At 33.9% G+C, this 144,179-nt stretch overlaps 1 protein-coding gene and 1 long non-coding RNA gene across 2 annotated transcripts in view; one reads left to right on the plus strand and one right to left on the minus strand.

Annotated features, from left to right (window-relative positions):
• Positions 1-15,078, minus strand: part of LOC116660646 — a 15,630-nt gene extending 552 nt beyond the window's left edge. The window contains exons 1-2 of the long non-coding RNA XR_004316223.1: positions 15,068-15,078; positions 762-818 (exon numbers count right to left, since the gene is read on the minus strand). This is a non-coding gene — a long non-coding RNA (uncharacterized LOC116660646). The remainder of the gene's footprint in view (positions 1-761; positions 819-15,067) is intronic.
• Positions 15,079-48,824: 33,746 nt separating this feature from the next.
• CDH19 (cadherin 19) lies at positions 48,825-120,023 on the plus strand. Its single transcript, XM_032470348.1, is given in 15 exon segments — positions 48,825-48,980; positions 54,970-55,021; positions 64,653-64,788; positions 68,012-68,313; positions 71,531-71,825; positions 76,978-77,097; positions 79,881-80,045; positions 82,862-83,043; positions 83,791-84,044; positions 88,546-88,667; positions 95,016-95,038; positions 95,040-95,138; positions 111,162-111,276; positions 113,239-113,490; positions 116,260-120,023. Coding segments are annotated over 12 exon segments (2,313 nt in total). The 5' UTR covers positions 48,825-48,980; positions 54,970-55,021; positions 64,653-64,788; positions 68,012-68,118; the 3' UTR covers positions 116,751-120,023.
• The last annotated feature ends 24,156 nt before the right edge of the window (positions 120,024-144,179 follow it).

Here is a 144,179-nt window from a genome sequence, read left to right on the forward strand (position 1 = left end):
AAACCACCTGGGAGTGTTTACCTCACCCTAATCTACCCCCAAAACACTCAGATTCAGCCACAGGAGGCCTAGTAATCAGACCTGTGAATGGGCAGCCGGCACCCTCATACACATCAGATTGCATCATTCCACTGTGATGAGGGCTCAGCTCTCCACCCACTCCCCTTGTCTTTTGAATGTTTTTGTCATAGCAGTGTCTGCTCTCATTATCATGCTTTAAAACGCATGCACCTTTTGTAAAATTTATTTGTATAGCAAAGTATTACACTAGGGGTGACCCTCAAAGCTCTCCCACTGGTTTGACATACTAGTCTCCTCTGTGTTCCTCTCGCAGGGCCCTGTGTGTAAGCCAACTGTATTGTTTACGAAAATATACTGAAATGTTAATTGCCCTGGATTTCTTTCCTTTGCAAAGTAGGCTGTTTGAGAACAGTAACTAGCTTCATCCATCTTTGGAATTTTAACACTAAGCCCAATGTCTGTCACATACCAAGTACCCTAAAAAGCTTGAACTAACCATATTTTGAATGAATTTAGACAGAATCACTCCATCTCACTGATATTTCAGAGGGTCCTCTCAATTTTAAATTCTTGCTATGATTTCTGTGTAATATTTCCAAAATTGGTGACATCTCTTTGCTTTAGTGAGAAAAATTCTACTCTAAAACCCCAAGTTCTATAATAAACAGCTGTTCAAGAGAGCAGATCAATGAACCCAGTGAATGAGCTGCTCCTGGTGTTTCCCTTGCCAAGCCACCTACCTTTGGCACACCTGCTGTGTTTCCACTCCAGTTCTGATTGAGATGTGCCGGCACAAACTATCTCCTCTTACTGATGCCCAGCAGTTAACAGTTATGCCACGTAGCTTGATCTTGTTTTTCAGTCTCCTGTCCTGCTTGTAAACTTCAGGACAGCATGTGCTGAAATTGACTGTCAGTGATATAAGTGTAGCTTCATTCACAAGCCATAAAAGCATATATGCTGTTCTCTGCCTTCTGGAATTGTATTTCTTTCTCACCTTTTTTTTTTTTTTTCAATTATTATTAATTTGGGGGGGGGTAGGTTTATTTATTTATTTTTAGAGGATGTACTGGGGATTGAACCCAGGACCTCATGCATGCTAAGCATGCACTCTACCATTTGAGCTATACCCTCCCCACGCTCTCCTTGTTTTTTAATGTCATTGTTAAACTTGCTCATTCTGTGGAAAAAATATGAGCAATTGTAGTGAGTTTATAATATTTTCCATAAGACATTGCTTATCTCATATGATAATGTTTTTTGAGGGAGAAGAGAGCATTTTCAATGGAGATGATTGTTAATGTTTTTAAGTAAAGTCTTTTGAAAAAAAATGACATTGGAAAAGATGCCTCCCTCACAGAGTCTGACCATCTATTGACAATATAACCAGAGACTGAGAGGAGAATAAAGAACTAGTGGGATAAAGAAAACAGTTACTCTTTAATGTAGCAAATACCTAGCTAACTTCCTCTAATTAGTTGTGCTACTTTGTTAAGTATGTAGCAGAGATACAATGCAATCATATTTCCATTTCTTTTTGCAGTTTAGAGACAGATAGTGTAAAAGATTCTCACAGGGTCCAGAAAGGCCTCCTGGGTCCCTTCTAAACTCACTCCCCTCTATTCCCCTACTTCCTGCTCACCACAAGAGTCCCACCCTTCCTGGATTATACGTGGTCATACTTTCTAGGGCTCTCAAAAGCTCCCATTTTCTCCAAAGTATATTCACCTTTCAGACTGGAATTACTACTACCCAAAAGGACTATGGTAAATCCAACTTCCATGCCATCTAAAGCATCAACTTTAGTCACCATTAATAACTTAAAATCATGAAAGAGTTGTTAAAGAAAACAATCTTTCTCAGGTTTAAATTCAGAAAAGTCTCTTTCTGAATGCTAATATTTCATATGTTGAGCAGATTAAAGAAACAGCACTCATCAAGGCAAACTAATGCAACTATTAACATTAAACATGTAAGGCTTGACTCACAGACATAGAAAACAAACGTGGTTACCAGTGGGAAAGTGGGTGGGAAGGAATAAATTGGGAGTTCAAGATTTGCAGATACTAGTTAATATATATAAAATAGATAAGCAAGTTTATACTGTGTAGCACAGAGAACCATATTCAATATCTTGTAGTAACTTATGGTGAAAAAGACTCTTAAAACAAATATATGTTCATATATGACTGAAGCATTATGCTGTACACCAGAAATTAACACATTGTGAACTGACTATACTTCAATTATACATATATAATTTTTATGTATATAACTTTTGTGTATATATAATTGATATATCAATTATATATATTTGCAAAAAAAAAGTATGTCTTGTGTAATATAATAAGATGAAAATTCACGTGTCTCCCATTTTACTTTTTTAGTGGAGGAAACAATTTTCCTGCCTCAGATGAACTGTCGGCAAGCTCTGTGAATGTACAGCTCAGTCCAAGATAAACAGGTAAGATATATTCCCCCTTTAGTGTCTCTGGGTTTTGGTTGTTCAGCTGAAGAGAGTATGATTGCAGTTAACTCCATTAATCTCGTCTGCCACTTACTAACTGGTATTTCAGACCATACCAGGGTAAAGGCAGGGAGAAGCCTGGTGAAAGTCCACATGTTCTTTTTACTTGTCTACCAGCAGTCAGCTTGAAGAAGGATAATATAAAAATGTCAATCATTAGTTTGTAATACTCTTTTGAAGTATGCCTAATATTTATTGAATAAAAAATTTAAACAGATTATTTCAAAGGATTAATTGTTCCAAACATTTTATTAAAAAAAAAGTTTCCTCATACATTTAACAAATTCTTTCCTTATTTTACTGTCCTCCATGCAACCATTATCAACTTAAAGAGTTACTTTCTCTGAGACTCTTTACCCTTACGTGAAACTTACTGGCATGTGGCCTGTGAGGAGCTGAGAGATGACTTGTCTGATTGAAGAAACAGACAGGACTCAGCAAATCATAGTCAAGTGGAACCAAATCATGGAGCATCTCAGAAAAGGGAAAACAGCTCAGATTTAACAGGCAGGCAAAGAGAAGCCGTTTTATACATTCAAAGCAGGAAAAAGTTCAATCTTCTTTAGTAAACAGAACTCATTTTTGAGCAGTTATCCCTTTCATACTTAGGAAAATTTACACTCAGTAATGATGTTAAAGTTGTATTAAAACAAAGATGTTGTAGTATTTAAAAAGTACTGGAAAGAAATCAAAGACCTTTTATTAATAATTTGGTATGATACCTAGTCAAAATATTAAAAGATGTTATGATAAGAAGTAATTTATAGAAGGTAAGTGCAATGCCCTGATGTTGATTATAAAACATATGAATTATAAAATCTATTTTTTCTTTTCTATTATACTAATGTTTCAAAGATACAGAAGCTATATTTATAAGTTATAAGGAATAATTATGAATCTGTTCCTACAATTAAATAAGCTTCTCCTGGCTCCTATTTTTCTGTGACTATAAAGCACATATAAATCTACATAGTAATTTACTGTACCCAGGAAAACTAATACTCACACAGACACGTACATCTATATAATTCAGTTCCGACATCTCATGTTGTATTTGTTTTCTTTCCAAAACCTTGCCAATGATAAGATTAATATTTTTTAAGAATCTATAGGAAAATTTGAAAGAGTTTCATCCTTCAGAGTTATTGTCCCTCATTCTTTGTGTCCTGTTAAAAGGAAGTCCAATTTTATATCTAAAAGAGACCCTGAATAGAATAGTACCATTTCAATTTGTGCTTGATTTTTTTGTTTGTGTGTATAATGGCTACTTGTTTATTTAATTGATTTTCATTATTAAAAAGTATTGTGATGTGAATGTTCCAGCAAAGGATAAAGAGAAAATTGTGGCTCATTCCTGGAATATGTTTTCACAATTCCTGGAATTGTTTGAGATCCATTGCAGAAGTCAAGTGGTTAGCCTTATACGTCCATGTTTACAACAGAGAAGACAAAAAGTCTGTGGGTACAGTAATGGGTCCAGGCAGAGCAGGAGATCTAACGGTGGCGAGATGAACCATTCATTTTGGTTGGTTCTCTTTCCCTCGGAAATAAATCAAGGACACCATCTGTGAGAATGAAAGGAAAGGGCTGAGGTGGAGACATAAAGAGACAAATAGTGAAGAGACAAATGCTTTTTGAAAATGGAAGAGTGTTTTAACTAGAGAAAATTAGAAGTCTCCTCTATGCGTGATGAGAAGTTGTGGTGATAGATTTATATGTAAGTAAGTCAGAATGGTCACCATTTCACCTTAAAATGCTCAAACATGGACACTGAGTATGTAGAGGTCACTTTCAAGATAAATGTAACAGAGAGAGAGATAGACAAGGGAGTTGAAGTTATGGGCAAAGGCATGATTGATTTTAGGAGCCTTGGAATCCTAGATGAAAAAGGAGGAATGTGGAGCTGTGAGAGGGAGATGGGCAGGCTCCATGGACTGGAGGCCCTTGTGGGACAAATAATTTTTATAAATTTGTTATTTGAATTAAGTTTAGCATTTTATTTTAATTTTACCGACTTTTAGCTATGACTGCATTAACTTTTTATTTTATTTTTAGTGATTGCTTTAATGATTGTACTATGCATTCTTAACTTGTCAGAGTCCATTTAAAGTTCCTGTTATACTATTTTATATAAAATAGAAAAAACTGAAACAGAGTAGTTACAGCTCTCCCACCATTTGTGTGTGTGTGTGTGTATATTAACCACTGTTGCTTTAAATAATTATATAATTTTAAAAATTAAGACAAAAATATGTATTAAAAGTACTTTCCCACATTTTCCCTTTTTGATGCTCTTTATTCTTGGCTACAAATCTGAGTTTTCATCCGATGTCAGTATTAGTCATACTAAAGAACTTCTTTTTGGTGGGGGGAGGTAATTAGGTTTACTTATATATTTATTAGAGGAGCTACTGGGGATTGAACCCAGGACCTCATGCATACTAAGCATGTGCTCTACCACTCGAGCTATACTCTCCCCGCCTTAAGAACTTCTTTTAATGTTTCTTGAAGTACAGATCTGTTGGTAAAAGTGTTTCCCAATTTTTATCTTTAAAATGGCATTTTACTTTGCTTTGGAAGAATATTTCTTATGGATGGTGTTTGTTTGATTCTTTTCGGAACCTTACAAATATTGTTGCATTGTCTTCTGGTCTTCGTTTCTGCTGAGAAGGCAGGAGTGGTTTGTATCATGAAGCTTCTATATGTCATCTGTCAGTTTTGTTCTTGCTGATTTCAGAACTGTTTTCTTCCTTCCTGTATTTTAGTAGTTGAACTATTACATGTATGAGAGTAGTTTTCTTTCTATTTATCTTTATTGGGGTTTGGTTGGAAAGTTTATGGTTTTCCTCAAATTTGAATTTCAATTTTAATTTTTTTAATTGCTTAGACTTTTTTTTTTTTTTTTTTAAGTTACTCTAAGGTTTTATATGCTAATTCCAGTATCTGGAACTTCCTCTGGTTGGCTTCCATTGAAAGTCACCTATCTAACATCCCGAAACTGCAGTGTGTGGGTAATGCTAGAAGTACACAAGGATCACTCTAAAAGACTTTGGAAAGCAGTGCCCTGGACATTTGCTGATAAAGAACATAATTTACACTAGTGTTGAGGAGTTGAGGAGTTGAGGGGTTTGGATTATCAGAGAAGAGTGGGATTATTTGAAGACATGTAAGGGAAACTTAGATTAGTCCTCTTGATATTGAGGAGAAATTTGGATTTTCAGGGCTAATTATCAGTTCTTTCACTCAATTGCATTTTTATCCAATGTTTATAATTTAGAAAACGTACTATTATAATTCCCAATGACTGACTGACTTCATGGCATGGAAATTATGACCACATTGTCTGACTTAGTCACTAAAGCATTTGAATTCTTAAGCAACAAAGACTTTACTCTGATGTAATTGCCTTTAGTGGGAAAGAAAAGGCAACTTTGTGGGAGAAGCATTGTTTTCAAATAAAACCAAAGTAATTTACTTTGAGAAAGTTATTTACCAACATATATTTGAACAGCTTCAAAAGTACAATTCAGAGCATATTTTGATGGAAAAGATTAAATGATTTTTGATCTTTTAAGTAGATAAAGTTCAAGTAATTAACTTACCTAATTTAGCTGTTGTCATTTTCCTTGGGAACTTTGCAATCTTGTCTTTAGAGAGGGAAATAGATTTCTATACTTTTTTCTTCTTTCAAGGTCAGCTGTTATAAAAATTACATAAAAATATCTATGTGTGAGAGAGAGAGCACATTTGATTTCAGCCCATGAATAGAATTTTATTATATTTCAAATACTGAAACATTTAATAAAACATACAGTCATATTTTTATAATATAGAAGTTAATTTTATGAGGGAGATGTTATGCTTAAATCTGGAGAAGATCATTAAAATTTGATGTATATGCTTCCAACTTTATAAAGTATACAAACGTGTGTACAGTTGTGAACTTTTAACAGGGCATATGTCTGTTAATATAATACACAAAAACAATAAACTATTTTGTACAAATGTATGAAAAGATAAGTTCCTTACATTTGAGAGTAGAAAACAGATGAAATTTCAAGCCATAATTGCCTAATTAATGAAAGAAAAATTATTTTTTTAAAATTAACATTATTCCCATTTACCGATGTGTTTTATGTCTGTTTCTAGTTAGAAGTGTGCATGCTTGCAGATAGTATTATCAATGTATACCTATTTTATCACTAAACATTTGTGGCTTTAATTATAACACAATGAATCTTCTCTCATCTGAGAAGTGCTGGTGCAATATTTCTCAGTACTTACCTTGTACACCATAACAAAGAAACAAAATTAAACACTCCAAACCTTTAGATTTTACTTAAAGAATCTACTCTAAGTCACGCCATTTAAACAATTGGGAAATTGGAAATAGATGCTGTAAAAGTGGGCAAAGTCAGTTGTTAACCATTTGAATGAAACAAAATGAATGGTATTATTAACATGTTTTAATGCTCATCAGAGACAAGAGAGAGATTGAAAATATTTAACAGCTAGTCTGACAAAGGCACCAGCCAATATGAATCAATCTACCTGATTGGCACTACTGTGGCGAACAAGAGGAGGAAAGCCCTACGAGGAACCAAGAAAAAAAGAGGGACAATTGAGTCATCGAAGGTGAAAGCAACTGAATTGTATAGTGTTAATTGCTTTACTATCAGGACTTAAAAGGCAGTGCACAATCTTTACCATATCATCCATCAAAGACTGGCAGTAGAGAGGTGGAATGTATGAAAATTAAAAACCTGTTTGTTACCAGAAATCTGCAGGCCTGAACAACATCCATCAAAAGCAGAGAGATACAGGAAGGGTAAGCTGGAGTTGGCAGAAATAAATATCTGCACAGATTATTAATGTTTGTTGTTAAATATGAAAGCAATTCTATTTATTTTCCTTAATATTTAATTTTTTGTTAGTTGAGAACAGCAAATATAAAAAGATAGGGATGTTCATTGAAAATTTGTATTTTAAATATAAAAAAAATAAGTTGTCTATAAAACATGTCTTGACTAAAGAAAAAAGTGCCATGAAATAGTCATTCATATTTCAGGAAATCATAGAAATAACAAGTGCCTCTTCTTTTTCTTTTCAAAAAATTGCTCTTGATTTTACTAGACTTAAATTTAAACTTTTTGATTGCTTTTGTTTTGAGAACTAGGACCATAATATGGATTTGACATCTTGCTCAAGACATTCAACTTTCTCCCATAAATGGAGGCAATTGAAGAGCAAAGTGATCCTGTAGTAATTTGAAACTAATGAATTGGGGAGGAAGAGAGATGGAAAGGACTGCAAATTGAAAGATAAAGGATTTGAGACAGGTGAACGATTTGTCACCTTTATTTCTGTTTTCATCACAGATGTAGCCTCTCACCTCTATAGGAAGTTTAATGATGAACTGAAATGAAATACTAATGAAATAAAAGCAAGTGAGAAAACACATACGCACACACACACGCGCACACACCGCTTTCATTTGACTAACAGAAGTTCAGCATCCCTTTATAAATTGGTACCAAAATCTAAAGGCAGAATTCTTACAAAGAAAAGCTGTACAAATTTGACCTAGCCATCATTTTCATATGAATAAATGATGCTAATGCACCCTTGGTAGTTTTTGAATCCTGTCTTACGTATGAATGATTCTATAACAGAATTATGTGAACATATACATGATTCTGTAGCAGAATTATATGTGGCATCATTAGACCTTAATATCTGTCACTAATCTATATGCTACACTGTTCAAATTATCTGCAAAGTAGTATTGTATGTGAACGTGAAACAGAGGACAGATCTCCAGTAAGAAAAAGCAAATCTGTAATATTGGAGACAGTATTTTGAAAAGATCCTGTTGAGGGAAACTTATACTTCCTCCGTGTAAAGAGAAATTAAAGCATTTATCTAGAACACTCTCCCTGTGTTAAGACAGCTCCCCGAACTTCAGGAAGTAATCCAGTGTCAACAAAGAACACTAAATCACAATCTTTTTCATGTGTACACTGAATACTTCACAGAGATGATTTAATATAATTGGATATACAGCAGCATTATTGCCAGTTAATTATTTGAAACTGTGTGTAAAGAAAAAACTCTTGCCTGCCATTCTAATTCTGCAAGGATGAAGCCATTAGCTACTGCAGTTTCCCACCTACAGTGCCCCCTGAGGGGAATTCAGGATGGAGAAAAACAGGAAACATTCTGTGCTTTGGCTATACTGCCCTTTAGACAGTTAGAATGCATATCTCAGAAAAAATTTCCCCAACTAACACCAATTTCTTGCATCTTCCCTTGCATAGGAAAAAAAAACCCACTAAAATTATTAACTTTGAATGTCTGTGTTCTTTGTGACTAGGAATAATCTTTTGATTCTAGACTACATTTTTCCCAACAAAAAGTTCATGTATATCCTGGCTCCTCCTTACTTCTGCAGAGGAGTTCCTCAGAGCTGTCTGAGAAGCTGTCTCCTGGACTACAGCCCTCAGGAAGGTCCCCAAATAAAACTCTCAGTTGGCAAATGTAATATGCAGAAGATAAATAATATTTTTTAAATAGCTTGGAAATGACCTTATGCTCCTTGTTTGAAGTTTTTTTGCAAACTATCTATCTTGTCTGACATGTAGTACGTGCTTAATAAATGTTATTCCCTTCATGTTACCTGCTACAAGTAGTATGAGTCTGCAGCCTCAGGTTGAGTCTTCAGGCTTACGCCCTCACGCTCTTTTCACCTAGTCTGAAGTATTCAGCTTCTCACATCCATTCATCCATGTGTTTATTCAGTAAAATTTATGGAACAATTTATGTGCCTGAGACCATGCAAGCCTCAGAAAATAAAATAAAATAAACTGCTCCCTTTGTCTTGAAGCTCTCATGATCTGATAAAAATCTGAGGGAAAGTTCATTGGTCGCCTTAAGTTACTGTTTTTGTTTATTATTATTACTATTGCTATTTTATTATTTTAAAAAGGAGCTAGGTCATATGCTGAAATTAGGAAGTCCGGAGTTGAGCAGGAGGATTGAGGAGAGTGGTGAAAGTCTGCGGTGGTGTTTACAGGGAGTGAGCGAGGGCTGAACATTAAAAGAAATTATACCTAACAGTGTAGATCCAGGTAGAAAGTATCTTTAAAAAGATTCATTTCTTCAATGTAATAATTTGCATTTACTAGATTATTAATGTCAGACTGGTACAAAATCAGTAGTTTATGTGATTAGTGAATATGGGAATTATATCAGAATTAACAATAAAGCATGTTGATTTTCAAGTGATTTCTCCCCAGACAGGATTAGCCAGCACTGGGCCAACAGAGTTAGAGTATTCAGCAGGCAGAATCCTCACAGGCAGCAGAAACACTTTTAGCACTATTTTGTGGAAAACAATGTCAAGTACCTGCAAATGACCTCCCCTCTAAAATCGGGCACCCCACCTTGTTGGTCTGCGATTTGCATCCTTCGGTGCCCTGCCTCAGTCACTGCCCCCAGCTGAGAGTGTCCCTTCACTTCCTTGTCTAAGGGCTCTAAGAAGAGTGTTGTCTAGGTTTCTACCTGTAATATCTGCTCCAGCATTATCCAACTTCTTGGAGAAGTTGAAGGTACTTCCCCAAAAACCAATTGTGGTTGTTACTAGTGGTGTTTTGGTAGATAATTTTCCTAAGTTTTGTAAGTGTCAGATTTGCTACTCCAATCTTATTTTCCCCATAAGCTTTTCAGCCTGAATAACAGCAGGTCACGTCTGAATTGCACACAGCAGTGACTGAATCAATGCCTCTGGGCTCCTCTGACCCACACTCAGATATGTTTTGGAAGTATCTGCAACTCATTATCTTGCAGATTGGAGTTTGTGACGAAAACCTTGTGAGTGTCACCATTCACCATTCAGCAGATAGATTTAGGATTTTTGACTGGAGCATTTCCAGGCACAGTGGTACGATCCATGCCATTTGAGAAACAGTTATTGAACTGCTATTGATCATTAATTGAAACCACTCGTGTGACTGAAAGATATAAAATAATCTTGTGCATCGATTCTTGGGTAATGTTAGAAAAATGCTGTAACAAGGAGCACAGTTCCCGAAAGAGGAAATGGAAACGGTGTGTATGGGAGTGCACTGCAGGAGGAAGGCAAGGTGGCTCTCCCTGTGAGCTCAGAACCACCTGAGGAGCTGCCTTATCCTGTTGCCACAGTTTTTAGTTCTCAATTTTTCAGGAATTTATTTAACAGTAGAAATACCAACATCCTTAATGTGGAATTAAATTATAAATATAACTATAAATAAATATATACATTTTAAAACCCACAGATGACATTATAATATACTGTTCCTTACTGCACTTCAGAGATATGCTTCTCAAAAGACATCTCTTTTCTCACCTTTTATCATCTCCATGTTCATCCTCAATTCTGTCCTTTCACATGGCTTACTATCATATTCCTCTTTAGCTTGTGAACAATAATGGGATGCCAGAGAAAAAAAAGAAAGTAAGTTTAGTATTTTCCAGTGGAGTTTACAGTACTACCTGCAACAATTGAAATCCACTTGGAAAATATTTTGTCCTATCTCCAGTGCCCCTGTGCACTCATTGTACTCATGCTCTGTTCCAAAATGTCACAACTCTCTGCCTGCCGAAGCAGACTGTTTATAAATTGTTCAGTAGCAATCTGGGGACCTCAGATACATAAACCATCAAGCCTCCTATTAGCTCATTTATTCTTAAACATTTTCTATGTTAGGTGTTGGGAAGACTAAGAGGTTAATGAAAGAAAACATGTATCATTGACATATACATATTGACATATTAACTTACAAACATGATGTGAATTGTAGGCAATAAAACCTGTTTCACCTGCTTGAGTAATCTAGCATTCTGTGACATGCAAAAGCTAATAAATAAGCCATTTAATTTTCTCAAGTTTCTACAGGCACATTGACAAATAGTATTTGCTATTATTTTTTTCTTTTATTTAAAAAAAATTATTTGCATGCAAAATATCAAAGGAGATATCAGAGCTTCACCAAGAATTCATTTTTTTTCTTTCAAAGGGATAAGAGAAAGTAAACAGAACATTTCTTATGATTAAAATTATTACGGATCTAACTGCTTTGATATATAGTTGGGCAGAGAAACAGAATCCCGCCAGATTTGTCAGGATGATAAAGAGTTTTATATGTCAATGATACTTCAACACATCCTGCTACACTGAGAAGAGAGGTATATTTGGGGAGAAAGGAATTTCAAATATTAGGCAAACTCTTAATTGGGCAACAGCAAATTCATTTTTGTATGTAATATTCATAAACTTTTCCAGAAAAGTTAATAGGACAAATGATATATTTATTTGACACAAATTTTTAAAAATATATTACTGTACCTGGAAAAGAAATACAGATCCTTTTTTATGATTCATTTGGCATAGTAAACCACCAAATGTAGTGTAATTTGAAAGTCATTTTATTCTGAGACGTAAACCTCAGAGCATTAGCTATAGGAGAGACATTTTCATTTGAGTCTCTGACTCACTTATATGAGTACTGTTCACAGCACCTAGGAAGCTGATCTCTACATCTGATTCTTTTTATTTTTTATACTTTATAAAATAAAAAAACTTGCATGAAAACATGCATATTTAAAGCAGCTGCAATTTGTCCACTAGTTAACTGCTCCTTTATTGGAGCATGTCTAATATATTTTAGGGAAATATTAATCAATAAAATGGAAAAGAGATTTTTAATGATTTGTCCAAAATATTATGCTTATAGTATGCCAAATTTCTAGAAGATAGTTATAACTTCTAGTTAGTGCCTGTAAACAATTTAACTAATGATTTGTATAAACTTTTATTTTCTTTCTCATGTATGGTAATTATATTATTAATGTGGATTTATGTTATATTGAGACTCAAACTAATCTAACATTTATTTTCTGGGCCTTTTTAAAAAAAAATAGTTGGAAATCAAGACTGAAAATTTTGACCTAAAATGAAAATTTCTCCCCGTCATTTCTTTTTCTATTTACTCTTAATTTTTTAGAGAAGACTTTTGGTTAAAGACTGAAAGCAGCTCACAGTGTTCCTTCAGTAATAGCTTTTCATTGCATTATGCTCCAAACACCACACAATTAACCTATTTAAAGTGACAACTCAAAGCTTTTTTTTTTCTTAAATTCACAGGGTTGTGCAACCATCATCAATATATAACCTTAAAATTTTTTTATGCCCATTAGAGTACCTCCCTTCCCCTACACCCCTGACCCCAGTCCAAGACAACCACTGAGCTCCATAGGTCTGCCTATTAGAACAATTTATATAATTGTAACCTTACAGTAAGTTGTCTTTTGTGATTTGCTTCTCTCATGTAGCATAATGTTTTCAAGTTTCCTCCACATTGTGTTTCATTTATTTTTACTGCTGCTGAATATTCCATTGTATGGAAGTGTTACATTTTATTTATCTGTTCCTCAGTTTACTGTTATGAAGTATGGTGTTATTTTCATGCCTGTGCAAATGTTTGTGTGGATGTATGTCTTCCTTTCTTTGGGTATATACTTCAGTGTGGAATTGCTGGATCATGATAACCCTATGTTTAACGCTATCAGTAACCCTATCAATTTTTGAGAAACCGACTAACTATTCCCCAAAGCAGTTGCACCATTTTGTTTGCATACCAGCAATGTAAAAGGGTCCTAATTTCTCCACATACATTTGCCATCCTCTGTCTTTTCTACTGTCGCCGTCATGGAGGGCATGAAGTAGTATCTCACTGTAGCTTTGATCTGTATGTCCCTAATGACTAATAATCTTGAGTATCCTTTGATGTGTTTGCTGGCTATTGACATATCTTATTCGGAGAAATGTCTATCCAATTTTTTTGCCAATTTTTTTCTTTAAGTGGGTGTTTGTCTTTATTTGTTTTACTATTGAACTGTTAAAGATTTTTTTAATGTCTTCTGGAAGCAAGTCCCTTTTCAGATGTATGATTTGCAGATATTTTCAAGATACTGTGGCTTCTCTTTTCACTTTTTTAATGGTGTCCTTTGAAACACAATAGTTTTGAGTTTTGATATAGCCCAATTAATCTACATTTTTGTTGGTGGTGGTGGTGCTTTTTGTATTGTATCTAAGAAACAATTGCTTAACCTAAAATCACAGAGATTTATTCTTATATTTTCTCCCATTAGTTTTATCATTTAACTCTTACATGTAGGCCTTTTATCTATTTTGAAAAAAAATTTTATATGGTGTTAAATAGGGGTCTCTCTTTGTTCTTCTGCATGTGATTATCTAGTTGTCTCAGTGCCATTTCTTCAAAAGACTAGCCCCTGTGACTTGCAGAATTGTTTAGGAAGATTGCCAAAAATCTGTTGGCTGGCCATAAATTCAACAGTTCAACTCTGAATTTTATTTCACTGATCTATCTTTATGCCAGTATCACACAATCTTGATTATTGTAGGCTTTGTAGTAAACTTGGGGATAGACGTGAGTCCTCCAATTATGTTCTTCTTTCCAGAAATATTTTAGCTATTCTGAGTCTTTGCATTCCCCTCTGAATTTTAGGATCAGCTTGTATGTCTGCAAAAAACAGAACAAAACAAAACAAAAAATCCAGCTAGAATTTTCAATAGGAATTGTGTTGAATCTATAGATCAGCACAGAGAATACTGCCGTCTTAACAATATTAAATCTTTTCATCTTAATTATGGCTGTCATTCCACTTACTTAAGTTTTATTTATTATCTTTCAATGACTTACAGTTTTCAATAGACAAGCAATAATTTGTTAAATTTATAGCTAAGTATTTTATTCTTTTTGATGCTATGGTAAATGGAAATTTTAAAATTCCATTTTGGAATATTTGTTGTCAAAACATACTTTGTACATATATCTCTAAACAGAGACTAAATAATCATATTTGATATGTTAGCAAGTAGAAAAGATAAAGAGTTATTTTCTTTGTTTTAATAGGAGACATGACACCTAGAAAAGGGTAACAGTGTCAGTTTAATCCCAGGTCAAGATTTTTATTTATTCAATTGTTTTAGCTTAAGTCTCTCTTAGTACTAAATAGCATCACTTCTCAGTCATTGTAAGTCACATGAAGGTGACAGAAATATCTAGTGCATGCTAGAACAGAGAAAGTAAAAGAAGGAGAGATTAAAGATATCCAAGAGTCAAAAGGTTTTCCCCTTAATAAAATAACAAAATTCCCATCCTGTGTTTGTCATAACATGTCCACTACTCCATGCTACATGATGAAGGTAAACAGGTACCATTTACTTTAAACATAATTGAAAACTAGATTATAATAAATCAAATTAAACAAATTCTCAAGCTATAGGGATGGCTACTCAACAAGGGACTCTAATTTTTGTGTTTTCTAAATAATTTTTCTTTTGCTTATCTAGTTATTTTCTCCTTTGTTTCTAGTGGTGGATATTTATCAACATTTCAAAGTGAAAATTGTAATGAAACAATAATTAAAACCATCTGTTACTAGCAGAGGAAAAACCAGATGGAAGATTGGAATAAAGTAGCCCCAAAGAACACTATTATATAGAAAAATTCACTATGACAAGGGCGAGGTAAAAATGAAATTATTAAGATAAAGTAGGGTTATTTAATACACAGGTTTGAGATGTTTGGTTAAAATTAAGAAAATAATAGATTTAGTACATACCTGTCAGCATACTACAAAATAAGGAGCAGATGAATTAATTAGAGTAAAAATATGACATTCATTACTATAAAATGATAAAATGGCCAAGTATAATGCTGAATATAAAGACTAAGGGAAAAAACACCATTTTCTAAAATTGAGAAAAATTCAAGAAATTTTTAACAAAGAAATCTGGAACCATAAAAATATGAGTTCTGCTTTTCCTCCAATTTTTCCATAACAATAGCAATGAGAAAACAGAGGAAATATTTATCTCAAATATATTCATTTTTCAATGAGCTTACAACTAATAAGAAAAAAATAAGACTCCTGAACAGATTGGAAAAAAAGCAAAATTACTTAGTTTACAAAAGAACAATATAAAGGATAATAAGTGCTTAAAATAATTTTGACTGTAAAACATTTCAAGAAATAGAAAAAAAAAAACAAGATGAAGTCTCATTTATTTGTTCTATTAACTAAGCAATTATATGTAGAAAAATTATTATACCCAGTATTGATGTCTGTTTTACAATGTTATAAAATTATAAAATGTTTCAGAATATAAATATAGGAACATACAGGGAGTCATAAAAATAGTCTTTTCTTTTTATAGAGTAATTAGTAGAATGAAAATTGCTCAAAAGAGGGAAATTATTCTGAATGTTATCATTGTAGTCTTTAATAATTAAAGAAGCAATCATAAAACAGGCATATATCCACTCAGATGAAAATTATGAATACCTATTAATTACATAATGATAACAGCAATGATGTTAAATATGTATAGGTATACTGTAATTAAAAGATACAAAAATCTAAAAAAGATATGAAAGTTTAGGTCTTGAAAATATTTTTAAATGCCTATACAGTGGGTCTTGAAATTCTTAACACATTTTAGCAAATCAAATCCAATAATACATAAAAATATAAAACATCATGATGAAATATGGCTTGTTTCTGGAATGCAAGATTGACTTAACATGCTTAAATTTAATTCAATGGAATTTACCCATATTAAGAGACTGAAAATAGCTCAGAAATGCTATTACATACCTATTTGAATATCTACAATTTAAAAGATTGACCATGGCAATTGTTTATGAAACTGTATGAATATATACAGTTTATGAAGACATGGGTCAGATGGAAAGCTAATACATTGCAGATAGGAATGTAAAATGGTAAAACCATTTTGGAAAATAGTTTTCTACTTTCTTAAAATGTTAAACATATACCTGCCATAAGATCTAGCCATTACCCTCTAGGTATTTTTCCAAAGAGATAAAAAAGCACATGTCTGTATGTGCAGACAATGGAATTTTATTCAGTGCTACAAAAAAAAAAATGAGCTATCAAACTATTAAAGGACATGGAGAAAACTTAAATGCATGTTACTAAGAGAAAGCAGCCAATTTGAAAAGCTGGAAGCTACAGTATGGTTCCCATTATATGATATTCTAAGAGACGAAACAACAGAGATAGTGAAAAAAAAAAAATCAGTGCTTTCAAGGGGTTAGGGGAGATGTTGGAATGAACTGGAGGAGCACAGAGGATATTTAGGGCAGTGAAACCACAGTGTATGAAATAATAATGATGAGTATATGCCATTGTATATTTGTCCAAACCCACAGAATGTACAAAACCATGAGGAACCCTAATGTAAGCTGTGGACCTTGGGGGATGATGATGTGTCTCTCGATTCAGTTTCATCAACTGTAACAAATGTCCCACTCTGATGGGGGATGTTAATAATGGGAAAGGCTGTACATTTTTAGGGGCAGGAGTTATATGGGAAATCTATGTACCTTCCTCTCAATTTTGCTATGAACCAGAAGCTGGTCTTAAAAATAAACTTAACATCTCTACAAAGAATTATAGACGAATTATTCCTAGCAGCTTTGTTTGTGGCAACTAAAACTGGAAACAGCACAAATACCTGTCAAGTGGTGAATAGTTAAATCCATAGAATGTACTACACAGTAATATGAACTATTGATATAAGCAACCAAATGTATGTATCTCAAAAAATTATTCTGTGAGAACCCAATCGTCCCGTACCCTCCAAAAATAAATCTAATATGATTTTATTCATATAAAATTCTAAGAAATGCAAATTAGTGGTTGTCTGTGTCTGGGGGTTGAGGGGCCACTGAGAGTGATTATATTTAGGGCACGAGGAAACTTGAGTGACTGATGCATCCACTGTCTGGATTGTGGTTTGCTTCACAGATGTGTGTATATGTGTATACGTACATATGTATACGTTGTTCAGCTTTAAATAAATATAGAGTTTTTTTTGCATGTCAGTTATACTTTAGTTAAAAATAAAACAGAATTGGCGGAATGGGGAGAAAAGTAAGTGAGGGAGATTGATAGGTACGAACTTCCAGTGACAAAACAAATGAGTTACAGGGATAAAGTGCACAGCATGTGACATGTAATCAGTAGTTTCTTCGTGTCCATACAAGGTGACAGATGGTAAGTAGACTTCTTGTGGGGAACATTTTGTAATGTATAGAAATAGTGAATCGCTTTGTTGTGCACCTGCAATTAACATAGTGTTGTAGGTCAATTACACTTCAGTTCAAAAATAGAAAATAATTAAAAATAAATTAGAACAAAACAAAAAAAAACAGTGAGGGACATATGACCATTACTTAATGTTCTAGATTCTGAACTTCCTCTTTGCCTAGAGACCGCTTATGGAGTTAACAAAATTCCTTTTTTTTGGCTCCCAGAATGGAAGCAGCACTAGCCTCTGGTTTCAGGATCTTGAAGTAAACTTGCTGTGTTCTGTGGAGTGTAAGACTCTAGCATTCTCCTTATTCTGCACAGGCCAGATGGCACAGCTGTAAATTAGTAAATGACAAGAAAGCTTGGGAAAGTCTCACCACGGGCATACTGAGCATTAGTCCTCAAAAGGAAAACAGAAAGGTGGGAACGAGCCTTTGTCTGGTACAGTCCTGTTCCTGAAAGTGAGAAAACTGCAACTTGGACACTCACTATTTTAATTAATTCACAGAAATTTGTACAAATGCAGCTGGAACTGGTGAGAGGAATTGGAAGTTGTTCCTTGTTAGTACTGCACACATCCTGTCTCACGATGCAGGGCTTGAGAGAATGACTGCCTAATTGCCCTTCTGCGGGCAGGGCGCTGTGGATTGTTGCCTCAGTGAAAAGGAATTGATGATGCTGAATTGCATCAGAAAATGGAAGGGGTTGCAAGTCAGAAGATGCCCTGAAAAAGGAGGTGAAGAACAAACAAAGGAATAGTTGAAGTTATCGATACTGTGTCCAGAGGATAAATGAATGCTTCGTTGATGGGTTTGACCAAGCGCCCTGAACGACAGAGATCAAGTTCATCCATCTCCAGTTCTGAAATCGTCTGACCACTCTCTCATTTTTTGAGCCATGGCCTAGTTCATCAGACTTTGGAAATTATAGATGGCTCTGCCAAGTGAAAATCTGTAGACTGTGGTACAGCCCTGGATGTTACTGGGAAGATCACTGCCTTCTGAAGAACAAGCATTTGATGAAAAAAAATTTGTCTGGTTTTACGAAGTAGAACATGGCTATCAGAGACCCAGCCTTCCTCCCTCTCTTACTTCATGGTAATTCCTGGGGAAGCATCAGGATCTTGGGAAGGCTGTACTTACGTGCCAGGGATCCTATGGTGGAGGGGTCACGTGCTCACCCTATTCTCCCCGCAAAGCAGAGCAAGACTGTGGGTGCAACCCAACTATTGGGCATTCAGTATCACTTTGTATAAAAATAATTCATTCAGAATCAGTGTTCTAAAAGTGTATGTGTTTTTCCATACTTGAAAAATTGAGCTAAACAAGAGGAAATATTTAATTGCATAACTTTTGGCATAAGTCTATTAAAGGTACAGAAAAACATTTGTCACTTTCTCTGATCTTGTACTTATTATCATTGCACTCATAATAAGGAACAATATGAAACTTTAAAAAAGGTATAACAGGAGAGTTCTCACAAATTAGCTATTGCTGTTACCAAGTATTTCAATTGTATTTCCCATACACTCAAACTGAAATAATTATTTATTTCAATAACATGATTTAGTAATGTCTTATGATTGTTTTATTGATTTAAAAAAATGTTCCTGTAAAATTGAATACCAGTCAGACTTTACTTGCTAATTATAAGCTTAAATTTCTTGGCAACTTAAAGAATTAAAATTATATCATGCTTTCCTTAAAGTCTTTGAAATTGAATTTATAATCGATAGATACCTTTGTAAAATGTGTGAATCACTGATGTAAGGCTGTGTATAAATAGTGTTCTGCATACAGTTATATGGTAAAATAACAAAATAAAAATAAGATACATTATGTCTCACTCTTAAACATTGGTTTAAACATACGAAATTTAACATTGATCTATTACAAATCAATAAATTCAATAGTAGATTTAGATAAAATCTAAATTGTTTTAACTGGTCAAAATAATCTAAACTTCACATAATGAGAAAACATTATTATATAGACTATTTGAAAAATTAATAGAAGCATATGATTACTCTTCCATTGTAAAACATGAATTTCCCCTCTAAATAACTTAAAATATTTCGTATTTTGGGAGAGTTTTCATTTTATTTATGGACTACGTATCGAAATTATAAAAGGATACATACAAGAAGAATTTTCCATCTTCCTGCTATTGTAGACCCAACTAGTGAAGCATTTAGTAGACAGATACAAATAACAACAAAGAGACAAAATGATCCTTTAAAACCACAGAAACTAATAGACTCTGGGGAGACAATGCAGAGCAGTCAAAACCTCAACCACTCAGTCACTGTGCACACATCTCCCCACTGCCCAATACAGCTGCTCACAGAGTCACAGCAAATGCAGCGGCTGGACTATTGGTCATTCCTCTATCGTACAGATATCCCTTTCTGTTAAGTCAACAGATTGGCCATGCTGCACTAAAAATTAATAAATAAACAAAAACTAAAGAACAAAATTTTTGGTAAGGCATTCAACCCTCACTAATTTTTTTTCTGCCTCTTGTACCATCAGGCTTTTGCTTAAGTATAGGTGTAGTATCAGTATTTAGATTCCTCCATGTAAACTTAATACTGGTATGTTTGAGTAGAAGAGATAGATAATTTGTCATTTAATATTTAATGAATTCCCATCCTATTATGTAAAGCACAGATATATATATATATATATATATATATATATATATATATATGAAAAAACTGATGTCAAAGGTTTATATAAAAAAAAACATAAATTAGTCCATAATGAGTCCAAGACAGAGCTGTATAAAAAGAAGCAGATATTGTGATAATAAGTGAAGAATATGTACATATGTCTTTAGGTATTTATACATATAGGTATATGAATATGTTTAAATGCATCTTACATATATGATCAATAATGAAAAATTAAAACTCTGAGAATATATTTCATTCTATTCACTGATTAGAGCAAAACCTATTCTTATGGTTTAAAATATATATCAAATCCACCCTCAATGACTATAAGTTTATTTATTTTAAACATTTTTAAGAGAAATCACAAAATTATTTTATGAGACAGTATTCCATCCTAAGCCACCGTTTAGTGACTTAGCCCTGTGATTTGCATATTTCATATCACAAAATATCAAAGGAAAACATAGCATGGTCACTGAGCTAGCTACCCAGAAATTTAACTTCTGTATTCTCTTTGAACAGTGTTACTTGCTGTTTTCCTTTGTAGCAATTTCCGTGAAGGGTTATGTTTTTTTTTTTTTAATAAATAAGAATTTTTAAAAGGATGTTGATTACTTCCAAAGAGGAAAAACAAATATTAAAGGAGTTTAGCTACTCCCACTGAATTTTTAGACGTGAAAAATCCAAGTGGTATTTTGGGAAGACAGCCAATATGTGTTATAAAGAAAATGGGAATAATTAAACAGAAGAAAGACCTATTAAATGATGGATCATATGAATGACCTACATAAATATGCTGTAGCATTCTAAGAGCATGAGTTAAATTCTTGGGTTTTATAATATTTCTGATTATTGCTTCTTTTTTGATAAAACAAAACAAAATTTGATTATATAATAATGTTTAGATTTCAGTAGTGGGATTCCACATTGTTAGTTGGATTTCACATTTTATAAGATGAAAATTTATCGGAAACTCTTCGCTAATAACTGCAGCTCTGCGACAGAATACATCTTCCCCTTAATTACACTCACCACGAGCTGTGCTTTTAGTCCGCAAAGCAAGTGTCACAAATCTATTTCTAAGGCTGCATTGTTTTGAGCCTCGGTTCCTGTGTTCACATTGATGACTGTGCTGCTGGAGAACAGGAAGTCCTCCTCCTCTGCTGCTGCTTGGAATTGCTCTAATTTGTTCTGGTAATGGGCGCCAGATGTCAGAGTATAGAAGGAAGCTGGAGCAGGCAGGAAGATTGCCATTCTGACCTTCTATTGAATTCCAGAGCTCCTGCCCTCTTTTGTCTTCTGTGAAAATCAAATATTCACAAACATACTGAACAAAGTGGGGCAAGCAGCTTCCCTGCTGTGGAAGCTGTCACAGCAGAAGAGAGATGGCTTCTTGGCACTATCCTGGAAGGGCGACACCTGCCAAAGTCCTCTGAGCTGCCTTGTGGGGCCGGTGGGAGGTAGAAAGAGATGGAAAGGGGAGAAAGAAGGAACGTGCATCAGCCACATCCACAGAATCATCTCCCGTGTACTGACGGCTACTTCAAAACTGCATTCTCCCCAGCTGGGTCTTTGGCATGTCCTTTCAGTGAAGATGAAAAATAGGTCTGAGGTGTTGTTTTCCTTTGCCTTTTATTTTTCAGTAACCACAGGGCTAAACTTTCTTTGCTTGTATAATGCATATCTAATTTATTGCATTTGTCACTCCATTTGTCTTGGTAAAGTAGGTTTAAATCTGAAAAAGTCTCTGCAGAGTAAATCAAAGTGAATTTAGTCAGATGCCTGCTGCTGTTGATAAGAGTACAAACTGGTGATAAAGTCGATCAACTAGTACGGGATTTACATGTCTGAACGTTTAAATCACTTTTTTGTAAACTGATTTTCTACAGGTTCACAGGGTTCCATGCAACTCATTTTCTATTTGTAATGAGGTTTGTATTCCCCAAATTGTCAAATTTTTGTTGATTTTCTGCAAAAAAGGGGGATTTTTGTTTCCAAGTTGTGTTCCTACAGGAAGTGTCTTTGTTTTCTTTTGTAAAGTTATAGTTAGGGGAGAGAAATACCATCCTTTACTGAGGGGAAAAAATGCATTTTGTTTTCCCAGGAAAAGTAGGGTATGATAGAGAAAAGCAATTAATTTTTTTGTTCTGTTTAACAACTCTTTGTCTTTCAAGCAGCACATAAGAAAATTTGAAAATTTAAATAAAGATCTAAAATTATTTTTAAATTGTAACTATTCATTATTTGCCTAGTAGAGCTGGGGAGTTTTAAAATTCTAAAATTTAAAATCAGTAAGAAATGTGAGCCTCTGGAAAGTCCAATTATCCTTATTGGCATCCCTAATTCTGATTATTGATAATGTGTATATATATGTTCACTTACTTAGTTTACCCCCACAGTATCCAGAAGCACCTTCTTTAGTTTGTCCAGAACCATCCTGTAAGAAACTGAGCCGTGTGCAGGGCAGAGTGATGGGGTGACGGGGCTGTCTCAGAATAGGGGCAGGAGCCAGAACAGTTCTCAGTGATGGAGGTTCTTCCCTTTGCCAGTGTAACTTGTTTGATCTCTTTCTTGCTTGTCTTCTCATCTTTAAAATAGGATTAGTATTTCCTGTTTTGTAAATATTTTACATGATATATTTGAGAAGACACCTGAAACACAACAAATGCTCTAATAAATTTTATTGGAAAATATATTGTATTTTAGTGCATTAGATTAGCAATCTCAGACCACTAACTGGATTTGTACTATTAATTTTGTATAGTTTATAAAGGTTTTTACTGGCTGTAAATGTTACATATATAATTACTTATGAAAAATGATATAGTGTTACACCATTTCTTGACATCTCTTAAGGTATGTTTAACAGAATCCACTTAAATGCCCACACCCAGAGCCTACATTATCTCTTTGGAATGCAATCATACGACTATGAGAATCCTCCAAATTTAATAGCTGACAGAGCTTTCTAGACCCAAAGATTTTAATCATTCTAGCAATAAGGGAAAATCAGCTGGAATAAAGTAACACTGTGGTGTTTCTTCATAGGCTCTGGTTTGGACTGTTCGGTTCTCCCTGACTCTTCTGCACAAACACCACAGCACTGGTGGACTGACTCTTCCCCGCTCCCTGTTTTCGGGCTTTGGCAGTACTAGGTATTGATTGAGCAACTGGTCCTCATCATCCTGGATTTGAGGTTCATTTTTTAACTTTACTCTCAGGTAATGACAATGCTAATCATCCTCTCCCTGTGAGAGATCTTGCTGTTCCAGGGTTCTCTGCCTGCAGCAAACGGACCAACTTCCAGTAGCCCTAATGTTCGCTTTTATAAAGAGAATATCCATGTAGTAGATATGATTTTACTGTTTTCCTTCCCATTAACAGTCAGTTCTGCAGGGAACAGGAGAGCCAGAGGAAAAGACTGTCTCAATGTAATAAATTTGTTAGAACTTAATAACTACATTTGGAGAGACGCCATAGATCTTTAGGGTTGTTTATACATAATGTAATGCACAGATTTACAGAAATACTCAGGGTAGTCATTCCACTTGGTAGTGTCTTGGGTAATTTTTAAAGTGACATCAGGCCGTTGTGGTAAAGGAAGCATTTGGGAGTCGGCAGAAGTTCTTTCGTTTGGAAAGAAGACGTTTATTTATTGCCTGCCTGATTCTCCAGGTGCTACTTAGCTCAAATAGCAATCCTAAAATGAAAATTTTCGACTAGAAAATATTGACCATTGTTCTTCTTCCCTCTCTCCTTATAGTCCTTTATCTCTCAGCTAATTGAAAAACAGAGAGCAGATATGGAACGTGAGCAGTAAAAATAGCTCATATACAGAATTATAACTGCATAGCACTGACAAAAACATAGCAGTTTCTTCTGCTTCAGCTTGCTCTGGTTAAGCACAGAGAGATCAACCGTTAACACTGATTCCTGAGTTCTAAAAAGGGATGAGAATACTTTATTAAAAAATATAGTCACTAATTAAAATGGAAGAACATACCATATTATGTGTCTGAGAGCTGCCTAATTCAGGAATTCTTTAAATGATGTACATAACAGAAGACACAGGTAGAGATGAATAATGTGATGGAAATGAACTGCTCCTACACAAAATCCTGGGTAGTGGAATGAACAGTGAGCTTTGGATCCTGGGCTTAAAGCATGTGCTCTTGAGCACATTACTTGGTCTCTGGCAAAAGTTTCTTCATATGGAAAATGAGAATGTTCATCACCATTCTGCCCTTCTCACACAATTTGTTAGTATCAATGCACACAATGAATGCCAAAACTTTTAACATTTTTAAAAGAATGTGTTTAGTTTCTATAGCAATACTAGTTTTATATAGGGGGATATTTTCTTTGTGGATGAGATTGAGGTATTGCACCTGTCAACTAATTTACAATTAAAAATGTCACAGGGAAAACTTTTGTCAGATAATCAGTAAATAATGAAAGTATTTTTCTCCACTTCTAGTGGGAAAAATATTCCCTAGCTAATCTGCCCTTAACGATTACTGTGTTTTATTTTATAGAATACATTTTTTTATAAACCTTGTTTCTCATTGCCCTTGAAAGGTCTTACTGCCATCTGTTATTTTTTTTTCTGAAGGCAGAAGTATTCTTATGATTTGAGGTCTTTCTCTAAATGAACACACATACAGAAACCTCTCTCACTGCAAAGCAATGATGGAGGAAATTAACACGATTGGATAAAGGCTCTTTTCCCCCATCTTAGAAGGCTTTGTTGTAATGTGCTTTCATTGTTATGAAGGGTTAGAATCACCTATTAACATTTACTAATAATAGTTTTGTCAGTAGTTTATCAATCAAGTGGATAAGGCATTAATATAAAATCAAGCAATAATTCAATGTTGCATTTTGCCAGCCGTTTTTACTGTAAAACAAATGTGTGGTCTTGTTGGAAGATGTGAATAACAGGCCTGTCCTTATGACCACAGGACAGGCCCATGACACTGGTTAGCTAACAATAACACTTCTCCCTCCCCGTTGCCGCTGAAATAAACCCAAAATGAGTGTGTGACAGCTGCATTCCTTTTCCTGAATTTTCTGTAAAAAAAAAAAAAATCATTATAACTTTCTCACGATGACCTTGGAAAGTTAACATAGCAATTGTTTGTGGCAATATTCACTAACCTTCTCATATACTCATATACACAAAAATACACATAAACCTGCCTGCAGCAAAAGAGGTCAAGGATAATGTCCATGGAAACAGAAATAAAAAAGGGAGTTCTAGCTTCGATTCCCAACGCAAGGCTAACTTCACCTCTGCCCTTCCCTTAAAAAAAAAAAAATTAATCTTATCCTAGTTGGCTTTTAATCACTAGCAAAGGAAATCCTGAATGGTGTAATTCTACACAAGAAACTCCACCGGATGCTTAGATAAACAAATATAAAATATAAGGACTGACTTCTAGGTGTTGTGCTAATCAGAGCAGTTGTTTTACAAAGATGTATGTGTGCATGTTCTGGTGTAAGAGATAAAGGGGAGAAATTTCACAGTGATCCTGAGGAATTAGAGAAAATACTGAGACAGTCAGAAGCCTCTGTGGAAAACATAGGATTCGATTTAAGCTGAGAAGATGGTAAACATTAAGACTTGGATTAAAAGGAGAGTCATCTTATTCTTGAAGCCATGACAGTTAGGAACGTATTCTAATAAGAGTAGAGGATTAGGTACGCTTCACAAAAAGCCATGACAACCCTGGCATCTGCCACCATAAGGAAAGCCTGATAGAAAAAAAAAAATATTCTTACACAAATTTGAGGTCAGTAGGACACTTCCTTAGGAAAGATCAGTCTCTGTGGGGACCTGAGGCTCTCAGCACAGCCAGAGAGCTGCGGGTATTCACTTCAATCCAGAGAGAAAAGGCAGAGAGGACTCTCTTCTGGGCAGGTACTGACCGGGAAGGCACTTGGACAATCTTGGCTGTCCTCGAGCATGGATACAAGCCAAGCTTGCTGTACCAAAGGGCATCCAAGAGCACCATGGTACAAGGCCAGAGAGCAGGCAGAAGGTGATGTGCGTTGACTGGAGTGAGCTAATCAGGACTGAGGGACCCAGGTGGAACCAGGCATGTGGGGCTCCAGCTGTGTGAGTGGGGCTCCAGAATGAGACTAGCTCTTTTGGTTAGTCATGGTTACTCCACCGAATTGTTGAGTGTCAACAAATCATTTAAACTCATATCCCGCATTTCAAATCTGAGATTCTGAACCTTGTGTTATCTCAAATAGATATACTTGTAGTGTTTGAAAATATTAAAATTTCTCTGTTATATTCCTGTTTGGGAATATGGGCATGTCTACTTATCAACATGATATGTATACATATAATAGGTGTGTAAATATATAGACAAAGTCTGGAAGTCTTTATAAAAATATTAATAGTAGTTACTTATGAACTGGGATTTGGGGTTATTTGTACTGTATTCGTCATAGTTTTCTGTACAAGGTAAATGTTTACAATAAATATAGTTTATGCTTATAATCAGAAAATACATTTTTTTCTCAAATCGAGAAATAAAATTATTTTTGGTGACCATAATTAGAATTAATGCTGTGTACTTGGATATCTTAAGTTTGCATTCATCCATAGCTATTTTTTTCCCAATAACTTTAGAGTAGGGATTCTCCAATATCCACAGTAACAATATATCTAAAACTCCAGAATGTTATCAAGCACTGAGTAAGTTCTGAGTAAGTTCAATTGACTCTAATTCCAAATCAAACTGTATTTTCAGATAAAACTAGTTGCTTTTTCTCCCAATTTTAGGTTGATAGCTTGAAATTGCATAATCAAAATTGATATGTCCAAAATACACGGAGTCCATTTATCTCTCCTGTGTTACTTCACACAAAATTATCCCTCCCAGTCCTCTCTGCAGCAATGACTAACATCTGGAACAGGCTTTCTCTGTCTTTCTGCTTTATTGGAGCTGCCATTTCAAATCCCATCTAAAACCACATCTTTTTCTTTCGACTTCTGTTATTGCATTCCATAATTGCATTATTTAACTCTGTCAAATGTATGGGGATACAGTTTTCTATGAAAATGGCTTGTGCACAAATACAATGCAGTAGCACACTATTTTGAAGTTAATTTCCTAGAAATGATTGCCCCTGGGTTAGAAATAGTCTGTGTTTGTTGGTATTCAGTAAATCAGCTATATACATCAAGGCAGAGAAAGGAGGGATTTACTCCTTTTTCTTTCCACCTGCCTTTGGAGCTGGGACATTAGTCTTCTCTTGCCCTTGAACTGGAATTTATACCACTGGCTCCCCTGGTTCCCAGGCCTTTGGACCCAGACTGGAATTGTACCACCAGCTTTCCTAGGTCTTTCGCTTACAGATGGCAGACTGTGGGGCCTTGCAGCCTCTGTGATCATGTGGGCCAGTTCCTCATAATAAATCTATAGATAGATAGATAGATAGATAGATAGATAGATAGATAGATAGACAGACAGAGCAAGCTCTCTTTATATCTGTTAAAAAAATAACAACAGGCCCCAAATAGAGTCACTTTGCTAAGTCCCGTGTCATCAAACAAACACATACTATCTAACCTAATTGCAGTTTTAGCCTTGTCCAAGAGTATAACCTTTAACCAGTCAATCTGCAATTACCTGGTCAACACTAGTGAGAAAATCTGCCTAATAGGTCCCCCTGCCCTCAACAAAAGAAGGTGATCTTGCCTGAAAAAATGCACCCTTTGCTAGATATTTCCTTTTCCCACCCTCTTCTGTCTATGAAAGCCTTCCATTTTGAACACCTATTTGGAGCTCCTTTCTTGCTAGGTGGGATGTTGCCTGATTCATGAATTGTTGAATAAAGCCCATTAAATATCTAAATGTATTCAGCTGAATTTCGGGTTTTTTCAAATATTTATATAGATATAGATATATAGGTTATATTTCTCTGAAGAATCTGACCTAATACAGCTTGTCTTAAAACAACAACAACAACAAAACAGAGGGAGAAGATGCTTGTTTAATGAAAAGAAATCTCAGAACAGAAAAACCCCACAGAACTGGGAAGGTATAAACCAAAATGCAAAGGCAGAGCAGGAAGACTATTTGGAACCACTAGAGAGAAAAAATTTTAAAATGCATCAATATGAGCAAGGCAGCTAGAGAAGCAATGAGATTCCTTGTACACAGAGACATCCTTGCCAAAGGATGGCGAGAGATCGCCTGTTCTCTCCTCCCTTTCTACGAGTGCTTTCAAATGTATGACAAACTTTCTCATCCTGACCTACATATTCTACGCTTGCTTGATTTAGGTGTTTTCCACCCCCCCTGCTGTCCATGCTTGAAAGTCAGTATTTTCTTCTGTTTTTTTTTCTCAGTCATTGATTGTTTTCTTCAGCTGTGACAAATCTATTATTTGTTCATTTAAGTTCTGAATTTAAATCGTTGTATTTTCAAATACATCATTTCTAATTCATTTTTTTAATATGTATTCCAGTTTCTTGGTGATTTTGGCATTTTATCATGTATTTTATTCAATATTTAATACAATTTTAAAGGCTTTTGCTAATAAAGACGTAGATTCATTGAGAGTTTGTTTCTATTGTCTTTTTAAAAACATCTTGATTATGTTTTGATTGAATAGTCTCTTAAATGCGAGATCTTTGTACATGAAAGATTTGTAGACTCTAGATGTAGTTACCTTCCTTCAGGGCAGAGCTGACTGACAGGGAGCTTGAGTGGGGATGTGATACTGTGATTTATAAGTAAATATATGTGTTTGATTTTTGTCCACTTTCTGACATTAGAGCTCCTCAATCCCTTGATATTTCCTAATCGATGTAAGCTGTAAAGTTATCTTATTCTGTTAATTAGGCGACTTCTGGACACTGCTTAAGGATGGGAGCTGACTTCTAGTGGAACCAATCATGTGATCTGAGGGTTGCAATTTTCAGTCCCCCCTCCCTCGCACTCCCCCACCAACCTCAGCAATTTCTAAGGAAGAGTGAGGGGCTCGAGACTGACTTCAATCACCAGTGATTTAATCAATCATGCCTATGTGATGAAACCTTCATAAAACCCCAAAAGAATGGGTTCAAAGAGCTTCCTGGTTGGTAAGCAGGTGGAGATTTGGGAGAGTGGTGTGCTCAGAGAGGGCATGGAAGCTCTGGACCCTTTCCTTATACTTTGCCCTATGCACCTCTTCCATCTGGGTCTTCCTGAGTTATATCCTCTTGTAATACATGTGTGAGTAAACATTAAGTAAGTAAACTTTTTCCTGAGTTCTGCGAACCCCTCTAGCAAATTAATTGAACCCAAGGAAAAGGCTTCGGAACTTCTTATTTATAGCTAGTAGGCCAGACATGCAGGGAATAGCCTGGACTTGTGATTGGTATCCTGAGTTGGAAGGAGTCTTCAGAATCTCCAGTTTGTACCAGTGGGTCTGAAGCACAGACGATGATCTGGTTTTGTGACTGGCGTCTGAACTGGAAGGTGATCTTGCAAGACTGAACCCTTATCCTGTGGATTCTGATGCTATTTCCAGGTAGATAGTGTCCGAATTGAGAAGAATTGCTTGGTGGTATGGGGAGAACCCCCCAACACATGTTGGAATTGGGTCCAGAACCCTAACTGGGAACAAATCTCAGTTTATTCAGGGGTTGAGTTTGTTGCTGCCTATTATGCAGTCTTTGTATATATTAACATACCTCTAAGTCACATCGCTCAAAGGTTAGAGCCCTTTCAGAGTACCAACTGAGAATATGGGATAATTGTCAGTGTCCACCTTTCTTAGAAGGTTCTGGATCCAAATTTATTTTTTCAGCACTATGAAATTAAAAATAATTCTCTGATGATTTTCAGCAGCTTTCCTGCTTGGCTTCTTGGCCTCTCCCGTTACACAACTGAAGAATCTCAAATGCCTCCAAGATATCAAATATCAGGTACATTCTCTGAACCTCTCTGCTCTCCATGTTCTTACTCTTTCAAGCCCTACTTGTCTTGGAATCTGTCACTCCAGTGTTTGTCACTACAGCTTGTGAGTTTGCTAAAAGCTCTGCTGGTTTCTCTGCCCCTTGGAAATTACCACCTGACTGACCTTTTGGACTCTCTCCCTTTATGCTATGTATTAGAAAATGCCCTGAAAAAAAGAATTGTACAGAATTCTGGTGTGCTCACCTCACTCGGCTTACTTTTTTCTCCAGAATTTTGATCCCTCAAGTCCTAGATGGCTTCCATCACATTTGCTTTTATTTGATGCATTTATCTAGCTTTTATAATGGTTCTCAGAAGAGCTACTCCCATCATCGCCAGTGGTACACTAGACTAAAGTAATTATTGCCTGTGTTTTTAATAAGAAAGGTATTAGCAAAATTCCTATCCTCCAATTTCAGTTTGAAGCAAAATAAAGTAGCAATATGAAAATCAAATAGTAGCTAAATGAAATCTCTAACTAACATCTCTATGTAACACATTATCAATATCTAATACCTCCAGACTTCTGGGGTTAATGAAATTAAAGAACAAATACGCAATCTGGTTGACATTATCCCCAACAAAGCTTACAAACAAATGATTTGCAGTGAGTCGACATACTGTCAGTGCAGTTTCCACCAACACAGAAAGTTCTACATGTGCATCAGTAAATACAAGTTCTAAAAAGTTAGTAAGACTGTTTTCTTTAGGTTTTCTGCAACTTTTGTCTGTTTTAGATGGTCTATAAATACCAAACACCTATCAATCAGAAAGCTCCTTTATGACGCCTTATTAAAATGAAGAAAGCCAAACCTGCACATGTGAGAGGGGCTGCAATTTTAACTTTCATTCAATGTCAATTTAATTTCAGTAGCCTTCCCACACCAGTTTATGGTTTGTACAAATTACAGCATTGATGTGTTTGCTAGGGTAATGGTGATGATATGTCATTAATTCCCCAGAGCGTATCATATTTTCTGAACACATGCTATAGGGAAGGTCACATTGAATTCATCCATTTTGCACTACTGAAAATAAGCCATCACCACGAAGCTACTATAATAGAGGAAGGAGACAGGGCAAAACTGTGAGTGTACTGTCATTGCAAGTTTATTTATTTCTCCTGTAACTCATCACAATTAGTTTGCACTTAGATGATAACTTCACAAAATGAGGTTCTGTTAAATTATGATAATTAAAAAGTAGGAGAAAGAACAAAGAACACTAGCTAATAAAGTTTTCTCAGTGTGTTAGGATGTCTCTGTACTATGATAAAGAAAAGATAAAGTGACCACTTGTCACTTAGCTTTCAGTCCCAACACTAACAGATTTCCTTGCTGTTTTCATAACTCTGCTAAGAATCTCTGCTGGTTAGAATTTAAATAGCACATGCGTTTGAAATCCGTGATATATTGTGACTCAGAAATTTAGGAAATCCTTGTTAACTTAAACATAGGTCTGGTCTAAGGTCAATAAAGAGATTTTGTAATGTAATATTCACGCTAAGATATCCCAAGGACATGAGCCAGTGTAATTCTTGCTAAGAGTCGTAAGTGTGCCCTTGATTCCCCTAGTGATTAAGTAGCAAAATTCTTGCTTAGGTTTCCCAGTCAAGATTGAGGTGTGCGACCTTGAGATTGCACTATTTCTCACATCAGAAATTTCAGTCTTGGCCTCCAACTTCAGACTTCAAGGGTTTTCCAAAAATGGCAGTGAATGAACAGCAACAGGGTACCTATTTTAGGTATGAGCGATGTTGCTTAAAGCTGTATTTGTCAGTGACTCTGCTGTGATGAAGTTGCTGTCAGTGTGGTGGTAATGGCTCCAAATATTCTTTTTGCTGTTGTAGGTTTTTGCTTGTCATTATTCGTTCCGAAATCTTCCTTAATATGAGAGAAAGGATAATTAAGTCACTTCAGCACTCTTCTGCCATGAATCCATTCTGTACCACCATGGATAACTGTTTTTGAGGATGTTAAGGATTTTGCTGGGTCATGGGTGCTGTGGACATGAACAGTCTTTGGGCTCCTGTTTTGTGATGGCCAAGGTTTAGTTTTGCACTTAGGTTGCCCTGTCTTGGCTCGAGCATTCCTTTTGGCCCTCACCTAGGGAAGTCTGTCAATTACAGATAGAAACCTTTGTGCTGATGTCTCTTTGAGCACCATGGAGAGCTCCACGGTGATGCAGGGATGAATGATGTCGTCAGCTGAACCACCCAAGCCAACAAGGCCAGGCAGAGAAAAAGAAATGAGTGAATAGTGCCTGGTGTTTAGCAGAAAATAGAATGATACAAGTGAAAATGCAGTTTATCTCAGAAGATCCTAGCTGGTAGACTCCAACTCCCAGTCTTGAGTTGGTGGTCAGGCATCTGGTTCTGGAGGATCAGGTTCTGAGGGCATGGTTAAAGCAAATCAGTGCTGGCTTTTACATTTTTTTAAATGGAACCAAAAAAGCTTTTAGTAAAGGACTAAATATTGACAGTGAGATAAAACCCTTCTGGGTACTCCGTATCCCATGAATTACAAATTTTCCACTCTGACTGCTGAGGATACAATTTATTCCTAGCCCTTGTGAGTCCTGTGTTCCTTGTGGGTGACTATTTCCCTGGCATCATATTGGTCCTCACTTAAAGATGAATGAGACCCTCCAGTCATAAAATTACAGCAACCATAGGGCTCACCTGGGTTTTTCCTGTCTCTCAGGAATCACTGTCCTGTGTTGCCTGATGTTTGATACCAGAAAAACTTTGTTTTATAATTTGTCCTTTATTTTTAGTTGCTTTAGATGTTACAATACACCCAGCTCATCTTACTTTTTTTTTTTTTTGGAAAATGCTCTAGAATACAATTTATCATACTACTATTTTGTCTCTAAAACATTCAAACTTTGTATTTTACCAAATTTTGATAATCTACATTATAAATCCATCCAAGAGCAAGACATATTATTCTTTTGGATAAGAAGTAGAAAATATTAGCCTCAAAGTAATTTATCTCTAAAACCTGCTTTTCAACATACATTTATTTCCAATCCTTCATGTTTATTTTAAGTTAATTCATTCTCATTTGCTTTCTGAAATGTACGAATACATACATTTATTTTTTGAATAATGTTATTTCCTTCTTTGTATTGCACACAACATACTCATTTAAATTTTGAATATAAATAATTCATGTATCTAAATTAAATTAGTAAATAAAGCAGTAAAAGGTAGTCCAGAACTATACATTTCTAAATCTCTTCACTGTTTATAACATGGAATATAAATAAATGGTGTCAGATATTCCATGTTATATGTTGTTTATATGCATCTTAATTTCATATCCACGCTCTAATATGTTTTTTTCCATTTGCAATTGAATAATCCCACTTGGGAAATCTATATTTTTGCTTTAGTTGCATAAATTTACAGTGCATTTTCCATGTTATTTTTAGTATCCTGTATTTTATTTTTTGTTTGTAGTCCTCTATTATCTTCCATTAAACATTCCATCTTATTCTTGAAAATAGTCTATTAAAATGTTGTACACACATGCATGCTTAAAGTTCAACCTAAGGGTAAAGAGAATAGTGCTAATTGTTCGAATATTTAACTCCTAGTCTTTCTTTAAAAAAAAAATAGCTGTTTTATCCCTAGCAAATCCAGGAAGTAAGCTTAATAAAGTACTGTGAGTGTACATTTTGGCATGTGGATCCAACTAGAATCAAATAGAACAGAAGCCAGCTTGGTTTTTGAGAGAGTTGTAATTCCAAAACATCCAACACTTTCAAATTAACATCAACTGTGACTGCTTAAAACTTAAAGTGTCCCTTTGGTCTCCAGGTGCCCAGAGGCAGGAAGCGGGCTGAGAAATCTGCTTAGCACTGATGGGGATATATTCTCTAATCTAATGTAGACACGGGCAGGGAGAATAAAGGATAAACAGATACTGCAAAGAATGTGACGCCAACATTTACAGAGGAAAATTGATTGGCTGTTACTTCCTAGGGAGCAGAATTAAGACCTAACCCTGGAGCGTTTCCCATGCCCAGGGTGAGGGCACTTGCCATGCTTCCGTGGGAGAGTTCAGAACGTATCAAGGACTGCTCTGTGCACTTGGTATTCTTTCCAAATCCAAGAGCGTATTGTGGGCTCTGTATCTATTCTGTGATTACACATTGTTTTAATTTTGAGAAAACTTATCTTTCTAGCATGTAGGTCTCTAGACCAAGAGTAGTCACATTTGGACATGATCAAAAAAATCAGACCTCACTCAAAGTTTTTGGAATCTGAGCTGGAACATAATAACTAGTTGGGACTTCTGCATTTTTCCCTAGAGGACTGAGTGAGTGTGTCTTCATGTGTTAAGGAGAAGACCCAATATTTGGACAGGGAGATACACTATGGTAGTCATTAGGGCTGTCCCTCTAATATTGCTGGCTCTACTTCTAGAAACCTAATAAGATTTCAGTGCCCTGCTGTATTGAAGGCCCATAAAATTTGAGCAGAAGTGACATTTTTCAGGTCCAGGTGGAAATTTAAAGAACCAGTGGACAACCCATCAGTCTTTCTTTACCAGACACTGACAATAGTCATCAATTCAGTACAGTATCTGCCCTGATAACTTGAGTTCTGGAGCAAATGTATACAAAGCAGGGTCCCAGTTTATTCTTTCTATAAAATGTAGGTTTAGGAAAAAGAATTATTTGTTTTTAAGCCACTAAGATTTTTTAAAAAAAATTTTTGAGCCATAGCCTGAGTTAGTTTATCCTGTTAGATATAGTCATTTACTGAAAATTACTTAATATAGGAAAAAGGGTAGATATTTTTGTCCAACATTATTTCCATGTTAATTAATTTGGGCATTAGTCATAGGCTTATAATGATTTCTTATCCAGAACATACCTCTTTAATTATCATTATATTTAGGATAAACTGTTAACATAGGAACCGTTTTTTGTAGGCCATATTAAGGGAGTGTGGAAATTTTGTTATAAAGAGAGGCAAAGCAGAGTGCACTGTGGACTCAAGTACAGACAAGCATCCCTGATCCAGTACAATTTTGCAAAATGTTGAAACAGTACATCTTGCATACGTCTTTCCTCCAGTGACAATGCTGTTTTTACTCACAAAAACTACTTGGCTGGTGCATTTCCCATTTAAGTGTGTTTCTCAGTGAGAAACAATTAGTGAAGCAACTGTTATCTTGTTGCAAAAATTCCTACCAAGGGAGTACAGAACAAAAATATAGCTTGCATTGTAGCAATCAATTTTATTGGTGAAGAAAGCAGCTGCTATTCATTGGTTTTGGTTGAAAATACTTTTGCTACAGATTTCCCTAACAAGAAAATATACTTCTTGGGATTTTCTAAAAGATGTATTGGAATGGAAAAAAGTCAGTGTTTGGACATAAATCAATCTCTACAAGTAAAAGTAAGTTTCTTCCTAGGAACCGGATTTATAATATATAGTGAAAGCAAAAATTTATTAAGACAGATCAAAACAGCTGTGAGCAGTGAGGTTAAGTTTAGTTTTTCAAGAGACTACCAGCTTTTTAATTAAAATGACTTTGTATGTTTCTCTATTAAGATCATATACCAAATGATACTTGAATTGACTGGATATTTAACATTAAAAACTCTTCAGATGCAGTTTGATTTAGTATACACTTGTAACAGTTACATGTGAATGAGGTTGAGTTTTAGTACATTACATAAATCCATGGAGATGTAAATATGTAATTATATCTATATATATATTACATATATAATTATATCTCAAATTTCAGTATTTGTATAAACTAAACATCAGTTCTATTTGAACATGAATGAAAAATGTGCTACAGCATTCATCTTTTTCTCTACACCTTTGAAATTATTTTCTGGAGAATGATTTTATGTTTGATTTTGAATATTCACATTAGATGTAATATTAATATGGAAATACTTGAAAGCAAACCCAGAATGTTAGAAAGCCTGAGGATACATTATGTTGGATTACCCTGTAATGTTTCTCAGTAGGAATGTTCACATGGTCCAATACCAGTCTTATAAGGAGTAGTGTCATAGCTTGTCACATAGAACTGCCTGCATCATGTCATAAGCTTTCACATTTTTGTTTCTTTATTGAATATACTGAATGCCACCAGAGCAATTTCTTTCCCACTAAGTCAAGTGTTCTTTACTTGTTGAGTTTACGTGCAAACATCTAAACTGATGAATTAAGACATTCCTTTTCATATGCAGAAACTTTGGTTTGTATACTTTTCTGAAGTGCACTGTAATCACTTTAATATGAAGTGCAAGTGAAGTTGATAAAAGTACTGTTGACTGCAGAGAACTGATTTGACAATTCTCACTGTCAAACAAAATGACAAATAAATTGCAACAAAAGCAAAAATGTGGAAATAACAGAGCTGGATCAGAAGGGAAAGAAGCATACAATGGCCTATTCAGGAAAGTCTAAGCACTCGTCTTTCTCAAGTTCAGGGAAAAGTTCAAGACGGTTAAATTCTTTAGCATTTCAAAATTTTAATTCCATAGTAAAATTTTCCTTTAAGTAAAGACATATTCATAGCTTAGGCATCTTTTTTCTTGGTCTTAAAGCAGGCTTATGAGTAAACACCCTTGACTGCCTATTCCTCTCCTGCATTAGCAGAAAAGGAGTGTCAACCTAGGTAACACAGTAGAGTTTTAGATAGAAATTGATGATCAGTAGCAGTAGAGTAAAGACAATGATGGTGGGATGTCCCAGTCTCCTGGAGAAGCTGTCTGATGAAGATATATGTAAGGTAGACATTTAATTCATTTTTTTGTTGTTGTTTTTCTATATTAGTCTTGCCAAATTGTATCAAATGTGAATAATGCAAGAACTTTAAAGATATAACTTGAGGTAAAATAAACATATAGTTCCTCCATATGTCCTCATTCAATCATAAAAACAAATATATGATTGATCATATAAATTGTTAAATGAACAAAATCAGTTTAGAGGAAACATGCTTTGGGCAGGGAAAAACATTATAAATATTAATATTTGCTATTGCCATATTGAAAAGTCTTACGTTAGCATCTGGTCCCTTGTTTTTACATTTTAATTCAAAATATACTTACAATACTTTTTGTTTGTTTGTCATGACATCTTTCATTTCTGTCTCAATCACTAATAAACGGTCATTCTTTGATATTGTCATCGTGGTAGAATGCAGATAAAAAAGTATGAAAGCTGAGGGGCAGAATGATTTCCCTGTTTTTCCCCCTCAATACAAAACTTTATGATATGTAAAAATAAAAGCCCCAGAAGCCTTGCATTTTATTAGAATTGATTCAGAGGAACAATAACTAGTGTTTCTCCCCCAGCATCTGGCAAGATTTCTGAGTATGACTTGATAAAATTGCCATAATAGGTAATATGGTAGTCGTTTTAGTCTTTTTATTTCCAAGGATGACAGGTCCACTTACCCACAAAAGCACTTCTAGTGATGCAGTTACTCTGCTCTGCAACAGCCTCTGACACAGTGCATTTGTTTCATCGAAGTGGGCAACACAGTATTTTGTTTCTGCCAGTGATATTCAGTTTTTTATACTTTGTGAGTCTAATTTTTTAAAGAGCAGTTTTAGGTTCACAGCAAAAATGGGAGAAAGGTACAGAGGTTTCCCATATACCTGCTGCTCCCACTCATGCACAGCCTCCTCCATGGCCAACATCCCCCACCAGGTGGGACATTGCTACAATCGATGAAGTGACGTTCACACATCATAGTCACCCAAAGTCCATAGTTTACAGTAGGCTTCACTCTTCCTGTTGTGCATTCTGAGTTTGGGCACATGTATAATGACAGGTCATTATAGTATGTGTGTGTATATATATATATATATATATATATATATATATATATACACACATACACACACACACACACACATATATATATATAGTTTGCTTTCTTAAGGTGAATTTTTTAAAAATATTGAAACACAGGACTATTTCTTCCTTATTTAAAGTTTTTACATCTTTTGTATTATAAGAATATTGAGTATTTTACTTTCAAAGTTCATTAGGGAAAAAAATTTCTTTCTGTTCCTTCTCCACTGTTATTTTTTTAAACTTTTAAAGCATTGTTTTTCTCACTGAATATTTGCAATTAATTATAGCAGTATGTTATCCTTTGCTATATTTGGAAGAACTGAAGATACTTTCTTAACAATGTGTTCTTTCCACTTCTAGTGTCCTATTTTTGTAGTCCATTGCAAAAATACACATGTTCCAGGGAGGACTGATACAAAAATGAATGAATTTATCTTTTTTTTTTTTAAAGAGTTTTTTGTTCTCTTTGAGAAAAAAAGAGCATACAAAGCGTTGATGAGCTGGATGAAGGAGATTATATTAAAATCTAAGGAAATGTTCAAAAGGAAGTTAGAAAGAGAACCAGTAGCATCCAGTAATTGGACAAGGCATGGGGCACATGGCATGCTTCTATTATGCCAGAGAGGCTAGAACTAGGATTTGTATTGTCAGATTAAAAAAAACAAATCCAGACTTAGATTAGGAGAGACTTCATCCAGAAGTAAGACTGTTGTGGTAAAGAGGGTGCTCCAGAAATATGCCAGTGTCTCAAAATCAAACAGGAAAGGGCCTTTCAAGTTAAAAATTAAGTAAGAAGAGGTGAGCAAAGATTAACAGATATTCTTCAGGATAAATTGGACAGCCATGGGGTAATGACCTGTGGGGTCTGGCAGAAAAAACAACTTGCTGTGGTCAGCTGATTATCAGGAGAAGCTGATAACGACGGATTCTCCGCTTCTTAGGCTTAGAGGCACACAGCGTCAGGGATCTGTAGGTAGGAGAGGAGTCCGACTGCAGTTTGGCTAAGACAAAGTAGAGGGCGATAAATGGACAGTTGTGAACACTGGTCAATCCTATTTCATTATTTTATCAAAATCATTGTTTTTAAGAAGGAAAATGAAAGTTTTAGGAGTTGAAGAGCTATCACTACTGAAATAAAACTAGTTTCAGATCTAAGTACATAAATGTACCTATTTATTATCATTGTGGTTTATTATCATTATTGTGCTTGTTACCATTATAATCATTTATGATTATTCTACAATTCACATGTATTATTATTATCAGTATCCAGGTTTGTCTTCTATCTGATAATTTGGTAAAGAGGATCATTTGAAAGGAAACCACCCATGTCTTCAATTCACTCTTGCCTACTCAAGCACGTTTCTCACTCCTTAATCACACTTGACAAAACCCCTCAATATAGTAGTTAAGATTACATCGCCTGGTATCGTACTTCCTAAGTTTGAATTCTGATGCTATCATTTACTCTCTGTATATCTTGGAGGAAGTTACTTGACTTCTCTAATCTATAGTCTACGCAAACCTAACATGGGAAAACTATGTACTTAATGGGGCTGTTATGAAGATTAAAACAATTTTACAGAAGGAACATGTAAGAGTACTTGAGGTAAGGAAGTGGGTAAGGCTCAGTGGTAGAGTGCATGTTTAGCATGCATGAGGTCCTGTGTTCAATCCCCAGTACCTACAGGAAAAAAAAAGAAAACAAAGAGTAATTGAGGTAAAATTAATACTTGTCTATATCTTCCATATCTGGATGCTTATGTCATTTAGTATATAAATATAGGCAAGTTTCAGGTGCTAGGCTTCCAGTAATTTAATCCAAGAATTAATGGTTGGGCAAAATCTCTTGCAACTAATAACTATAAATTCTAAAATTAGAGTATATATAGAATATAAAGCTATAATATATGTGTTGTCCAATTTTCTCATTGTTTGTACATAAGCTATTTAAAACATGAATGTGTGTCTGTGTGTGTGTAGTAGACCTTCAAAATTCAGTAAGACATTTGCTACAACATCTTATAAAATATTTTGAAATGAATGGTAATGAAAAACACTTCCCAATATGTGGGAAGCTGCTAAAGCAGAGCTTACAAAACTTTTATTTAAATGTTTGTATTGGTAAAGGATGAAAGTCTAAAATTAATCATGTAAATGACTCATTTCAGAGGGCCCTCTCCTAAAAATGGCAAACTAAATCCAGTGTAAGTAAAGCACAGTAAATGATAAGGATAAAGGTGAAAATCAATAAAATAGAAAGAATAGGTAAATCAAAAGAAGCAAGGCTATTTTTTAAGATTAGTAACATTGATAATCCTCTGTCTATGACAAGAGAGGGAAAGAGAGAGCTAGTGAAATTATCCTTCCTCAAAGACGTTACTGTATTCAGAACTAAATCAAACACTTCAAGTGCTTGTTCTGCTTATCTTTTCATGTCTAACTCCTAACATTTCACAACACCCACCTTAAAATCCAAGTATGCCATTTTTTTTCGGCATTCTATTAAGATGACATTCTCTGTCATGATACTGCATGCATGGTTAACCTTCCCTGATGTAAGCAGACCTGCTTGTCCATCAGGGTCATCATGAGCACCGCATCTTGGGGGAACGCTTTCTCAACTGCCTCCACACACCCATTTGCAGAATATTAGTGGACTAAGCTACATGCTCCCATGGTCTTATATTACCCTGTGATAAATTTATCAGAGTATAAAAAAGTGCATGGCTCTTTAGTAGATGCCATGATTCTTGAAGGGAAAGGCAGTAGTGGGATTTTTTATTTGTTTGTTTCTATCTATTTCTAGCCCAGTACATCACACATAGCAGCGCTCAATGAACAGTCTTTGAATGAATGAATGCTGCATATTCACTTGCACTCCTAAATATAAGACTGTGTGTGATCGAGTGGAAACTGTCGTTTCTAACATCAGATAGATAGAAGCTTGAGGTCTGACAGCAGCACATCCTAACTGCATGACCTTCTCTGTGTTTTAGTTTCCTCATGCCTTACACAAGGATGAAACTAATAGCAGCCAGCATACATCATGATGCCTGACAATTCCGTATCACCGAGAAGAGTCATGGCACCCTTTATCCTGCCGCTGCTGGAAAGGATGCCCTGGAGAATTACCATTTGTTGCATACAACACCATTTACTCCCTTGGTCATAGAAAATTGGACAAGAGGTGTGATTCTAAACAATAAGTGATTATAGGATCATTGCTGATGTACTGGAACACATTGTCCCCCTAGAAGTTTTAATAGGAAAATAGGACGAGAATAGGCATTTACTAGCAGAAGTTGAGAATCTGTGAATTTATGGGTGTAACAATCAACCATAAATAAGATGAATTATAAAGAGCAGAAACTCTGATGGAGAGAAAACCATACACAGAGAGGAAGCTAATGACATCATATAATATTAATTGGAGCTGAGTCATTTCTGGAGACCTAACATGGAAACCATGAGCTCCCACCACTGTCTTCACTGTTATCTTATAACCCTGCCGTGGCTCTTCTTCCTTTATTCCCATGAACGTCTCCTCGAACATAACGACAGTGAATCTCTTTTCCTTACAACCCAAATTGCCTGACGAATCTCCGCTTCATCAATTTACTATAATCCAGAAGATAGATGCTGATTTTTACAATAGCCCTTAACATTTTTACCTCTTTATCCATCATGACCCCTGACATCCTAATCTTAATGTACAAACTAGACTGGTTCTTTAAAATGTAAGTGAGATCACATCCCCCTTTGTTTGAAATTGTCCATTGGCTTCCCATCTCACGTGTTCTAAAAACCGAATAACCCAGAATTGTCAGCACGGTCATAAAATCTGCCACCTTGTGCACAAGTGAACACACACACACACACACACACAGACACACACACACACACACACACACGTCACCTTCTGCTACTTTCCACTTCTCTGCACTCCAGCCATGAGGATGCCTTGATGTTCCCTGAGCATTTTTGGCTAACAGTTTTGTGTGACCTAAGCTGGTCATCGGCTGGGTGACTTCAGTTCTCACTCCTTCATCTTAGCCATGCATTTACTTAGCCATGTATCTCCTTAGCTGGACCTTTCCTGAACCTTCTGTATAAAATTTTGTGCTTCCTACCCCATGACAATGCTAACTACCACTCTCACTTGCTTTATGCCTCGACTCGGCACTTTTATCAAGTACAGTATATATTTTACTAATTTACCTTGTGTATTCACTGTGTCCTTTAACTAGAACGTGAACTTCATCCAGATAGGGGCTATTTTCCTGTAGCATTCGTGAGTGTACCTCCAACACTAAGACAGATGCCTAAAAATGGTAGATGCTCAAAAATTCCTTGGGAAGGACAAAAAAAAGGAGTCAATAAAGGAAGAAAGGACCCTAGTTTAAGTGCTTATATGCTTAGTTTTACTGCTTTACAGATCATGGCTATTATAATACTATTAAATTAAATTGCTGATCATGTTTTTAAAAGAAGTGTATCTTTTAAAAATTGTTCAAGTTTTCTTCGGTAAAGAGGGAATGTGTTATAGAGAGTACAATACAAGCTTTGGTATAAAAAAGTTCTCTGACCTTGCTCTGCTTTTTGTCTCATATTTACTCAAATGTAAAGTAGAGGAGGGCGGGGGGCACAAAACTACGTGGCAGGAATGTGGTAAGGATTAAATATGATTATGTATGTATAGTTTCTATCATAGCATGGCCACTCCATCTGTACTGTAAAACGGAATAACTGAAACTTCCCACTTCTGCAAAACAGACCTTCCATAATACTCTCTAATATATAAGCACCCTTTTCCTCTTAACCATACAAATATATTCTTCCAAAAAGTCAGCTCTGTTTGTTTGCAAAACTATTTATGCCAGGTTTTGTAATTATTGAAAACATAGTTTCACAAAATATAACAAGTGAAATATGTCTGAAAAGTACAAGCCATTATTTTTCTATTAAACCTAAGATGACTTGTAGAAATGCTCATTAAAAGCAAGGTGTTAAAATGCTGTGGAAGGGTATGAATAAAAGCATTTTAAAAATTGATATGAAAGCTAATCACTGAAACCAAGTAGGGAAAATTTATGTCCACACAAAAGCCTATACACGGATGTTTATGGCAGCTTTGTTCATAATTGCTAAAACTTGGAGGCAACAGAGATGTCCTTCAGGAGGTCAAATGACAAACAGTGGGATATTATTTGGGGATTAAAAAAATGAGCTATCAAGCCATGAAAAAAACATAGAGGAATCGTAAATCAACATTATAAGTAAAAGAAGCCAATCTGAAAAGGCTACTTATGTTATGATCCCAGTTGTATGGCATTTTGTAAAACTTTAGGTAGAACTATAGAGACATTAAAAAGATCACTTGGTTACCAGGAGTTAAGGGGAGGGTTGGGTGAACAGGCAGAGCACAGAGGATTTTGAGGGCAGTGAAACCAATCTAAAGGATACTGTAATGGTGAATATATGTCCAAACATTTGTCCAGATCCACAGCATGTACAGCACCAAGAGTAAATCCTAATGTCAGCTGTGGACTTTAGGTGATAATTATGTATCCCTGTACGTTCATCAGTTACAACAAATGTTCCACTTGGTGGGGGATGTTGACAATTGGAGAGGCTCCGTGTTTGTAGGGGCAGAGGGAACATGGAAATGATGTGTACTTTCTACTCAGTTTCACTGTTCACCTAAACTATCTCTTTAAAATAGTTACATTAAACTGTATGTCTTCACATGTTTCTTTTAAGTCCTTCTTCTTAAGGAACAAACTGGAAGACATAGACACATGACGACTGTGTTTTATAGAAAAACATGCAGAGACCCATTCTTAGGATAGTATCTCAAAGAAAATGCCTTGACACCCTGTATATATAAACATATATATATACACACACACATAAATATATATGTTTATATATACACTAATATATATACAATTAACCTTAATGTATATATGTAAGTAAATATAAAATATTTAAGCTCTGTTTTAAGAGACAAACATTTTATTCAACTATATTAATTCATTGACCCACTGACAGGCAAGATAATGTAGAAAAAGATGATTTTTACCATGTAGATTTTTGTATATTTTATGGATGTGTTTATAACATGTATTTATCTATTAGTCAAATATGTGTAATTTAATTTTAAGTAAACTATGCTATAAATATTAACTTAAAGTTACTACATCACGTGAATAAAAGCAGAAGTTCGTGAACTTCTCCTGTAAATGGCTAGATAATAAGTATTTTAGAATTTGTGGGTCAAGAGTTCCTGTTGCAACTACGTAACTCTGCCATCAGAGCATGGAAACAGCCACAGTTTGGACAATATGAATAAATGAAGGTGGCTGTATCCTAATAAAACTTCTGTTTTTAAAGACAGAAAGCTGAGCAGATTTGTCACATCAGCTTCTGAATTTGCAGATTGTGATTGTCATCTAATTACTATTAAGTAAATGACGAAGATCGTCATTTAACTTATATTAAAACACTACTAATTTCTGATGACTAGTTTTCATTAATTTAAAAATATGCCATTTAAGCGGAATTTTTCTGTTAATAGATACATGCAAAATCTTTCATAAATTGAGAAATGTCTTAACGTTACCACTGTATTTCAGGAAACTTAAACAATAGTCAGGACATCGAGTTGGACCTTACAGCTCAGTTGCAAACAAGCTGTTATGTTCTAAAATTCTCCCACGACCAGCTCTTGATTAAATAACACATTTCATCACATATTCAGTGGAGGTTGACATTCCTCTTTTCCGAAGTGATTCTATTGGATTTTCATTTTGTTTCATTTCATTTCGTTAAGCATCCTGTCTGATCCTTTAAAATGATTTGTGCTTTTCATTTTCAAGAAATGGTTGCTCAGAGTCTTACTTGTCTTTGTGTAACTATAACCTCTAACACAGCATCTTGCAAAAGTAAAGATTATAGATGACTTACAGATAGATGGATGCATCAAGATCCAGAGGTCAATAGTGATAATTCCGCATTTCTGGGGTTCTGAATTCCAGTATTTTAAATTGTTTATGTATTACCAATTACTAAAATACAGTTTTAATCAACAGGGACTTTTGTTATTTCTGTATTTTTTCAAGTCAATTTACCCTATCATAGGGTTTTATGTTGTAGTTTAATTAGACAAAATTATTCCTTAGATGCTAAGCTCCAGAGAGCAAGATCTGCTCACATGGAAAAAAAATAACAAAACAAAACAGAAAATAAAAGAAAAATAAAAGAAGAAAATGGGAACATATATATGAACATATGCATTTTAGCTATATCAAATTAATTGCTGTTGCAGCTAGGATTTAAAAGATAAATCTAAGACCATACAAAATGTTGCCATATTCAATAAAATGTTTCTTAACTGGGAGCCAAGTTTTACTGAGTTTAAGGAAAAAGAATTTTGGCATTGTTTGAAGTATATGGATTACCTAGTATTTCATTGTTATTTTTATCATTATGCATTTTATTTTATTTTCTTCTATTTATCATTGTAATATAGGCTCATGATTTTAAAAAACAAAATGCATCAAATTGGACTATCAGAAAAGAATAACATCTAAAGAGCACTCATGGAAAAATTATTTTTATTTTTAGCTTTTTAAAAACCTATTTTCCACACATGTCTATAGTGAATACTGTTTGTCACCAACAGGATTCAACAGTCTAGCCCTGATTTGATTAAATTAATCTGTTTCTCTACCAAAAGGTTCTTATTCCCAGGTGCAGGAATGGCTTGATAGTTCTAAGCTTTTCTCTCTGTCATAATTTGTTCAGATTCAGACAAATGATTATCTAAGTTAATAAGAAAAAAAATGAAGTTATTGGGCACACTTTGAAAAAAGAAAATTACTTACTCTTGAGGAGAGCAAACAAACCCAAATAACTGATTGCAGTGAGAAACCACTGGGTCCGACTAACCCTAAATCCATTGTGTCACACGTCTCTATCTTTTGGACTTTGTTTGGTTTGGTTTGGTTGTCTATATGGCAGCCAAAATAATCCTAATTGATACAGTGATATACAGTTAATATATTTTTGATTATTTCTATTTTAATATATTAAATTTTTTTTCAAAACCGCTTATGAATACAATTTTTGTTTGAGAAGTAGTATGCTCCAGGATTACAGAGATCAGGACGTAGACCTTAGATCCTACCATCCAGAACACAGCTGATTGGACGAAGACTAAATATCTAATTAAAGTCACCTGGATACTCTGTGCTATGATGTAGGTAGACCTAAACTTTCTGATTAAAGGGTTGTCTCAACGGATGGGTCAGAACCTGAGTAATGTTTGGCTTTTGTCTTCTTTCTGCCTGCTGTTAGATCTTAACTTCATTAGCTGGTCCAGTCTGCCGTTAACTTAATAGATTTCTATTCCTTAATTATCTTTATTTTAGAAAAAGAAATCGATGGCTCTTCAGAGCATAGATGGATTGTAATATTTGAATTCAAATCTTTATTTAGATTAACTCAGTTCAGTCCTGGCTTGAATGCCTCTGAAACTTTGTGCTCTTTCCTCAGCCTGCTGGCCGATGACATTTATAGAATTCCCCCGGACTGCATGTGAAAGCAGATGATTGTTTACTAGAATGTTTCTGTGTAGTTATGAAACAGCATCTGTGTCTTGGAATTGTCCACCCCCCTTTAACGTCTGTTCTGTGGTGTGCAGACCTCCCGTAACCCTTAGTGTAATGGCTTTGGCTCTCCCAGCGCTGTACTTAATTCTGAGACTCTCCATTCTTATACAGCCATGTTCCATCAACTATTCAAAATTTCTTTTCCCTCCTACAGCTGGAAAAGACTTTTCTCCTCATGACAAAAGTGCATTTCTTAAGTAATTTATAGTATTTGTGCCTGCATTAAAATCAAACCTAGTTGGACACTTTACTTAGGTGCTTTAGACCGGATCTTACTTTTAATGAAGTCAAAAATTGTGTTAATGGTATTCTACATAAATGTGTAGTTTCAACATAAACATGGACGTTTTTTACAGAGTTTAATCCTGTCTCAGTGGAGTTTCTACAGTCCTGATTGTGCTTTTACTGGTATTCTAACAATTGGCATAGACAATGCTGACCCACACTTTGCTCCCTTATGCCTTAAGATAAGCCTTCGGGCTTTTTGAACACTAGGCTTTTAGGTTGAAAAGTGTAATTGCAATTCAAAGTGGAGGTGGACGCTGTACCAAGGCAGGAAGCAATATCCCATAAAATGTTAGATTCTTACACAAACGCTAGAAGGTGTATCAATCTAGAGGACATTATGCAAGTGAGATACTGCATTCACAGAAGGATAAATACTGAGTGAGTCCACTTATATATAAAGTGTCTAAATTTGTCAAACTCTTAGCAGAGAGTAGAATGGTGGTTGACAGGGTCTGGGAGCAGGTGGAAATGGGGAGCTGTTGTTCAGTGGGTAGAAGGTTTCAGTTTTGCAAGACAAGTAAGTTCTAGAGATCTGCGGTACAGCACTGTGCCTATAGTTTACAATACTGTACTATGCACTTTAAAATCTGTTGAGAGGATTGCTCTCATGTTAATTGTTCTTAGCAAAATTAAAAAAAGAGTAACTTGCAGGGGGAAAAACACTTAGTTTTGTTTGGTTTTGCTGCATGTTGCAGAGACATCTAACATTTATTTAGCAAATGGTAACCAATGCAATTTGGTTTTTATAAATTCAAAAATGAAGTAAGCATGAATCAGACATCATGTAATCTATTTAGTTCTAACATTAGTTGTATGTAATCCCTTTCCTACTGTCCTCCCATTGTTATGATAAAAAAGAAAATAAACGTGCAGTATACTCCCAGTACTGCAGGGCTCAAGTATATTTTTAAAATTTGGGGCTGTCTCTTCACAACAATCACATATGTAAACCATAAAAACATTAAATTTTATAGACATCACAGTGTTAGACACTGTTCATACTTCTTAACTTTTCTCTGATTTGTTTCAAAAGTGATTTTTAACAAAAAGCAGCTTGGGTAAACAATATAGAGTATAATATTATGTATTTCATTATAAGTAATGATAACTATAAATCTAATTATAAATTTAATACAATAATTATAGTTTGGTAATAAAATAAAGGAAAAGATGAGGATTATAATTTAGACATTACCCTCTCTTTCTGTATTTTATTTGATTCCTGAGCAGGAAGACTGAATTAAGGAGCAGCCAGAAGGCATAGACACACAGTAAAAAAGCTCTTCTCTTTTTAGTAACTTTTGTGCCTGTTTTAAACTGATCATTTGTTTCATCAGCGAATCCTCAAGTAGAGGGCATGTCCTTTCCACTTGCAGAATTCTCTTACATAAGTTGAATTCCCTCCTTATCACCACAAGCCAATAAGTACTTTATTTTCTTTTTGCTCGTTGTTAGGAAAAATAAAGAAAAAAAAAATCAGCTCATACAACTTGCTGGAGTTGTCTGCATTTGAATCCCAGACTATGAACGGACATCAGAGTGCCCTTATGATGTTTTGCACAAAGGCTCAGTGTTCACGGCTCTACTCAGAAACCCAAAATAGCATTCAGTAAGCAGTGACATACTGAGGGTCTTGGTACTAAAAGCACAAGCGTCTGGGCTCAGAGCAGTGTGGCACATGTAAGGTTTGGTGAGAGGCCTGTGAAGCAAAACTCAGAACAATCTCTCCTACTATTCCTCATGCATTTCACGAGAATTTTGAATTTCAGTTTCTGCAGAACTCACTGAACTTGAAGATACACAGGTAAGAATTTGATAATCAGGCATGTACTGAGTATATAAATTACTTCGTAATGAAGATAGGACCAAAAAGTAGTTGAAAAACTCTTTGCTACTTTATGCTTCATAAAGAAAAAAATTCTAAAAAATTTTAAACTATGACACGTATATTGAACATTCTCTAAAACAAAGATTGGTAAGAGCAATTCTCCACCTCTGCAGTTCAGACTGAGAAAAATAAAAGATGCTGATATTTAGAACATTTGAAAAGTTAAGTTTCTTGGGAGGAATGTAGGACTCTTGCATCTTTTTCTTTCTCCAGGATTTTATTTCTTAATTTTTTAATGTATTTACCTCTGTGCTATGAGATGCTATGAGCAGTAAAGTTACCAATCTTAAAGATATAAGAAAAATATTTATTTACAGAGTAAATATTTTTATAATAAATTATTTCTTAGTTAAATGTTACTATGCAGCTTTCCACATATCTGAGTAAAACTAGATGTTTCTTTGAAGGGCAATCTATTACTAATGTTGAAATATTACTATTTTATTTTCTTCCTCTTGGCAAGTTTTTTCAGCTATCAAACTTTCTATTGACTCTTGAAAATTCTTAAGGTGAGAAAGCTTAAGTAATTAAGAATGTTATAAAAATAATGCTAATAAAAGTGAGATATTGAGCATATTATAAATATAAACCCATACACATCCAAACATGTACACATTAATTTGCAATCCATATATCCACTAAATGAAATAATAAGGCTAATTCATCAAATATCAAATATATAAAACTTAAGAAAATGCAAAATGTGTAAGACATTTAGTATTATTTCACTTCTAATTTTTAACAAATAATTTGATTGAATCATAATTTTAAATAAAAGATTTTAGTGTAAATTTGCCAAAAAGATTTAATAAATCTGTAACTAGCACATGAAAAAAACAAAAGAGGTTAACAACAAAAATACATAAATAGAATGGCAAATGTTTTCTCTAGGTTATATAAATTCATATTTTAGGTTTTTTTAAATTAACAAGTTTATGAGTTTTTTTAAATTAATGTATCTGGAGAGAAGACATTATTTATATAAAATTTTTGCAAATTTAGTAATATATATTTATATTTTGGATCCATTTGCAATATCAAGTAATACAATAAATTAATACATTCATTTAATATTCTTTATTCCAAAGTCTAGATACTTTAAATGTTTAAGTACCACTAGTATGAAAATACACATACTTAAAATTTTTAGTTTGAAAGTATTTAAATTGCAGTATAATCTGAACGTTTCTGTTCACCAAATATTGTAACCAATAAAAATATTTTAAAAAAATAATAAATGTTGCAAAATTTAAAATCTAGATTTATTCAATTTTTAAAAATAACCAGTTTATGAAATCTAGAAATTGTTTGATCTCGTATTATTTATATGTGTTTTCTACTTTACAAAGGCTTTTTAACAATGACTGAAATGAACCAGGTCATTTTGTAAGCTATGTTTGCCTTTTACAGTTTCAATTTTAGTATGCTCTTTACTTGTGCCTTTTGATGCTTAAACACATAGGCACTTTTACACAAATTTGTAGACTCTTAAAGCGTATATTACCCACTTTCGTTTTTTTGTATTGTTTTGTTTTCCCCTTTGGAATCTTTCTAAGGTATTTATCCCCAGGAAGTTATTTAAATAATTCAACTAAATTTTCATTAGTTGAAGATGCTTTAAAATGATGTGCACAAATGCCTTCCATGTGTTCTTAAGAAACCTGGCCTGTCTTTCATGAATTTGTCATAATTTGGCTGCATATAACTTAATAAATGATAATCAGTAAGTAAATAAAAATTGATTCTGAATTTTTTGCTACTCAACATGTACCCTTTAAACATTCTAAGTGTTATAAAGTAGTATTTAACATGTTATTGAGTAGCAATGCAATAGAAATAAATATGTTACACAGTTTAAAAGAACATATTGATCTTTTCATAAACCTTTCCTTTGACTGGGATTTATTGCTACTGACCTAATGTTTGAGAACCATGCTGATGAATATGAGAAAATAGAACTTTTATATTTTGTTGTCATGATGACTTGCTTTAATAACCATGATCTTCCAATATCTGTATCTTTGCTTTGGCATAACAGATTGAGGATGAAACATAAACAAATATGGAACTTAGTAACCTATATGAGTCCTTTCTTTCTTGATAGCTCACAGATTTGAGAAATGAATGAGCTACTTTTACCATAATGACTGGAAAGATGTTTCACCCTTTTTTTTTAAGACTGATTCCATTAGAGAGTTTCTCACCACCATTCAATTGAAAGAATCCAGCTAACATGCTCTAAAAACTCCCTTTTCACAAAAATCAATTTTCTTTTTGAAATTAAAGTTAAGAAATCAAGGGAAAATGGCAGCTATAGGCAGCTTCAACAGCCTGTCCTTCCACATAAACATCAAAAAACTGAGAAAAATTCTCAGAATCATCTTTGTCAGACTCTAAGAGAAACAGTTAAAGGCTAGAACAGCCAAGTGGATGGTTATCTGAGGCTGGGTGGAAGAGGTGTTACTGGGAGTGAGTGCTTAGTGATTATCCTGTACTCATTTTAAGTGTTAAGTACTGTGAAACTAGAATTTTAGTAGCTGTACAACTGAGTGCACTGGATTCCACTGAATTATATATCTTAATATTGTGTTATAGAAAAGTCTGTGTTTTATATTCTTCCATAATAGACCTGATAAAATATGAAATGTAAATAACCCAACATTTATTAAATAAATTAAATTCTGACAAACTCCAAGTCCAGATGGTTTTTGTAATAAATTTATCAAATATTGAAGGAAGAACAAAATTCCTTAAAATATTATCCAAAAAAAAAAAATGCAACAATGCAAAGAATAATATGCCATGACCAAGTAAAGTTTAGCTTGAGAATGCAAGCTTATGTTAATACTCAAAAATCATTCAGTGGAGATCACCATGCTAACAGACTACGGAGAAAAAAACATGATTTCAATAACTGCAGAGATAAGTCCATAGAAATATATAACATCCGTCATGAAATTAGTACCCTGAGGGGGAGGGTATAGTTCTGTGGTAAAGCACCTGCCTAGCATGCATGATGTCCTGGGTTCAATCCCCGGTACCTCCACCAAAAGTAGTAAATAAATAGATAAACCTAATTACCTCCTCTCCACCTGAAAAAAAAAAACTAACAATTAAAAAACAAATTAAATTTAAATTTTAAAAAATAAAAAAAAAAGAAATTAGTAACCCGAAAAGATTCCCCCAAGACTGGCATGTAGGCAACTTTGATGCTTTTTCTCAGGACATAGCTATGAGTGTATACTTGAGTCAAAAAGGCAGAAATGCAGGTAGGTAGCCACTGGCCATCAAAATGGATAGAGACCATCATAACCAGAAGAAAAGCTAAGACACAAATCCTGGGAACAAATCTTTATTTCCACTCAGATATTGGAAACAGTCTACCTTACTTAAAACAGACAAATGAGCAACATAACAATTCGCCTTCGAGAGAAATACTGTGAAAGGTAGTAAAAAATATTCAGAATCATCAAAAGATGTCTTAAAGTTAAAGCAAAACATAATTTTCAGAGACTCTGCCTTGGCATAGCAAGTCAAGTTTGAAATGTTATTATAGGACAGTGACGTGTCAGTATACAAGATCAGTACATTTTATCTGTTTCTTCCTTCTAAGAATTTTCATGGTAAATGAATTTTGTAAATTAGCATGGTAGTTCATTAAAGTGGGAATAATTTTGGTGCATCAGTTACAGCTAAAAATAACCTAGGTAATTTTCTCTAAGTGCAAAATTTAGAAATGTCATTCCTGTGAAAATGAGCAAATTATACATAAATCATAGGAAAGGAAAATGTCGCCATTTTTCTGCCTTTAAGTTGGATTATAGCTAAATTGTTTTCAAGAGCTTGCCATCTATTTTATTCTTAAAAATCTGTAGTGGAGCATCTGTGACCTCCTTTGATAAATAGATAATACCATCAGATTCAGTGATAAATAGAAGATATAACCTGAACACTAAAAAAGATAAAGAGAAAAAGATATGGATGCATCTTTTGTTTGAAATTTTAATGGTACTGTTTGTCATTAAGCAAATACTTTTTGACAGTGCTTGAAATTGGTCTTGAATTAGTAAAGAAAAATGTAACACTTTCTCCAAAGGTGTTAGATGAAAAATAAAAGGGCCACAATGTAGCTTTTCAACTGAATGTGAATCCGCTTCTTCTAATTTGTACTGTCATCTTTGGGGCCATTTAAAAACATTGGTTTCTCTTTGGTTATTTATTTTCTGTCCTTATCCATTGACTACAGAATATAACAATTCTGTAGGCATATCAGGATTTTACTCCAAATTTACTGGCTTATAATAAAGAAGCATATGTGTTTATACACAAGCATGCACATATATACATATACACGTATGTGTGTCTATATATTTGTCTATGAACAAATTTCAAATTTACATATATATACTCATTCGATCATTTTAAAACCACACACATTAATCTGTTAAAATGGTGTGCCATTTTATAGAGTAGATTTACTCAAGTGAGAGTTTTAGATTGGAGGCTGGTTTCATTCAGTGAAAGAAATAACACAGTGAGTATGTGAAATGAGGAATAAAGCATAATTATTTTTATGTGGGACTTGGACACTGAAATGTCTCTTGGAAAGTAGGTTTATGGATCAGGAAAGAGATGCACATGGACTGTACAGACTGCTTTGTGTTGCTCCGCTCTACAGCTGTTAACCAAAGCCACAAAATCAGGAGATAAATGGATAGAATGAAAGAAAAAGGTTTCTCAAGAATGGAACTTCAGAGTTTAAGAAATAGATCAATAAAATGAAACAGATTCTTGAGGTGGAAGAGAAACACAAAAGTGTGTGGAGCTTTGCAAGCCAAATAAAGGGAGAATTTTTAAAAGGAAGCGTAGTTATGGTGAAGGCAACAATGTGCCATGCCACTGTACAGTTAATCTCCAAAAGAAAAAAGAGAGAGAGAAAAGTATTTATTGAATTTTGTTACAGAAATAAAGGGGATCCCTCGTGATCTCCATGGACTGGTTGCATTGTAGTACTAGGGGGAAAGCCAGCCAGATTTGCCCTTTTTCTGTAGATTGGATGTGGAGACAGAGACTGCACGTTTATTCTGTAACAATATTTCCCCTCCATTTCTTTGAGATTACTTTTGGATGTTGTGTCTTTTGAATTAATCCGCTTATTTTCTGATGTTTTCTATCCAATTATCTATATCCATTCCTTGTTATCCTACTTTCTAAGAGATTTTCTCAAACTCACCTTTAACCATTCCCACACCTTTTTTTAAAAAGTGGCCATAAGAGTGGACTGCATTAGATATTCTTCTGACAATGACTAAGGTGATTGATTTAGAGACCCCCAAATATTACAGCTTTTTACTTGAGGATATATGTTTCTTTATTAAAGAAAATTGGAAGGGAGTTAGGTAGATATATTTCAACTTACAAGTTAATAGAATCAACTTTTCTAAATCTATATTTAGTTGTGACAATGGCACTGTAAGGGAATGGTTTTAACGTTCTGATCCTATCTATCTACAAAGTATCTTAGGTCTCATAACTATAGCACAGTTCTCCTCCTGTCCCTTGCCAACACCTGACATTTCACATAGTAGAAGCTGCACACATTAGCCTTGGGTGTATAAACCTGAAATCATTTGTAGACAGTCTGCAGGAAGTATTTCCTACTTTTTGTTGCCCTGTCTTGGAAGGAACTCTTTCTTCCATGATTTAACAGCATTCATGTTGACAGTCACCCCTTTGATTTTTGATTCCTGTAGTGATGGAGACTGACTAGTAATTCTCTCATGCACTCTAAGAACAGATTAATTAGAGTGCTCCGAAGAAATCTGTGATTATAAATATTTAAATAAGTGACATGTTTTTATGGCATAATACTAACTACCTTTTTTGGACATTTGATATGTTCCAGGTACAGTTCCCGATCTTTTTCTGTGACTGATCTCGGCATACATAGAGGTCAGGTGGGTTATCTCATTTTGCAGCTGGAGAAACTCCATCTGAGCCTGTTTAAGTACCTTGATTAGTGCCATGCTGTTGTTATCTTTACATTCATGCAAATCTTTACTTTTTATATAGATTCTCATAATGGTTAGCATTAATTAAATATTATTAATAAGGGTTTAAATAAATAATATAAGAAAAAGGACCAGAGGGAAATTATACAGTTGTTTTTATTTAATTCTTTGCTTCATGGCATACCTTTATCTACTATTACATATTCTTCATCTTTGTTATTTATGAGAACCATCTATTCTAGATATAATTTGGCAACCAGAAAGTTACTACTACATAATCAGGGCTATACAGTAGAAGTCAGTCTGAGAACCAGAGCAAATTATTATCTTGGAGAGAGGGAAAATCAGGGTGAAGTGGGAGATACGGACTTGGAGCATTCTGAATGGCCACGTAGTGCTCCTCCACCTCGCGGAGCAGTCTCCTGATAGGTGTTTATATAGCACAGGGCATGCATGAGACCATCAGTAGAGCTATGGGAAAACAGAAAAAATTCTATTTGTATTGATACTTTACCTCATTCTTTTGCATTTCAATTTTCGGTGTGTTTTATGAAACACCTATATAGGTAAATGTTGTAGAAGTAAATAATTAGTATATAAATACATATATAAATGTTGGAGTCCACGTTAAGCATTTTTTTTTTCTGATGGGAGTATAAAATATGAAAGTTTGGAAACCACTGCTTTAAAAAGAAACCCTGACCAATATCTGCATATATATTTCTTTTCCAAACTGGCATCCATATTCCAGAATCCTGCCAGCACATTGGTTAAGGGTACCCACTCTGAAGGAAACAAGCTCCCTGGATTTAACTCGAGTCCCACCAATTATTACATGGCTAAAGCAAAGCTAGTTAACTCACATCTGCTCATTGTCTGCATTTATAAAACAGCAACAATAATAGAACACGCACCAAGGAATTGTTGTAAGACAAATCAATTAAAGAATGGCATACTCTTTGTATAATTATAATCACGGAGTAAGCAGTCAGTATTTGTTAGACAAGATGATGAGGAGGAGGAAAAGGAGGAGGAGGAGGTCGTTAATGTCCTCAGACTGTTTGCTGTAGAATCACCTTTAGAGCTTATTAAAAATATCTGACTGGTGAATCAGAAGCTGTGGAGTGGAAAACCTACATTTTACCCAGCTTTTCAGTTAATTCTAATGTAAAATAGGATGTGCAAATTATTTCCCAGAAATAGAAGAACTGAACTAATCAAGTTATTGTTTAATTTACACATTTAAAGATTGAGGGATTTTCTGCATGTGCAGTAAAAATTTTAAAGTAGAGAAAATGTTATCAGCTAAATTAATAATAGTATTGTCACATATGTTCATACTTTTAAATAATTATTACTACTATTGTCAAAAAAGTGCTTTTACTGGAATGATTTTAATATCTCACCTAGTTCATCTGAATCCTTTACTGTGTGGTTCTGTGGTGCTATTTTATGAATTTTTAAATTCTGCATTGATTCTGTGCAAACACAAACACATACACAAGTGAAATAGAGTGTATGACATTAAACTGTTTTTTTCATTCACTAAAATTTGGGGCTCTAAAAAATCATGTTTATATTATGCCTTTTTCAATAACAAAATCATATTTTCCACACCATTTGGCAGTGGTGCTTACTAAGTATTGCTTTTGATGGAAGAATAAATTTATAGATATTATAGTTATAAAGATGTACCAGAAACAACTGATAATTGGAGGAAGGAACATTCGGTTGATATATTTGACTAGGCTTAATGTAGCTACTAATACAACATCAGCAAAAATTGTCAGATAGAGCACAACTGTGTATTTACTGTAGTAAGCAGTGGCTAAAAAGGTTTTCAACGAGTGAAAAGCAAAATAATATCTTCACAATGGAAATTTAGGACAAAATAAATAAATGTAATAAATTCTTGGGAGAGTAGAATGTGTTGATGGTAATCAGAAAAATACTTTTTCCTTTATCTTGTCTTTATAGTGATATATAAGTTCAATTCAACAGATACTTATATAATGAAAATAAGTAATAATGTTTTATAATTATTTGAAACAATGCTTTTGTTGAAAAATGCCTCACTTTGTGTAATTGTGGAGTTTCCAACTCTGATGGTTTTGTGAAACTGCTGTGATTTATTTCAAAGTTTATGAAATTTTTAAAAGTGTACCTTATTCATCATACTTTGTTTAAAAATTTTAGATTCCTAAATTTGTCTTTTAGTTTTTGTTAGCATTGAAAATCATTATTTGTTTGTTATAGACTATCTAAAAGCTGTGAATTTATTAGGATTAGGTTGGTAATAAAGGAAACCTAAGGTATATGTTGTATTTTCTTATCAGTATTTCAGTGGTATATCTGCATGAATTGCCCTTTAGTTTTCAACCCACGTAAATCCCAAACACCAGCCCCCCCACCACATACACACATAGAGCAGGAGTTTGGAAATAAACACCATATTCTACTTGTTTAGACACAATTTGTGTGTGTGTGTGTGTGTGTTTGTAATGCAACTTTGATTAGTTCTATTCATAAAAATTAAAAATTAATTAGATCTAACCAGTGGTAAAGATAGTATCTACTTGGGACTAATTAACAATAAGTCCACTCTCATACAATGTAAGATAGCAATCCAAATAATGAAAGTTCCTCAATTTATATAGATAACATATTCCAATGCCAAACTAGGACAGGATCGGGAAGAAACAGCAGAATAATTCTGCATATGATATTAGCTGGAAAACATCATGTGCTATATATATCCCATATGCTATATTATATTATCTTATAATGTATATTCTATATATTTATACTACCTACAAATATATCATATTGACATGTGAAAATATTACTTATACAGATTTTATGTTACATGTTTTTTTATTATGTATTATATACATAACACACGTATATACAAAGTTGTTTGTATACATTAGGATGCAAGGATGCCTTAACATTATTGATTCTGTTTACTCTGTTCTACACATTATGAGATCAGACTAAAAGAAAGAAACATGGAAATATCAATTCATAATCTCAGTTAGTAAAAAGACATATTCATAACAAAAATTCTTTAAAAACTATGAATGGAAAGTAACATAGCCTAATAAAATAAATATGACAAACCCAACAATATATAGCCACTCAGTGTTTAAACACCAACAGTTTTTCCTTGTGAAAATAGGGGGGAAAGTGAGAATTTTAGAATTGTGTGTGTGTATGTACTTATGCACATTATGTACTTTTAAATTATTTATTATTTGGCGTTGTTGAAATAGGAAAGCCCTTGTCTGCTGCCCACTGCATTCTATATGCCCCTAATTTTTCAAATTGTCTTCTCCTGCACTCAGATTAAGTGTGTGGTTATAGGCTCTGGGTTTGAAATTGCAACTGGAAATCCACAGGACTGAACATACAAGTGTCCATCCATAATAATTCTACTCATTCTTCTTGAACCTATCAGTCAGGTAATCATTAGGAGGTTAGGATTTAGGAGTTGGGTTAGTGGTCAAGGCAGATGTGGTTAGAAAGGAAGAAATAGAATTACTATTACTCATACAGAATAAAAGAACAATTAGAACTAATGGGAGAGTTCAGAAAATATGTTAGATACAAAAAAAGGAAGAAGAAAGATGTATTATCATCAATCTAAAAAGTATAATTGTTATATCAGTGCAATCTAAAATGGCAAAACAAGCTCTGAAGTATTAAGGAATGACTCACATAAATGGTCAAAATCTTAATGGAAAAATATAAAAGAAAAAACAGATTGAAAGATTATTTAAAAACCTGAATAAATGGAGAGATGCTCAAAAACGGAGAAAATATTCAACATGATAAAAGTAGAGACAAAATTTTCCTTAATGAATCTCTAATATCAAGAAAATGTCAACCACATATTTAGATTTTTTCATATAATTTTGGAAGCTGATGTTAAAATGTATAGGAAATGCTAAAGAACCATGATAGCCAACTAATTTTGAAGGAAAAAAAGAATACTAGCACCAGTAGAGCTAGGCGAATATAAAATAGTAATACTTATATAGTAATTAAAACTGTGTCATTAGTCTGCACAGAAAAGAGAGCCTTTAACATAGTTTGTAACAAATGTGACATTATAAATATATTAGGAAATTATGGATTATCCAAAATAATGTTCTGAAAATTACTATTCATATGATAAGAGGTAAAGCTGATTCCTTGACTCAAATTAAAAAAATTAAAATGTCCATGTGAACTAATGAAGAGTATGAAGTATGAGATGCAAACCTGGAATTTTTTTCAGAAAGAGAGTAGAATGCGTTTATAATATTTGATTTCTTTAAAATGGCACAGAAATGACAACTGATAAAGAAAAAAGAAAACCTGATAATTTAGACTTTGTTGAAATTTAAAATTTTCTGCATGAGAAAAGTCACCATAAAGAAAATGAGAAGTCTTAAAAAGGAAAGTGTTCTCAAACTTAAGAAAAATAAATTATTAAGAATTACAGAAGATAAAAAAAAAAAAAAAGAAAATGAGAAGTCACTGCTAGACTAGAATAAATCTAAACGTACGTGCCTAACCAGCCACTTTTTTCAACACCTGTAAGTAATGCCTAAAAATTAGTAAGAAAAATACAAACAATTAAAAATTAGCAAAAATAAATGAGGCTACTCACAGAGGGAACCAAAAGGACATACTAGTAATAATTACGAAAAAATGTTTAGTCTCACTAATTAGGGATACAGAACTTACCACTACTATTGTATGTAGGTGTGAATGTAGACTTATCTTTAGTTGTATGTTTTCTTTTGAATATACTGCTCTTAATTACCTTTCATTTGTATAATCATACATAAAGTCAAATCAACGGTAAAACATTTATTTACAATAAAAATTTAACATCTACTTTTCCTACTTCTGTTAAGTGCTATTGTTTTAAATGTTAATTAACATCACAGACTAAAAACAGCTAACACAAAAATATTTTCTGCTTGCCACCTCATGTCATGAGAATGCTAACAGAGAATGTCTATGTTCAGCTATAACTCCAAATAAAATAATACTGTAACTAATTACCTGAGAAAGAAAAGGCATATGTTATGCACCTCAGGGGGGAAAAAAAGACTAACATTTTCCAGACAATTCATTATCTTGGCTAATCTTAATTTTAAAAGTTATTCATTATAACTGTGATGAAATTAAGATTTCTTTCAAGTTTTTATTTTTAATGGCATAGCCAAAACTGACTTTAATATTTCATAGATTGTGGACATGAATGTAAAATATCCTGGTATTAAATGCTTGAGAAATCCAAATCCAAATACATCAGAAAAATGGGGAAATCACTAAAGAAAAATAAAACTCAAGATACAAGATTTTAAGCATTTGCTTTAAAATAGTGACTACATGGCCGAAGAATTAATTCAGTACCTATTATTGCAGAGAAAATAACCCAGAAAAATCAGGACTAGACTGAACTAGAGAAACCAGGGCTTGACGTATGCCCAGGAAGAAGTTAACTCAATTATACAAGCTACAAAGACTTATAGCCTTTAACTACTCTTAATATCTTAACTTGAAAATGACTTAACTTGGGCTCCTGTCTGAAATAATGTTTTTGAAATTAATATGCAAATGTACTTGTCCCTGGGCACATCATATTTCTCCTGAACTCTGACCCTGTTCAACCTCTTGTGTCCTTTTGGGTTGGGCGTTTTTATCTCTTCTGTTGCTCTGACTGGTCTTCATTCCAGCCATTATCTACAGCTGGCCTTTGTGACCTCCTTTCTCTCATTAGTTTATATAAGCTCACTTTGATCTTTCTCTTGTTTTTAAGTGGAAGTTAATAATTAGTATCTCATTGAATTACAAGGAAGATTAACAGGAGGATGCATGGAATACCTATCATGCTGTTAAGAATATAGTTGGTGATTTTATTAGGGTGCTAGGCTATGTTAGCCAAGTTCTCAGCAATCTCATACCACAAATATTTACGAGTCAGTGGGGGTGCAGTAGTCAGTTCCACACAGTCGCTCATTAGCCCAAACTTGAATGAGACTCCACCGTCTCATAACCACAGCATCTGGTTGCCTAAGAAAGGAAAGAGAAAGAGAAAAGAATTATCCATAGGTCTTTTATTGCTTCTGTTCTGAGGTGATAGACATAACTTTACTTACATTTTATTAACAAAGTGAGTCACATAACCCTGCCCAGTTGAAATAGGAATACTCATAAACCTTAGTATGTCTACCACAGTGATAAAAAGATTTTAGTTCCTTTTTATCTTCCCTTATTTCATGTCCCAATCATAGCCATTTCAGTTTACTAATTATCCAGAAGTTAGGGGTACTTTATGAAGTCCTACAGAATTAAAGCTACATTTTTCTTAGAGCAGTGGGGTGGAAGGGAGGGTGTCGTGATAACAATTGCAGTTCTGTCAGTCTGGAATCACAAAGTGCCCACTTGGAATCTTTACTCGTAATTTTTGCAGGTATCTCAACTTCAGTATTTCCAAACCCACCTTTGACACTCCCTACACAGGAAATCTCTCTTGAAATCCAATTAGCCTTCAAGCTTTGTCAGTTCTGTTTCTGTATTACTCATTGCATCCCTTTCTGGGGACCGTGATTATCTGAGTGCTGGGATGCAACGGCACCTTCAGGTGGGCGATAAACTGTCATGGTAGATGCGAGAAATTGAACCACCACTTCAAAGCCCTGGAGTCGTGGATGCTTTCAAGCACTGATTAGAAAAATTATTTCATTAAAAACTTATATTATATTAACTAATAAGATAAAAATAAATATAAATTAAATACAGAAGTAGACACTGAGATTGGAAATAATAGATGATACAGAGTCCCCAAGATATTTCAGCTGGAACATTTCAGGAACTTAATATTTTTCCATTCGTAGTATCCTTGCTTCTACATTTAAGTAAGTAGACAAGGTTTTAAATAGGTTGACACAAATATAGAGTACCTTTTTTGAAATGAATATTGAGACAGTGTCTATAACATTTAAAAAATAAAGACTTCAAGGTGCAGTCTGTAACCTTCCACTGTTACTGCTCTACGAGGAATTATAAACATGCCTATGGAATAAAGGAGACCTGTTAAGAGATTTCAAGGCATTCATTATTTTTCCTTTTATAAATAATCTCTCAAACTAAAAGACAAAAAGGAAAAGAATCTCTGACTACGTTCTCTGTAGTAATGTTACCACTCACAGCCCCAAAAGCCTCATTCTACTGCTGTTTCACACTGAGGTTTTGTAGAATTTGCTTGCTTCATACATTTAGATCCCAATATAAGAAGTTAGACGTGCTTCTTTAAATTGATAAAGAGAGATATGTTATCTTATTTTTAAAGTAGTTTTTTTAAGAAACCGTGATTTTAGGAGTTTTTCTTTCTTTTTTTTTTTTAAACTTTGAAACTTTCTGATTGTCGCAAAGTGTGTCTTTTGATATATTATTTTGGCCAAGCCTACACAATGGTTTTCTGAAGATGGAGCCATTATATTAATTGCCATCTGCTTTTCTCTATGAGAAGCTGGCTTAGTTGAGCTTAGTTTCAGATTTCCACAAGCCTTTCAGAATACATTATATTTTTATAAGTTTTCACAGATGGAATAATTATCTTTATGTAACCAAGAAGAGGTCATAGAAAAGACAATTTCTAACTAGATTCAGTTACAAACTGTATAAGTGCATAGATTATAATATTTTTCATCCCTTAAGTCATAATTAGTCTTCTTTGAAAGCATAATTGTTCTGAGTCACAGTGGGATCATTTTCAGTCTATATATGCTCATGCAATATCACATATTGCTTCAAGCATGACAGTATTTATTTGTCATAGTCACTTAGCATGCTTGGAAAAAAATAATGACATTCAATTCCTTTGAAGATACATGCAGAACACATACAATAGGAACAGTGTTTCCTACACTGTGTCTGCAGTAGTCATTTATAAAGTTTTTATATGTGCTTGTAGTTTGAAGAAATAACAATAGCTAAATACTTCGAAGTTTAGAAATAAAGAAATCATTAGATCTTTACTACCCATGTGTAGCTAACTATTCTCATAGAGTTAGTTCCAAATACTTACACAGGACATACTAAGTGTCAGACAATATTCTGGGCTCATCAACTCATTTAATCAGGATAACAAGCCTAAGGGATAGGCCGTTTTATCATCCTTTTTCATATGACACAACTGAGGCACCCAGAGGTTAAGCCATTTGTCCAAAGTCATACAGTTAGTGGGTGGCGGCGGTGGTCTAGTCATAGTCATCCTTGCTCCACAGGTGGCGCTCTTCACCGTGCAGCCTTTATGACCCTGCATCTCAATAAAGTCAGGAAACAGTAAACTCTTGATCTTCACTATGGTGCTACATAACCTTCAAGTATGTAAAATAGTTTTATAATTCGTTATAAAACTATATGTATATATGTATTAACTAAATAAACATTAAAACCAAAACACAGAAATGCATGTGTATTTTAATTTACTTATAATTCCTCAATTCAGAGCTGGTTTCTGTCTGCATTTAAGGACATAGTCTTCCAGGCCTTATTCTCTGAACTTGTCCATATTTTTTTTCCTTTAATTAATGAAATTATTTTCTATATATTTAATTTCTTTCTTTCACCTAGCCAGCTTTCTTTCACCAAGCAAAATAGAAACATACAGCATATTTCCGTTTCATTGAATGACTACGGCACCACATTTAATGGCCGAATAACATTATGTTAATATGAATTTTGAAATTTGTTTTTATTCACTTATTTCTTTGTCAACTGTGAGAACAGTTTTGTGTATCTTCTCCAAACGAATAGATTTAGGGTATTCAGGGATTTTCCAGTGTTTTTAAATTATACAATAATATACAAATACAGACAGATATGTGAGGGTTTACCTCCTGAAATAATATGGTATTATTTTTATATATATTAGAAATAATATATTTGTGCATGTTACATGTTTTTACAAGAACATTAAAATAAAAAAAATTGTAATGAAAATATTTTACTGAAGTCACACATTAAAAAAACTGTTAGAAATAGCCTATAGACATGCAATGGCTAAATTAAAATTAGATTACAAAAATGATAAAGATGGTGAAGTGGGTACAGCTTAGTGGTAGAGTGTATGCTTAGCAAGCACAAGGTTCTGGGTTCAATCCCCAGTACCTCTGTTAAAACAAACAAGCAAACTTAATTACCCCTCCCACCAAAACAAACAAAACAAAACAAAAGAAAAAGTTTGAAAATAAAAATGGTAAAGACGTCATTAAGTTCTATACATATTAACTGCATTGGCAACATGTAATGTGAAATGTGATCTGAAAGGAGTTTAGGCAAATCTTCAGTACAGAGGCATTCAGAGATTTACCCTTGAAATAAGAAGAAGAAATCATATTTTGATAGCTTGTGGAAGCGGAATAAAAGGTGGGATACCAGATTTTTAAAAGAGCAATTTGCCAGTGTATATTTCATCAAATGGAATCTGTCTCTTCTCATTCTAGAATATTTTGTATGGTCAGGTTCAATCTTGTCAATGCTTAGCACTACAAATACGGTGTTCATTAATCCACAGCCGTCCCCACTGCTCCAGAACAGAGTTCACAACAGCCCCTCGGGATAGAATGATGCCATATTCTGGGACACCACACAAACAGTGAACGCGGAGGAAGGCTGCTGTATTAAGGAGGGCTCAAGAGACTCATATGCAGGTGTTCTGACGCTGTTGCTTCAACTGCAGCATATGCTTTTAACTCCACAGTAAATATGCAAAATATGTCTAATGAGAGTTTATAAATGGGACAAAGAAAAGGTCTTTTATATTCAAAGTCTATGGGAAAAGGTTTAGTGTGTGGTTAATTACAATTTTTGATTCAGAAGTTGTCTTTCTTCCTTCTCACTTATATATACAAGCTGTAACCGCTCATTTCTTTCTGTATTCCTGATAGCAGTTCCGAGAAAGCCATTTGAAATCCTCTAGTTACAATGTCACTCTTAAGAGATTGCCAAGTTTCTCTTGATTTTTAAGAGATCACAAATAGGATTAAGTTTCTAAACTCACCCCATCCACGTTTCCCAGCTCCAATTTTTATCTTCCCACACACAGCCACTAAATCCATCATTCTGTCTTACTGTTTCCCTTTTTCTTTGTGATCTCAAGAATCTTTAGAATAAGAGGGAAAATGATGGCCTAAAAGGAGATGATAGAAAACATTTTATGTCTATTTTCAAGACTAGCCCAAATATTAAAATACAATTTTATATAGATCTTTATTCAACTTAAATAACATGAACTGTCAGTGACAGATGTCATATGCAATATTAGATGCCTATACATTTTCATTCTTCCATTCAGTAAAACACAGTGTACATTGTACACTCTATGCTTTTAAAATTAGATTTCCAGTCCTACCTCTGTCTGGTAATATGCAGGTCATTTTAAATTTCTCCATATAAATTTCTTCATATGTGAATGTAATATAGTAGATGAAATACACTTTTCTATACTAAAATCATGTGATTTTTACTTGGATATAATATGTTGATGCTTATGATAATGTTATTCAAATAATAATGTAATTATTGTATAATGTAACATTTTGTTAATGCCAATGCCATTTTATTTTTATACATTATGTAGTTTGAAATATACTGTACTCTACATTTTATTTACTATTTAAAAAATATGCCTAGATACTGGCAATGGGATGAAATCCAAACACACTAACATGAGATACATTAACATTTTTTCCATATTGAAATATTATGCAGTTTTGTATCCATGTATTCACCTGGTTGGAAAATAGAACCAGGATTGCAGATGTAGAGCAGAAATGTCACTGCCTGTTCCTCTAGGGCCCATTTCAGACATAGTAATTGATAGCAGTTTTCCTTATTAGCCTAAACTCAGCCCTGAGTATTTCTTTCTGGCACTGCTGACAGCTGCCAACACTCTTCAATCAGAAGTGGACCATTACTTGAAATATTTTCTCTACTTCCCCTGAAATGCATGACCATTATAGAAAATTTGGAGTATAGAAGAGTGTAAACAAAGCCACAATATTTCATCATTCAGACATACTTACTGCCACTGTTCATTCTTCTATTTTTATATTGAGGTTCAAATAAAAGCATATTCATATATGTTTTGTTATGATATAGGAATATATTTCAACTTTAAATTTAATTGTGAAATATTTCAATCATACACTTAACCTGAAAAAAAATAACATATGGTAGAAAAAAATCACCCAGAGTTAATGAATGTTATTATTTGACATCTTTACTTTAGATAGTTTTAGAGGGAGGAAAATGTAACAGATATTTCTAAACTTCAAACTTTAAACCAGTTTCTCTTTCTCCTATCAAGGTAATTACTGTAATACATTTTCTGTTATTTTTCTTTTTCTAGACTTATCTTACAAATTCTATTTATGAGAATAGTCACATAGGGCATCATCTTATAATTTTGAAACACTTCTATAATTGGTATCATATAGTACCCTAACTTGAACTTTGTTTTTCATATTTTTTTTCCAGTTAATCCAACTTATATTTGCCTCTAAGTGGACAAATTTGAAAGTTTCTCTAGGAATCATACAGTAGAAAATAGCTATTAGTTTATAGATTAAACTAACTTCTAAATATACTAAATTTGGATAAATTGTCTCCACAATAGTTGTCTAAATTTTCAATTTCATCAGCATTGTACAAGAATTGTGTTTTCTATACATTTCCTGTACATTCATCTAGAACAATATCTTTCTTAAAAACCCCTCACTTTTTTTTTCTCTCAAATCAGTGACATGTTGAAGAAACTAGATCGATTTTTTAGTAAATAAGTGCTGTTTAAAATTCAGTGTGTACGTGGATCTCACACATAGTGTGATAAAATGCAGACTCAGGGTTAGGGTACCTGGAGTAGCTCAAGATTCAGCATTTTTAACAAAATGCTGCTGTTCCTCAGACCACAAGGTGAGTAGAAAATCTGTAGAAAGATTCACAAGCTGGATTTGTTTGTTTGTTTTGTTTTCATTTACTTTATTATTTTATCGCAGGTTAATTTCCTATAACCTGGAAATTAGCTTTCAAGGTTTTTGGTAGAAAAACTTTATAGATTGTGTTATTTACATCATTTTGTTGGTATGATCAGTGTCATGTATATGTGATGTTTGAAATGGAAAAGTCAGTAGCTTAAGTTTTTTGTTTTAACATTTGAATACTAAAAGGTACCTTTCATCCCCGTCTTACATGTTATCAACATTCAGCCATTTTTACCCAAGCACTGTAACTTTTCATTTATTTTCTAAAAATGGCTTTATTTCTTTGTTAAGATGAAAAAAACATTTCTTTCAAGCCTTATGCAATATAAAAATATCCTCAACAGACTTTCTATTCATAATGTGTTTTATTACATCAGTCTAACTGATTTTTAAATTCCCTGGGTTTTAAGCTGAATTGTCATTTTGTCTATTTAATTAGCTATGTAAATACCATAATTTGAGAAATTGGATGAGAAAACTTAATTCTATTGAAAAAGGGGAGAACTTTGGCATTTTTCCTTGGCTTGTTGGTTGTTTTAATGGGGTAGTTTGAGTTTTACTGAGATAGAAAAGAATAAAGCAGGTTAACATTTTAGAAATATCTGTCTCAATGTCATTCATCAATCAAGGAGATTTCCAGATCAACTTTTCAGTCTTTGGGCAGATTTATGACTACGGTTTAAAAAAGACAGTGACTGAGCAGAAATTTATAATTATTCCATTCAAATTATTGCTGAACCACAAAATATAATTTAACTTATTTGGAAGATAAATTAAATGTATATTTTGTTCCATTTTTACAGATATGAAAGTTGTAGCCTGTCTTTAGCAATTATGTAAGAAAATGTTATTTTTAAATGTCAAAAATTGTGTTTTGTTTCTTGTTTTTTAGGACTCTGAAAGATTCCTAAGAGTTAAAAAGATTATAAGAGAACATAAGATTTTTATTTGCAACATACTGTTTCTTCTGAAGAGAACCAGTTGGAATCAAAGAGCAGAATGAATCATTGCTCCTTGCTGCCTTTTATGTTGGGAATTCCTCTCCTATGGCCTTGCCTTACAGCAATAGAAAACTCTACAACAGAGGAAGTTAAGCACCCGGCAGGACCTCATCTGAGAGTGAAGCGTGGCTGGATGTGGAACCAGTTTTTTGTACCAGAGGAAATGAATAAGACTAGACATCACATTGGCCAGGTACTGATTTTCTGGAAGTGTGACAGGGAATAACGTTGTAAATCTTAACGAATGAGTTGAGGAAGTTCTGGGTTGGATGACTTCTCCATTTTCTTAGTGGAACCACTAGAAAGTTTCAGACCCCTGGTGTAATTGATGGTTTCGCATTTGCAAGCACCTAAAATATTCACAAAAGTTGAGGAATAAGGAAAACTTTGGTTTTCAAATTTTACTTTCAACTCTCATACGAAAATGCAGCAGTTTATCAACATCTGGAAATTTGATTGTGTTACTTGTAGCAATGGATCAGAGCAACCACACTGAGAACAGTAATGTTTACCAGCAGTATTGAGCCTGATTTCCCATTGTGCTAAGTAGGTGTGGATGTACCCCTCATTAATTTTTAATGAAGCAGATTAATAGCAAATCCTTTTTCAGTTTTATGTTGCTTCAAGAGCCTACACACTTCATTTAACTAATGAAGTTGAAGTAAAATGAATAATTATTTCACTTTCTTATAAGAATATATTTTAAGAAAATTTCCTTAATGAGACAGAGTATTTCCTATTTGTGTTTTTGATTTTTATTATTATTTGATTTTCTTTAAACAGAAGTAATTATAATATCATGTCCATCTCTGTAAGGGTCTTTCTCTAGATGAATGAACTGAAATAAGTTTAACTGCTAATTGACACTAAAATTTAATTGGGCCCAAAGTGTGCAACAACTCAGCATTCATGAGCTCTCTTTTTCTAGACCTTTCAGGAGGGCTGCAGTGTTAGTGTGATGTCTGGATTCCACAGGAGTCCATCTATCCCATCAGCTGAGTATATATGAGAATATTCAACCAAACCTTGGTTAAGATTTTAGGCAAACAGATTTCAAACACGTGTGTGTGTGTGCATGCCTACTGTAAGTAATGTTTCTCATTCTTTTTTATTTTCTAAGGTAACTCCAGGTAAACCACAGGCAGAATAGCATAAATGAGGTCCACTCTTAAAAGTGTCTGCTAGTTAACTGAATCTGTAGCCGTATTCACAGTGAGCTCCATAGGCCCTCCCACCATTGAAGAAGGTGGCAGGTGGCTTAGTGGGCAAGGCTGTGCAGGGAAGTGCATCAGTGCAGTGAGAACCGAGACTACCTCAGGGGCTAGCTCACATTTTCTAGTTTTTGTTCTTCTGCTCCCTACACAAATCTCCCACTTTCTTTTTTCACATTGTGATTGGTTTTGCTTCGTTTTCTTTCTATGAAAATACTGTAACATATTTTTTCCTCTAAACAACCTCATTAGGCTTAAACAACATACAGATAACTGGTTTAAATGAGATTAATAATTAATACTTACATGCTTGTAATGACATAACTCGTGAAAATAAAATATAGCTGATGTGTCCAAGATAACTTTCTTTTTTATCTATTTGTTAAAAGATTAAATTTGGAAAGCACAGTTAAGAAAAAATTTAAAGTCGTATTGATTTGCCAAATTGATAGTAACTTACCTAATTGGAAAAATATTTTTGAATAAATATAGAATATTTTATAATACTAGAATCCATGAAATTGACATGTGTTTAACTTACACATTTTGTGACATTAAGAGGCAAATGTTCAAATAATTTAATTTTTTTCCTTAAATCTGGGTCTTTAAAAAGATCAAGCTCACTAATCTATTAAAATTAAATTGAATATAGTTGGAATACATTTATGAACGCCTAAATCGACTTACCTTCATTCTAATGTTGAATCAGATTTTCAAACTACATTCAAATGATATTTAGAAACCAGGGGCCATACACTGTTTTCATTTGATATATTTATTGGAGAATACATTTATTTTCCTTAATTTCTTATCGTTAGGACATGGAGACTTCATTTTTATCTTATGAGTAATGAAGGACTATCAAATTTACAAAGCTTTAACTCTTTTATTATCTTTTTATTATTCCCAATTTGTTTCTCTCATTGAATAGCACCGATATTCAGCATATTATTAAAATTATTAAGATTAGTTATTTTAGATATCTTCAGATATTCTCCACAATCACTTAAATGAATTTTATTAAGTAGTCGAGAATAATACACTGTACCCTGTACTATCAGAAAAGTTGTGAAATTAAGATTGTATTTCATGGTTAACCTTGCAAATTTTCAGAGAAGCTCTCACTCTGAAAAAGAACATATTCATAAATGGTGAATCCGGAAAGCCATGGATTCACATAATTAGGGGATCATGGCATGCTTCCTTTCTTTATGTAAAAAATAATTTAGATGTGAAAAATCATACAATCAGTGTTACCTATGTCATAATAACCCTTGTTTTGATATATAAAATTCAAATTTCTATTAACACTATGAATAATAAACAAATTTGCTTTTAAAAAGCAGTAGTGAAGGCAAAAGAAGAGATACATTTGAGAATTGAATAGAGTATGTTGGGAAGAAAGAGTTAGATCTAATTTGGCTAAAATTCAAGGACTGGAAGACCACTTTACATAGTGGTTTGCAGGGAGGATCTGAGATCAGACAGGCCTTTTGGTCTAAATCATAAATTTACCCTAAAATCTTGTGACTCTGTGAAAGCTGTTAAATCTATGAGTCTCATTATCCCCCTCTATTGAAAGTATTTATTACATCAATACTGTGTGTTTCACAGTGTTGTTATGGGGATTAATTGAAAAACCTAATATAAAACAATTTATAGATTTTATAGACGATTGACATTAGTATTATCTTCTCAATGTGCTCCCTAATTTTCTTACTAATATTTCCATGTTTTCTATGTTTTTAGCCTAGAGATAAAACATCACTGTTTACATGTATTTAGATCATTATTTTCCTATCTGTCTCTAGGTCCCAATCTAATATAAACATCTGAAAAGTATGGTTTTAGTAACTAAAAATGTAATCATAGAGTAAATGAGTAAACATGAACCAATTCGATTGTGCATAATTTATAAAAGGGGCTTTGTTTTTCAATGGTTATAGTTTCTGATTGGAATTATTTATTTAGAATAATGAAATTTGTATAGCTCTTTGCGTTGAAAATTCAAAGACTCCTCTGCCTGTTGACAGATTTTAATCTTAAAATTAACATTTTACCGTATTTAATATAATATGGCGATTATATGAAATTATTAACCTGGGAAATAATGAACGGACCTAAAAATAAAATGATTAAAATGTTTGTGCCTATTTTAACATGTCTGGAAACTAAATTTATCCCTCTTTGTGCTTGCAGCTAAGATCTGATTTAGACAATGGGAACAACTCTTTCCAGTACAAGCTTTTGGGAGCTGGAGCTGGAACTATTTTTGTCATTGATGAAAGAACAGGTGACTTATATGCTGAGCGGAAGCTTGATAGAGAGGAACGGTCCCTCTACACTCTCAGAGCCCAGGTAATAGACACCACTACTGGAAAGGCTGTGGAACCTGAGTCTGAGTTTGTCATCAGAGTTTCGGATATCAATGACAATGAACCCAAATTCCTAGATGAACCTTATGAGGCCATTGTACCAGAGATGTCTCCAGAAGGTATTGCATATTAATTTACATCAAAGATATACCTATTAGCAATGAAAACAGATTTAAATTTTCCAAGCATGTTTTGGAAGTGAATATATTTTAAGTTCTACATTTGTAGTTCCTTCTGCAAATGTGTTAAGTAAAGTATTTGAAAAATTTGAGTATTCATTAAAATGTTGTAAACAATGCTATTATATGTTACTAAACTGTGTCCTTAAACTATAAGGTCAGTCTGCAAAGCAATGGAAAAAAGGTTAAACATACTTGAGTGACATATAAAATTCTTTAGCTTGTTCACTTATTAGTTTCTTCAATAGAATTTTCCCAAAACAAAAAATAATTTTGTATCTCAAAAAAGCACATTAGGTCATCCTGAAAGACACACATGTAAAAAGCAGGAGAAACCAGTGTATAAGACAAAAATCCTGTATGTGTCAAACAATGGAACATGGAAGCTAAAAGTAAAGCAAAGTGGTTGAAGACCTATGTGCAGCTGTATCCATTTTTAAATTCTTTTCCAAACTCAGTGTCATTTAAATAAATATTTTGAATATGATACTCATAAAAGAGAATTTTCATGAGATGTAAGAATTGACTACCTTGGAAATCAGAAATGTCTTTCCAATGGGGGAAAGTTTCAGTATGGTTATACAAAATTTGTACTCTCATTCTTTGTCACAAAATTTTAATAATACAACATACAGTAAAATTTAATTCATAATATTTATCCTACGGTGTGCTAAACTTGAATGTGATTCAATAAGTCACTTTTAAATTATGCTAAAATGCTTTAAAACTGCTTTACCTAAACAATTTGATCCATTAGCCTACAAGTCTAAAAATGTATATTCCATTATATATTTTCCTGACTCTTCAATTTTTTAACATTCCAAGTAGCAATTTAAAGACTTGTTTCTAAATGTGTTTAGAACATGGGTTTTTAACAACAGCATGAACAAATTTAGTTGTGTAACATGTATCAAGACCAATTATCTTTAGATGTAAATGATACATTAATATTGTTCTATTTCATAGCTAGGCAATAAAATATCTTTTTTTCCCTTCCATCCTTATCATTCTGCTCCTCCTCCTTTTTTTCTTCCTCCTTCTCCTTCTTCAACAAGCATATATTATGGACCTAACATGTTCCAGGAACGTTTTTTGATACTGGGTATTCAGTTGTAAAAGAGATACATGAGGTAATTGCTAGTATGGAACTTGCACTAGTTATATACTATATATAACTATAACTTATAATAGTTATAATGTACGAACCATAAATATTTTAAATAAACCAGGTAATATTTGACATTGTATGCTATTAAAGTGTTAAGTGTGGGTAAAGTATAATGATGATTTATTGACTGGAGGAAGTGGGGACATTTTAGGAGGTGATACTTAAAGGAAATGATACAAAGAGGCCAGTCATGCCATGTTCCAGGGGAAAAAATTCCCATAGCAGGTCACCCTGCATATATCAGTATTGGGGTTATTGCCACATAGTGAGCATGTAGGGCATGGCAATGGATGAGATGCCCTTGGCAGAGAATGTTGGTAGAGACAAGAAAAACCTACAGGGCGACTGAACTGTTAAGCAGAAAGAAGTTGACTGGTAAATTAGAATAAATGGGATTGGCCAGTCATGTAAGAAAAGAAAGACATGAGAAGAGATGTTGTGAAAGAAGACATTCCCTAGCTGTGTGGAGTGCTGCTGTGAGGTCGAATAATATCGACAGAGAACAGAGTAGTGACTTTTGATTCAGTAAGTTCAAGGTCACTAGTAATTTTGGTAAGAGCAATTCGGTTGAATCTGTGCAACTTCAGTATGCTGGAGATTATTCCATTGCATGGATAGAAGGAGAAGAGTAAGTGCCAGTGAATTTAACCAACCTGAAAGATGCCGTACGACGGGGAGGAGACAGAGATGTGAGGCACTGGGCAGAGGGAGATAAAGGTTAAGGGGATTTTTGTTGCTGTTTATCATTGTTTAATCATTTATTGACATGGGAAACTTAATAGCACAGTTATATATTATAGAGAATGACCCAAAAGAAGAGTATTTTTGAAGTAAAATAAACGTGATATAACTGCTAGAAAACTGTTCTTAAGAAGGGAAGGAGCCATGAAGTCTAGGGCAATAGTAGAGGGACCGATTCAGGTCAATGCATTGATTGATAATAAACTAGTTAGTAAGTGATTGCTTCTATTTTATCAGTGAAGTATGAGACAAAGGCAGTAACTGAAGGCAAGGGAGAAAAATTTAGTTAGAGAAAAGGAAGTACAGCTAACAGCCATTTTGCAGAGTCAGAAAGTGAGCCCACAGAAGAAAATACAGGGTGCATGATACAGTATTTGTATTATGGCATCACGTGAGCCTCGTGGTTGTTGATTTGATAGAGAACCCAAAGCACTGGTTTGATCTATACGATATTTGGCTACCATAGATCACTTTATGCTTTGCCATTAGAGGTGTGTGTACATATTTTCGCAGTCAACCTGTGTAATTCAGTACACCCTGAGGCAGTGCCAGGGTTCAGGCTTTGAAGGGAATCGTGGTGAAATCAATGAGTCCTTATTATATCTTCCCCTGGGGAAAAGGGACAAGCAGAATAATGGTCAGCTGTTATCAGAAATGTCATCTATTATGGAAATAGAGGAATATCCCTATTACTCTGTCAACCACTGTGTTTCATATTCTATCATAAATATAAACTATGTACAAAATGTCCTTGCCACAGGTTGCTGACTTCCCTATTTCTCACATGATACAGAAACTAGTCTGCATATCAAAATGTTTACCATTCTGTTACATTTTTATGCTTGTGGGCCTCCCATAATCACTAGATGATAAAACATTCTGTGTGAAATACGAGACAACATCATCTAATAAAGTTTTGTTACTCTTATCAAGTAACGTTTAGATGAGACCTATTCAGTTCTCCCTAATACTCCTGGTTAATACTAACATCCATATAAATCATCATTGACAGAGGTACACTGTTACTACATTAGGTTTTATTCTTGTGGGGAGAACAAGTCAAATGTGTTGGGAAATCATATTATTGATGCTGTCAATAATGCTTTCAATCTTCAAGAATTATTTGCAGTTTTGTAAGTTTTAGCACTTACTAACATTGCCACAGAAAACATAATTTATATTTAATAAAATATTTTCTCATATTAATAATTATAATTTTATCTTATATTAATATATCATTATCTCATTATAATTTTCATAGCAAATGAAAAAATGTATCAGCAAATGCGTATTCCAGAAACTATGAAACTGTGATTTTTTTCTCAAGCACTTGGTGCAAGTTTACAAACTGTATCACTTACATAAAATATGTTTTTCAAGACAGTATGTCTGATAAAGGGGGAAAGTCACATATTGTCTTCAATTTATTTTCATAAAGTCCTTTCATGAAATACAGCTTTAAGATGCTTATTTATTACTATTTATTTGTGTTACTTGACTATTTTTTGAAGATTTCTACAGTATTTAAATTACTGATTGGGAAAGTATAGAGGCCTACTTTTTTCTGTTGACTCTTTTAGAATAAAGCATTTAGAAAATATTTAAGAAGGTTTAAAGTTGATTCATCTGTATCTAATGGATTATAATGTTAATAAACCTGAGACAGGAAAAAAAAAGAAAGATGGAAAAACTAAAGAAAATAAAATCAGTAATTAGAATGATGTACGAATTGAACATTAGTAAAGCCCTTCTGAATTTTACAGCAAATATTTACAAATCACGAGTATAAAGCAAGATTATATGCAATGAATTTTTGGAAATTCTCCTGCATATTTTTATCATCTTAATGTACTTTACACTTCTTTCTTCCATGGTACGTGTTTGATGAGACACACAGGGCACATGCTCACACACACACACACACACACCCCCTCACACTCACAGACACACACACACGCACGCACAAATACGGAGAGTGAATCATTGGTTAGTCATCATGATTCATTATCAAGCAGTGTTTGAAACATTGAAACCTTGTAGAATTATTCTGATTCTATAGGATTGGTACTTTCAACTGAAAAGTGTCAAAATTCTTCATGAGAGAATAATAATTATTTTCCCAGAAATGGAGCTCCCTAACAAACTCACATGAGAGAGTTATTCTGGATATATATTTAATATTATATTGCTTTTCTCCACTAAGTTTCCTAAGAGTTGGACTTTTTGTATTTTCCACACAAAATTATTTTATGTGACTCATTTCAGCAAATATTACATAAAATTGAGGACCACAATAATTAAAAGTTTTAACAGTTTTATTATTGCAGAGTAGAGTGGCTTCTTACTAGAGTTCTGAGTTTATAAAACTAGATTGTAATGAAAAACTTCATGATGCTAGTTGTGCAGAAAATCACAGCCTGTTTGATTTTGTGCCATTTGTGTTGCCCTTCTTATTGACATGGAACATAGTGTTTCAACAAGTGTGGATTTCCAACACATAATGCTGGATTCCATATTTAAACAAAAATAATTTAAAAATTCAATTAAAGCAATGTTTTAATTTCAGAATTAATTTTAAATGTACAAGTATTTATTTTCCATGAGTTTTATTGATTGTTACTGAATTTTAATGAGAAGGCTTACCTCATTGATATCTGGTAGATTTTGCTTTGCACTTAAAAAAAAGTCTTTAAAGCAAGTAGGCATTTTATAAATACAGGCCAAATAATTATGTGCATCTTCAACTTGATACTAAGTCAAGATAATTTCAATAATGTTTATTAATATTTTATTATCATTCTATAAGTTTTTGAAGTACAGGTCACTATGATTTTTGAAGAAAACTTTTCTAATTTCCTTTTGATTCCTCCACTAATAACACATCTTTGAAAGATACTTAATTACATCTTGTAATGGATTTTTTAATAGTTACAATTGATTAGGTCATGGATATACATATTTAAAATTATACGTTGTATATAGGAGTTAGGGCTATTTTGTATAAGGTTATATTATCTTGTCTATACAGAAAGATATTTGTTTTATAATTCAGAACAAGGAGGACTAGTCTTTCATTGCACATCATCATCTTGCTTGCTAAAGCAAGAATATCTTAGGGAACTGAATCCATTTTTCAATAAGACCACAGTCTTAATTTCTTTTAACTGTTTATTTCCTCTTCAGGAACACTAGTCATCCAGGTGACTGCAAGTGATGCTGATGACCCCTCAAGTGGCAATAATGCTCGTCTCCTGTACAGTTTACTACAAGGCCAACCATACTTCTCCATTGAACCAACAACAGGTATTTCTGAACAAAACAAAATGCAATTCAACATAGATCTAAGTAGACAAACATCAGAGCAAAAATTCTCTGCTTACAAATGTGTTATAAAGTGGATCTGATGTTTCAATAAATAAACGGGTTGTAATGTTAAACATTTATTTTTAATCTTTTGGCTGATTTTTCTAAGGTTGAGAGATTAGATTTTCCACATCCATACCATAAATGATTTGTGTATGGGGTATAAAACATATAGCAGGTAATTCTTACAAATTAATTTAAAAAGGCAGGTAACCTAATTTTAAAATATGGGGGAAAGACACTTACAAACAGTTGACAAAAGATGATATACAGAAAGCCTGCAAGCATATTAAAAATACTCAACCTTATTAGTCATTTTTGAAATGCAGATTAAAACCACAGAGAGTTCCATCTGTACACCCAACCAGAATGAGATTAAGTCCGAGTTTATGGTTGGCAGTAGGAACTTAAAAATATAGTTCTGTATTTTATGTATTTTTGATTCACACGAATGCAATATTTGATTTTTATGTCCCTGCTTCATTTTCTGCTAATCAGTTGAATCCTTTATAAAATAAATAAAACAAAAATTCTCTTTATTTATATGTATATGTATAAAATACATAAAAATTACATGGTACTGATTTATTTAACAAATATTGATTGTTTTGGTCAATACAAAGACTAAGCCCATATAAATGAGCTCATAGTCTCTAAAGATGAAAAGAACATGTAAGTACCTAACTAACGACCCAAGAATGTGGCAAGTGTCAATTGCTGTAAAATTTTGTGCTTGTTAATGAGACATATTATTTCCATTTTGATGACATGAAAAGCTTTAAAACATTAAAACATTTGTTGGATCTTTAAGCATTTCTTATTCATTCATTTAGCAAATATTAAATGTCTCAGTCTTTATTAATCAGTATTTCTTGTGAAAATCAGATTCTGAAAAATAGGATTTGACTGACTATATTCTTAATTCTCCCCAGGATAATACCTAGCTTCTGTTATTCTGAATGCACAAGACAAAGTTATTTTAATACATGCAATGGATGCCTTAAGACATTAGATTTTTATTCTCTTACACAATCGTGGTTGAGAAGGGTTGAATATGCAACAGGCATTGTACAACACACAGGGTTTACAGCAGTGCAATATTGCAACATTAAAAAATAATAAAAACCAACAGGGGCTCCTTTTACTTGGAACTTACAAATAAATATTAAACATTTGGCTATTAATAGATACGGACATTCAGTTTGTGAATATCGTGATGTGAAATAAGCAAGGTTCAAAAGGAGAAAGAAAGTAAGGACTACTTCATATTGTGTGGTCAGTGCAGAATACAGTGAAACCAGAATGCTGAGCTGAGCCTGGGACCAAGGTGAAGAGAGAGTGGAAGGCATTCTGGGTTATGGGAAGAATGTCTGGGAAGTTCCTGAGAAGGGAGAGTGCTGAAGCTGTTAGGACAACTAGACACCAGTGTGGGAAAGCACAGAGGAGGAGAGTGGAACATGGGGTGTCTGTGTAATAGGCACGTGCTGGGTCACACTGGATCTCCTTGACCATTTTAAGCACTGTCTGTTCCCCCAGCCCTCACTGGCTTTGTAAATATATTGAGCAAGTTAGTTAAAACAATTAATTGCATTAATGGAGGAGAGGCGGAGTGGGCAGCAAAATAAATGAGAGCCAAAACTCTGAAGCGGTAAGTTTTGGGGCGTATAAAAGGATCGAGGAATAAATATATAGATAGACTGTGTTCATTCGGAAGGTAAGGAGAAAAGTTGAAAATGAAGTAGACAAAGTTCACTGAAGCCTCCATACTGATCTCTACACCTTTGGATATATATTTACAGAAGTTCTAAAACTATTCTCCTTCGCTAATATGAAGCACGATTCTCTTTTGAGTCACACTGAGGCTGCTATTAGTCAGCATTTGTTTACTATATTCAGTGGTTTCCATGCCGATTCATACAATAGAGAATAGCGATGAAACACTTTCGTCCACAATTAAAATCTCATCATAATGTGGTCTAATTTAGCCTTCTTTTTTTTTAACAGGCATCATATTTTTTACTAAACACTTTTTCCTAAACGTATGTGAAGATTGGCCATTCACTTTATTACATTTGTGTTACGTGTTCCCTGAGTCTTTAGGATTATATCCCCCTCTCCTATGCACCATCTTAAATTTTTTCTAGTTCTTTTTATTTCTGGTAATGATTAATTTTTCACTAAATAATTTTATAGAAAGTGGACATTTATTACAACATTTATCATGGTCCAGTATAGGTTCAGATACCTCTGTTGGTGGATTATGAATAACTCTGAGTCAAAAACCAGCCCTTCTTCATATACCATGACTCAAAATAGATTTTAATATCCAGGTGCACATTTTTTGCATAAATTTTACATAAATATTATAATTTACTCATGTACCCATAATAAACTAACTTCTTCTAAGTTTAGAGTTTAGAGGAAAACTTCTGGGGTAAAAATAAGACATCCTTCTCTCCCTGTGGTTTATCTTAACATAGTATTTTATTAAGGATCTACTAGTATTCATAGTACTATGATGACTATTCTCCACTCTAGGAAGAATTGGTGATTAATTTATCATTTTATTTTTTTTTCTCCAGGGCAGCATCTAGTACATTGTATTGATTCAAAATGTGTTAAAAGAATGATTTTATGGTTTCACTTGAATTCTTAAGAAGTTAACTAGGAAGATGCCATGGTTAATAGTGAAATAATAATTACAGTTTATTATATTTTTAAAGGAGTTATAAGAATATCTTCTAAAATGGACAGAGAACTGCAAGATGAGTATTGGGTAATTATTCAAGCCAAAGACATGATTGGTTTGCCTGGAGCACTGTCTGGAACAACAAGTGTATTAATTAAACTTTCTGATGTTAATGACAATAAACCTATATTTAAAGACAGTAAGTAAAAAAGCATCCTGCATTTTCATTATAATGTAAATATAAATGTGTTGAATATGTGCAGGTATTAGAATTTGCATCCTAAAAGTGCTACAACAGCACTAGAATTATATGAAATAAATTTAATTATTCTAAGGTGTGATTATCTTCATTAGTGTGAAAAGTCAAACACAAATGTAAGAGTCATATGTTATTTTTCAATTACTTCTGTAATAAATTACCACAAACTCTGTGTCTCCAAACAAATGTAGTGTCTTAAGAAAGTTTGGTATGGGTATCGCCAGGGTAGTAAGATCAAGGTGTCTGCAGGGCTGTGTTCCTTTCTGGAGTTTCCAGAGGAGACTCCATTTCTTTGGATTTGGGTGTTAGCAGAATTCTGTTCTTTGTATTTATAGGATTGAGGGCTCTGTTTCTTTGATGACTGTCGGCAGGGGGACACCATTAGCTCTTGGAGACCTCTTTCTGGTTCTTGTACATAGCCCACCCATCTCAGAGGCTGTAAAGGATGTCAGATCCTTCTCATACTGCTGTCTCTCTGACTTAGAGTTTTGCCTCTACTCTTTTGCATTCATGTGATTAGAATGGGTTCATCTGGATAAACCAAAACAATCTTCACATCTCAAAGTCAGCTGATTAGCAATCTTAATTCTATCTGCAAACTTAATTCTCTTCCATCTCTTTAAGTGGCATATTGGTAAGTATTGAGGTATTAAGACATGGATATCTTTGGGGAATCATTCTTCTACCTCTATAGGTCAATTCTAATTTCTAATTTCGAATTCTAATTCAGACTGAATTGACAATCAGCTCTGCACAATTCCTCCTTGTTCTAGATGTTTTTGATGTTCTATAAGCAAATCCCAGGCCCCCCAACACATGTCTCCTGATAATAGAAACTTATTTGAAGACTTTGAAGTCCTCTTTCCCTCTTGTTTTTTTCTTTCAAATCCAGAATTCAATCCTTTGCACATCTTGTTGGCTCTGTCTTTAAAAATATCCATGATCTGAACATTGCTCCCCAACTCTGTTCTAGCACCTTGGATCATGCCACCCTCTTCACTTGTCCCCAGTGTTGCCATAGGCTCTCTTCTAGTCTCTCTGCAGCCACATTTGTTCTCCTTTGATCTATTTCCAGCAGTTTTAGTGATCTTGTTAAAATTCCATCAGATCATATCACTTAAATGTTTTACCACCTCAGAGGAAAAGTCAAAGGTCTTAGTATAACCTTCTGGTCCTAAATGATTTGCTCTCATCCCGTCCTGTCCCATTACCTCTCTGACCTCATGTGCTAGCTTCCTACCCTTTGCTCACTGACAAGCCAACACCAGGCCATTGACCTACTCTCCGTCCATAGGATACTCCTGACACTCTGGCTTTGTGGAATTTTGGCTGCTCCTGAAATTCTATCTCCTCAGATACGCATTCCCTTACTTCAGTTCTTATCAAAATGTCACATTCAGTCAGGACTTTCTTGACGTCCTTATTGAAAATGTTAAGCCTTTCCACCACAACACCACCTTAGTACTTATCAGCATCATATTTAATCGTTTGCTTCATCCTCAAGAATATAAGCTAGCGGAGGCTACATACCTTTTCTTGTTACAGCCTTAACCTCAAGACAGTACTTCATGAAGGATTTGTGTTCAAAAAAATAATTTTTGAGGTATAGGAAATAGCACAAACTAAGTCTTGATTTAGCAAAGTGTTTAAAGCTTCTGCTTTTAAATTTAGGGTAGTATCACTATTTTTTCTAGATTAATTTGTTGGCTATTTTAAATTTGTGCAATCAAATAAACAGTTCTTGTAATTTTCCCACAATGGAAGAAACATGGCAGCACAAACTGTTACTTCCTGAAAATAGCAAAATATTAGCAACATTAATGTAACATTTCTCCCACATTAAAAAAAAAAAGAGGAAAATCTCGCAAGGCAGTCCATGGAGTGACATGATGTAAGCTTCCAAGTAAATCAAGAAGCCCTTTAAAGAAAAATTATATTGAACATGCTCCTTTTTTAATTATAAGAAGATTTATTCTTTGGGATATTAACATATGTGATTATTTTGTACCTTTTAGCAGTAAATTACAAATAATTTATGAATCACTAGTTCTTTATAAGTTTCATGCAAATTACTTCTGAAAAGTAAAGAAAAAAGGCTTAGTTATTTATATTTATAAATAACTGCCATTATTTTCTCATGACCAAAACAATGGGGTCACCTGACTCCAACATGGTTTTTCTGCTACCAACCAACGTTTTTGAATCCACCTTTCTTTTTCATTCTACTGTGCTAATGCAATCCAAGCTCAGATTCTCAAAACCAAACTAATTGCTTTCAGATTCCCTGATTTTAATTCAAACATTTTTTATTGGTAATTTGAGGTATCAGAGACTGCTTGAGTGAAACTGAAAAACTCTTTTTATCACATTTACTTTAGCCTGATAGAAAGGTAATATAAAAACAAATCCATAATATTGAGAAGGTATGCAGATGAATAGAAATTTGGAAATTATATATACTGGTGAAAGAACTTCCTAAGATATATTAAGATTAAAACAATATATGCTCCAATAGGATGTGAAGGAAATGTTCAGATTGCAAAAATAAAGGGGTAAAGTACACACACACCCCCATATGTATATATAAATGGTGGGGGAGGGGCAAAAGGAGAGAGAGAGAATTATTTAGAACAAGTAATTGGTGAGAAAGGTGAGTATGGATTTTCCTATGTTCCATAAATAAAAGGAGGGTGTTATAATTGGGAGTTTCTTATGCTAATTATCTGTGCAAAATAAGTGGAATTTTGTTTTTAAAGGTTTATACCGCTTGACAGTCTCTGAATCTGCACCCATTGGGACATCTATAGGAAAAATCATGGCCTATGATAATGACATAGGAGAGAATGCCGAAATGGATTACAGCATTGAAGATGATTCAGAAACATTTGACGTCATTACTAATAATGAGACCCAAGAAGGAATAATTATATTAAAAAAGGTAGATGCATTAAATTATTTGCTTTGCATAATAATGTAAAATCAAATAAGAAAGGCATATACTTATTTTGTGTAACCAGTTAGTCTTTGCTTTATTAAGTAATTAAAATAAGAGCCTGTGATTTATAGTTTAGGGAGCGAAGGAAAAAATATATGTGCTTCTTTTTAAATTTGAAAATATTTCATTCTTTGAAATATTACCGTATGTGGTTATTGTCTATGTTTTAGCATAAATTACAAGTAATAATCTACAAATGATTAGTGCTTTATCACTTTTATGCAGGTTACTTCTGAAAAATGAAGGAAAAAATCTCATTTATATTTATATCTATGTATCTCAAATATAACTGGTAAGAAAGTTATTACAGAGATCCTTGAATTATATTGTAGAATATTTTTTTTCAAGATTTTAATATAGAGGACAAACTTTTTGAAGATATATTAAGTAACAGGAAATTAATTCTGAACTCCATAAAATATTTGTGCTCAGAAAAGAATAATTTTAATCCTAAGTAAAAAATAGTTATTATTAACCAAAAACATTTTATTATAGATGTAAATGACAAAATATACATAGAGAGTTGCTGTCTACTACTTAATGATAATATCAGAGGGATCCAAGGACATAAATAGTAAAACCTGACTGAAATGCAACTGAGATTTTATTTAATGGGTAATTTTTTTTTTCCTGAGTAATGCCTCAGGTTACTGACACCATTTCTTCTGCATACATTGTATTTCTTTGTAGAAAGTGGATTTTGAGCACCAGAACTACTATCGTGTTAGAGCAAAAGTTAAAAACCGCCATGTTGCTGAGCACCTCAGGGAATACCACACTGAGCCTTACACCACTTTGATCAAGGTCCAGGTGGAAGATGATGATGAACCCCCTGTTTTCCTATTCTCATATTACATATTTGAAATCCTTGAAGGAAGCCCACTCGGATCATCTGTGGGCACCGTCTCTGCCACAGATCCAGATCAGAGGCAATCTCCCATCGGGTATGTCTGCATTGCATTAATGAATGAGGGAACACAGATTAGCTTGAAATAAGATTTCATATAAATATAACAAGAATATATCTATATCTATATTTCTCTCTATGGTACTTAAAAAAATTGCAACAGTTTAAACAAGATAAAACAAAGTCTTACTATTAAGATGCAGTGAAATAAGTACTTGCAGACATGTACAAGAATAGGGCAGTCACCAAATCGCAACAGCTGATGCAATCAACTCTGGTAACTGGGGCAGAGAGGGGCGGGAAATGAAACCCTTGATTATGCCAAGTCAGAGCGGAAACCACACTGATCACAGTGTGGTTCATCTAAACACTATTTAATTAAAATGACTTTAAAAAATTAACTAAGGTTTTACAGGATACCACTAAAGGATTTAAAAATGAAATAAGTCCAACAGGTTAGAAATAAATTTTTGTGTTACAGTTAAACAATATTTACCATCTATTAAAATAGTCTCATATTCAGGTACTATGCATTTTTTAATACTCACATTGTAGATCTGCATAGACATAAAAACAAAACCTGTTACATGTTTCCTTCTACCACCTTCCCTTACTCATCCAATTTCCATACCTCACAGTCCAGAGAATTACACGAACTTCCATGTACTTATTAAGATGCAGGTATTGCTTTGCTCTTTGGAAGGGCTACCAATACAAAGAAGGAGCTTCTTTAAATTTTTGACACAGACTGATGCTCTCACTTTTCCAATGTAGTTTCTAATTATCAAAATGCTGCCTTCTAATATGTAGATATGGTTCCTATTTATTAGTAGCAAATTCAGTAATGAATACAATTACAAGTGTAGTATATATATATATGTGTGTTTATATACAATTATAACCGTAAATTAATTGAGATTTTATAAATAGTATATCTATTAACTTATTTGTTTTTTAAAGAATACTAAAGAATACATAGTTTAAAAAATTCTTTTATGTTTAAAAGTGTTCATTATATTATCCTTCATAATAATAAATGGTGGAAACAATTTAAATATCTAATCTTAGCGGTGTAAATAAGGCAATGAATGATGAATGCATACAATGATGCTTATGAACGTAGCTAAAGACATGCATGATTTTTTAAATTATACAAAGTTATTATAGTTGTATGTTTACTACAAGTAAAATATTATGTAAAATATATGAGAAAAATAAGTGAGCCACACCCAAATATTAACAGAGGTTGCATTTTAGAGTATCACTACTGGTGGTTACTTATTTTATTTTCTACCAAAAATATTTTAATTAATAATTTTCATCTCTATACTGAAATTAATTACTCTTAAAAATAGTTTGTGACAGCCTGCCAAAGTAATATCTTTCAATGTTTTTTATGGACATTCTTTCATTTAGAAGTACCTTTTAAATAATATTGTTTTCATATATTTGTTAGGATCACAGATTTTGTTTCAATGTGGTGTAGTTTGATTTAGCAAATGTTCAAAATATGTCATGAAAACAAAATTAAATGTATATTTAAAACAGCCACAAGAACACATTTCAGGAGAGTGTCCCTCCCACCCCGACACCCCCCCCCCCCCCCGTTTTCTTTTCTGGAACCAAAAGATCCAGAAAATATCAAATAATTTCAATCTGAGTTTTAATTTGATAGTACCTCCTCCTTAATACTCACCCCATGGCAAAATATATAGAAAGCCAAGGAAATGACAGGGCAGTGTATTTTCCCCTCAGGGATGTTCCACTGCTTGGGGAAAAGGGATTAACACACAGTAAACAGTGTCTACTTAATTCCAGTAACTCATATTTCTCAGTTTTTCCTCTTGAGTGAGAATCACCTGTTTCTTTGAAGCATGGAGATTTCCAGGCTCATTTTCAGCTAGTCTTAGTTGAGATAAATGAACCGGTTTAACAAAGTACTCTTGTCATTGTCAAGGGCAGAAAAGCTTGAAAAAGTGTAAGATATGCCTTGGCATAAACTGTTATAATAAGCTATATGATAAATGCTTATGAAAATCAGGGGTGGTATGAAGGAAGAATGCAACATTTAGACCTGGAAATGAGACGATACAGTTGTTTTAAGGAGCCTAGTGTGTTAGGCATTAGAGCCTAGAAATTGTCTGTAATAAAAATCCCATCATAAAATTACAACTTCATAAGAAGGTTTCCTTAAAATTTCCATTTTATCCCCATTCTCTGTATTACCATATTGTTTAAATTACAGATACAAGGAATATAATCTTTTGCCACTACTGTGGATGATTTATTCTTTAGACATCATTACAGTTTCCTTTTTAACTAAACTTATAGTCAAATTTTGTAATGTTTTGTAAATAGGGGAGAAAGTCTGTATAGTCTTTTCTGTTAGAAAAAGAAAAGCAAGTTAAATCCAAACAAGAAAGCAATATATATATATATATATATATATATATATATATATATATATATAAAACATTAGAGCAGAAGCACTGAAATTAAAAAAAAAATACAAAGAAATACTAGTGAAAATACAAAATACTAGTGAAAGTGATCAATCTAACCAGATGACCAAGGGGAAAAATAAGACGGAGACTAGACAGAAATGACCACTATCAGAAATGAAAGAGGGCACGTAACTATTGAATCCATAGCCATTAAACAATATTATAAGGAAATACTACGAACAACTTTGTGCCTATGAATTCAGACCAATTCCTTGGAATTCCCTGAAAGAGAGAAACTACCAACATTCACATAAAAAGACAAATAATCTAAGTCATCAGGTTTGTGAGAAACAACCCAGCTCATGAGCAAGAAGCAGTTTTGTGATTAGCTCAAGAATGACAAGGATGTCTGTCACCTGTGGGAGAGGCTGCCTTTAAACATCTTTTCCCTGTGCATAAAAAAGTGCTTTAAAATCCTGAAAGATGGGAAGATGTAGCCATCGTGTATAGGCTTCGTTTTTACGTGCCTCAGTTCTTCTGGGAAGTGAGAATAGTACTTTTGTAAAGGTGTGTGAAAATTAATAACATGATATAAAGATATCTTTATATGCATGGAAGGATCATTTGTTTATGTCATTCTAGTAAGAGCTGTTGGCATTGAGAAAACTGCACAGCCACATTCTATTCATTCAGTATTTTTAGAGGAATGAGTCCCTAAAAAAGGAATTGCAAAATGAACCAAAGATTAATCTAAACATCAAAACTTTACATTGTAGGCTTTTTAGTTCCAGCTCTTTCTAATACATATTGCACATTTCTTGCCTTTCCTAAATGGTGTGTATTGACTATTATTTAAATGTTACTGATGGTTCAAGGTCATATTTTTTAAAAAAATTTATTTGGAAATAATCTCAAACTTTTTGGTTGGTTTTATTTGGAATTGTGTATCATAGAAACAGGATATTCTGTATGCTTACTACAAAATATTAACTTAAACTACTGTTTCATTTTGTCAACAAATCTAAGTAGGAAATGTGACCACTAGTGGATATGTAAGTAAATTTCTTATAAAGGTTTAAAAATGAGTAGAGCTAAGACTGAATTCCTTTAAAGCTTAATTCTCTGTAGTTTCTATTTTAATTTTCCCCTGAACACCAACCTACAAATTAGTGTGATATTTTTAGAGACCTGTCAATTCAAGATTAAAATATTCTCATCTTTTGCTACATAATTATGGCAAACCTCACTGATGTCTCATCAAAGTCTTCTGGAATGTACGTGCAATGAGAAGCCATCACTGAACCCTAGCTATTACTCTTCTTTAACTTTTATTATTAATCATTTGCAAGTGGATAAGGCATGCTGAGTACTTCAAAGGCTTCTTTCATTGTGGAGTTTGAGATTATTTTCCAGGCTTTTGCATGAGAGAATTTTATCTGGCTTCGTTCCATATGTGATCTTATAGCACATTAGAATTATTATCCTTAACTTTTAGGAGATAAATATATGCATATGGATATATATACATACATGTAATAAATATACATTTTATTTTTATTAAATATTATCAAGTTGTTTCCTTTAAACAAACAAAAACAAACATTTCTCATACGTTAGCAATCAAATAATTATAATATGACATACAGATTTAGCGAGTAACTACGTGGTACAGGAAGGAGACTCAGCAGCCTCGACCGGGAATTTGTTTTACGTTGCTTCAAAGGAAAAAGAAAAAGTGATTCACAAGCTTTAATTTTTACTCCCATTTATGTGTATTTGTCTTCATTTAGCAAATGACATTTTGCCATTTTTTCTTAACCAAATCATTCACTTATTAAAATTCTTTCTTGGGAATGAGAATGAATGACATGTATCTAGATTTAGCACACGCCAGTTTAAATCCAGGGTTGTTTTAGGTTTTTGTTTTGTATTTCTATCTCCACTGAGTCGAATCTTAGATGTGTGGATTTACCTTTTTGAAATGTATTCAGCATCACATTAGCTATGTAGAGTACGTATTTAATAAGGTCTTATTGCTTAAAAAGTGTTATACAGAGAAAATAATAAAATTAAGGTATTTTTCTTTTGGTGCAGGTATTCTATTACCAGAAGCAAAGTGTTCAGTATTGATAACAATGGCACAATCACCACAACGAACAATCTTGATCGAGAGATTAGTGCCTGGTATAACCTAACTGTTACAGCTGTAGAGAAAGGTAAGTGCTCATTTGGGAGCCATATATTGGGTCACCATATTTTTTAAACCATTCAGTCATCTCTAAACATAGAGCAAAAGCTAGCTTCAGGTGTTGCTGAAATTAGAATCAAATGATACTGTCAGCCGCGGGAGGCTAGAGAGGCATTCGAGGAGGTGAGCTGCCCAACTGGAAGAAGGTGTGTGGAGCCAACATGGAACAAAACAGCACTTCATTGCAGTACAAGCGGGTGGCGCACCCCAGGTGTACGCACTGCCCTTTTATAATGCTAGTGGCACACGCGTATTGTTCATAATGCTGACTCATGCTACTAGCGCATACGGACATTTACTTCCTACCATGTGCAAGTTATTGTGAACTTTGACCTGGGTCCCATGACCTACTCACTTAAGGCTGCCAACAGATATTTTAATATGTCAGTTTAAACGTGCATTTAATTTACTATTTTAAGTTAACAATGTCTGATCATTCCTATTACAGCTTATTTATATACTTACCACTAAATAACTTTATTTTTATTATGGCAATAAATAATGTTTAATTCAAGAAATAAATCATGGAAAATTCAGAAAAAACACACAAAATAAAACAATCACTTGAAATTCTAAAACCTTTTTATTATATAGTTATATGTTCTATTTCTCATGGACGCAGTCTTAAGTCAATTTTTAAAAACTGAATTTAAATGTTTCAAGTTTTTTTTCAAACTGGGCAATTTTTATGCATATTCTCTGTAGGTTCCTTTTTAAGTTAAAAGTTTAATAAAAGAGAAAGTCTTGTGTACTGTCCAAAAAAAAAAAATCCACCCTTAAAACATAGTTATGGCTACAAAGAACGTATAATAATTATTTCATGGTGCTCTTTCCCTTGGAGCAAAGTTTTTAATATAGAGAAATGTTTAATTAATATTGTACATTGTTTTACTTTTAAAATAGTAGTAAAACTATTGTGTTGGAATTAAAATTTTACATTTTAAATTTGGAATAATTTAAAATTGACCAGTAATGTTATTTAACTATAATCAGATTGGACTGACTGTATTACTTCATGAGAGGACTCTCCTAGAAGTCAGAGGCAGAGTGACTATGTCTTGTTCTACTTCTAGGATAAAATGTTAGCAATAGTGTTGCCTATTGGGGACAAGATGACACTCCAAGGCAGCCTTTTGAAACTTGGGCATTTAAAAATAGTCATATCAATGAAATTATGAGAAAGACTATGAAGGATTCAAACAACAAACATTCATTGGTTGTCTGAACATCACAAAAACAGTGAAATATGTTCAAATTAAACTCATAGTGTCAGTTCTGCTGATAGTCACATCTCCCAGAATCAGTAATGACCAGTTGTTTTTTTTTCAGAGATAGGTAGGTGATTCCATTTTCAGGTTGTAAAAAATAGATACAAGCATCTCAATTTACGCCTTAGATTGTGTCTTCATAATTATTAATTAATCAGTTATTAAATGAGTCATATACATTTAAGCTCAAAGAATAGTTAGAACACAGTAGAAAAGATGATCAAAATCATCCCCATTATTTAGTGGATGGATTTAATATAGTACAGTTAAGGATTCAATTTGTGAATTTGCAATGTTTCAGAATGCATCCTTTCATAAATGATTTTACATAGACTTTTAACACCCTTGTTTACTTTCTTGGCTTGTTCTTTAAGTGTTTAAACATGTATCTTTCTACTCAGTGAATTGAGCATTGACTGGTGAGATAATGGAGTAGAAAACACCTCTTGCAAATTTTTTGTCACACATTGAGTGGAAACTGCAGGAGGACAGGGTCTGGGTTTTGAATTTTCTGTTTAACTAAACAATAAATGATGGGGAGCAAATGTTGCAAGGGAGTAAAAGTCTGCTGCTGCAGAAGAAATGCCAAGGCTTTTGGTGTCAGAAAACACAAAGATGTTTATTCTAAAATCAAGGAGCTTTTATCCACTGGATATTTCAGGGAACAAATTATTTATAATATCACAATTTACAAATCTGTTGAAAAAAGAATTCAAATCAGTTCAAAGGAAGACTGGACATCTTTGAAAAATGTGTTTCTCCATAAAATAGCTTTCAGCTATTAAAAGAGCATGTTTTAATTAATTTAGATAAATAATTATCCATTGTAATTTCACTTTATATATAAGAGGAATTTTTTATAAGTCTGTATCATTGACTTCTGTTAAATTAGAAATGCTACAATTTAATTCTTAGAAAGCAGAATCTTTAAAATCCATCATGTATTTTCTGAGACACAAAATGCTCTAATCTTTTATGAGTAAATGTGAAAAAAAAAGAATGAATGAATGATTGGTATGAAAAGTTTTCAAGGTAATTTAATTATATCCTATTCCATTAATTACATGATTACTTTTTATCAGAGGGATGTCATGAAGATTTCTAGAGAAACATTGTTTGAAGTATTTTTTGGTGCCCCATTTTTTTTTCTTTAGACAGTGGAAGTAAATTTTAGCATCACAACATGAAATAAAAACAGTAGTACAAATCTTTGGGTTGAAACTAGCTGCTGACCATAAAAATTATTAATTAAATATATGTATGCATATGTACATATATACCATAAACAAAGCATATGATCTAATAATTATTATAATTGTCACTTTATATTGTGTTCAAAGGTGATACCCAAATATTTCATAACTAGATGAGACTTTAGTTTTTAAAGCTATATACTGCTTAGCAGCAGATCAACACTCCCTACAGTATTAAGGAAACCATAGATAATATGTGTGTGTGTATGTATATACATATAATATTCAGGTAGTAGAACTATTTCAATTAATCTTTTACAAGATTACTCATTACATAGATTTACACTAAAGATCATAGATATTATAATGGTGTATATGTCAGGGAAAATAAACAATAAAATGACAATAAAAACTGGGTATCATTTGTGATTGACCAGGAAAAAAACTAGTCTTTTTAATTCTTAGTTGTATGTTTAGATATTTATTTATAAAATATCTATTTTGCAAGGTGATTATGAGTATTGGTAAGTTTTAAGGAATTACATTTTATTAAATATTTTTACATTTTTTGAATATAAAAATATATATAATATGAATATAAAATATATATATATACAATATGAGAAACTTTGTATGTAAGAACATTTTTAAAGCTCTTAATAAAAATTTGAGAAAAACATTATTCCAGTTACACAGAAGATGAATCTGAAACATCTGCAGCTTGCACGCCCAACTCCTCAGTGATGGGGCCAGGGGTCAATCACAATTACATCTGATTCCAAAGCTTATTTCTTAATCTTATGCCACACTGTCTCTTCCTGAGAATATGAAAAATGGAACTTGCTCTTACCCAGGGTTTTCTGGTTTAAATATATGCACAATAATCTTTACCAAGATTTATTTTTCCATTTTTTACTCCTAGAAGACAAGGAAGTTTAATTGCAAAGTTAATTTAATTAATGATTCAAATGTCAGGTTGAAAGAGAGTTCACACTGTATGATTGCTTAGGGTCAAACACTCGACATCTGCAAGTGTGTTATAATGCCTCTGCTCTGAGATGGGATCAGCTCATTCAGAAGCTGTTGCTTTGCCTATGTTCATATGTCAGTGAAAGCATGTGTGGCTAGTAATGTTACAGTGATTTCAAGGGAGCTCGGGAGATGGTTACATTTTTAAATGGATTTTAAAGAACATGGTGTGTTCTGAAGTATGTTAGAAACATGTGGAGGTTTTTTGGGTTTGTTTTTGTTTTTAAATAAATTTGCTTTTGTATTTACATTGCAATTATCATTTTATTTTTGAAGACAGCATAACAAAATACATGTAACTTTTAAAAAATAAATTAATGGAAAACACTAATTCTCTGGAGGAAAAGCAAGTAAATAAGTCTTCAAAGTAAATTCAGGGGGAAATAAAGTAAAACATGTGATATAATAAAAGGAGATATGTAATTTCAAATACAGAATTTCATAAAATATAATTAGATCAATGTTGAAATTGATCACCTAAAGCTAAAATGTCCATTTATTTACTAAATTTTTAAACTTGAAATTTTGTGGATTATAGAATATTATATTAAAATCTATAAATAAGATTAAAAATACAGTCAAGGAGGAAATTTTAAATGTCTGTGAAAGGCAAACTGCATATAACTTGTATATATTTATTTTATGTGGAATTTAATACTTAGAAGTTAATCACTGTTTCAGAAATAAGTGATTAGAAATGTTACCAAGTACAGAAATTATACAGTTCATGATGATATGCTCCTGTTGCTATAAATCAGTTTTCTTATAGTAAAAAAATACTTTTATATAGAGATTTGATATAACCTGTCTGAAATAAATGCGCAGCCTAAAAGTTGAGAGTTACGTTTTATTTGACGGGAAGACCCGAGCCAGGATGACAGCCTCTCATATCGCTCTGAGGGACTGCTCGCAGAGGTTGGGGAGGAGCAGGATATACAGGAACTTTACAAAAAAGGCCAGGTAGTTGGAACAATAAAAGATTACTTGTTCTCTAAAGAAAACCAGGCATCTCAAGTTAAAAGAATTTAGTGCTTTTCTATGTATGGGAGGAAGTAAACATTTGGGCTCATTGAATTCATTCCTTTGACAAGCATCCAGCTATCTAGGACCAGTGTCCTGTCCTTTCTTATTCTGAGTCCCCTCAGGGTGCACCATTGTGAGTGGCTGCAGAGGCCGGGCTGCAGGCTTGTCTTCCCTGGAGGGTGGCGGCAGCCACTGATGACTTGATGGCTTCAGCATTCTTTGCTTACTGATATGGTTTGCAGTATTTTTTGTTCATAAATCCCATTATTATTTGTATCATAAAGCTAAAAAGTTACAGGATGGGAAATAAAATTCCAAAATAAAGTATAATTAGATAAATATTCTGAGAAACTCACAAGGTTAATATCATTTAACTCATCTTTGAAGATAAACTTTGAAAATGTTCCATTTTCAAGGGAAACTGCTTAGAACTTTGTCACGTAGAGTAACCAGTTTTCATGTATTTTTTTTCTCTGGCTCTTGATTTTTTTTCAATACGCATTGTTAAGCTAATTTTAGAACAATTTTGGAGAAAATAATTGTAAGTGCTAATTTCTTATTACCATAATACTGATACCAAAAATAATTATTTGATCATTTGAATCATTGAAGATATAATAATATAAAGAAACCACTTGAATAGTGTAAAACAGGGCATCACATAAAATTTTTACAAAAGCACTTGTTGCATGTGTTAATTACCTAGAAGTTTGCAGCATAATAGTTATGCTGATTATGGGAAAGAGATGTTCCATTTTAACATTTGTTTTCCCAGCAAATGAAGTTCAATGTGCTTAGTCTTTTTCCTGGAAAGCTTCCCAAATCAAGCACCAAACTATTTATCAACATGCCAACTAAGTGAATAGAATGACTAACTACTTTCAAATGAAGCTGTGAAGATATATGTATGCTTTGCGTAGTCATGCCAAAGGTTTAATTTGAACTTAATTTTAAACAGGATTTTCAGAAAAAAGATAAAAATTTTAAATAAATTTCTTACTCATTTTCCTTAAATTTATTTGTAACTGAAATCCTTTTTCCATTTTACTTACTGAAGCAGGAAGTTGTTCTATAGGGATATTTATTTAAACCATAAAATATGAGCCTTAAGTTTTGAATAATTTCATCTTGAAGTTTCTAGAAGTATATTTTCATATTGTAATTTTTTTCATTGAAGTATAGTTGATTTACAATGTTGTGTATGCTTTTTAATCTATTTAATGTACTACAATAGAAAAGAGTCTCAAATGATAATTCTTCATGCTTTTTGTATTTCCTAAAGGCCATGGATTTCTTTTGTATGCAATAAAACTTGCCGTTTTAATTTTAATTAATTGAAACTTACAGTTTCTATCATAATTGCAACTGTTATTTATTGGGGAAAATAATTACAAACAAAATCGCATCTCAACCTGGAAACCTCTCCACAAGGTGGAATAGAAACAGTTTTATAGTTAAAAAGTATTAAACTAGAATTTGATGTGCATCACAGTAAATCACTAAGAGATTGCCAAATCAGAAAGAGATCCACTGCAGGTGTGTTCTCAAGATAAAGAATTACTAGCCTTAAAGTAGGAGGACTTAACACCACCCTCTGTCACACAGTTCATCCTAAATTCACTAGGTAGTTGGAGTGACCATTTGTTTGCTAATTGGCTTTATACTTTTTAACTGTAATAGACAGCTTTTATTCAAGTGAAATAAAAATATACCAAGTAGCCTCAAATGTAGTTTTCATGACCATTTCCCTTTAAAAACGGCATTAGCATTCTTTATTTTCATTTCTCTGTACTCAACTTGCAGCCAATGCAGAACAGATGTCTTCAGGTCCCCGTGTATGTGCAAGTTCTGAACATCAACGATCATGCTCCTGAGCTCTCTGAATACTATGAGCCTTATGTTTGTGAAAATGCAGGCTCTGGTCAGGTAAGAGCCCGTAATTAATTGCTGATGTCTACATGTTGCCATGAGTTATATAGAATAACTTTTGTTATGTATTCTTCACATGTTGAAATAGTAAAAATAGGCTTTATTTAACTATATTAATTACATGCTGTAAGTTCTGCCTAATTTAAATTTCTTTTTTGAAAAAAAACAATGGAAACTTCAAGTTTTCTACTTCCAAATTCCTCAAATGTTTGAAAAATCTGCTGACACTCAAGTTTCAATAGTAACTCCTTTGTACTTTCTCAATGTAATATAGAAAAGAATATTTTTTGTGGTTCCATAGAATAAATAATTTTAATTAACGTTTATTTGTCCATTCATCATGAAGATAAAGATGAAAGGATAGATAAGCATAAACATGTAAAGGAAAGAGCTGGAATTTTTTCCTATCAGACATCCACACAAATGAAACTCAACTTCAAAAGAAGTACTAAATATGTGAAGACTTATAAGAGCATGCTCACTGTAAAATACATTATTATTACTTCACAATTTATTTCACACATTTATTCATGTGGAGCTTACTTTTTTCATTTGTAAAATGTAGAGTTTAAATTAGATTCTTCTTTGAATGTCTCAGTTCCAGTACATAATAACTTTACATTTTTCTTAGGTACCCTATTAAAGATCATAAAACATTTTTAAAAAATTATAAATTAGTTTTCAAAATACTGAATAAGTATATCATACATTATATATATATATCCTATGAAATCAGTTATTTTAAATAGACTTGAATGTATCAAGGAAGCTAGTTGGAGGCAAACTGAATTTTACAGAAGTGAAAATTATAATTTTCTACCAATAAATAGTAGTAGCCAACATTATATTTTCCTTTCAATTTCCTAATGTGGTAAAAAAAAATTGTCATATCTTAAAAAATAAATATATCTTAACTGTCATGAATTATTCAACTGTGACATACTGGAAATCATCAATGGTTCTTAATATGTCTTGTGAAATTTATTCAGCTAAGTTTATGCTATGATCCATTTTATTCTGGAAATAATTCTCAAATCTTGCCTATAAGTGTTTCCTAAAGATATTTTTGAAAACAATTTTTAAATGATTATAAATATACAAGTGAATTTAAACTTAAGCTACGTATTTTGAATGGATTAAGACTCAGTGTTTCTGATAAAGTGAAACATGAATATAAAACTTTTTGAGACACAATGCAGCACTGTTCTCTGGATCCAAAAGCAAATTAATTCAGAAACGTGTGAATATACAACATAGGATGGAAAGAATCACAAAAAAAGAACACAAATGAAGTGGGACCCATAGCTTCTACAGAAAATGAGCTTAGTTATTCTTTGAACTTGGTATTATAAATAGATCATATACTTAGAAATTTAATATATCTGATTTTCTCAAATATTTCAAACATATCTGGTTACCTGACACATCACCAAATAAGCAACTTTTAAAAAATCATTTAAATAATTCATGTAAGTATAATAAGTGATACTTTGTAGTAAACCAGTTTCCTTAAACTTCACATAATTTTTGGAATCAATTTATCTTACAAATTTCTAACCTATACATATTATATTAGCATATTACCCATGAATTATATTTTTATAATTATAAGTAAAAGTATACGTTATAGTTGTTGTATATATCAAATTTAAAGTATAAAACTAGGTGGTATGTTATTTTATATACTTTACATAAAAATGAATGTATTCAGATTAACCCATTGATTGGACAATGTAGTCCAAAACTTTTAAAAAAAAAAAAAGGCTTAATTTACTTCATACTTATACATTTATTTTTGTAAATGTCCTGGGTGGTAAGTCCCCTTACCCAAAAAAATTGCATGTTCAGTGGTCTGAGCCATCCTGAGTTGAGCAGATCTGGGAATACCACACAATTTACACAATAAGAGACTGGAACCAGAGCCCTAGCCCTGGGTGATGAATGCTTCTAGGAGAATGCTACCTGTGTCCAGTGACCACAGGGGACCTTTTCTTCTAACTTCTCAATTGTCGTTTATAATAACAATCATAATTTAAAATAACCTTTTTCAACTCTTGCATCATGTGACAAGATGGAAATACACATTTCTGGTAGAAACTAGCTCCCTTCAGTATTGCACCAGAAGCCATTCATATCTTTACTGACTGAGTGGGCTGTTCGTTCTTTTCATAGATCCTGGCTCATAAGTAAGAACTCAGAAGTCAGAACATTCGTAATATAATGGAACAATCAGCTATTTTGAGTTATGAGTGTTTGTTTTTTCTATTCACTGCTCACCAACCCAGAAAGCGTGATCATAGCAGGCTTTGGGCATTAGGCACAGATGAATTAATAGTAGAGGGCAGAGCAGATGAAATTTCCTACAAAACAGGTTTCTGAATTCATTGTTAAAAAACGTCAATGATTTTCCCAATACCAGCACATAAAAGTGCAAAAATCCCTGGCCTGGTATTTAACACTCTCTTTGATTTGTCACAACTTTATCTACCTCGGTTTAAAAAAAAAAAAAAAAAAAAAAACTTATTGTTCACACTCTGAACGGCTTGTTTTTTCAAAACATTAATTATACTTTCTACCATATAGTTTTGTTCTTATCAAAACTTCATTTGGAAATGCCTCTGTCTGATCTAAATTTTAACTATATTGCAAAACTGAACTCAAATTTAGCATAAGCAATCAAACCATTTTTAAACAAATAAGTATTTTTTTACAATGTCCTACACATGATTCTAGCAATATTATAAACATTAACCCATTTAATTCTCAAAAAAAAAAAATACGTGAGGAAGATATGTTACATGCCTCATTCTCCAGGTGAAGTAACTGAGGCTCAGAGAATTTGTTGCTTCCTAAGTAAAGACAGAGAGATATTTTATCCCAAGTGCTGGCATCAGAATCCATGCATGTTATAACCATTATATTTTGCTCTCTCTCTGTACCTAGTTTGAGTAGATCTTGCATGTTTGTCAAATGAGCTGTCTCTAGATTATATTTGCATATTTTGCATATTTTTGCATGTTTTCTAGATTATAAAATACTTACAAATGAGTGAGGTTTTTTTGATATTCTTTATAATAATAATTAGATGAATAAATGAACAGAGCATGAAGACTATGTTTCTTAAAGCAATGATAGAGTACTTTTCTCTCCAGTTCTCCGTAGATACACATTTGAATTTATCAGCCTTATACATGATATTTAAAACTTTGGGTTGATGAGATCCCTTGAGGAGAGAGTGTAGACAGAGAAATAAACAAGTCTAAAGACTGAGGAGACCTGGATACTCCATGTCACGTGTTGAGAGTTGAGAGACACCAGAAAAGAAAATTCGTAAGGAGCAAGCCAGGAGAGGGTTGTAACCTAGAAACCAAATAAAGTGTTCGAAGGAGGAAGGGCTTATTACTTGTTTTATTTGTTGCTTACAGGTCAGGTAAAAGCAGAAAAGGGAAGATCCACTCAAATTTAACAATAGTTATCTTGGACTTACTAGAATATTTATATGTAAGAAAACATACAATGTTACCCAGAAAGAAAATATAAAGTGAGAATATGAAAAAAAAAAAAATAGGACAGAGCCTTTGGAAAGGGCAATATTTAAGGATTATGTAAAGGAAGAGAAGCCAGCAGAAGATATTAAGTAGGTGTGACCAGAGAGGTAGGAAGGAAACAAAAAAAAAAAGATTTTTGACATGAACATGTACAGAGGTGATAGTTTTTGAAGAAGAAAGTGTCAACAGCCTCAATTCTCACTATTCCAAGGGGAAGATAGCTCTCATGTCTTACCATTTGGTCCAATTTACTTTTTTAAAAATTATGTAATTTTATGAGCCACTCACAGCTGTATGAATAAAGTGACCATGCAAAAAAACTTTATTAAAATGTGTCAAAGAGAAATTGCCCCAGACACTAGTTAAGAATAGCAAGGAAGGTGTTATTCAAGATAATTGCAAATGGTCGAGACTATTGCGATGGGGGAGAGAGGGGAACTGAAATCTATTGAAACAAAAGGCAGTAGAGTTTTACTCCCTGGGGTGAGCTGGTGAAAAAGTCCTGGAGGGCCATCAGCAAGGAGGTTGGTCTGTGTGCTTAGACCATCCATGTTTGCTGTTAGGCTCACCATCTCCTATAGAGACACAGCTACACAGCTAGGGGCCCTGTCTTTCTTGATGATGACATTTCAAAGGGATGGTTTCCAGGTCCTTGAGAGAGACCATTCAGCATTATAAAATGGGAAGAGGCTACATTTATCTCTTTTCCAAAGGGGCAGAGAAGGAATTTGCAATTAGATGTTTTCTACTGCAATTGCTCTAAGAAAATATTGATCAGGAGCCTCTGGTCAGGAAGAAACCTGCCTGAAACTGAGTCAAGCTGACGGGAATGTTATGGCCCTCCTGATCGACGTTAATAAAATGTAAACATGGCAAGTGTGTTATTTACCAATATGTAATACTTTCAGAAATTTAAAAAAAAATCTTTTACTGCTCATATTTCTTGGAGAAAGAATAACTATCTTCTTTGTTCCATGACTGCAAAGCATTTAATCTTTAGATTTATAAATGGCACATAGAATAATCAATCTACTTAAAAAAATTCTATTGCATCCCTTTCCTGCCAGCTACATTTTGATACATTCTAGCTTCACCAATTTGCAAGACAAATTAAGTAGATTTTGATGCAAAATTTTTATAAAAGGTGAGAAAACATCATCATGTTTATTTCTGGCAAAAAATGGGGCAGTCTAAATCTTATCAAAAAATATACTGTGATGAAGTCCTTCCTGTTGAGTGACTAGGAAGTTGATTACTCTATTTTCTTTTTATCCTTATAATCGTATTTTTCACTCGTTAATTCTTGATTGTGAGAATATTCGTGTGCCCTGTCTTCACCTAAAGACTCATAGTCTGAATGAAGCGTTGCTTACCTGATCAGTTTCACTATCATCCTGAATCTGTAGTGCTGGTTTCTGCTTTTGGTGTTCGTCTTCTGATTCACCAAAGAACTATGAAATATCTTCTTCTGTCAATTTTACTTTCTCTGTCATTATGGATATAAAATTTTAAATTTTGAATTATCTACCATTTTTTTAAATGGAAAATAATATCAGACTAAAAAATACCGTATCTTTCTCTTATACCTTTTTGAAAGATGATGTAATACTTTGAGCAATACATTTAAAAACAAGAGGAAGAAGAGAATGATAAATGGAGAAGATTTATCTTATCATTTTATCATTCTTCTAGACCATTCATCATAAAAGGGTTTGAAAAGCACATTGGGAAACCCTTATGAATAATGATGAAATAATGTGCAGTGCAATGATGAAATAGGCACAAAAAGAATCATAACACTAAGTTTCTATAATGTAGCCTAGATTTGTAAAAGTATCCAATGTGCCTATTCAGTACTTAAAGTTAGGATTAGTTTATTTAAAGGTAAGTTAATATTTATTTATTACTTGGAACACTTCTAAGAATGAAAAACATGAAATACTAATGTTTACAAATAAATAGAACTACTCAAAAGGAAACTCAAATACTAATTTTTGATGCAATGAACTCTAAAGGTATATTGAGAGTTAAGTTGTCCTGAAAAAGAGAAACGTCCTTTGGAATCAGTGGCATGGATTCCTCTTAAGATTGATTTTTAGCTATGCCCCGCTAACCATAGAGCCTTGCTATCCTGGGATTACCTGTACAGCACAAAAAGAAATAGGAAAAAAAAAGGTTTTGCTCTTTCTGTACTCATAAATAATTATATTTACAATTTAAAGGACAAAAATCAAAATAAGGCCAATACAACTTGAACCTCACCTCCTTCCTGGGATATGCACTGCTCAAACTCAGAATGTCATACTGGTCAGCCCTCCTTTACAATCAGTTTCCTTTAGAGAGGGAGGCCAGAAATCATACAGTGGCCCTTAGAGGACTAACAGATGTTACTGCCCTACCTAGGAGTTTTTCCCAGGTCTGTAAGTACATGAACAAATGATCCATAGCATGGCTACCAACCGTGTTCCTCCACTCAAATTCAAGGCGAGCACAAATTCAAGCGGGAACTCGCACTGCTACGGACACTGTGGTTTATGAATTGAATCAATTCAATGGACAGATGATTTGAGTGCCGCCAATATATCCAACATTATTACCACAGATACTTTCTTCCTAGAACATGGCAAAGCCCCAATTTTAATAACGTGGAAAAAAAATAATGTGGGCGTTTCACGGCTCCTGGGTTGTCATGGTTTTCATCGTTTCCTAAGATGCTGCACATGGAATCAGATGAACTTGGACTCAGATTTCTGGTCTGAAACTTCCTGGGTAGTTTTCCTTCAAGTACAATTAAAACCAAGCACCTGATATTAATATATACCTCCCAAAGTGCCAATAAAACCTTTAAAACATGCTGTTAATTTTCCTTACTTATTCCTAAAAGTTAGGTAGTAATGTGAGAACATTAAAACTCAATGCAGTAAGCTCTCAAAAATATTTGCTTTAAAAGATAATAAAGCATACCTTATATAACTGAAATGGTTTTTATGGAGAAACCATAATTATTTTAAATTGTATACCTATATAAATACATTTTATAAAAAATATTACGAGAGTAGTAAAAGTTACTTGATTAAGGTTTGCCATAATCTTGACAGGAAAACCCAATGGTGCTGATAAGCGAAATATTAAGAGCATTCTGTTTAGAATTTTTCAGAGGAAATGCATTTTACTCTGTTTAAAAAGTAAAAATAAATAGTCACTCAATAAAATAAGGAACTGGCTGCACCATCAAAACATAAAATGGAAAATATGTCACATAGTGTAAATTCTTGAATAAGCCAAGATACAGAAACAACATATACTTCCAAAGAGGGCAAACAAGAAATTTGGGGGTTTAAGCAGAGAGGAAAAAATCTCACCTGTCATCTGCAGACTGAGAATGGGAATGTAAAGTAATGAAGAGAAAGAGGAACCTTCCGTGATCCACTCCTCAGCCTCAGGTTCCCTAAAGTAAATTACCAGAAGGAAGAGTGGAGAGAAATAAAATATGAAGAATATATAATTTAGAAAATACCAGGGTAGGAAACACAAAACTTCTTAATAGCAAAATGTAAGGGGGGACTGTGCCAAGGAAGACAGACTTGGTATGAATTTGTTCATATTAAGAATCCCCAAGTGAATTTCATCCTTTTTCCTCCCATACCAGACACACAAAAAGCAGACTTCTTTGACACCCAAAAAATCCAGTACCACGATAGCTTAAACAATGCATACAAGTGCAAACGCATGGGTACACATACATACACACAAGTAAAAACAAAAGACTGTAAGCAATCGACATCACAGAAAGATTTTTAAATGGGTGAAGAATATTTAGAAAAATAGATCTTCAGACATTCACATCAGTTCACGTGTACTTTAGACATGACCTATTAGTCTTTGATTGCTTTCATCACTTCTAGTCCAGCAGTATATTCTAGGCTCTGCTACCTACCAGTTTATTGCTTCCTAGCTGCACAGTCATCCTTCAGTACCTACTTAAAAAGTTCCTACTTGTGATACTATGATAATGGATTGGCCCTGTGAGAATATCTTTTGTCATGAGTGCAAGGTTGAGGGCGCTGGATGCATGTTGCAGAAGGAAAAGGGCTTCTCTTACTGGTTCTCTGAGTGTAGCATTTAGGCATTTCCCTTTCTCGTGCTGCGCAGTTGACCAGCTGAGTGAATGTGTGTAAATCTATGTGTTGCTTTTCCCAGCCAAAGTCCCAAATGTACATTCTCCAGCCCAGGCCAGATGAGGTCTTGCAGCCCTGCCAATGTAGTCATTGTGCTCCAGGCCTTGCACCTGCAGTGGCCTCCCAGTTGCCTCTGCAATTCCATCCAACAGCCCGCTTGTACCCTAGAGGACTGTTCATGCTTGGCTGGAGAATGTGGGCTACAGCTCTGGCTCAGTGAACGTCTGTGCCCTGCATACAAGATACGGCAGCCACACCTCCTCCAAAGAGATGCTGAAGCTTGTCCTGGGGAGAAGATCTCCCTTCCAAATTTGTCTGTCCTTGGATAATTCCACTGAGCCCTGGGGTACCCTTTGGAATTCTCACTACATCTATGTATCACTCTCCTATTACAGCTTAATGATTCTTTATATTAAAGTTTCTTCATTTTAATTACTATCTCTCGACTGGACCCAGACTGATACATAGACTCATCTCTTATATTTCCTGTTCCAGATGTAAAATCAATTATTTTTCCAATATTCTGTGATATTTTTAGTGGAGAACTGCAGAAAGTACAGATGCAATAGTCAGTAAATAAAACTGGGATATCTGTCCAAGTAAACCAAGAAAAACCCTGCTCTCTCTCTCTCACTTTCACTATCTAGCCCTCTTTTTCTCTCTCATATTTTTAATAATATTGAAGATCACTCTACGGAAAACGCCATCTCATTTTGTTATTTCCTTGTAAATTTCTTTGTTTTCTTCAGTTATGTACAATTAATATACTTTAGAGAAAGGTAGATATGATAATTTTCAGAGGTTTTCCTTTAATTGGAACATTTATAAATATTTAGAGGTAAATAATTTTTCTTCAAATTGCAAAAGATAACCCCACTTATATTTTAGCATGAGTTGGGGTAGTTCTGCTATAAATATGTATATATGAATTTGTATAAAGCTATGAAAAATTATGGCAAGTAATGCGGCTTCCTGACCAAAATACCTTATCTAAACATTTAATAGAGACATGAATCCTAGGATAGTACAGGACTCTCTCTGTTCTTAAATGTAATAGAATTAATATGGAGAATATTAAAAGGTGATGATACCAAAAAGAGAAAAAAATATTTTATCCATCACACCCTCTCAGAAACTTAAAAGACAGAAGATGAAGGAAATCCTATGAAAAAATAAAATGAAAGCAGTGTCAAATTTAGTAAATGTTTTTATTACAAATAAATATATTTGCAAGTCCTATACCTTTTGGTAACTCAAATTTTAAATAAAAATAAAGATAAAAGATAGAGGGGAAATAATTATTCACAAAAACTGAAAGAAAATCCTTCTGTTATTAATATATAAACGGACTTGCTTGTTGATAAGAAATCATCTTGTTTAAAAGCCAGTTCCTTCTCCTACACTGCTGGTGGGAATGCAGTTTGGTGCAGCCACTGTGGAAAACAGTATGGAGATTCCTCAAAAGACTAGGAATAGACTTACCATATGACCCAGGAATCCCGCTCCTGGGCATATATCCAGAAGGAACCCTACTTCAAAATGACACCTGCACCCCAGTGTTCATAGCAGCACTATTTACAATAGCCAAGACATGGAAACAGCCTAAATGTCCATCAACAGATGACTGGATAAAGAAGATGTGGTATATTTATACAATGGAATACTGTTCAGCCATAAAAACCAACGACATAACGCCATTTACAGCAACATGGATGTTCCTGGAGAATGTCATTCTAAGTGAAGTAAGCCAGAAAGAGAAAGAAAAATACCATATGAGGTCACTCATATGTAGAATCTAAAAAAAAAAAAAAAAAAAAAAAAAACATAAATACAAAACAGAAACAGACTCATAGACATAGAATACAAACGTGTGGTTGCCAAGGGGGCAGGGGGTGGGAAGGGACAGATTGGGATTTCAAAATGTAGAATTGATAAACAAGATTATACTGTGTAGCACAGGGAAGTATATACAAGATCTTATGGTAGCTCACAGAGAAAAAAAGTGACAATGAATATATATATGTTAATGTATAACTGAAAAATTGTGCTCTTCACTGGAATTTGACACACATTGTAAAATGATTACAACTCAATAAAAAATGTTTAAAAAAAAAAAGCTGGTTCCTTGGTTTTGATTTAGTAACTGGTCTTTTGGAAGTACTGTCAATAAATAAATATTCAAGTGCTTTGTATCCGTTCAGATGACATTTTGATTATTTGTCAATGTGAATGTTTTCCTCAGAATATATCAATCCTATTGAATTTTAGCCAAATCAATTTCTATAATATGTATTCCTGTAAGTTAATATATTTTTTATTTTTTATTGAGTTCAGAAAACACATTATACTATATAGTCTTTTATAGTAGACTCTACTACTAATATTCATAGGAAGTGTGCTTTTTTTAAAAAATTGATTTATAGAAAGCATGTTTGATAAATTACTTATGAGGTCAGGAATACCAACAAAGTGAGTATATAAAAATGAGTATAAAATATAATTTAAGCATATAGATTACTTAATTTAGGAATAACAATCAAAGTAAAGGATGTTTTCGGATACCAATTATCTAACAAAGTACCATAAAACCACTAAAAATAAAAGCAGCCTTTCTAATTAGCTCCTAGATTATTAGAGCAACCAGACTAATGAGTCTTGAAGTAACACAATTTAAGACAATTAGATTCCAGACAATCAATAAGTCATCCTATAAAAGCAACATTTTCCCTTACCTTTATTTTGACATCAAGATTATGAAATTTTTAAAACTTGTGTTCACAAATAGTTAAGGCCAAAAATGCTTTGAATTGTGAAACTTGTTTTTTAAAGCTTATAATGTGACTATCTGTGTAAGAGTTTATGAGATTTTCCATGAGCTTTGCTTGTTCATTGTTTTATAATGTAAATCTTTAAATAAGTAGGAAGAGCAAGAGAATAGCATTTTTAAATAGTTGAATATTTTCCAAATGAATTTCAACGAATATATCTATGTCTGAAAAACATGCTATATTATATATACAATATTTTTTATTTTAAATAGGAATCTGATTTATAAACATTGGAACTTTGTTAATGATGAAGTATTTTGGATACTGGAGATTGCTTATCGGTGCTAGAATTTCAGAAAACTAAACAACAAGCCATTTTCTTTCTAGCTAATTATCATTCTTGGCATCAAAGTGACCAGAAAGTAAAAAAATATATATTACAATATATAATACATATACTGCAATTATGTAAGATGTAACCATTCACTTTGCTAGGTGCAGTGTTTATAAAACTCTATGCACTGTTTTTGCAATTTACTGAGAACTTATAACTATTTTAAAATACAGTTTAAAAAATCATCAGGCTGGAATAAAAGGAAATAAAATACAAAAGAAATCATGTAAGAAAAATAGGAAAGGAGATCTTATTTTTCATTAATATTATTAAGTATATTTTAAGCCAAGAGATTTACAAATTTGAGTAACTTCAAACATATTACACCTAATTCCCATGCTATATAAACTTCCCCAAAATATTCAAAATTGGAACTCCCAAAATTACTCTAAGTAGCTTTACTCACAGCAAAAAAGGAATGATAAAATTAAACCACCCATACGCAAACTCAACCATAAAAATGTTATTAAACATATGACTATTAACACTTAATTATAATTAAAAGCAATTTCTGAATGTATTCAAAGATTATGTCAAGAAAAAAAGTATTTTAGGAGATGAACAAAACAGTATTTTTAAAATCTATTATTATTTTTCTGTGACATACTGATATAATATATATATATAATGTAAAATAAAGATATGGATAAATTTTCATTTTGATGCTAAGAAAGCCCTTTGATAAAGTTAAATTTTGAATTATAAATAAAACAAGACAAAATACACACATAATAAATATCATAAGGGTAAAATGAAATAACTACTACTCAAATCAATAGTCAAAATCTCACAATACTGAAACATGTGGCAGCATACTTTAATAAAACAGTAATGAGAAAGGAATTCCTGCTTTCCACACTACTATTTCATAATGCTCCGAAGCTTAGGTCCAGGCACTAACATGTAAAATGCGTATTAGATAGAGGCACTGAAAAGAAGAAAATTTATTTGAAAAGATTATCTAGTGAAGTGCTGACAAATAAATATGATAGAATTTTTTCTTAAAGTCACATTCACAGAGAAGCAGATGAAAGTAATTTTAATGTTTTTTGATACAGTATATATAGAGCATTATGATTTTTATATATAATAAATTAAAAATTATCAGGGAAAATTTTATGTATTTTCTCATACTATGAAAATTATTCTCGTCTTACATCCCACAGGGTCAAACATTTGGACAAAATGACAGGTTAAAAGGTCTCCTAAATCTACCTGCTTTGGATAGATAATACATTTGTTACTGAAAATCAAAATGCCAGAATAGCTGTTCTCTGTTCTGGAGGAAATTAGACATTTCTGTAATGATCTATGTGGGTAAACAGAAGTTTTATTTTTGTTCGTAATGTGTAAGTGGCCAGGATGGGGAGGAAAGGAGAAAACTTCCCAGTGGTTTGCAGAATACGGATGTAATAAATGAGCTGACATTAGGGCCATTTGCCTTTTCTGTTTGGTGGAAATAGTTATCATTTTTCAAATTAATGATTCTCATTATCTTGGCTGGTACTAAATATCTTTTCAGAAGTACAATGATTTTTAGATTCTTTCATACCAGTATACTGTCTAATGTAAAGACATTTATATTGTCTCCGTGTAAAATTACTCTCTTGTCTAAATTTTTGTGATCCCCCAGTGTGATCCTGGTTTTCTTCTCACCTTCCTTTCTTTCTTGTGTCTTGTCCTTTTTATTTTCTTCAGACTTACTCTTTCTGCTTTCATCCACCAATATGTCTCAAAGTTCATATTCAAATAACTTCTAAATCTTTATGCCAGTTCTTCCTCCTATATTTAAGCTATACATCCAACTAATTGGAGAAAATTTCTACTTAGATGATCTATGGTTATTCCAAATTTGCTCCCAAGCCTGCTTTTTTCCAGCATCCCAAGCAAAATTACTGTAACTTACCAAGAAAGACATGTGATCATCATCATTCATTCATTCCAGTCTTTTAGTCTCCATATCCAATCAAAAATTAAGTTCTCTTGATTCCATCTCCTAAATGTCTCTGTAATTTGTCAATCTTACTTTATCCTCTCTCTTTCTAAGCTAAAAGGGACCAACATCACTTCTAGAGTGAACCTTAGTTCTGCTGGGAGATATTCCTTGTAAAAATCAAACCTTGCATTATCCAATTTCATAGCTGACATGCAGGGATTTACCACAGTTGTTGTTTGTCAGATATTTTGTTAGATAAGCCTGGAGGCATGTAGACAGTCTCCCTTGTTAGTTTTAAGTGGTGGGGCCATGGGCAGAAGAATACAATAAATGCCCTCTGAGAAACGTTAAAAGACCTTACTTTGGTGGGACATCAGCATACACTTAGGGAATTTTGGGGACTCAGGATGCTGTATCTCCATCTGCAAGCATGTTGTACCATCTTCAGTTTATGAAAACATTCAGGAACTTCTCATTTAAAATAACTTACATCCTATAATTTTGACTGTTGTCTTTTTGTATATCACATCAGGGAGTTTTGATTACCAACCAGTTGCTCCCTGGATCATGGCAGCATGATCATCAGGCTTGCTAAATAGACTTACTATTTCCAGACCCACACTAGGGATGTCCTTAGAATGAGCATTTAAAAATACAACTCTTTCCCCAATAATTTGAAATCTTGGCAATCCTAAATAAAAGTAAAATGATTGTGTCTCTCCCAGTTTAGAATTGTGAGATGCCTTCAGTATGAAGTCCAAACTGTAATAAGCCTTCCTTCAACATTCATGATGTAGCCACTGCTCAGCTCTGCAGTAAAATCTTCTAATTTTAGGTTAGATGCCAGGTTCTCTGACCCCCAAAAATTTATTTTAGATATTGTGTACTTTAGGTGTTTTATTGTAGTATGCCTTTATTCTGCACTTTAGGTACTATGTATTTCCTCAACACTCTTTAAGTTTGCAATTCTGCTTGCACTTCTACTCCACTAGAATTAAACAATGGTGACAAGGATACTCTTGGTTTCAGCTCCCATTGGACACCCAGAACCTGAGATGGCCCGATGTCTTCTAAGAGCCAATGACATATTTGTTAAATGGATGCATTTGGGATATTAAGCAGATACTTTTATAATTTAACTTTTAAAATTTATATATGATGATTTTATATGAATTTTTATAAAGAATGTTTTAAAAGTTAATTTTACAAAAGAAAATTAGGAAATATACATTGAGATAAAAAAATTTAAGAAGGTGTAATTTTTAACAGAATACAGGTAGATTTCTACAAGTTAATGGCAAAACATTACAATACTATGGCATTTAAATACATCTAATATAAATTTGTGAAGTTATTTTAAAAAAACAGTGTGTCTCTGCTTGTCTAGGACCAAAATATTAGACTATCATGAGCATCCTTACATTTTTTCCCTGAAAATATGCTAAACAAAGAAAGAAAACAAGAACTACAGACGAGATTTTTCTTGTTGGCTCTATTATTGTATTAGTTAGTACTTCAACCTTTCGAACAGATATTCACAACCTGTCTGAATCCTATAGATTTATTTTGTCAAAACAAAAAATTGGGGGATCCTTTTCTCAGAGGAGTGCTATAAAAACTGATAGTCTTTTTCATATTTGTTGACAATGATTTCTTGACACCAGGAGAACGAATTTGCATCTATAGTTTGATGCAAGGAACAAATACCTACATGAAAGGGAGACATTTTCAACATTTAGTTAGAGGCATGTTTTTAAAACAGAAAATCAGATAGCAAGAGAAATTATTCCTTGTCTAAAACTCAAGGCTGCTTATGCCAACAAGATAACATCAATTTTTACAGTTTGCTATCACTCTTAATTGGACAAATATACACATACTGAGATTACTCACAATATTCAGGACACCATTCTCTATATGTTAATCCCAAGACAATGTTTTCAGGAGGAAAGCACATAAATACATGCACTGATTGTATAACAAGCATTTTGACAAGCTGAGACTTAACAATCCTAAAAATGAATTCTAAGAGTTAAGTATTAGTATCTCCATTTTTCAATCTTAGAAAACTAGCAAGTGGTAAAGCCAGGATTCAGAATATCAGACTTCCAAGCCTCCCTGCCCTTCACCCTGGCTGTACAAGATCTTACTACAATCAAAAATAAAAGTGTTACCCTGATATGATGTACATTTATTATTGTAGGTGTGGATTGAATGAAAATGTTTTCTTTTATTAGATTATTTAATTAACACTATATGATTATGATTTAATTAGGAATGTGTTATGAGGTAAAAGATAAATCGATGTAGGGAAATAATGTACAAATTGTATTAGTTTCACAAGGTTCTTTAAGCATGTGGAGAGATACCCTTTGAAGTATAACATTATAAATTATGGGTCTGTCATCTTGCAACTAAGGATATTTTTGTGTGACACGTTGTTTAAAGCACTTTAATGCTAGAAAATTCAAAACAATAATTTCTCTAATCAACTTAATTTCCAGAATTAATCACAGTCTCACTGTGTGATCTTGATAGCATTTCTCTTTTTTGACAATAAATATTTGACTGACACTTTCATGTCTTGAAAGCAAAGAACTAATTGTGAGCTGATTTGTTCATAACTATATTACTTTACTTTTTTATGATTTGAGATAGATTGATTTGATGTGGAACACTTTTCCTATAATCTTTATGGGTCAGAGGAAATCATTGTCCATAAGCTTTAAATGCATTATTTCCTCAAATCAATTAAAAAACTCATTACTTTAGCAAATACTCTAGTAAGACGATAAGTTTACCACAGTTATAGTCTGACTATAAGCAGGAAATTCATAACTTGAGCAAACCATCAGCGTTCAGGTAAGAAAGGGAGAAGGAAAGGAGAAATCTTGGAGGAAGAATGGGAGGAAGTCTTCTAACAAACTTAGAAAATTATTTTACTCATTAACAACAATTTATTTATTATGTAACATCAAAACCTTCTTTTGAAAGGAGCAAGCAAGCATATTTTAAACCCAAGAGAATAGTTTAATATTCTCCACCAATTTGAGTTGTCCTCTGCCAAATCTATAAAGATTTTGGTAAAGCTATTTTAATAAAAGTGAATAATAATTTAAAATAATAAGCAGAATGTAATAATGACAGTTTTCATTTTCCTGAATAATTTTTTTTAAATTATCCCTACTTTTCTTAGGTGATTCAGACCATCAGTGCAGTGGATAGAGATGAATCCATAGAAGATCACCATTTTCGCTTTAATCTGTCTGTGGAAGAAAAGAACTCAAGTTTTACAATCATAGATAATGAAGGTAACACCATTCACTCACATGGCTTTCCACCCATTCTTCTTCAAGAATTCTGTTTAAGTTTAAGGACATTTATAGCATTACTTTTTATACTACTTCTGCAATATGACAATGTTGAGGAATAAAGCAAGGAGTAGCAATGAAAATGGAAAACAAAACCCAAGGTGAAGTTCTGAAAATACTAGCCCCACTGCCCACTGGATTTCTTTAAATTAGAAGCACTTTTTCAAGTCATCATTAGCTATAAGGCCTTGTAAAGTCTGACTGACCCTGCAAATATATTTGCAGTTCTGACAGCATGGGGTTTTGTTTTTTTTTTTTCACATCTACGTATAACTCAAACTTCAATCTATGTCTAGGGAAGACAATGATATCTACTGATAGTCGTGTTAGGTTGATTGATTCAAAGATTTGGAGTCATTAATTAGCAGCTATAAGTATTTGGAATTAATTTAAGATTATTCTCTGTCCTTCAAAACGAAATGATTATATCAGCCTGAGAACAAAATGTTCTGAAGGATTTTGTGTGAAGAGACAGAATTCCTTTTTCTTCCATATAGAAGTGGATTAACTCTATACAAAGCCACTCTGTTTCTTTTCTCCTTCACTTCAGCAAAAGATCTTTTGTCATCATTTGGATTTCTATTCTAATTTTGCTTTATATCTCAAAGATATGAAACACCAGAAGATTCATGACTCAAGCATCTATCACCAAACACCCGCCAAATGTCCTTCCTCACCACTGACTTTAAGCTGCCATCTAAGGGGATCTTTTATGATAGAATAAATGCAGACATGTTCTTTCCCTTTTGCCCTTGTCAGATTCTCCAAAAACGGGAACTGGGATAGACTTAGGATTTTTAAAAATGCAAATATCAATACAAGAAATAAGCTGTAGCTTAGATTTGTTTACGTTAATATAAAATAAGTTAGTAGGGTAAAATAAGTATATTGAAACATAAAGAGAATAATTGATTTGGTTTAATATTTGTGGTTACAAATAATTTGAGGAACTATATATTGAAAAAAATATAAACTCCCACATCTTCAATCTGCCTGTTAAATAAAATTACAAGTGTTATATAGACTTCAAGAGCATGAGGGAGAATTTGGTTTTTTTAAAAGGTAGGCATATATTTCAAAAGACTCCCATTTATTTGCATTTTACTGTTGTGTCTTCTAAATTTGTTTGATTGCTACAGAAAACGTTTAGGGGGATGTCAATACAAAAAAGAGGGAATCATTGTCCTAAGGCAAATATTTAAAATATTTGGGAATTTGGGGAAAAACAATTTCAAATGTGTTGAAGTATATATTGTTTGTTTCTGTTCAATTTTTGAATGTTCTGTCTAGATGAATGAATCAGTACTACTAAGGTTTAATGATTCTCTGAATTTTAAATAGAAAATGGGTTAATAATGTCAAAGAGAAATGAAATGTTCTAATAGAATCTTTTACACCAAGTAAAATTAATCCTTTTGTCTTTTTAGTAAATACGTTATTTGAGATCACTTGCTGAAATAGGTAGATGATTTTGAAAATCTTGTGTATTTATAGCATTTGTGAAATAATGAGTTTCTATTTGAAAAGGCACTATGTGTATTTAACCCAAATGAAACTGACACCGTCATTATAAATTCAGTGCTGGTAGCCCCTATAAAATATTGATACCTGATTAAAAAGCTGTTTTCTTCTCTATGTTCCACATGTATGTTTCCTATCTTTATCAAAAAATCATCTTGGAACTCATTCATATCATTCATTTAATTGTGTAATTGGGATTCAGGCAACATCAAAATCAATAATGAATTTTTCAGCTGATCTTTTAATTGTCTTTTTTATCAGAAAATTGCTCTTCCTTTTTTGAACTTAATTTGATCTCTGTACTGCTGCCTCTAGTACTTGAACTGGTATGAGTTTCTTTTATACTATTGAAAAAATTATGCACATGGATTTTTGTTTTAGATAACACAGCTGTAATTTTGACTAATAGAAACGGTTTTAGCCTTCAAGAAGAGCCTGTCTTCTACGTCTCCATCCTAATTGCTGACAATGGAATCCCGTCACTGACAAGTACAAACACCCTTACCATCCACGTCTGCGACTGTGACAGCAGTGGCGGCACGCAGACCTGCAGTGACAGGGACCTTATGCTTTCCATGGGCTTCAGGACAGAAGTCGTCGTTGCTGTTCTGATATGTATTATGGTAATATTTGGTAAGTAGTGTGAACCGAGCACATCTTCATTCATTTACAAAAACATGATGCAAATAGAAAATAGTTAATTCCGTTATAGCAGTGTAGTGTGGGCTTGTGTGTGTGTGTGCACATGCATGTGTTTAATTGCTCTTCTGAATGTATTACAATTCTGAAACCAAGTAAAGTAAATGAAAAATAGAGTGAATATGCATTTCAAGTTGAAAATCAATGATCCTTGAATTCTGTGAGTATATGGGTACACATCTGCACGTCTATTTGGAATTGTTTTTGATACATGCATTGCAACATACATAGTTATATAAAAATTTAATAATAATAATAATAATAATAATAATAATAATAATAGTGACCTTCTGTCAAGTGCTTATTGCACTCCAGGAGACTGTCTTAAGTGCTTTACAGAAATTATACAATTTGATCCTCAAAATAACCTTAAGAAGTAGCAACTATTATCCTCTGCATTGTATAGATGAAGAAAGTGAAACTCAAAAGAGTTACTCAGTTTACAAGGGGTCATGCTGCCAGTAACTGAAATACTGAGATTCCACAACTGTAACAGCTTCTATTCACCCGATACTGCAGCTCACGAGAGCCCAGGAGCATTAAGAAAGTAAATGTTAGGATGAAAAAAAGGTTAAAGAGAGAGTCTTATTTAAAAGTGCTAAACACAGAAGAAGTCTCAGTAAAATAGTTCCAATTGATTTTGTTTGTTTGTTTGTTATTGTTGCTGTTGTTTTCACAAGAAAATAGGTTATACTCATTTTACAGATGAGGCAAATGAGCCCCCAAATGTTTTAGTTAAAACTACTAATCATTCATCTAGCGTAACTTTTTCCCTTTCTTTAACGTACCAGTACATGTGATCTAAGCCCTTCTCTGGCTTCCATAACTTCATATCAAACCCAACACACCTTTAGTGAGTGTTGACAGCAAATGTATCAGCCACAGTTCTGGAATTCCAAGCTCACAGCTCAAACTGACATACAAAATGTTTCAGGATTTGCTTTGCCTTCACTCTTCTCATCTTTCCCAAAGCTTCAAAAACCATGCGTTCCTCTCTCCATTCAACATCACCCTTCTTTTCTACCTAGATTCAGGTTTTCAAATTAATTTTAATGATCTTTGATCATAAAGCCTGAATTTAGAGCTACATAGCTAGAGATCAGAAGCAAAAAGCAGTAAAAACATTATAATGTTTGCAGGATGGCAAGTACTAAATTACTCACAGGTACAGACTTAAACCTGGTCCTGAAACCCTGCAAGAAAACCAAGGGCAGCTCACAGTCAAGGGCATAAGTAATATTTAGGAGGTGAGAAGTTGCGGTCAACCAATAGCAGTTTCCTGTGAAAGTTCCATGAATACACTCTCCCAATTTGAAGATTGAAAAATTATTTATTAGATTCCTTTCTATTTCAACCATATATCTCAGCTATATTAAAGTACAGTGCCTGGATTAAAGCAGGATGACCTCATTTCAAGAACACTATTTCAATTTCTTTCAATGTAAGATTTATATAAAATATTGCCTAATATATTTCTCTTTGTGATAATATTAATAACTTCCTGCTTGCTTCAATTCTATTGGATAAAATTCTAAACAGCTACATAAGACCCAAGATTGTGTATGGGTTGGCTAGCCATGAAACACACACACATATACACACACTTTTCTTTAAAATTAAAAAAAAGAAAACAGCATTCTGAAAGTGTTCCATTTGTACACAGTGTTAAAATTATCTTATGTAATTAATTGATGTGGACATATTAGTGTTATGATTCAAAAACCTGATAGGCTTGGAGTTTCTGAAGTTAACATGGTATCACAAAGCGTAGATTCTGAACCAGGTTTCTGGTTTTGAATGCCAGCTTTTTGTTTCCTAGCTGTGTGACTCTGGGTATGTGATTTAATCTTTCTGCATTTCAGTTTCCTCACCTTTAATGGGAGAATTATAATAAAATGTGGGTACCATAACAAATCAATGAACAAATGTAAAGCTTTTAGAAAAATGACTGGCACATATTTTTTGTAATCAGTAAATCTTAACATAGAAAACAATTATGCCACAGAATTTGCCTCAGTGTTGAAAATCAAACCAGTTTGTTGTGATTAACTTCCACTAATATGGATCATTGGTTACTAAGATTGACAAATGTGTATAGATTGGAAAATGTCCCCTCATTCTACTTTGTTCTATTTGCAGTATGAAGAAAATGTTTAAAGTTTAAATTATTATCAAAAACTGTTCACTATACTTTTATGCTTTTCTACTCTAAGTCAGCAGGTGGGAAGATTGTTTTACTTCCTTGTCATTCTGCAAGTCCCATTTGTAAATTTTCAGTAGCAAATATATCTTTTTGTCTTATCAGAAACATTTAAACATGTCTTAAGCTTGTAACAAAAGCAAGAATTGTACATTTCATAATATAAATAAACATTTCATAATATAAATATAACAATGTATTATTGACACATTTATTACATATAATTTGTACATAATATATTAATATTTGAACATATAAAATATCAAAATATTTAATATTTTAGTATAAATATTATAAATTTATATAGTAATATTGTGAACGTATAACATTTAATATATTTTAATGTAAATATATAATAGCACATTATGATAAAATAATATTTGTTATTTGTTATTTATTTATAATGTAGTAGCAGTATTACATAGTATTAAGTATATATTTATCATACATAGCGTTGTATTGTATCTGTGTTAATTAATGTTCTGGTGTGCTTTCTTTGACAGGGTTTATTTTTTTGATCCTAGGGCTGAAGCAACGACGGAAGCAGACCCTGTTCCCTGAGAAGAGCGAGGACTTGAGGGAGAACATATTCCGGTACGACGACGAAGGCGGGGGGGAGGAGGACACGGAGGCCTTCGACGTGGCGGAGCTGAGGGGCCGCGCCGTCAGGCGGGAGCGCAAGGCCCGGCGCAGCGGCGGCGCCGAGGCCCGGAGCCTGCGCGGGCGGTCTTGGCAGGTCGGCCCCGACAGCGCCGTGTTCAGGAGGTTCATCCTCGAAAAGCTGGAGGAAGCCGACACCGATCCCTGTGCCCCGCCCTTCGACTCCCTCCAGACCTACGCCTTCGAGGGAACAGGGTCCTTAGCTGGGTCCCTGAGCTCCTTAGAATCAGCGGCCTCTGATCAGGAGGAAAATTACGATTTCCTTAATGAACTGGGACCTCGCTTTAAAAGATTAGCGTGCATGTTTGGTTCTGCTGTGCAGTCAAATAATTAGGGGGGGGTTTTATTGATTTTTTTTTTTTAATGCTACTGTGCGTTTGGGCAAACTGGTAGTCTCTTGGTAAAGAGCTGTGTACTCCAGTTCTTTGGGAAAAGAAAAAGGTCCACTTCATAATGTTTTCTGGTTTTCTTGGAGCGAATACCCCATGATTATTTCAAGGTCCCCGCAGGTCCCGCCTGCAGACAGCGGACGTGAAGCTCACAATCAGCTCTCAGGGTGCCAGCGGAAGTCAGTTCCAGCAGCCCCTGAAATGCTCCTCCAGCATCTTTTCCAATACAATCCAATACAAATTCTCAAAATTTTTGAATGTTTTATATGAAAAAGGCACTGAACTAGATTGTCTTAATAGTGTTTCATTTATCCATTTTTTAAACTATTACGAAGAGTAAACTGTTCATGTGTGTTCAGTTCCCGATCCTCCACAGAGACAAACACCTAAGAGAAGATGGGCAGTTATATAAAACTTTTGAAAAACTATTTCTTTTCTGAGAATAAACAAGTTTCTGACTGAGAGTCTACGATTCATTCTAGTTTGATATTTTAAAATTGTTGTAAAGACCACATTTTAAAACTGATTTCAAATTTAGATGCGTGGCAAATGTTAATTAATCAAAGACAGAGTACACATTGGCACTGCCTTTGATATTACAGGTTTCTATAAAAAAGGGGGCACAAGCTATGTTTAGGAGCTTTTCATATATTTTCACATGTAACCAAAATACATTTTGTCATGTTACAGAACAATGACAAAATATGTGTCAACATTTACTCAACATTAAATTTAAACTTTATGAAAATGATGGCAAGCATGACAATTTTTTCAGTAATTTTTCATTGCTACAAAACATGATAGAAATAAATGGAAGGAGTATTGGATTCAGACTGGAGTTAATATTCATCCTAGATATTATTATCGACTCCAATACTCTTACCATGAGTAAAATAAAACGTGATAAAATTTTCAGCATTTTCTTTTTTTTAAGACCTTAGACTATAACCGATTCTTCCCTGTCATTTTTTTTTATTACAGAATATAAAATTAGGTGCAATAGTTACTTTTTTTGTAACATTATGAGGAAAGTGTGCTAAGCTGCTGGACATAAAGCCTTAAGGTAACATTATAAGATAATGTAAGTAAGATAGTAAAACACTTTAATTTTAATCATCCTTATAAGAATGATTCTTATTATTCTGTTCAAATCGAAGTGGAATTTGAAATTCATAGGTTGAACAGAAAGAGTGAATACTGTGTCCTCAAAATTGCTTTCTGTGTTCATTTTTTATTAATAGCACGTGAAACTGAGCTGAACCAAATTGACCACATATGTTCAAATCAAATATTTTTAAATAATGTTGAGCTAAAATTGGAGTAGTTGAATGAAATGGCTACAATATTTCTTCTCTGTACTTTGAAACAAGCACCCATACCATGTAATAGAAGGCAATTTTTTAATCAATATCAATCAGGAACCATTATGTTGGTGACACAGACATCATCACTTTACAAAAGCCTGAGAAAATCAGACCTGAAATACAATTTAGGAAGATATTAAAAGTAGTGGAGAGGACATAAACTGTAGTAGATCCTTATACATTCATATCATTATTTACATGACATTATTTACTTAAACACTATCATTTACTTAAAATGATAAACAAAAGAAAATTTCAAAAACAAAAATTTGCAAGTAAAATAGAAATACAAGGGATGAGACAACATTTATATTCCTATCATATTGAGATAAAAATTGAAAAAGTATAATTAGGGAAATTTTCATGAATTATTCCATGAATGATTGTTCCCTGTATTTAAAAAATATTGCTATGTAATCTTGGTTGAAGAACTGGAAAGTATGACCAACAGCAGATGAAGCATACTATGGAAAATAGATTAGAAAAAAAGAAATAGGGTCTTCTGGGGATCCCAGCCAGTTGTGTGAGGGATGAATGCCTTATAAACAGTTCATCAACTTGGATGAACACCTCTTAAAAATGCACATTGATGGAACATCTGCATTGACAGGGTTTGACGTTTGAGTCTAGTGACATTAAGCAGATGTGTTACATAAATTCTGGTTTAGTTAATGATGAGACTGTCAATCATAAGGTACCTAGGAAAAGAGATTCAGGGCTAGATATCTATTTGCTAGTCTAAAAAGTGTCCTTGTAAACTATATCAAAAAATGTTACCTGACTTTAGTAGAGAAGTTGCAGTTTTCTAGAAATCAGACTGGATAATATTTCAATAACTATTGTAACCTTTTTCTGGTCACATGGATATTGCAAGAACACAGCTGTATCCTAAACTAAAAACGTGACATTAAGATCTCATTTTTGTAAGTTTTAACAAAGGTAAACTAATGCAGGTGTTTAGGAAATAGCACAGCTTCATATTAAACCTGCACTGCTTAAATATCACCCTTCAGTAACACCCAGGTTCATGTGTAAGTCTTAAATTACTAGTGGCTGAAACAGGAAAACATTGAAAAATTTTAGAGGGTTCAGAAACTATGAGCAATGAGTTTTTCACTAAGCACATGGGCCTGAGCCTATCAGTTCTGAGTTTGAATTAGTTCATTTTTATTTAAATAACTCTGTGAATTTTGTCCAACTGTCTAATCGTTCCAGGTCTGAGATTGCAATCTGTAAAACGAGGTCCCATCTACTAAAACATGATTGTTACGAAGAGTAAGTAAACAGGAAGCACACGCAGTACCTGGCCAAACGCAAGGACTCAATAATTAACAACAGCCCGTACGACCACCCAGCTGACGCCATTCTGCTGGAGGGCACAGATCCCTGTCTTTTCCAGCACTGGGTGATCCCGAGGGCCCCACAGCACATACAAACTGTAAATCAACTTGCTGATCTGACATGGAAGGTCCTGTATTATCCTGGGCCAAGCTTATTTCTGCGTGCTCTGAACTCTTCCAATGTCATGCTCTTGCCCTGAAACAGTCTTCCTCCAAACATTTCTCTTTTTCACTCCCTCACTCCATTCAGGTCTGTGATCAATTGCAACTTCCTTAGAAAGGCCTTCCTGACCACTGTCCCCCACCATGTCCCTTGCTCAGCGTCTCTTTCCACCAGTCACTCAGCTACCTGGTATTCCGTTGTATACATTTCACTTGTTATTGTCTTTATATCCCTTATTAGACTGTAAACCCTAATTGGGCAAGGAATTGTCTGCCTTGTTCATTTATTCTTGTCTGAAATTGTTTCTAGAACATAATATGTGACCAATAAATATTTCTTAAATGAATATAATAATGAATCCCAATCTACTTTACTGGGTCATATATAGAAGCCATATTAACTTTGTTAAATATTAATTCCATAATATTCATTCCATATTAATATTAATATATGGATATATTTTTCAAATCAACTTTCAAACCAGTTAGTTCTAGGATACAATAGGAATTTTCCAAAATCTGTCTAGAAATTATATGAGTTTGGCATTTTAACTTGTTTGGACTTATTGATATTATCTCCAGTTGGGAGAAAAGGTAATGAAGTTAAACTGTTCAGTCAAAACACATCCTTTGATGATTGCTGTAAAAATTCTCATATGCATAAGATTCCATGAAGTGTGATGAATAGGAAAGCCTTTGCAATGCATAAGAATTCTGCTTCATATTTGACAATACAGTTTGGTACAAATGCATTGTTTAAGCTTACAGGGCTACACAAAACCTACAAGGTAGCTTCATGTTCTTTTATATGATATAAATGGGCATTAGATATCAAATCCACTAAAATCGGACATATTAGAGCCACATTAGAGAGATAAATGTAGGAAATGAGTATGTGACTTCTTACATATCCAATTATGTCTATCTTAAACATCTATGTATCCATCCATCCATCCATCCATCTGTACATCCATCTATCCATCCATCCATTCATCCATTCATCCATCCACTTATCCATATATCTGTTTACCTATCAATTATCTATCCTAGCATCTCAATCACAAAGTAGATCCTTGGGACATGTTAGTTTTTGTTGCTGTCTTTTTTCCCTAGAGTGCTCTGAGAATGGGAAGCTGCTTTGTTTGAAACTACAGGGGAGGAGAAAGGGCCGAAGCTTGGCAAAATGCAGTTCCCAGCCTTTGACAAAGCAAAGCTGCGTGTACGTCCCATAGGTCAAGTGGTTTCAGCTCTAGAAATGTTCCACAGAACGTAGGAGATGAGAGGGTACTTAAATCAGTCATCCAAAGAATATATTCCAAAGGGTAAGGAAAAACAGGGACCTCGAGTCTTCAAAATATCTCTGAATACCCCATGCATGAGCTCCAGGATAGAGTGCCAGCAGTCAGATGCCTGCCGTCACACAGAACTCTGAAATTATGATAGTGCCCATCTTGGTTATGTGTCCTTTACCTCTCGTCTCTCCATCCCTCCCCAGAAACTAGAGGGAGAACCTTACATTGCTTGTGAAATTAGTCTTCTGGTACCAGGAGAAGAGATTTTTAAAAGTAGTATTTCACAATGACCAGGAGCTGTCAAATGTCTGAGATTTGGCCAAGGTGGGCATAAGAAAGGTTAATGGAAATGTATCTTAAAAACTGAATGAAATAAAACATTTTGATGATGTTTCTTTCAAGTTACAAACTAGCCAATAAAGTGGGTACATTAACATAGCAAATAAATTTGGCATTTCATAGAGTTTGAATAATTGAAAATTATTGAAAATAATTGAATTTTCAACTTTCTAGTATAAACCGTTAGCAAAATACAAAAAAGTGAATATAATTTATAGTGTTCTTAAGACATTTGATAGCATATTAAAATAGTTTACACAACTTTATTTCATGCTGTTTCTTTGTTCTTATTCATTTTAATATTTAAAATGTGATATATTCTTTTGAAGTTCTGCAGTGCTAAGTGATTTATTTCAGCTACAAGTAAGGCTGGACATGGAAACGACCACGTATTCATGATACATAAAGTTACAATTCTATAGAACGTTTTGTCCTAGAAAAGGGAGTAGAGATGACATGTAGTATTCACATGTTTCTATAATGTTGTCTCACATGCTAGAAAAATTAAGTGGTCTATGTAGTACATTTTAAATTATTTTCCAGTTGCTAACATTTCTTTCTCATGTAATTCGTCAAGTTATTTAAAATGTTGTCTTTTGGTAGCTTCATCTGTAAAATGGGAATATTAAGGACACATACCTCATCATCCTAATGGAGGAATTAACTGAAAAAATGCATATAAAGAATTACCTGGGTGTAATGTATAGTAAACATGACATTTTTACCTGTTACAACTGTAAAAATAATAATTATTATTATTATATTAAGTTTATCTTTAGGAATGCTCATAGACTGATCTCTTTATTCTAGAAATAATATGACCAAAAAGAAAATGAAGTGGAGATGGGCTGAAGATGGTCAAAAGGTACAAACTTCCAGTTGTAAAATAAATAAGTCCTGGAGATACAATGTATGTTGACTATAGTTAATAATACAAAAAAAGGAAAGAAAAAAATGAATTAATGCAAGACAGTAATTAGCTCGCTGTTCCTTCCTGTCTGCCCACCTTGACCCTTCCATGGTAACATGCCATTATCACCAAAGGAAAAATTACTTGCTCAAGTTATACATTACGTATGAGATGTTCTGATTGAAAGTCACTCCTCTATGACATTTATTTAGGGGAAGAAACGGCTAAGTTAAGTAGTAACCACAGTTTGTGGCAACTTTCTCTAGGTGTATATGTTTTAGAAAAACAAAAGTATCAAAAAGAGAGGATTAGTTTTGCTCACTTTTGTAACTAGTGGAGAAATGAGTTATCTCTATGTTCCGTTAGAACTACGTGGAAGACATAAGTGACACATGCTAACAGCTCACGAGAAAGATTTCATACTCTGTCAATATCTACCATTGGATGCCCACAGCTCTAACTTTATATTAAGAACTTAAATTACAAAGCAGATTGTTCTCATTACCACTGACAATACAAAATGCAAAGCTGCACCCTTGGCTTCTATCTGTAGTTCCCTGTCCTCTCTCTTTTTAAAAACAAAAATTAGGGACACGTTGCCATATGTTCTCTGATAAATAAGTTTTTATCATCTCTTTTCCTTTTATCCAATTTTAGGGCTCAGTCAAGTTCTAGGCAGTTATCCAACTCCTGCTGACACCTGTGTTTTCAGAAACTTCTTCCTCATCCCAGATGACCTCTGCATTATTCTGGAAGCTTCCTCTGTAGAGCTAATTATCTAATTTTAACTCTGTTTAAAACTTCACACATACCTGCACTTGACAAATTCAATTTACATAGAATATCACCCAACTTGTTTGAAAATGTTCTAAGTTTTAGTGATTGTATAAATGAAATTAGAAGTTGATAAATCACACAGTATATTTACTCATAGTAATTTAGCATTGTCATACATTGTTAAAATAATTTGTCCCAACAACACAGTTTTTAAGAGCAAAAATATCCTCTCTTTATAGAATAGTATAGTCATGTTACTTTACTTTTCACATAAATACTTGAAAATGAAATCTATACCAAAGGACATGCTAGGAAAATGTGTCAACTCTGAAAATCCTAAGTACTTCTCACACTTGTGTTCACTCATCCTCAATACATAAATAACAAACATCAAAGATTTTATCCACTGGTAGCATCTACTGAGCATCTCCAAGTTGAGTGTTGCATAATGAACACTGAGTGGAATCTTAATGAATGCTGTCCTAGCCTGAAAAGTAATGGTGAGGAACAGGTGGAGGTGAAGGGACGGAATGTGACCAGGGTGACCGGTTGGCACTAAGAGGAGACTCAGTGCTGAGTTCTGTTCCCCTCCGTGCATCATGAAGGAGCCACCCTCTCTTACTGATCTCATTGAGTTATGCTACTGGCCAAAAAGAGGAAATTATTCATGGTGAGAAGATTTGTGTTCTCTCAGATGTTTGTGGATATGTCAAACAAAGCTGTAACTCTAAATTTCTCTCTACTCTTTTTTTTTTAAGCAGTTATATTTCCAGATCTTATTCTACTTTTTTATTTTAAAGTGTTACTGCATTTAAATGTCTATTATATAAGGAAGGTACTGATGTTATTCCCATCATACAATAAGGTAACTGGGACAAAGACTGAGTAATTTATCTGAAGTCATGTACATAAGTGGTACATGTAAACCTAGGCAAGTTCGTTCTAGATTCCAGGCTACCCATCATACCATACTGGCTTCTAATGTACATCACCTCCTTAGGTTGTTAATCTAGGGATTCTGTTTTATTTGGTTGCCAATGATTTTTTGTTACTTTAGATGTTACAGTAGCATATAAATTATGTGTACACATGGATAGAATAAAGAGTTGATTAGCATTCTTTTTTCAAAACATATTTATCCATTTTTATATTATCACTACTGAAACTGAGCTTTCTATCAAAATTGAATGACAAATATTTTTCTTTCCCCATTATTTTTATGTATCATTCATTATTGCTACTAATCAGCCATAGAAATGACACACTCAGAACACATGTGGGAACAGAAATAAAGTTGATTATTTAAGGGTATGCATTCTTAAATTATTGTTATATTAGACAATGGCATGTAAGTCTGGTATATTAATTTGCTTAACATGACATATTTTCCCTCTCCATAGTAATAATTCCCCCATAAAGAGCATACAAATAAATGTGTGTGTTTGCTGTTGTAAATTATAAATAAATCATGAGCAAAAGAAAGAAAGATTAGTCAAGAATATGAAAAAAAACATTAACATCACATTGGGGAATTTTGAGCAACTACCATGCATTTGCATTGTTTTTGCTATCTCCCCCTACATTCTTTCTTTGCTTTTTTTTTTTTCTATATCAGCATTTTCTTTATCATATAATACTTACAATGGAATGTGCTTCATTTTTTGCATAATTTAATCCTCAACCAGAGACAAGTATTAGCAGTTTTGAAGCCATGACCTTTGAGATTCATAGAGACATAGAGATCATCAAGACTCACATAATTGTTGAATTATTCTGCTGCAGTTGTGGGTAGCACAGAGTGAATTCACATGAACAGACAGGATCCCCTGATGTATTTTTCAGCAATGAGCTCTGCTCTAGTAACAAAAGCAAGATAATAAGCCTGACATATTCCTTTATCTTTCCTCTTCATGGTCTGTATCATGTCAAAGAAGGCAGTACTCCTCAATTAAAGGGGACAGTACCTGACCAATAGACGACCTTAAATGCCAAGATAAGAGGCACCATTACTATTGAGCACCAGGTCATCCACTGATTTCTCTAGCCAGGGTCCACTTCACTCAGGATGAAAACAAAAAAGAAATCTCCATTTCATTCATAGCAATATGTGATTTTATATTAGGATAAATGGTCATTGTATAAAATGAACACACTAGGAAGCGTATCAACCACCTGATTTTCTGCACATCTGAACTGTAATTGTTTTTATTTTTGACCTTTCTACATACACGCTCAAATGTGGTACTGAGTTTTAAGGTGGTCAATGTAAAATGAAACAAATTGATTTAAGTTGGCTTTAAAATTTTTTCAAGCTTTCAATTTGGAAGTCTTTCTTTGAAAATGTCTTCTAGTTAAATTTAGGGCCAAAAATGTGCAAATCTTTAAAATAATAAACATGGAAAGGGTGAAAACAAGAAAGAGAGAGAATAACTCAGGACCTTTTTCAAAGGACAAACGTATTGAAGTGACTGTCCTCCCCGCTCTCTCTGTACTCTCCCTGTGGGAAGAAAGTAACCAGAATCCTTCCTCCCAGTATTTATAGAGGAACTACTAGAACTCGGGGCAGTTATTAGCATTGAATCATTACCGTGTTTCTAACCAAGTGATTACAATGCCTTATTTCTAGGGATGAAATCAAGCTTGACTCTGATCTGGCAAAGTCAGGGTACACAAGTCATCTGTAAATCTGCCCCAGGAGAGGGTGCATTCTACCCATTTTTACTTGGATGGAAGACTGTGGGCCCTTCTGTGTTTTGTGCCAAAGCAAACATTACCATTATCAGCTCAGAGGAAGAGAATAAAAATGAGTATGTATAAGAAAGTAGCACCAACACACACGGAATTTTGTATTACATTAAAATCCTAAATTTCTTATCATTTTCAGCATTTATACAGCTTTGGTTTTCAACACTAATAAAAATTAATAGATGTATTAAAATATATAGAAATAACAGAAGCTGACAGTCACAGCTTAGGCTTTTTACAAGTGAATCATCTTGGCGTATTTAACATTCCAGATTGCGGAAGGGTTTCTGCCCTTGTAAATCAACTGCTACTTTATAATATGTGCTTTTTTCTAATTACATTGGTTGCACAAAGCTTGTGGAACCTTGGGATTTGAACTCAGAAAGCCTAGTGGGGGCAGAGCTATTCCCTTTCAGGCTGATCCTGTTTTACCACGTGCCATACACTTCTAAAAGCCAAATGCCACTTTCTGCGGCATGTACGCTAATCCGTGAGGCACATTTCAGCCCGAACATTCCCTTCGCTCATCACTTCCATTTATTTTCATACTGTATATAATGAAGTAAATCAGAGTAGTCCGTTATGACCTCTAATTGCTTTTCTGAAAGTTAGGGGGCTACTTGAATGTATCAAATATGTTAAACATGGCAACAGTCCCACTGAGAGAAGTAGGAATCTCAACAACATCACACCTTTATAAAGCAGTTCAGGATGCTTCTCTTGTTCCAGGCAGTTCCTTAATTCACATGGAAATGATCTGAGATGTGGCTTTTACAATTAGCTTTTGCCTTAAGACATTGCCCCAGATGAGAGGAGACCAGAATAACGATGAATTTTAAAATAACATACCTATCCTGCTTTGCATTAATAATGAGACCCAAGCAGTACTGGTTTGGAATACTCAAGTATTTAGTAGATATTCTTTGGGGAAATACAGTGTGTAGTTAGCATTGCTAATCTTTTTCAAAAGTTAAAGTCTCATACAGCTAAACCAGTGGTTAAACTACTTGTAAGACAAAATGTCCCTAAAGGGTCCTTCAAGTACTAAAAGTAGCAAGAAGAGGTGAAAATGCCAATTTTAAAAGATATTTTGTTACCTAAGCAATTCTTTTCTTCAAAAGATCCTTTTGAATAATTTGTTAAACATCTTTAAAATGCAATAGCTGCAAGATCCCTATATTGTTGCATTTTTAGGATGATTTGGTTCTAGTTTACTAAGTGATACACACACGTGTACACACACACTTACCCTAAGTACCCACACAGTTGTGTGATGAAAAATACCATTATGTGTATATAACAACTCATAGTAACATATATCATAAGGGACAGAAGTCACACCATAGGATAGTGAGAACCTAGGTTCTTTCTAATGACATGTAGCCAGTATATTTATTCAACTTTCACTTTTAAACCCTTATCAATAAATATTTATTGAACACCGATTACAAGCCAAGAAATTCAGTAGATGCTGAGAAAATCGAGGAGAATAATGCACGGTCTCTTAACACCAAAAATATGCTCTACGCAAGAGACAGGTGTGCAACAGTACGTTTATCACAACCCAGATGCTATTGGAGGTAAATACAGAAATTGGAGGAGCCACTCACTAGTTAATCATGCCCAGTTATGTTCTCTTCTAGAAGTTTTATATTTTTTGATTCCACATTTATCATTAATGTCTTTGATCCATTTAGGGGTAAATTTTGTGAAAGGAGTGATGTCTATGTCCAAGGTCCTTTTTTTGCACATGTATGTCCAATTGTTTTGATACCATTTGTTGAGAAGGCTATTCTTTCTTCGCTGAATTTCCCTTGCTCCTTTTCCAACTATCAGTTGACTTTATGTGTATGGCTTTGTTTCTGAGCTCCCTGTTCTGTTCCATCAGTCTGTGACAATACCATGCTGTCTTGATTACTAAAACTTTAAAGCAAGCCTTGAAATTTATAATGTGAGTTCTCCAGCTTAGTTATTTTTCTTATGTATATTTTGACTTTTCTAAATATTTTGTTTCTCATATAAAGCTTAGGCTCCTATATATATACAAATAGCTTGCTTGAATTAGTATTGAAATTGCCTTGATTCTATAGATCAAGCTGGGAAGAACTGACTTCTTTCCTTGAACTCCCAGGGAACATCTGTTTATATAGATCTTTGATTTCTTTTTATCAGAGTTTTGTAGATTTCTACATATTTTACAAGATTTTATACATAAGGATTTTGAGAGGGGTGCCAATATAAATAGTAATACATTTTAATTTCAAATTCGAATTGTTTGGTACTGGTATATAGGAAAGCAGTTGACTGTTTATGCTCATTGTGTATTCTGCAACCTTGCTAAATGTGTTTATTAGTTCTGGGTTTGTTTGTTTGTTTCTAATTGCTTGGCATTTTCTGCACAGGCAATCATGTCATCAGTAAGCAAAGACATTTTTATTTCTTCCTTCCCAAAGTGTATACCTTTAGTTTTCTTGTATATTGCAATTGACAGGAATTTCAATATGATATTGAATAAAAGTGCCTTTTCCTAATTAGGGTGAAAAAGTCCTAGTTCTCACATTACATGTGATGTTAGCTGTAAGATTTTTGTGGGTGTATTTTATCAAGGTGATGAATTTCTCCTCTAGTCTTGGTTTGCTGAGGTTTGTTTTTTTTTTTTAAATCATGAATGAGTTTTGGATTTTGCCACTTATTTTTTAAGCAATAATTTATATAATTGTTTGATTTTTCTTCTTTAACTTGTTGATATGGTGGGTTGCGTTTATTGATTTTCAAGCATTGAGCCAGGCTTGTATTCCTAGAATAAATCCTCCATGGTCATGGTGTATAATTCTTTTTAATATAGTTCTGCTAATGTTTGTTCTTACACATTCATTTACTGATACTGTGTTCAAGAAATTTTGCATCCAGGTTCATGAACAATATTTGTTGGTAGCATTCCTTTCATGTTTAATCTGGTTTTTGATAATAGGGTAATAGTGACCTCCTAGAATGAGCGTAGAATAAGTTAGGAAGTGTCCCTCTGCTTCTGATTTTTAGAAGAGATATTAGAGAATTGGTATCATTTCTTCTTTAAATATTTGGTAAAATTCACAAGTGAAACCATCTGGGCTTGTTGTTTTCTTTTCGGATAAAGTTAAAATTACTGATTCAGTGTCTTTAATAAATATAAATCTACGCAAATTATCTATTCTTCCTTGCATGAATTTGGCAGTTGTATCTCTCAATGAATTGCTTTGTTACATAATTTATCAAATTTGTGGTCAAAGAGTTGTTTGCAGTGTTTGCTAATTATTCTTTCAATGTTCACAAATTAATACAGATCACCCCTCTTTCATTTCTAATATTAATAAGTTGTGTTTTTCCTTGGTTGTCCAGCCTAGAGGTTTAATGATTATATTGATCCATTCACCTTTTGGTTCTACTGATCTTGTCTATTGTTTTTATGTTTTTCAGCTGCATCAATTTTTGATCTGACTTTTGTGACTTTTTTTCCTTGGCTTGCCTTAGTCTTAAATTGTTTTTTCTTTAGTTTCCTAAAGTGGAAACTTTATTTGGGAATAAATACTTGGGAATTTTCCAGATATCTTCCTTTATCGACTTCTCTTTTAATTCCTTTTAGGTAAGAGAATATACTTCGTAGGATTTCTGTTCCTTAAAATTTGTCTAGATGTCCTGCTGGCCGAGAATGTTGTCTGTCTTAGTGAATGTTCTGTCGGAGCTTGAGAGGAATACGTGTTTTGCTGTGGTTAGATGGGGCATTCTATAAATATCAATTCGAATTGAATGATAATGTTGCTCAGGTCAGTTATGTTGTTACTGATTTTCTGCTTGCTTGAGCTGTCAGTTACTAAAAGAGGGTGTTGAAGTCTCAAACTGAATGATGGATTTATTTATTTATCCTTTAGGTTCTATAAGTTTTCACCTCCTGTGTTGGTGCTCTTTTGTTGGATGCATACATGTTAAGGACTGACATATTTTCATGGAGAACTGACTTCTTTATCTGCATCTGTATGTGTATCATCTATATCTCTCTTTATACCTGATAATTTTCTCTGTCCTGAAGTCCACTTTTTTTCTGAAATTTATACACCAATTCAAGATTTTTTAAATTGGTATTAACATGGTGCATTTTCCCATCCCTTTACCTTTAACTTAATTTGAATCTTTAAATTTAAAATGGACTTCATATATTCAACATATAATGCCTGATTTTTATATCCACTTTTATGATCCTGTTCTCAATGATTATACCATTCATATTTCAAGTGGTTACTAATATATATGAGTAATATCTATCATATTAGTAGTTATTTTCTATTTCTTGCTTCCAATTCCCCTGGTGTCCTTCTTTTTGTCTCCTTACATAAAGCCCATGCCTTGTGGTTATTTCATTTATAACCCCCTCTTATTTACTGGAGCTCTGATGATGTGGTAATAGGGTGTGGGGGAGGGGAAGCATTCAATAATGTTATAATTAAGTCCCAGCTTACGATTAATTTCTTTTAGTGGCCCTCTGTCCCCGTGCTGTGACCTTCACAAACATTTCTTAGCTCCTGCCACCCCTTAAGTGAGACAGAAGGCTGGTGGGAGCTAGACTTAGCTAAATGCGCTTGCCTCTAGGTGGGTATGTCTCTGGTAAGGCCTTTTCCCCTGGAGAGCAGGCTGTGGAGACAAGCTGTTCTGCAGAACCACCAAAACACCCTCTGGGCCTGCTTTGACACACAATGGTTATTTGTCTTTTCCCACTGCTGAAAACACAGGAAACCTTTCTTTATTTCCTTCTCTTTTCATTCTCCTTTCTTTTCTTCTTCACTCCTCTCTCCATTGCCTTTCCTTTTAGGGGGCTCTTCTTAATAAAAACCTGCTAGCATTCCAGAGGGGAAATCCACAAAAGACTGCAGCTCCCGGAGTTTCCCACTCTCATGCTAGTCCACACTCAGTCCCCAGCCAGTTATTCAAACTACCAGTTAATTGCTCCAGGAGCTGAGATTAACTGGATTCACCTGTCTTTCTGGAGTCAGCGTGGCAGTTTGCCCTGCAATAATCAGCGGCCATGTCAGTTCTCTGATGGGTTTAAGGAAAGTCTTTGAATTGCAGTTTGCTCAGTTTTCGCTGTTGTTATTGTAAGAATGGGGGTGACATCTTCCAGGTTCCCTACCTTTGTTACTTACGCCAGAAGTCTTTTCTCAAAATTTAAGCAAGGCAGAGGGAAAGCAGAAAGCATGAAGATAGAGTCCACTAGCTGGTGGAACTGTCTGGAGAGAAGAAAACAAAAAGATGACGCCTGCCAGCCTCTGTCCCTGGAGTGTATCCCAGCGGCCCCTGACCCTCAGACCAGCGCCTTAAGGTTAGTAAATTCACTTCTTTCATATAAGTTTCGGGTGCTTTTCAAAGGATTGTTTCTGCGCTGGACTCCGGGGCAAGCTCTCTAAGAGCGGTTTCTCAGTTCACTACCAGGCATTGTGGTCTCGAGCCGTGAGTCATGTTTGCGAGCCACGTTGGTTTTTAGAGTTGGATGTTTTAGGGGGCTCATTTCTCAGGTGTCTCAATGGGTGAACAACCCACTGAGCAAACTGGGGTGCTCAATGTGGGGTCAGACCCGTTGGCTTCTCCAAGAGGAGCTCAGGCTTTGAGTTTTCTCCTGATCGTGGGCTGTGCTTCTCTGTACCGTTGTGTTGTGATTGGAAACTGTTTGTGGCCCTTGTGAATTCCAGCCAGTGGTCAGCAAATCTTACCTTAAAAGATCTGATAGTAAATATTTTAGCCTGTGGTGCACATAGTCTTTATTGCCAGTTTTCAGTGTTCACTCTTACAGTATAAAACAGCCGTAGACAATACATAAGTTAGTGGCGTGGCTCTGTTCCAATAAAACATTGTTTGTAAAATCAGGCAGCTGGTTCACAGGTCAGTTTTCTAACCCTTGTTTTAAGTTGTTCTTTGGAAATTCAGTACACTTATAGCTATATTTTAGTACCTTAGAGCTTTAAATAATTATATTTTTTAATCTCCTGAGAGTTAAACAGTCTGGTGTGGAATTTGTCTGGATTATGCTTGAAGAACAGGTTTTAGTATGAATTCTATCAGATATGGGCAAGTAATTAAAATTCCCTACTTCAGTTTATTCATGCGAAAAATCAAATCTAGTAATATCTCTTCGAGAGAAGAGGACAGAATTGAGGAAAACAAATTCTCGTAACTTCCCTGTGCCTGTTATAGTTCTTTGTAGGAATTCATTAAACATGCCTGATTTATACACTTGGCCTGTTTTTGAAGATCAAACTAGAAAATGTCTCTGAAAACATCTGGTAAATGATACACTTGATACCTAAGGGTTACTGTAGTAACAAATACGAAATAGATTCTGTCCTTTATATCCAGATACATATTATCTTAGCTTCCAATTGGACATATTCCAGTGAATTGATACCCTATTCAATCATTAACCAATTGATCAGCAGTTGCTTTTTCATCCCTGGTTCTCTGGTATTTTGATCCCTTAAAGGAGATGCTTCTGTAGCATGGTTTTTGTCGTTTGGCTTTGTTTTAACCTGGCATGGTTCAGAGAAGATTGTATGACTTTGAAATAACCTAGATTTTCAGCCTGTAACTCCACATTTCATTCATAATTTCTCCCAATACAGCCATTCCTTTGAATGGACACTCTTGGTAGAGCGATTATCATATACAGCACTTCTCATAAGATACAGATCTTGTTTAAGTAGTGGCCATCCCTGTCATTTCTTTAAAGCAAAAGCCTGTAGATCATTTTTTTTTCTTGTATAATTTAACAGTGAAGTGGGTTTAATGCTTTACTAAAGAATTATGGAAACTTCTCTAAAACGTGAATTTGTCAGGATGGAACTAAAGTAGCTTTATGGGCAGTTTTATTTTGAAACATAGTCCAGTGTGAATCAGTCTTCTTGATTTCAGAATGAACACCAGCAGAGCATATTCTGAAAGAGTTTTAAAGCACTATCTCCAACTAATTTCATTTTTGAGAAACTTGTAAATGCATAAGGAAGCGCAGTTAGAAAAGGAATTAAATGCAAGTGACTTCATTTGCAAAGTCCCATAGTGACACTCTACATGACATAGGAAGATAGAGTGGTCTCTTATCTTTTTATCACTAGTTAGCTTAGACTTAAAAATCCTTATCTGTTGCTCCTTTCGGAATTGATCCTAATTTATCATGCCAAAAAGTTATCTCTTTAATAATCACTGGGCATAGTACAGAGCTGAGTGCTTAATAGGTCATCAGTGAAGTCATAAATTAGGCTCTTAAGATAGGTATAAATTATCCTTACAAAACTTACTTATCCAAAAAGAGGAATAGTTAATACTGGGCTGAGAGAGATGACTGCTCTTTGGGGGTCATAGTTGCTTCCTATTTCAAGTCAGTAAGAATTAAATGAACTGCTACAGCCTGCATGCCACCATGCATTTATATTGCATGAATTTACACCAACATTATTTTTATAGAGTCTTAACGGCGAACATGGGAAAAAGTGCCAAGCAGGTGAAAGATCACCCGTGACTTCTTATAAATTGAAGGTTTGGGTTTGACAGGTTCAAATAAACTTAAGTGGTAAACTGGCTACATTCACAAGGCAAAGGTAATTTTCAGCAGTAGGCAGTTTATTCTTTCAATCTCTCAGCTTTATTGTGTCGGATAATATAATAAAACGTCTTCCACGTTTTAATTGACGGACAAACATTTCGAAAGCTAAAGTTTCAATGTTAATCTACAAAAGATTATTATTATTACACTTTAAGATATCAACTGGTGAAGTCTGGTTAGATACTTTCATTAACATGTATTTGTCTTCTAAAAACAGTCACAGAATTCACGCTATTGAGAAGTATTAGTAAAATATCATAAAAAACACTGTCAACTTTGTTGTTGTTAAAATCCAGAGGCATCATTTTCTGATTCTATATCCTAATCTTGTAATTGCAAGATATAATTTATAGGACTGAGTGATGTAACTATTAAAGTTTGATTTTTATCACTATACATAAGTCAAAGAGATAATAAGTAATTGAAGAATCAAATGCATAAGAATTATTGAAAGATTTGATTTCCAAAAGTATTGGAGAACCTTTCCTAGGAGTGGTTTCAGGAAATAGAGTTATCAGACTACTAGGAAAATGCCAATGATCCCAGATGCCTATAGCAAAGGACAGGAAATTTGCAGGAAAAAAAAAAAAAGCCAGGGGAGCCACAATGTATTACTTCCACAGAAGCCCATGGGTCCTGCCCACCACTCCCAGAGTAATTGCCTTAATTTTTCTTTTTCATTTTCCAGATCTCACACAAGTACTTCTCATCAGTAGAGTTAAAACAGGAAATAATGCAGGTTGCGGGGAGGTTCAGTCCATTTCTCACATCAAGCGCAGTTTGGTCAGAGTCAGACAGAAAAACAGAAACCTCTCTTTCCTGCTGATAGGTATTTAATACAAGAAATAATATCCTTAAAATTCTGTTAGAATGCTGGGAGAGTCAAGGCCTGGAAAATTACTAACTCTCAACTTCAGTCTTAGATTTTAGAAAATCAGTAACTTGCAGAAATACAAGAAAATTTCAGGCAATAACAGCACCGCCTATAAGAGCAGATGGGGAAATTTGAGGGGAACAACCAGGAGGGTTACATACTTCATGTCTGCCAGTGTCCGGGCTGATGCCTGAAGCCACTGCAGGAGAAATAATGGTTTCTGCAAATGCCCAGCATGTGAATGTGACCTTGCGCACAGGTGAGAGCTGGGTTACAAGTGACATTAAGAATCAGGGACATGAGGACTGGAATCCCACATCCCCCACGTGCTAGCTGTATGATCTCCAACAAAATCCTTAAACCATCTGAACCTCAATTTTTTCACATGTAAAATGGACATCATCTCAGATACTTGACAAAGAAGTTCAATTCTTAAAAATATACTTTTGTCTATATGAAAATGATTATATGTTACTTTTAAGTTCTATAAATATAGTGCATCATAGTAAAGAATTTCTTAATCTGTACAAGTATTGAATTTCAAAACTGTCATTAGTCATAATGTGTTATCTTTAATATTCTGTGGGATTGCTTGATAATAATTTTCACTAATATTCATAAATGGCATTATTTTTTCATTGCTTTAATTACACTTCAGTATGCTCCTATACAAATTGGAAAATTTCCTTTCTTTTCTATTCTGTGAAACAGTTCAGGTTTCATTTTACTCTCCGATCTTTAAAGATCTGCTAAAAATCCCCTCAGAAAAAATTATGAGGCTTTTGAATTTTTCTGGGAAGTTCTTTTAAATTGTTTTCTACTTTTAAGACTTGTTGATACTGTTTCCTGGTTGCAGGTTCTATATACTGCAGTTCTCCCAAAGCATTCAGTTTACCTGCATTTTCAGATTTCTACAGAGAGAGAGGTTTTGTTTCTCTTTGTTCTGTGAGCTTTCCTTGACCTTTATTTGATATTCCTACTTTTAACCTTTTGTTGAGTATTAGATTAGCTAGGGTTTGTCCAGTTTATTCATCTCAATTTTAATTTTCAAAATAATTATTTTCAGCATAAGTATAATTATTCCATATTGTAATTTTTATTTCATTTTTTCAGAATTACTTCATTCATTTTTTATGGTACTTTATGTTTTTGTGAATTAATAACATATGTAAATATTTTAGATTTTAAAATTTCTAAATACTTACTCTTAATATTTTCCAATTTCTTCAATTCTAAAAATTCAGAAATTATAAAAATTGTCCAAGAAAAATTGTTATAGATAATTCAACATGTTTCTAAGTAATTATTAGAAGAAAAAGAGAGTAATAAAAATAATTTTATCAATAAGCATGTCAAAGAACATGTAATTTTATTATAAAACTTGTGATCTCTACTTGTTCATTCAGATAGTCAGCCATTCGAAAATGTTTTTTGAGGACTTAATAGGTTTGGGTTCCCATCATTCCTTTATATTGTTTTTATAATTTTAAAAAGCCTGGCAAAAATGACAAAATTCATAAAACAAATCAGATTTACAACACTGTATGAGGCATCACTCAGTATGCAGCCAAACTCATCTTCTCTAATATGCAATTAGTTTTACACAAAGATTGATTTATGATTAGATTTTCCATTATGTGGATTGTGTCCTTTTGAAGCAAATTTTGTTAAGCACAAAAAATCTGAGACCTGGACCTCAGATTGCTTTGAAAGAATATTCATCCTCTTAACCTTGCGTTTTTAAAAAATATTACGTTATTGTAAGAATGTTGTCTGACTTTTTATAGAGGATTTCTTTGAAATAGTCTCAACATGTTTTCACAGAAGCAGATTATTTTCTTGGGCATGAACTTTGTTTCTTTCTTCTTTTTTTCTTATTTCCTCTTCAATGAAATAGAAACAAATAATAAAATGGCAGACTTAATCTGACATATCGTGAAACTCACTGCACAGTAAGTAAAGTGCATCTGTGGAGCCGCGCACGTGAAATTCGCTAGTCCAACTGGCTTGACAGAGGGACACAATGGCCTTTTGAAGATTCTTAGTGCCAGCTAAGGGGTAATACCTGGTGGGGCCAGGGACATGTTCATCAAGTTTCCATACCAGTGTCCAAATATGTTGCTGTTTTTCCCAAAGCCAGGATTGATAAGTTCAGGAATCAAGGGTGAGAATGGGAGTAGTAACGTACAGTGATGCTGTGACCCACTAGCAGAGCATTTGCTTCCTATGCTCGTGACCTTTGGCTCTCCTGGTTTAGAGGCTTCCAAAGGGACGAATGCTTCCTTCAGGAGACAAAATGATTCCACTGATGAGAGGTTACAACAGCCACTGTTCACTTTGACCACCTCGTGCCTCTAAATGAGGCAAGGAAGAGGCCTGATGGACTGAGTGGGATTTTGATCCTGATTATCAAGGGGAAACTGGACTGCCCATAAAACTTTAATCGCTGTTATACCTAGCAAAGCCAAGTTTCACAAAGGCGGAGCAAAATGAATAATGCTGGTTTAGTTTAAGTTACATTAACATTGATTAATAGCAGTAGAAAAATAAGCACATAATAAATAAAAGGTAAAATGAAATATCTTAGCCTTGACTTTTAGCAGCACTGAGTATAAGAAAGTACTGTTAACACTTCATACATAATTTTATAAATGAATCCATACCTCTAGGCTATTTTGAATTTGTCAGTAATTATTTGTTTTTCCCTAAATGAAAGTTTTATATGTATTATGGTACAAATCATTATTATAAAGAAATGCATATTATGCATATTAATGTCTGCTAATACACATATTATGTATATTAATCCAGTTCCTGAATACTCTATTAAATATAATCATGAATTAATTATAACTTATCATGGGGCTAGGATCTCATAATCAGAATTAATTACCTAGCATTAATTGTCCTGACCCCCTAAGGTGCATAAATTTGTTCAACATATTGGGCAAATGCCCATCCCTCTCTGCTTAAATATGTCCACAGAGGTGAGAATAAAGGCATTCCAGAGGAATTTCAGCCTGTTTTTTTTTTTCTGTAGTTGTTTTTAGCATATTATCATCTTGATAAAGAATCTTCCTCATTATAATTTCTATGCATTATTTTTAATTCTCTCATCTGGGGTTTTATTCTATACACTTAATTCTTCTTACAGGAGTGTCCTTTTGATTAGTTAAAGATTAGGCCCCCTCCCCTAATTCTTGTCCTCAACAGGCAAAGTTCATTTCAAATACATAAAGTTTTAAAAAATATTTTATTGAAGTATAGCTGATTTACAATGTTGTGGTATTTTCAGGTGTACAGCGAAGTGATTCAGTTATGCATATACATATATGTATATATTCTTTTTCAAATTCTTTTCATTATAGTTTATTACAAGATATCAAATATTATTCCCTGTGCTAGACAGTAAATTCTTGTTGCTTAGCTATTTTATATATAGTGGTATGTATATGTTAATCCCAAACTCCTAATTTATCCCTCCCCTCATAGTTTGGCAACTATAGTTTGTTTTCTATGTCTGTGAGTCTATTTCCAGTTTGTAAATAAGTTCATTTGTGTCATTTTTTTAGGTTTATATAAGTGATATCATACAATATTTGTCTTTCTCTGTCTGACTTACTTCACTTAATATGATAATCTCTAGGATCATCCATGTTTTTACAAATGGTAATATTTCATTCTCTTTTATGACTGGGTAGTATTCATTATATTTATCTTTGTCCATTCATCTGTTGATGGATATTTAGATTACTTCCATGTCTTGGCTATTGAAAATACTGCTGCTACGAACACTGAAGTGCAAGTACTTTTTTGAGTTAGAGTTTCCTCTGGATATGTGCCCAGGAGTGGGATTGCTGAATCATATGGTGACTGTATTTTTCATTTTTTAAGGAACCTCCATGCTGTTCTCCATAGTGTCTGCAACAACTGCTCATTCCTGCCAACACTGTAGGAGGTTCCTTTATCCACATCCTCTCCAGCGTTTATTATTTGTAGACTTTAACGATGGCCATTCTGACTGGTGTGAGGTGATACCTCATTGTAGTTTTGATTTGCATTTCTCTAATAGTTAGCAATATTGAGAATCTTCTCATATACCTGTAGGCCGTCCGTATGTCTTCTTTGGAAAAATGTCTACTTAGGTCTTCTGCCCATGTTTTGATTAGGCTATTTGTCTTTTTGATATTAAGCTGTATGAGCTGTTTGCGTATGTTGGAAATTAATCCCTTGTTTGTCTCCTCGTTTGAAAATATTTTCTCCCATTCTGTAGGTTGTCTTTTCATTTGGTCACTCGTATCCTTAGTTATGCCAAAGCTTTTAAGTTTAACTAGATCTCATTTGTTTATTTTTGCTTTTATTTCCATTACTCTAGGAGCTGGTTTGAGAAAAATACATTGTTGTGATTTATAACGCAAAGAGTGCTCTGCCTTTGGTTTCCTCTAGGAGTTTTATAGTATCCAGTCTTACGTTTGGGTCTTTAACCCATTTTGAAATTATTTTTGTATAGAGCATTGGAGAATGTTCTAATTTACTCTCTTACGTGTAGCTGTCCAGTTTTCCCAGCACGACTTGTTGAGGAGACTGTTTTTTCTCCGTTGTATAGTCTTACCTCCTTTTTCATAGATTAATTGACCACAAGTATGTGGATTTATTTCTGGGCTTTCTATCCCGTTCCACTGATCTGTGTGTCTGTTTTTATGCCAGTATCATATTGTTTTGCTCATCTTGTTTATTTTATTAATTTTTTTTTTAATGGAGGTACTGGGGATTGAACCCAGGACCTTGTGCATGCTAAGAACGTGCTCTGCCGCTGAGGAATCCCCAACCCGCCCCCCCAAACTGTTTTGATTACTGAAGCTTTATAGTATAGTCTGAAGTCAGGGAATGTTAGTCTCCAGCTCCATTCTTCTTTTTCAAGATTGTTTTGGCTATTTGTGGTTTTTTGTGTTTCCATACAAACTTTAAAATTGTTTTACTTCTGTGAAAAATGCCATTGATAATTTGATAGAGATTGCACTGAATTGTAGTTGCCTTGTGTGGTACGGCCATTTTAACAATACTGATTCTTCCAATCCAAGAATGTGGCGTATTTTTCCATCTGTTTGTGTCCTCTGCAGTTCCTTTCATCAGTGTCTTATGGTTTTTGGAGGATAGGTCTTTTGCCTCCCTAAGTAGGTTTATTCCTAAGTATTTTATTCTTTTTGATGTGATAGTAAGTGGGGTTGTTTCCTTAATTTCCTTTTCTGATATTTCTGATATTTTGGTGTTAGTGTCACATACATAAACTTTTGTTTCCCTCACAATCCCATTCATACTCTTTGGGACATATTCTATGTTAGTTTGTCATTTATTTCAACTCTAACACTCAGGTAAAACCTAAAATTCCAAGAATGAACTAATTCTTACCTCTCTCATATATATTGCATCTATAGTCTGCATAGTTTATATGTGATGTATACATATTATCTATACACATCTCACATTTCACGTACAGAAGCTGAGACCAGGAAAGGTTCTGTAATGTGATCAAAGTTCACACGCCTGCTAAGTCGTGGAACGGGGGCTCAGAGAGAATTCTGGACTCATAACAATACTGATTCCTATCCAAGTCTTACTCACTGGACATGTCACTTCTACCCTAACATTGTGAGACAGGTGAATTGCGAAGCAGTACTTTCCTCTCTGCCATAGTAAGTCCAGTCATGAGGTCACATCTCTGCAGGCACGACTGAAGAGGCTGTGTACAAAATGGCATGTCCACCAAAGCAGTGCTAGTACTTCAAAGTAACGTATTGTAATTAATCTGAGAGACTTGGGTAGCATGCTTGCGGGCGGACCATGAGGCTACAGAACAACAGGGAATAAGAATTTAAGTCTGGATAAAGTAAAGGTGTTGATGTGGGTGTGGGGGCTCTCCTTAGGCTTAGAATTCAGCTGCCTTTCTGTAACAGCAGAAACGAATCGTAATACACTACTAGGGCGATTCTGGAAACTTGGAAATGTGATAGCCCACCTTCAATAAAGATGTAAAAACTCCCTTAGCAGAGTGCGAAGAAAATGGTCAAATAACTCAAAATGTGAGCGTGCAGGAATGGATATCTTGTGCAAGAGAACTCAGAAGATGCCTTTGTTCTTTGAGAAAGGCAAAGAGCCCTCTGTACACTGGGCTTATAAGGATTTTTTTCCAGCAAAATACACACTGATTTTGTTGTTTGTGCCAAGTGGCTCAATTCTGTAAGCCACAGCTGATAGTAGAGGTACTGTTGTGAAACCAGACTCCCTGTTTTCAACAGGGATGATAAAATTCTAAAATAGAGGACACCAAGTTGTATCACCTAACCTTTGGAGACAGGATGGATATAATGAGTACAGAGGTGGAATGGCGATCCAAAGTTAATAAATCTGGTGATCGAAGGAGTAGAATAGATGACAATGTTTCAGGGAATTAAAGATGTTTATTTCCTTGAGAACCACAACATAAATATTTCACTTGCTTAAAATCTTCTATCTGTTTTGATTGCCTACTGCAGTATAACTGAGTTACTGCCATTCAAAATATGAAAATTAAATCTACAAAGAAGACAGAAGAGCAAATCTGATAGAGAAATAAACGCATTTGATGGAATTGCTCAGTATTATTATAACAGTGTAGATCACTACTTCCAGAGATAAGGTGTGAATGTTATGGTACAGTTTATGAAAAACTGTCTGAAGGAATTTAGTGATGCGTGCATGGGGTGTGCAGGCTCAACTGCGAGGAAAGCTGTAGCAGAGAGAGGAAGGAAATGAACAGTGAAGAACTGCATCAACATAACAATTATGCCAGAGTGAGAGGGCAACCCACAAAATGGGAGAAAATACCTGCAAATCATGAATCTGTAAATAAATTAACATCAGAAACATATAAAGACCTCCTACCTCTTAATAACATGCACAAAAGAACCCACCCCATTTGAAAAACAAGAGAAAAAACTTGAATAGACGTTTCTCCAAAGAAGATATAGTTAATAAACACATGAAGGATGCTCGACATCACTAGTAATTAGGGAAGTGCAAATTGAAACCATGATGAGATACCCCCTCACATTCGTAAGTCTGGCTACCATCAAAAAACAGGAAGTAAGTGTCGGAAAGGATGTGGAGAAATTGGAACTTTTGTGCACTGTTGATAAGAATGTAAAATGGTGCAGCTGCCATGGAAAACAGCATGGAAGTTCCTCAAAAAATTAAATAAATATAGAATAATCATATGCTCCAGCAATTCCACTTCTGGGCACACACCTAAAAGAAAACACCATCTTAAAGAGATATTTGGCACAGCCGTGTTATCCCAGCATTATTTGCAATAGCTAAAAGGTGGAAGTAGTTCAAGTATCTATTGATGGAGAAACAGATAAGCAATGTGTGAGACATATATATACACACATATATATATACACACACGTACACACACACACAATTGTATATTATTCAGCCTTAAAAAGAAAGCAAATTCTGACATGTGCTACAGCACGGATTAACCTTGAGGACGTTACGCTAAGTGAAATATGCCAGTCACAAAAGAACAAATACTGTATGATTCCACTTACATGAATTACCTCGAGTAATCAAATTCACAGATGCAGAAAGCAGAGTAGTGGTGGACAGGCTGGGCGTAGAGAGGAATTGGGAGTGTTTTATAATGCATACCGGGTTTCCGTTTTGCAAGATGACCGGACTTCCACGGACTGATGATGAGGATGTAGCACGGCGGTGTGGATGTGCTCAATGCTGTTGAACTGTACACTTAAAATGGTTAGTGGTCATGTGTATGTTACATGGATTTTACTCTCATTTTTAAAAAGGTGATAAGTAAAAAGTGATTTATTATGGGACCTAACTTACACTTGGTCCTTATTTTAAAGATTAATTTAAATATCTGTATCATGTTAAGAATAATGTTTTTTAGATTATCTCATGGGCTAATAGAGACATTTTTGAACATAGTCAGTTACTCAGTTAATGTACAGATATATACATACACATATACACACAGACATGTATACATATATACATACACATATACACAAATACGTGTTCATATGTTTATAAATATATTCATATAGATGTTGGATATACAAAAAATAGACATAGCTTAACTTGTTACTTCAGATATTGATTGGCTAGATACAATTACCTAATTATTTAGATAGATAGATAGATATGTTGAACTGTGGTTCACATCTTTCCATATCAAAACTTAGCAATAATTTCGACCCACCACTCAAGTGATGATAAAGGTAGTTCTACCAGGAACAGGTAACCTCCAAAAATGTCTTCAATTGATAGTGTTTTACGCTTCTGATAGCTGTGGATGCCACAGAGCACTGTCCAGATTTCTCCTTTAAGACTAAGGCATTGGTTCTTCTAGGTGCCAGGCACTACGGCACCTCAAGATTCTTAGCCAAATCAGTCTGTGGCAATTTCTCTCAGCCTTGTCCAAGGTCATGCCCCCTTCTTGGAGCATCCTGTAGCCAGTAATTAGTCAGTGTAGGGAGTATAAATGCTCACCTACTTTGCCTTTAGGTGGGACAGTTCTAGAAGATTTTGTGGGATCATCTGAAGCCTTGCTGCGGTTTCTGGGTTTTTCAGTCATTTCTCTTCTGCCTCCTTGACTTCCACACAGGCTGTCTTCTCAAAGGCAGTTTCCAGTAAACTTCCTGTACACACCGTCTCCACGTCTTTTTTTCCCAGGGAACCCACCCGAGACAAAGGTCAATATCATGATCCTTTAGTTGTTTTTACTGCCATCTCTCTCAGCTCCCCAGTAAATTTTCATGAAGATACAGAAAATTATATAAAATGCTAGAATGAACACTAGAAATTGATAAAATGTGAAAACATTGATGTGAATCTGTGGGAAATTTTTATGAACGTCACTTTGAAGTGATTAATTGCGAGATGCAGTCTCACAAAACATCAAGTAGAGTGGGCAACAGGACTAGAAAGATGGGCAGATAGGTCATTGATTGCAAAGCACTGTCTTCTGAACTCCAGCCCTAAAGAAGAGGCAGATGACCAGAAGCTTAGCCAGCCGCTTGCGTGAGAATTACTGCACAAGGACGTAGTGTCATATTTTTCATTTCACTCACTTTCAGAGGAACTTACCTTTCCAGTTATTTGAAAATAAAAGATGCCCATTTTTGCTGCATAAATACAGGGAAGTAGTGGGAAGGGAAGGGTGGTGTATAATGCATGATGAAGTCAATTCAAGACAAATATTGATGATACGTGATTTCATAAATTTCTATTCCATCCGCCAGTCAACACATGTGATAACTAAAATTAAATATTTTATATCAGGTAAAATAATGATAAAATACTTAAGCATATTTATGTTCATTTATTTCCAAATATTTTACAGATACTAAATGAATTGCATATATTTCCACAGAAAGTCAGCAATCCACTGAAAAACAAAAATTATATGATAAACAAATAGTAAGTGATATGATATGTTTCTATGTCAAACAACAGATTCATAAGCTGGATTCTTGGACCTGTGAGTGAAGTGAGCATTAGATGAGAGAACTGACTAGTCAGAAACACGCACGAAGTGGAGTTTCTCTAGCACGGGGCCACGTTCCTTTAAGTAAGTGTGATCATATACAGACGTTTTTATTTTGTAAATGTGCCAAAAATGCTCTACAGGAATATTATGGGTTCTAACATGGGAGAATCTCTTTTAGCCTCAAGAGAACAATGACGGCCAGAATTTTGCACAGCAAATGAAGTGAAAATACATAGTATTACACTTGTATGTGAACTACAATTAGCAGTGGAAGAGAAATGTAACACACAGATATCATTTCAGTCCATACTAGGAAACAGAAATACAAAACACTTTCTTAAGAAGTTTTTGACGATAGCATGATTTCATCCATTGCTTGTCAGTGTAGTTTTGCACT

Source organism: Camelus ferus, chromosome 30 (assembly GCF_009834535.1).
Source record: "Camelus ferus isolate YT-003-E chromosome 30, BCGSAC_Cfer_1.0, whole genome shotgun sequence".
NCBI lineage: Eukaryota > Metazoa > Chordata > Mammalia > Artiodactyla > Camelidae > Camelus > Camelus ferus.